The sequence below is a fragment of the Arachis hypogaea genome, chromosome 12, assembly GCF_003086295.3.
Source record: "Arachis hypogaea cultivar Tifrunner chromosome 12, arahy.Tifrunner.gnm2.J5K5, whole genome shotgun sequence".
NCBI lineage: Eukaryota > Viridiplantae > Streptophyta > Magnoliopsida > Fabales > Fabaceae > Arachis > Arachis hypogaea.
In genome coordinates this window covers 13,124,790-13,259,995 of record NC_092047.1, presented here as the reverse complement: position 1 = coordinate 13,259,995, position 135,206 = coordinate 13,124,790, and the positions used below count along the sequence as shown (strand labels likewise).

The 135,206-nt window shown below is 36.2% G+C and overlaps 7 protein-coding genes, 1 non-coding gene and 2 pseudogenes across 12 annotated transcripts; 4 read left to right on the top strand and 6 right to left on the bottom strand.

The window, feature by feature from the left end:
• The first annotated feature begins 25,425 nt into the window (after positions 1 to 25,425).
• LOC112726913 (type I inositol polyphosphate 5-phosphatase 4) lies at positions 25,426 to 31,254 on the top strand. The gene is made up of 13 exons (XM_025776475.3): positions 25,426 to 26,417; positions 26,509 to 26,596; positions 26,960 to 27,037; positions 27,259 to 27,346; positions 27,463 to 27,567; positions 27,640 to 28,255; positions 28,326 to 28,513; positions 28,594 to 28,702; positions 28,779 to 28,927; positions 29,028 to 29,339; positions 29,813 to 29,894; positions 30,002 to 30,098; positions 31,036 to 31,254. Exons 1-10 carry the CDS (start codon positions 26,388 to 26,390, stop codon positions 29,260 to 29,262), a joined length of 1,686 nt encoding a protein of 561 aa, XP_025632260.1. The 5' UTR covers positions 25,426 to 26,387; the 3' UTR covers positions 29,263 to 29,339; positions 29,813 to 29,894; positions 30,002 to 30,098; positions 31,036 to 31,254.
• A 34,827-nt stretch (positions 31,255 to 66,081) lies between these two features.
• Positions 66,082 to 67,393, bottom strand: LOC140177284 (uncharacterized). The gene is made up of 2 exons (XM_072210440.1): positions 67,246 to 67,393; positions 66,082 to 67,159 (listed from the first exon to the last, which is right to left on the bottom strand). Exons 1-2 carry the CDS (start codon positions 67,355 to 67,357, stop codon positions 66,198 to 66,200), a joined length of 1,074 nt encoding a protein of 357 aa, XP_072066541.1. The 5' UTR covers positions 67,358 to 67,393; the 3' UTR covers positions 66,082 to 66,197.
• Positions 67,394 to 71,801: 4,408 nt separating this feature from the next.
• Positions 71,802 to 73,911, bottom strand: LOC112726912 (uncharacterized). 3 transcript variants are annotated; one of them, XM_025776474.3, is made up of 3 exons: positions 73,616 to 73,911; positions 72,680 to 72,765; positions 71,802 to 72,558 (listed from the first exon to the last, which is right to left on the bottom strand). In XM_025776474.3, the coding sequence occupies exon 3, from the start codon at positions 72,459 to 72,461 to the stop codon at positions 71,880 to 71,882; it is 582 nt and encodes a 193-aa protein (XP_025632259.1). In that variant the 5' UTR covers positions 72,462 to 72,558; positions 72,680 to 72,765; positions 73,616 to 73,911; the 3' UTR covers positions 71,802 to 71,879. The 3 variants fall into 3 exon arrangements, with proteins under 3 accessions (XP_025632259.1, XP_025632258.1, XP_025632257.1); XM_025776473.3 differs by having other exon boundaries at positions 72,684 to 72,765; XM_025776472.3 differs by lacking the exon at positions 72,680 to 72,765.
• Positions 73,912 to 75,875: 1,964 nt separating this feature from the next.
• Positions 75,876 to 78,687, bottom strand: LOC112726911 (putative UDP-rhamnose:rhamnosyltransferase 1; annotated as a pseudogene).
• Positions 78,688 to 79,083: 396 nt separating this feature from the next.
• Positions 79,084 to 84,292, bottom strand: LOC112726910 (putative disease resistance RPP13-like protein 1). Of its 2 annotated transcripts, none has more exons than XM_072208862.1 (4): positions 80,393 to 84,292; positions 79,724 to 79,940; positions 79,310 to 79,362; positions 79,084 to 79,150 (listed from the first exon to the last, which is right to left on the bottom strand). In XM_072208862.1, the coding sequence occupies exon 1, from the start codon at positions 84,071 to 84,073 to the stop codon at positions 80,411 to 80,413; it is 3,663 nt and encodes a 1,220-aa protein (XP_072064963.1). In that variant the 5' UTR covers positions 84,074 to 84,292; the 3' UTR covers positions 79,084 to 79,150; positions 79,310 to 79,362; positions 79,724 to 79,940; positions 80,393 to 80,410. The 2 variants fall into 2 exon arrangements, with proteins under 2 accessions (XP_072064963.1, XP_072064964.1); XM_072208863.1 differs by having other exon boundaries at positions 80,397 to 84,261.
• Positions 84,293 to 84,311: 19 nt separating this feature from the next.
• Positions 84,312 to 88,745, bottom strand: LOC112729712 (putative disease resistance RPP13-like protein 1). The gene is made up of 2 exons (XM_025779872.1): positions 87,569 to 88,745; positions 84,312 to 84,340 (listed from the first exon to the last, which is right to left on the bottom strand). The coding sequence occupies exons 1-2, from the start codon at positions 88,743 to 88,745 to the stop codon at positions 84,312 to 84,314; spliced, it is 1,206 nt and encodes a 401-aa protein (XP_025635657.1).
• Positions 88,746 to 102,563: 13,818 nt separating this feature from the next.
• On the top strand, positions 102,564 to 106,190 carry LOC112726908 (octanoyltransferase LIP2p, chloroplastic). 2 transcript variants are annotated; one of them, XM_072208860.1, is made up of 6 exons: positions 102,564 to 102,925; positions 103,593 to 103,714; positions 104,227 to 104,319; positions 104,421 to 104,573; positions 104,653 to 105,068; positions 105,617 to 106,190. In XM_072208860.1, the coding sequence occupies exons 4-6, from the start codon at positions 104,437 to 104,439 to the stop codon at positions 105,988 to 105,990; spliced, it is 927 nt and encodes a 308-aa protein (XP_072064961.1). In that variant the 5' UTR covers positions 102,564 to 102,925; positions 103,593 to 103,714; positions 104,227 to 104,319; positions 104,421 to 104,436; the 3' UTR covers positions 105,991 to 106,190. The 2 variants fall into 2 exon arrangements, with proteins under 2 accessions (XP_072064961.1, XP_072064962.1); XM_072208861.1 differs by having other exon boundaries at positions 103,593 to 103,816.
• On the bottom strand, positions 105,225 to 107,812 carry LOC112726909 (non-specific lipid transfer protein GPI-anchored 16). Its single transcript, XM_025776470.3, has 4 exons — positions 107,412 to 107,812; positions 106,669 to 106,695; positions 106,440 to 106,508; positions 105,225 to 106,286 (listed from the first exon to the last, which is right to left on the bottom strand). Exons 1-4 carry the CDS (start codon positions 107,755 to 107,757, stop codon positions 106,168 to 106,170), a joined length of 561 nt encoding a protein of 186 aa, XP_025632255.1. The 5' UTR covers positions 107,758 to 107,812; the 3' UTR covers positions 105,225 to 106,167.
• Positions 107,813 to 108,768: 956 nt separating this feature from the next.
• On the top strand, positions 108,769 to 109,904 carry LOC112726907 (non-specific lipid transfer protein GPI-anchored 15-like; annotated as a pseudogene).
• Positions 109,905 to 110,266: 362 nt separating this feature from the next.
• On the top strand, positions 110,267 to 110,427 carry LOC112731916 (U1 spliceosomal RNA). The gene has a single exon (XR_003167665.1). It is a non-coding gene; the product is annotated as a U1 spliceosomal RNA (small nuclear RNA).
• Positions 110,428 to 135,206: the final 24,779 nt, after the last annotated feature.

The window sequence follows — 135,206 nt, the reverse complement described above, 5'->3', positions numbered from 1 at the left end:
TTTTTTGAACTTTTTTGCTACGCTTTTGAAGCGTGCCAAAAGATTTACAGGAAACGGCCACACTTTTAAAATGTCCCTATAATAAAACCTTATTGCCACGCTTTGAAAGCGTGCCTGTTTCTCTCTATGGCTACGCTTTTCAAGCGTGGTAAAAAAAGCGTGGCCAAATCTCGAATCAGTTGCCACCCTCATAAAAGCGTGGCCATTGACCACTTTTGGCGACACTTTTAAAGTGTAGCAAGAAAAAAGCGTGGCCATAGGCCTTTTTCTTGTAGTGCGTGACATAATGCAGTCTTTGTGGATGCTTCTCCGTCAACTCTGAACGAAAAATACTGACATGTCAGGTTTAGAAATGAATAGGAGTCTAATTGTCTATAAATTCAAATTGGTTAGGAGTTTATTTGTCCCTATTCTTTAAACAATATATTTTTTATTTTTTTATTCATTATATTAATATTCTTTTTTCAATAAATTATTGAATATATAGTATAATAAGTACAAACTGTTCCGAGGGTTACCTGAAACTGTAGGTCGATCTCGGACGAGATCTTCTATGCTGATCGGAGATGATGTGTCCGGCTGTGAGTGGAGGCCGGAGCTATCGTATCCGACTTGTTGAGCTTGGCTGCACTGCTGATCCTTCGTCACCGGAGGGGGGGGGTACCTGCAAGGGACTCCGATGCTTAAGTTAGCAAGGGTATTAAGCAGGTTTTTAGTAGAATCAGAGTATGAGTTATACCTGGGTGTTCCAGTGTATTTATAGTAGTGTGGAGTGACCTTTTTAGATAAGATAAATTAGTTATCTTATCTTATCTTATCTTTGGGCGAGGTCAGCTTATCTTCAAGGGAACTGCCCTTCTCTCTGTAGGCTTGGGCTGCCTTAGGATTTGGGTCGTGTTCCTTGATTTCGGGCCCTTCTTTGGGCTTTCCTATCGATTTGGCTGAGCTCTTTGAGAAGAGGTCGGATAGTCTGATCTGAAGAGGTCGGTCGCCTTGTTACTGAACATCCCAGGTCGGATAGCTCGACCCAGGGTATGAACAGTGCCCCTGCTCGAGCACGGTCTTTCTTTTTGAGGTCGAGTCCTAGTTCTTAGGACTTCGATCCTTCTCTGGTGAAGCCGAACTCGAGCATCTTGTCGACTTTATCTTTGTAGCATTCTCCTTTTTGAATATGGAATGTTTTCTTTTGCTTCTTAAAAGCGCGCGCTTTTGCATTAGCGCTCTTAGCCTTGGGAATATGCAAGGGGTTTAATATCCTCATTAATTGGTTTTTAATTACCCCGTTTCTCTTAGCCTCTTTATTTTGAATTTTACACCCCCAAAAAATGGTTTCTCTTCTCCGTAACTTCCCCTTTCTTTCTCTCTTTCTATTTTTCTGAAGTTTGCGGTTTTCGTATTTCTCCCCTGTACCGTATTCTTGGCGATCATTAGTGCTTTCCTTGCTGTGAAAGGGAGACTCTGGATTCCATCTTCCATTTTCTACTTCTGTGAGGCTTTTTGTTCGAGAGGTGGCTCTACTCCCTGTCGCTTCTGCTCTCAGCTTTTCTTCAGAGTTTTCTCCCACTTTTCCAGGTTGGTTCTTTTTAACTTTCTTTGTCGCTTGCATTGTGCCTTTTTTTACTTTAGAAAGTTTGAATCTTTTTGTATTGCCGTGCATCTGCTTGCTTATTGTCGTTTATTTTTCTTCTTCTATGATCTGCATGAACCCACTTGCTTTCTCGAAAGGTTGCTCCTTTGATGTTTTGTTGACAAATTTTTGCAAAAGATAACTTCTATTTTTTATTATTCTTGAAAAAGTTTGTGTCTTTGATGACTTCTTCTTGAGCTATTTATTTGGTTGCTTCGTTTGTTGACTAAACTGGGACTGTGGGTCTGGAGGGTAGTTTATTCTGATGGTTTTACCCGTGGCTCATGGCCTTTTATTCAGAGTGTCGTTTTAGTTGAAAGGGGTCGTTATCAAGGTGTGAGCTTGTGGGTTTTTCTGAGTCCTTGTTCTGTGCCTGCCTCCAAAGGATGTCCCCTGGATCTTTGGTGTGGGTCCTGGGGTTTTCTTTTGTTGTTTGTACTGTGCTGAATTATGTTGGCCGAGTTGTTTTGTCTTTCGTCCGAGATGTTTTTTAGTAATCCAATCTTCTTTTCTTGTTGTAGGACTAGTTGACCTCATGTCTTCTCGCAAAAATATTGTTGAGACGTCTTCCCAAGTCCCTGAGGGCATGGCAGATTGGGTGGATTCCATGGTTCTTCTGTGTGTTTCGTTGTTTGACTCTGAGTTTTGTCAGCAACTTAGGCAATTTCATATGATTTGTGGTAATGGTGGTGATGAAAAGAACTATGAGCTTGTATCTCCAAACTCTGAGGAGAGGGTCTATTTTTCTACCCAAATTGTTGGAGAGTGCCCCTTTTTCTACGCCTACGACTTCTTTTTTAGTCAAATGAATATCACTATTCCTTTTACCGCTTTTGAGACCAACCTATTATGGTCCTGTAATGTAGCTCCATCCCAAATTCACCCCAATTCCTGGGGTTTTATAAAAATCTTTCAGTTATTGTGTCATGAGTTCGGTATCCCTGCTTCACAATCCTTCTTCTTTTATCTCTTTGTTTTGACAAAGCTTGGGGTGGTTAAGAAGAAATCCGCTTGGGTTTCTTTCCGAGCTTCCCAAGAAAAAAAGATTTTCTCCATGTTTGATGAATCTTTCCGTGACTTTAAGAATTACTTTTTTAGGGTCCGAGCTGTTGAAGGAGCTCGGCCCTTTTTCCTGGACGAAAATGATGAGCCCGCCTTTCCCTTGGAATGGCAAAAGAATGTAATGGTATCTAAATATACGTGGGAGATGTTAGATGAGGCTGAACAAGCTTTTGTGACTGTGCTGGAAGAAAACTGGGGGCAGCCTCCCCATCTCGACACAAAGAAATTTTTAGCTAACCCCTCTCTCCTCCGAGTTGAGCTGGGTAGTGGTCAATTTTTGGTTTTGATTGTTTTGTCGATTTTATCTTTTGTAAGCTCTTTTCTGATTCATAACATGGTTTCCCACTGTTGTGTTTTGTTTGCAGATATGATTAAGAATAATGAATCCATGAAGGCCTTTAAGAGGGCAAGGATGGCTACTGCAGCTCAAAACGTCTCGGCCAAGGCGGCCGGAGAGGGATCATCTCAGGTTCAGTCGAAGCCAGCCGTACCGAGCTCACCGGGGTCGAGGAAGGTAATCCCTACTCGCTGGGTTCGTTTGGTTGATCCTCCACAAGCTTCTGTTGCTGCCTCTGGCGCTCCTCCAAACAAGAAACAAAAAACAACGGAGCCTTTTAACCTTGATGCCCCTGACTTTGATGCGGTTGAGTTTGTCGATCACCATATTGGTCCTTATGGTACCATCCCTACCGACGATGTCTCTCTCCTTCGCCATTTGGACTTTATTACTCGGAGCAGCATCAAGATGGCACATATGGGAGCTGCCATGTACCGGACTGCCCAAGATCTTCCCCTTCATGCTACCAAGGCCTTTTTGGAGGAAGCTAAGCGGGAGTTCGACATAATAAAGGGTGTGAAGGAGGAGCTCCAAGTGAAGGTGACCAAGCTGGAGAAGGAGTTGAAGGGCGAAAAGGCTAGTTCTGTTGCCTTGGCGGCTTCTGTGAGGTTGGCTGAAGACACGGCATTGAGGCACAAGGATAGCTATGTCATGACCTACAGGGAAGTGATGCGTCTCAGGGAGGAGTTGGAGTCAGCCCGGGTTGATTATGCCGAGCTCCAGGGTCACCTTGTAGGCAGCGTAAATGCTGCTTATGAGAACCTGAAGGAGCAGGTTCAAGTTCTTGCACCCGAAGTCGACCTTACTCTTTTCAGCCTGGACAATGTTGTAAAGGATGGCAAGATTGTCCCTGACGACCCTGAAGATGATGACGTTGAACCTCCCTTTGTGCCTGCTGCCAAAGCCTCTGTGGTACCGACTTCTTCAATTCCTTCAGCTGAAGTTGGTCATTCTGTGTCGGAACCTGATTGTCAAATCTTAAACTGGGATGATGGGACAGTGGATGCTGTGCCCCTCCAGACTCGCCCTCCTTCACCCCGTGTTGATGCTGCCGAGAAGCCTTCGGATCTTCCCTAATTATGTAGATGTTTTGTGTAGATAGCCCGGCCTGTGGGCTTTTAAACTTTCTTTTTTGTAAATGATGGTTGCTGGCCCTTGACACTTTCTTAGTTGCTTGTTTAGCAACTTACTTTTGAAAAACAAAATGGTTTTCAAGCTTTTGGGGCTGATCTTGGTAGCCTCTTGAGCTTTGTTATTATTATAACTTTATGTTTTTCATATCATGTCTGTTTGCATCTGCCTTGGTATCTTTTTAGGCTTTTCGGAGTGTTGGAGCTTTGTTGACCTCTTTAGATTGCCTTTATACTTGTGGCTTGATTCCTCTGAGGTTGTAGTTGCTTGGATCCAACTTGTATGTCGGCTTCCTTATGTTGGCTTGAAGTTGTTTCTAATAACCCTATTTGTTGGGACCTTTGTGAGGTCTGCGTTAGTAATTACCTTTATAACGTTAAGGTTTTTTTTGGGAAGCCGACTTCGTCATTTCAGTTACTTCTAGTAATCCTTTCTTTTGGACCTTGTTGGGTCTTATTTTAGGAATTACTCTTGTAACTTGTTTGGGGGAGGCCGACTTCTTTATGTCAGTCTTACCTAAGTTATTTCTAGTAACACTCTTTCTTGGACCCTCGTCAAGTCTCTTTCAGGGGTTACTTTTTATAACTTGTTGATTTTGGAACCGACTTCCTTGTGTTGTTTCCTTCTAAGTTATTTTTGTAATCCTCTTTCTTGGACCTTGTTTAGGTCTCTTTCAGGGATTACTTTTATAACTTTATGTTTTGGGCCGACTTCTTCATGTCGGGCCCTTCTAAGTTATTTTTGTAATCCTCTTTCTTGGACCTTGTTCAGGTCTCTTTCAGGGATTACTTTTATAACTTTATGTTTTGGGCCGACTTCTTCATGTCGGGCCCTTCTAAGTTATTTTTGTAATCCTCTTTCTTGGACCTTGTTCAGGTCTCTTTCAGGGATTACTTTTATAACTTCATGTTTTGGGCCGACTTCTTCATGTCGGGCCCTTCTAAGTTATTTTTGTAATCCTCTTTCTTGGACTTTGTTCAGGTCTCTTTCAGGGATTATTTTTATAACTTTATGTTTTGGGCCGACTTCTTCATGTCGGGCCCTTCTAAGTTATGGAAATCCTCTTTTATAGGGTTGGCCAGACCTCTTTCCAGGGATTTACTTATAACTTTGGTTATTGCGACTGATTCAACTTCTTTACGTCGGCCAGTCTTTAAGTTATTTTTTAGCAATCCATTTTATTAAGACCTCGTCAGGTCCTTTCTATGGATCACTTTCGATAACTTCTTGCATTATTCTGTTTTTATCTTTGCTGATTTTGTAGAGATTGGGTTTAGTCCTCGTTTAGTCAACCTTTTGATGAATTTGGTTTTCATCTCTGTTGGTCTTTATCGTGATCGTGCAGTGAATTTGATTTTCACTTTCTGCCGATCTGTAGCTTTATAATCAGGCGATGAATGTTTCAGATTAATGCGTCTTGAGAATTTGTAGAAGATCTAAATAGATTTTATTCAAAAGTAAATGCAAATATATACATGTGGGAGTTTTATCCCTCTAAGTCGGGCAATTTATAGGTCTTGGCTTGGCGCCTCATTAAAAAATATTTTCAGGAAAAAGAGTGCACCTTATCCTAAGATCCTTTATCGTCCCTAACTATAGTACCTTCTTAGGTTGCAGGCGTGCCATGACCTAGGAAGCTCTCGCTCATCGAGTTCGGACAGTCTGTAGTAGCCCTTTCCAAGTACTTCTATGACTCGGTAGGATCCTTTCCAGTTTGCTGCCAGATTTCCTTCTCTAGGTCGAGTTGTGCCAATATCATTTCGGATTAGGACGAGGTCGTTCTCAGCAAATCCTTGCGGCACTACCCTTTGATTGTATCTCGAGGCCATTCGACATTTTAATGCCTCTTCCCTGATCCGAGCTCTTTCTTGGACTTCTGGGAGTAGGTCGAGCTCTTCCCTTTGGAGTTGTTAGTTGGCCTCTTCATTATAGTGGATCACTCTAGGCGACCCTTCTTCAATCTCTACTGGGATCATTACCTCCATTCCGTACGCTAATCGGAAGGGTGATTTCTTTGTGGTGGAATGCAGCGTTGTTCGATATGCCCATAGGACTTGTGGGAGTTCCTCAGCCCAGGCTCCCTTAATATGACTTTGTTGGCAGCTTCGGCTTGTTCATTGGCTTGGGGATGTTCTACAGAAGTGAATTGGTGTTTTATGTTCAAATCATCGGCCACTTATTTTCTGAAGCCTGCATCTGGGAATTGGGTGCCATTGTCTATGGTGATGGAGTATGGAACCCCGAACCTTGTGACAATGTTCCTATATAGGAATTTTTGACTTCTTTGAGCAGTGATGTTAGCTAGAAGTTCTGTCTCGATCCACTTTGTGAAATAGTCTACCCCTACTATGAAGAATTTAACTTGTCCCGATCCCTGAGGGAAGGGTCCGAGAAGGTCGAGTCCCCATTTTGCGAATGGCCAAGGTGCAGTCACGCTGATGAGTTCCTCTGGCGGGGCGATGTGAAAGTTGGCATGTTTCTGACATGGTGGACATGTCTTTACGAACTCTGTGGCTTCTTTTTGTAGAGTTGGCCAATAGAACCCTGCCCAGAGTACTTTTTGGTAAGTGCTTGCACTCCGAGGTGATTGCCACAAATGCCACTATGTATCTCTTCTAGGACTTCTTTTGTGTTGGAAGTCAGTACACATTTTAACAATGGTATTGAGATCCCTCTTTTGTATAGGGTATTGTTTATGATAGTGTAGTATTGTGCCTCCCGTTTTAACCTTTTTGCCTCCTTTTCATCTGTAGGAAGTATTTCTGTTTTGAGGTAGTTAATTATGGGAGTCATCCATTCTTGATCCAGACCTGTTATGGCTAGGACTTTTTTCTCTTTCGAGATTGATGGGTTCTGCAACATTTCCTGGATGAGGCTTCTATTTTTGCCCCCTGATTTGGTGCTGGCTAGCTTTGAGAGTGCGTCAGCTCAGGCATTTTGTTCGCGGGGTATGTGGCGGATCTCATATTCCCCGAGTTGTCCGAGCTGTTCCTTGGTTTTATCCAAGTACTTTTTCATGGTGGGATCCTTGGCTTGGTAGCTCCATATTATTTGTGAAGTGACTACTTGTGAGTCGCTGAAGATGATAAGCTTTTGAGCTCCAACCTCCCTAGCCAGCTTCAAACCAGCTAGTAGTGCCTCATATTCCGCTTGGTCACTTGGTCACTTTCAATTATCACACCCGCGCCACTTCCAGTTTTATTTGAGGAACCGTCCACGTAGAGATTCTATTTTGTGGGGAGTTCCGGGGTGTCTGTAAATTCTGCAATGAAGTCGGCGAGGTATTGTGATTTGATGGCTGTCCGAGCTTCATATTGAAGATCAAATTCAGACAACTCGATTGCCCATTGCAAGATTCTGCCTGCTAGGTCTGTTTTCTGTAAAATCCCTTTTATGGGCTGGTTGGTCCGAACCTTAATGGTGTGAGCTTGGAAGTATGGACGAAGTCGTCGAGATGTTAGTATGAGAGCGTATGCAAATTTTTCTATTTTTTGGTAGTTTAGCTCGGATCCTTGTAATGCTTTACTGATAAAGTATACGGGTTGTTGCCCACTGTTTTCTTCCCGAACTAGTGCTAAGGCTACTGCTCGACTTCCTACTGTAAGGTACAATATGAGTGGTTCTCCTTCCCGTGGCCGAGTTAGGATAGGTGGTTGTCCCAGGAATCTTTTGAAATCTTGGAAGGCTTTCTTGCACTCCGTTGTCCATTCGAACTTCTTTCCCTTCCTTAGGGTGGCGTAGAAGGAGAGAGATCTTATTGCCGATCCGGCTAAAATCTGGACAAGGCTGCCAACCTCCCGTTGAGTTGTTGTACCTCTTTGACACAAGTTGGGCTCTTCATGTCGAGTATGGCCCGACATTTATCCGGATTTTCCTCGATTCCTCTTTGTGTGAGCATAAAACCCAAGAATTTGCCAGCTTCTACTGCGAAGGTGCATTTTGCAGGATTGAGTCGCATGCCATGCCTTCTTATAGTGTCGAATACTTGGGTCAGGTTGGACAATAGCGTCTATTCACTTTGTGTCTTTATTAACATGTCGTCCACATAGACTTCCATGATTTTTCTGATGTGATCCGTAAAGACCTTATTCATTAATCTCTGATAAGTAGCTCCCGCGTTTTTAAGACCAAAAGGCATGACGATGTAGCAATAGTTTGCTCTTGGGGTTAGGAATGAAGTTTTTTTCTTGGTCGGGTGGATACGTTGGGATTTGATTATATCCCGAATATGCGTCCATAAACGAGAGGTATTTATATCCGGAGGAGGCATCTACCAGAGCGTCGATACTTGGGAGTGGATAAGGATCTTTTGGGCAGGCTTTGTTGAGATCAGTGTAGTCGGTGCACATTCGCCACTTCCCATTGGATTTTTTCACCAAGATGACGTTAGATAGCCATAGTGGGTACTTGACTTCTCTTATGAATCCTGCCTCCAATAGGGCTTGTACCTGCTCTTCCACAGCTTGGGATCGTTCTGGTCCGAGTTTTCTTCGTCTCTGTTGTACTGGCCGAGATCCTGGGTAGACCGCCAACTTGTGGCACATTAATTTGGGGTCTATGCCTGGCATGTCTGCAGCCTTCCATGCAAAGAGGTTGACGTTATCTCGTAAGAACTGTACGAGTGATTCTTTTATGTCTCCTTTTAGGCTCGTACTAATATTGGTTGTTTTGTCCGGGATGTCTCCGATCTGGACTTTCTCTACTTCACCTTCAGGTTGTGGGCGGAGTTCTTCCCGCCTCTGAACTCCACCGAGTTCGATTGTGTGGAATTCTTCTCCTCTGCCTCTGAGGTTTAGACTTTCGTTGTAACAGCGGCGCGCCATCTTTTGGTCTGCTTTTATTGTAGCTATCCCTTCTGTAGTTGAAAATTTCATGCACAGATGTAGAGTCGAGACTATTGCGCCGAGCTGATTCAATGTTGTCTGACCTATTAAGGCATTGTAGGCTAAACTCACGTCGACCACGATGTAGTCTATCTTGAGTGTTTTTGATTGGTTTCCTTTTCCGAAGGTGGTGTGTAGTGAGACGTATCCAAGTGGTTGAACTGGGGTGTCTCCCAGTCCGAACAGGTTGTTCGGATATGCTCTGAGTTCTTTTTCTTCCAGGCCGAGCTTGTCGAAGGCAGTTTTGAATAAGATATCGGCGGAGCTCCCTTGGTCTATCAGTGTGCGGTGGAGATTTGCGTTTGCCAGTATAATAGTGATGACCATGGGATCGTCGTGTCCTGAGATGATACCGGCTGCGTCCTCTTTGGTGAAAGTAATTGCGGGGATGTCGGGTGCTTCCTCCTTCCCCTCGACATGATATACTTCTTTAAGATATCTTTTGCGAGATGATTTGGAGATTCCTCCTCCCGCAAATCCACCGTGTATCATGTGGACATGTCTTTCTGGTGTACGAGGTGATCGCTCGGTTCGTCCGACATCTTTGTCCCTTCTTCTTTTTCTTTGCTCATCGTCTCGGGTGGCCAGGTACCGATTTAATTTCCCTTCTCTTACTAGTTTTTCTATGACATTCTTTAAGTCAAAACATTCATTGGTGGAATGCCCGCGGATTCGATGGTATTCACAATATTCGGTGTGATTTCCTCCTCCTTTTTTGCCTTTGAGTGGTTGAGCTGGGGGTATTTTTTTTATTTTTTCCCATGTCGATCTTCCTTCTTTTTGGACTCTTTATCCTTATCCTGGGAGGGATAGGTGAATCCGGATTTTGAGGTCTCTCCTAGTCGAGAGTTTTCCTCCATATTGATGTACTTCTCTGCTCATTCTTGTACTTTGTTCAGAGATGCGGGGTATTTTTTCGATATAGATTGGCTAAAAGGTCTCTCTCGTAGGCTATTGATGAGGCCCATAATGGCGGCCTCCGTTGGTAGGCTATGTATGTACAGGCATGCCTTGTTGAATCTTTCCATGTAGCTGCGTAGACTTTCCCGATCTCCTTATTTGATTCCTAATAAACTTGGGGCGTGCTTGGTTTTGTCTTTTTGGATAGAGAATCTGGCTAGAAACTTTTTTGCCAAGTCGTCAAAGCTTGAGATGGACCTAGGGGGTAGGTTGTCGAACCACCTAATCGCTGTTTTGGTTAAGGTAGTCGGGAAGGCTTTGCAGCGGATTACGTCCGAGGCGTCGGTGAGGTACATTCGACTTCTGAAATTACTGAGGTGATGGCTGGGATCTGCCGTGCCGTCGTATAAAGGCATATCCGGGAGTTTAAAGTCCTTAGGGATTTTGGTCTTCATGATCTCCCTAGTGAATGGATCTTGATCTTTGCGAGAGCTGTCCTCATGGGTGGATCGAGTAGCTTTGGCTTTGAGATCGGCTTCGAGTTTTAGAAGTTTATCTTCTAATTCCCGGCGCCGCCTTATGTCCTTTTGTAGATCCTTCCCAGCTTCTCACTGATGTTGGGCTTCTTTTTCAAGTTGTTTTAAACGATCTTGAAGCGTCTCTAGAGCTCCCGGGCTTGGTGAGTTTTTGTCCCCGTTAGATTTCAGGGTATCTTTTGGTGTAGTGTCCGCGTTTTTGTGCGGCGTTCTATCTTTTAGATCTGAATCATGGTCGTTGTCATGGTCGTCCGCCATGGTGATGGGATGACTTCCAGATTCCCCGGTAATGGCACCAATGTTCCGAGGGTTACCTGAAACTGTAGGTCGATCTCGGACGAGATCTTCTGTGCTGATCGGAGATGATGTGTCCGGCTGTGAGTGGAGGCCGGAGCTATCGTATCCGACTTGTTGAGCTTGGCTGCACTGCTGATCCTTCATCACTGGAGGGTGGGGGGTACCTGCAAGGGACTCCGATGCTTAAGTTAGGAAGGGTATTAAGCAGGTTTTTAGTAGAATCAGAGTATGAGTTATACATGGGTGCTCCAGTGTATTTATAGTAGTGTGGAGTGACCTTTTTAGATAAGATAAGTTAGTTATCTTATCTTATCTTATCTTTGGGCGAGGTCAGCTTATCTTCAAGGGAACCACCCTTCTCTCTGTAGGCTTGGGCTGCCTTAGGATTTAGGTCGTGTTCCTTGATTCCGGGCCCTTCTTTGGGCTTTCCTGTCGATTTGGCCGAGCTCTTTAAGAAGAAGTCGGATAGTCTAACCTGAAGAGGTCGGTCGCCTTGTTACTGAACATCCCGGGTCAGATAGCTCGACCCAGGGTATGAACACAAACTAATTAATAAATTATTTAAATTTAAAAATATTATTTATTATGAATAATTCTCAAATATAATTTTTAAATATATATAAATAATAAATATTAAAATTTGGTTAATACATTAATAATAATCCTATGATATACTATTAGTATTATGATCTAGATAATTTTTACAATAAAATAAAAACTAATGAACACATTAATTTATAAATAGTAAAAAATTTTTGAGTAATAACAAATTTAATTTTTTGTTTCTTTAAACTAAATTAATAGATTAATAATATTATTAATCCTTTGAGTTTGTTGAGTTTATAAATGATTTTTATAATATATATATATATATATATATTATGTTTTATTTCATTTAGTATTAGTAGACTATTCATAGTGTATTTTAGTGCAAAGATATCAAATAGAATTATTAATTTAGTTAAAGAGAGAAAAAATTAAATTTGTTATTACTCAAAAAAAATATACTATATATCAAATAATATGTTTATTAGTTTTTATTTTATTGTGAAAATTATCTAAATCATAATACTACTATTATATCATAGGGTTATTATTATTAATGTATTAACAGTATTTTAATATTTATATATTTAAAAATTATATTTGAGAATTATTTATTTAGTTTCATAATAAATGATATTTTTAAATTTGAATAATTTATTAATTAGTTTGTACTTATTATACCATATATTCAATAAAATATTTAAAAAATATTAATATAATAATAAAAAATAATTTAAAAAAGATATTGTTTAAAGAATAAGGATAAATAAATTTCTAACCAATTTTAATTTAGAGACAATTAGGTCCCTGTCCATTTCTAAACTTGACATGTCAGCGTCTTTCGTTCAGAGTTGATGGAAAAACACCCACGAGAATTGCATTGTGTCATGTAAGTAGAGAATATGGATCGAAGTGGATCATTTTTATTGTAAAGGATCACATTGTCATTTTAAAAAATAGATAGAAACCAGATTGGTATTTCACTCTACATAATTGTACCACTTTTTTTATATTAATTATCAAAGTTAAATTACTTTTAAAAATAGTTATTATATGTGTTGAATACTATGTGACATTATATAAAATACAATGAATGATTGATAAATAAAGTTATCACGTTTGAAAATTATGAGAATGCCATTCCACCTAGAGAGAGAATTAAAAAAATGTCCGCATAGAGTATCATATTTATTTAGTGAATTAAATTAAATGATTCTGCTAAGATTCATTCTACCAAACTTCATTTAATTAACTTCTTTAATATGACAATATGACATATAACTAAATGATGCATTATGACTACCACATGGCATATGTAAGTTCCATCATAGTCCACAAGTCATTTTAAACAAAAAAAATAAAAAATAAAAAGAGATAAGAATGAAACACCATTCAATCCAATAATTAGAGTTGATATATCCAATTTTCTTGACAATGTAGTGTCAACTATATCAAGGTAGCAATATAGTTTATGGTTTTTATACTTTAATATAGTTTATGTTTTCTTTTTCCTTTTACAATTTAGTTTATGGTTTTAGAAAAAAATTTTAAAAATTTAACGAATTATTCTTAGTTAAGTGATAACGAAATTCATTTTACAATAATTTTAAGTTTCGATTTCGAGAAAAATAAAAATAATTAAACAAGTAGTTATAGTTTATTGAGTTAAATTAATCGAATTTTATATAAATAACGTCTAACTAGATACTAGTAATTAATGAAGAAAAGAATTTTAAAAAAGAAAAAAATCAAAAGAGAAAAACTCTTTTAATAATTTAGACCTTATTATTGTGCCAACTGATTCCTAATAGGGGTGTCCATGGATCGGATCCTATCCGCAGATCCGCGATAAATATTCGCATCCGATTCGAAAATTGCGGATACAATTCGATCCTCAAATTGATCGGATCGGATCTGATCGCGGATATCTGCTCTACATCCGCATATCCGATCCGCGGATCCGCAGATCTGCACAATAATAATTAAAAAATAAATAAATATATATATGTTTGGTATTATATTTACTTGTTTGTATGTTTTAGTTAGTAATTATTATTCATATATTGTATTATTTTATTTTTGTTATTTAGAAAGAGTTTGATTAAAAATATTTTAGGAATAAATAAGTTGAAAAGTATGAAAAAAATATTTTTATTGAATTTTTTTACATTGAAATATGATTAAAAAGATAAGATTTAATTATGCGGATATATCCGATATCCGATCCGATCCGATCCGCACATTTGCAGATCGAATCGGATCGGATCCGGCACTAAAAAGTGCGGATATCATATTCGATCCGATCCAATGAAAATTGTGCGGATCGAATCGAATTTTCGGCCATATCCGATCCGATCCGATCCGCGGACACCCCTAATTCCTAAGACAACTGAAAAGGAAGGAAACCAAAAAAAAAAAAAGAGCATTTTGTTTCAAGAACATGGGCAACCACTTAGCAATAATTAATTAACTAAGCAAGCCCAAGATTAGAAGAATATTAATGATTAATGATTGATTAGCCATGCATAGCAACCCTATAATTGTAACAAACAAGATATATTAATAATTGAAAAAAAAAAAGGTATTGCTCAATATTAATTATATTCCCATACCTTCTATTGTCCTCTATTATTTAATTTTTCTCCATAACTCCATACTACAAATTCTATGGTGGGTTCTTTTTGAGACAAACACGTGGATAATTAAGCCTTTATTCTTAACCTATATATATGAACATTTGGGGCTATCAACTAGGTTTGTATGGTTGTTAGTGGAGGGACTTATTAGCTAGGTTTTCTTGAAAGTTTCTGCTATCAACTTCTTTATTATTATTAGATTATATTATTATTAATTTAAGATAAATTCTGTCTCTGATTTAGGGTTTTATTTTTCTTTATTTTTTTATCTTTGGATTTTGTGATGGAAATTTTGAAACTAATAAAATCAGCATTAAGTTAAACAACAAAGTTCTTTTTTATTATTATAATTTTTATTATTTTATTAATATATTTTTTTATTATTTATTTTAAATTATTAAATATTTTGAAATAGAACTGAATAAATATTCTATTTTAGAATAAAAATAAAAAATAGAAATATTCTAGAAACTAGAAATAAAAAAATAATTTGAAATTCTTTTTGGTTCATAAATTCTTTTAAAAAATAAAATATTAAAAATAAAAATAAAAAACAAAGACGCCATTAATCTTTATTTCTTAAAGAAAATTTTGATAGATTTGACATTTTCTTAAAGAAAACATATGGGTCTCTTCAGATCTTTGCTTTGCATGAATTGGTGTGAGGTTTGTCATCTATATGCTGGCTTTAATATGAAGATTTGATACCTATATTTAAAAGCATTCACACTTTTATTCATTATTATTATTTTATGTCATTCTGTGTGAAGCAAAGCTATAGATCTAAGATTAAATATTTAAATTAGTTTTTAAAAAATTTTTAAATTGGTCATTTTGGTATTTAATAAATTTGTATTATTCTAAAAGTTTTTGAAATAAATTAGTTCTTCTATAAAGATAATTAATTAATTTTAAAATTTAATTATTTTATAATAAAATTTATTAAAATTTTATTTATTCAACACATATTAAAACTTTTAATATATAAAGAACTAATTTTTAATTAACTAACATTAACTAATTAACCAAGCTTTTTTTTTTCTTGAATTTGGGTTGTATAATCTCAACATGAGGACTCGATTCAGGTGACTTGACCCAACTTGACTTTTAGACCTAAGTCGAATGAAATGTTTGTGAGGTAAATGTTAGGCTTTTTTTCTATTTTGGTAATGTAGATTTTATTTTGATAAAATAGTAAAATTTGATCAACGCAAATTGCCATACATGAATGAGGATATTATTCTTTAACATTTTTTTTAGATTTGATTCTTTTTAAAAAATGAGAAGATGGAATGAAATTTGTGTTTAAAAAGGTCGTCCACTTTGTATTTCTGTAGTATTTAAAAAATTAATTATTAAATTTTTTAGTAATATTCTGGTATAAACAAAAATAATAATAATAAAATTTAAGTCTTTAGATCGTGAATATAGATAAGAAGTAAGAACAATATCTTATTAAAAAATGGATAGATAAAAGACCTATTTTTTTTTTTATGTCTAATAGGTATTCAATGGAATTATTATAGTGAAATGCTTTTATCCTTAAAATAATTTTGTCAAGGGTACAAAAGTATAAATGTTTTATAGAAAAACAAACTTTTGGAATTTTAAATGCATAAAATTACTTTTCATATAAAACATTTTTAATTATATATCTTTAACAATTGACCTTAATCAAATCTCTCCTTGAAATGTATAAAAGATTTTAAACATGAATACTTTTCATTAAATTTTGCTAGTTAAGATAATGAATATATAGCTAACAAGCGCCCTATAAAAGAGTAACTTTTGAAATTTTTAATGTATTAGTACACACTGAAAGTGAATTGAAAACATATAAATTTTTCCCTTTATCTTCTTATATATGTATATAAATTAAAATTTTCAATGTATTATTTGTTATATCTTTATTAAAAATATTAAAACTTCTACAAATAATAATCTGAAAAATATTGTAAACCACTTATTAGTTGAATCCAAATTTAAATTGTGCAATATATATAATTAATTAGCCCAAGTTACTAAAATAAATTGATTGCAAACTAATTTTACCCAAATACAATTTTTAAATATTGCATAAGGAAATGCAATTTTAATAGATCTATAAAAAGTTGAAAACCGCGAGAGAAGTATGGCGGATTAGACATTATACGCAAATTGCTAGAGAATATAACGGTTTACATTGGAACACAATAAAAAAACCGTGGCACTTTTCGAGCAGTTTCTTCACGAACGCCAATAATACATAAACTGCGAGAGGAATATAGCGGTTTATACTTGCCTATAATTGATTTATACATAACACGTTATACCCCTCTCTCGATTTATGCATTATTGGCGTTCATGAAGAACTCGCTGGAAGGGTGTCGCAGTTTCTTTTTTTAATGTGCTCTGCTATACCCTCTAGCAATTTACGTGTAATACTTAATCCATTGTACTCTTCTTACGATTTTTATAGATCTGTAAAAGTTGCATTTCTGTATGTAATATTTAAAAGTTCTATTTCGATAAAATTAATTTTGAAACAGTTTATTTTAGTAATTTGTCCAATTAATTATGTTAAATATACACTAAAACTTTATTAAATTAATTAATAGTATAAAATAATATATTTATTTATATAAAAATATATAAAATTGTAGTAATTAATTTAGTAATTAATTTTTAATATATGTGCATAATAATTTTAGTATAAAATTGTAGATTAATTAATATGATTTCTGCGTTAAAGCTTACAAAATGAGTAATTTATTGATTGCTAAATGCGAACGTCATTTAAAATGGGAATCTCAAGCTAGCTAGCTAGGGAGAGGTTGTAGACACAATCTCCCATAATGTGCCATGTTACTAAGATTAGACCATTAAGATAGCACTTAAGTGCATGCTATACTCCATTAATTAAACTCTCATTATTTTATTAATTAGTAGCTACTAGTTATTAGTTACACATAACCCAATGATATCTCTAGGGCTTAAAAAGTGGGGATGAAACTAGGGTTTAAGAGCACCCCTTTATTGGCCTAACAAGATCCTACATTTATTTATGTGAAATATAATGTTGTAAACAACTAATAAGTTTTTAATTAAAACACAACTCAGTTTATTGAACGACACGACACCTAAAGCAAAATTATTAATTAGTAATTAATATTTAATAGTAATCGTAAACATCAAAATTCCATGTGCAAGTGCGAAGTTGATGCAACAAATAAGAAAGCACTCAATACGAGAGGCCCTATATTTGGTGAAAAATTACCTTTTGTCTTAGGCATGTTTGTATTAAGGTTTTGAAAATCGAAACTTCATTTTGACCATCAAAGAAGATGCATGGGACTGGTTCTTTGGTCTTGATCTTTACACATTGACACATTTTGCCACAAAGGTAATTTTACTTATCGAGTAAAATTATATATATATATATCAAACTTTTATATTATATGAGAAAAAATTAGAAAAATTATTTAAATTAGTCCCTAAAACCTTTAAAATAAGATATTTTAGTCTCTTAGATTTTAAAATATATAAAACAATTTCTAATATTTATTTCTGTTAGACAATGTTATTTTTTTACGTTATGTGTACAATCTGAACAAATCAATCCCTAAAATGAAGTACAAAACAGTCCTCGAAAAATTTTAAAAATTTCAAACCGTTCTTAAAAAATTTTAAAAATTTTAAAATAGTCTTTTTAAATTATTTATTATAATTCTTTCTAAATTAATAAATTTTAATTTCTAAATTTTTTTGTCTATTTATCTCAAATTATCTATATATTTATATACAATTTTTTTATGTATTTTCAAATAAATTATAAATTAATTTTGAAAAGACACCATTTTTCAAAAAAAAATTAGAATAAATAAACTCATATTTATTTTTGACCATATAAAATATTATTTAATTTGATTTAATTTATAAGTAATATATTCTATAATCATTATTTAATAATGAAAAAAAATGAACTAATACTATTGTTTGAAAAGATAAGAGAACTCTTACTTAACATAAATTTTTTTAGTTTTCACAAAAATAATGAAAAATATTTGTGAAAATATTTATGAAAGTAATATTTTAAAACTTGCACACAATACGAACTAAATCATCTATGAAATCAAATTTATAAATTTTGGTCAACTAATGTCAATGTGATAATTTACAAAATTCTAATATAAAATTCCTAATACTTTACAATACCTGAAGAAAAAATATCTTGGTAAATCTAGGTATTTTGTTTATATTTCTTAAAAAATTTTGAGATTCACTAGTTATAGTGTTGCACAAAATAAATTTGCAGTTAAAGCTGCTTGTACCATTACAATTAGTCTTATGCCAAGAAAAAATAGATCTTTTTCACTTATAAATATTTTTCTAAGTTTATTTAGTGTCAATATTTTAAGATCAGAGTTTAGGTATATAAATAATAACTTTTATAATAGAATGATCTCTTAGATTTAATTTTTATTCTTTTAATTTTTACATTATCTCAATGTAAGTATTATAGGTTAATGATTAATAAATAATATTATATTTTTATAATATGTTAGTATTAATTAATAAAATTATCTTTTAGTATATATTTTATTTTTTGTATTCTTTATTTAATTATATATTGTTTAATAATATTTTATTATTCTAATTAATAAAAATATTATAAGATATTAACTTTTAGAAAAAAATAAAAACATTTGAAGGAATTATTTTAAAAATTTTAAAATTTTTTAGAAATTATTTTAAGATTATTTTTATTTTTTAAAAATTATTTTGTGTATTTTAAAATTTAAAAAATTAAAGTGTCCAATTTTTAGATTTTCAAGGATTGATTTGGGTAATTATTGAAAAAATTATTTGCACATCGACTTTAGAATATACGATGTTTGGTTACAAAAATTCTTAGATACATTATAGAGAAAAAGTAATAATTATTCTTCTATATAATTAATCACTATAAAATATTATAAAAAAATTAAAAAGTGTGAGAAGATATAATAAAAAATAAATAAATGATTGTAATTAAATGTTGAGTAAAACTTTTGTATATTTTACTAACTTATACTTTATGGATACATTTTAAAAACACCATAAAAAGATATTTCACTAAAAATTATTAAAAATTAATTTTTTTTATATTTTTTAATATATTGAATACATAAAAACATAAAAAAATTTTTATTATTATACTCTTAGTATGTGTCTTTAAAATACAAGTGAGTTAAATCTTTTAGAAAATGATAGAATCTCTCATTTAGATACTTATTTTGTATTTATTCTTGTTTTTTTTTTTTTTTTTTTGAAATTTTAAATTAAAAGCTTCAACTAAAAAAATGTTTGAAATTGAAATAAAAAAGTTGAATGTCTTACATGTTTGTCATGCTAAACACTCTATAACAATACACTCTTAATCTTAGATGATAGTATTAAATTTAGTTATGTTTTTATTTTACAAGAATTCTCATGTATTTTTAATACATGTATAAAATAAATTAGCATGAAATTTACAAAGATTTAATAATATATTATCATATTAATCACTCGCTCGTCATTTAAAAAATTATATAAATGCAAGTATTAATATACAAAGTTATTTTATAAGAATATTAAATTTAAATATTCATCTCGTTTTGATAAAGATAAAATGCAACAATCAATAAATTAAAAGTCTATCATAAAAATTTTAACAAAGCATGCCTTCTAATAGTAATAGAAAAATATTTTGGTGATTTATTTTCTTATATCATCATAAATAATGAATGCTAATGTACTTCAGATAAAATAGGAAATAACATTTCTTAAAATAATTACTATTAAAAATAATAAATAAATAACATTCGTTATGAATAATTGTGTGTGAAAAAAAAGTGAAAATCGGACTAGCTAGTTATTATTGGGTTGGTTTATTAGTTCAACGGTCTAACTATAATTAATCATAGTTACATAAATTTATAGAACCCTATAAAATTATTAATTCAATATAAATAAAATTTAAAATTTTATATTTTCACATAATAATATATATCACTATTTTTCATCATTAAAATTATATTATAAAAACAAAAAAAATCATAATTAAAATAAAACCAAAAAGTAGAAACATAACCAGATCCACTTTTTATTTCAACTTGAAATTATACTTTTGTTTGTTAGTTTTCTATGTTACTTTAGAATTTATTGTGATCTCTTATATATGCATTTTTATTGTACTTTCATTTCATCATATAGATAACTTAGAAAGTGATGAAGAAAAGGAAAGAAAGAAAGAATCTATTTGATCCTTCCGTTCTTGGCACCCCACCACATACATCAAAATCTTCTTAGCACTAGCTTCAGATTCTTAGTTAGTTATAGATGAGACCATCATTATGGTTCTTTCATGATGACTACACTTATTTGATCTGTTCTTTCAAATATGATATTGTTTCGATTCATATAACATAATCTGCAATAAATCCTATTTGCTTCGATTTCTTAAAAGGTTTCTTTGCTGATTCCAAATGAAGTTTGCGAGATTCACTGTTGAGAACTTGAGATTAAAATGCTAATAAATTGATTCAATATTTATTTTCGAAAAAAGATAATTTTAGTTTTTCATTTTTAGTTAGAGTTTAATTCTTATCTATTGATCGTGAAAAATATTTTATAAAATTATTTAATTTTTTTATGATTATATGTACATTGAATATATCGGGTAGTTTTTTTTAGCATATCGAGTATTTTGTATATAAGAGTTATTTTAAAGTATTTACTCAAAACTTTTGAGGCGGATCGGATCGGATCGGACGTAAGATCAATTCAAATTTTGAAATACCTTTTAGATGGCAATTGAGAGTTACTTTAAAGAATTCGGTCAAAATCAGCAAATTTTTTAATAGATTATGTATATCTTAAAACGAAAAATTATATGATATAAATATTTAGAGTAAAATTTCACCTTGGCCTCTAACTATTCCGTTCTTTTTTATATTCTTTCTTTTATCGATTGAAAAATGACATTGTGATCCTTAATGATTAACTATATCAGACATTGTACTACTCTATTAATGTCTCTATCTAGAGCTAACGAATTTTGTCTACGTGTCACGTTAGCTGATGATGTGTCAAGGAATCATTTCAAGGGACAAAATACCCCTTACCGTATCAGCAATACGCTGCAGTAAAATAGGACAATTAAACCATTGAAAAAAATGTAAGAGACACTTAAACTTCTAACTAATTTAAACATAGACACATAAATCCATAATGAACCATGAAATAGAACAAATATCCCTAAACTCTAACAAGACATTGTATTTGCTGCATTGGTTGGTGGTAGCCTCAGTTCCTTAATATGAGCACAGTAAAAACTATCTCATCAAGTTCAATCCATTTCAATTATTTTCTTTTTGATCTCTAATACAAATTTTATGTCTCCATCTTTGCAATATCCATCTATTAATGTTGTGAACATGATCTTATCAGATTTTAAACCTCCCTCACTCATCTCATTTACAAATTTTCCAACTTCCTTCAAATCGCAGATCTTGCAAAGACCATTGATCAACGCATTGTACGTGATCAAACCCGGCCTAATGTCTTGATTAATCATTATCTGAAAATTCTTTCAAACTAAATCAATTTTCTATATTTGTATTGTCCATCAATCAAAGTGGTGAAAGTAACATCATTCGAGACTAATTTTTTCTTGCACATATCATCAAATAAAATCTCTGCAACATAAGAAGAAGCAAGGAACTAAAGCTACTACCAACTAAGGCCAACAACCAATACAGTAAGGTACAATGACTTGTTGAAATTTAGAAATACTTGTCCTACTTCATGGTTTATTATGAATTTGTGTCTATATCTAAATTAACAAATTTAAATGTCTCATAGAAATTTTTTAGTGATTTAATTCTTTTATTTTACTGCAGCATATTGTTAACACGAGGGGACGTTTTGTCCTTTAGAATGATTCCTTAATATGTCATTAACTAACATGACAGTTAGACAAAATTCATTAGTTCTAGACGGAGATATTATCGAAAGGGATAAAATGTCTGATGGAGTTAATCGTTAGAATTGCAATGTCATTTTCAATCAATAAGAGGCGAAATGAGAGTTAACGAAATAATTAAAAATAGAGTAAAATTTTACTCAAATAGTTATAAGTGAGTTATAGATAATTAACTATATCGAAGGATCCCACAAACAATTACCAACTTTCAAGAAAAATAAAATTTGAGTCATCCTCAAGCCGAGTTAGATTCGAGTTGTGCTCTCATGACTAGGGGTGTTCAAATCCAAACCGATCCAAATTGAACCGCTTATCCAATCCAATCCAAACCGAAAATCGATTAAAACCGCACTAATTCGGATTTGATTGGATTCTATTTTTTGCAAACCGCTGGATTGGATCGGATTTTGGATCTACTTTTCATAACCGATCCAATCCAATCCAAACCGCACAATGTGCTATAATATTATTATTTTATTATTATATTTACAATTATACTTATAACATGTTCAATTTGTTATACATTTTTCTATTATTCATGTATTATTATTATTTAATAAATATTTTATCTTGAAAATGTTATTTATTTATTTATTTTAACTAACCTATAATTTTATTTCTATTGTTATGTTATCGTTAGTTTTTTAAGATATTGTTAAGACTTGTTATGCCATTGTTGATTATTTAAAATTTGATGTTGAGACTTGTTATATATATTTAATTTTTTTATTTAAAAAACCGCAAATCCAAACCGATCTAAACCGCTTGTAATTGGATTGGATTGGATCGGATTTCCAAAAAAAATTCATCCAATCCAAACCGCACCGCACATAAATTAAGCGTTCGGATCGGATGACTTTTTCCCTTAAAACCGAACCAAACCGCACCGCGAACACCCCTACTCATGACTTAGACCTAATTTGAGTGGTGTGATTCAGTCTAATTTTTGGGCTTAAATCGGACAAAATGTTGTCTAAATTAGTGTTGGATTCTATCTTACCGTCGATAATATAAGTTCTACTTTAAATAGAGTAATAAAATTTGATTCTTTAGACCGTAAAACCTCTAAAAATAAAATAAATACAAATGTTTATATAGATGAATAGAATGAACTAATTAGTCCAAGTAACTCTCTTGTTAATGTGATTTTATTAAATGATAGTAAAGTAAAACTCTTGTTACCAAATTCAGTAAAATAATAATAATAAAAGATCCTACCATTTGAGTTTTATAAAATAATTAACGTTCTATGGACATCAAAAATTGATCATAGAATAAACTATTATGTACTTATATATATTTATAAATATTAATTTATATATTTTTAATTAAATAATTAATTATCAAAATAATTAAATATGTCATAATAGATTGTTAGAATATAATTAGGATCAATTAGGATCAATTAGAATTATTTAGTATATCTGAATATTTATTATAGAATATTGCGTCTTTATTATTACGATTCTCTTAGTCCCTATAAATACCCTTCTATATTATATCATTCAAGCTCCAATTGCGTATATTTAAGTTGTTACAGTTAAAAAGCTCGTAGTTGGACCTTGGGTTGGGCCGATCGGTCCACCGTCGGTGTGCACCGGTCGTCTCGTCCCTTCTGACAGCGATACGCTCCTGGCCTTAATTGGCCGGGTCGTGCCTCTGGTGCTGTTATTTTGAAGAAATTAGAGTGCTCAAAGCAAGCCTACGCTCTGTATACATTAGCATGGGATAACATCATAGGATTCCGATCCTATTGTGTTGGCCTTCTGGATTGGAGTAATGATTAACAGAGACAGTCAGGGGCATTCATATTTCATAGTCAGAGGTGAAATTCTTGGATTTATGAAAGACGAACAACTGCGAAAGCATTTGCCAAGGATGTTTTCATTAATCAAGAACGAAAGTTGGGGGTTCGAAGACGATCAAATACCGTCCTAGTCTCAACCATAAACGATGCCGACCAGGGATCAGCGGATGTTGCTTTTAGGACTCCGCTGGCACCTTATGAGAAATCAAAGTCTTTGGGTTCCGAGGGGAGTATGGTCGCAAGGCTGAAACTTAAAGGAATTGACGGAAGGGCACCACCAGGAGTGGAGCCTGCGGCTTAATTTGACTCGGGGAAACTTACCATATTAGAAACAAGAGACTAAACTGGAGGAAGGATTTGTGTATTATTGAGTGTATTCAAGTTACGTATTCAAGTTGTCTAGAATGATATAATATAGAAAGGGTATTTATAGGGACTAAGAGAATCGTAATAATAAAGACGCAATATTCTATAATAAATATTCAGATATACTAAATAATTCTAATTGATCCTAATTGATCCTAATTATATTCTAACATCCCCTTAAACTCAAGTGACAACTTGAGTTTGAAACTTATTTAAAACAACGAAATAAAGAGAAAAAAACTGCATAAACTGATAAAACGGGTACAGACGGAACTGCCGGAAGGAAGCGCAGATGGAACTGCCGCTTGTCTGAAGGAAGCGCAGACGGAATTGCCGCTTGTCTGAAAGAAGCGCAGACGGAACTGCCGCTAGTCTGAAGGAAGCGCAAACGGAACTGCCGCTTGTCTGAAGGAAGCGCAGACGGAACTGCCGCTATCTGAAGGAAGTGCAGACTGAATTGCCGGAAAGAAACGTAGACAGAACTGCCACGAGAAAACGTAGACGGAACTGCCACGAGAGAACACAAACCGAATTGCCACAAGAGAACGCAGATGGAACTGCCACGAGAAAACGCAGACGGAACTACCAAGAGAGAACGCCGACAGAACTGCCACGAGAGAATGCAGATAGAACTGCCGGAAAGAAACACAGAACGAAACGGCCACAAGAAAACACAAGACGGAGAGAAATAGGCTAGTCAGTGAGGTAAAAAGCATCAAAGGAGTGATAAAAGGGAAAGAAGAATGGCATAGAAAAAAATACAAAAAACTACTGTGATTTCACCGGAAAATAACCCATCCTCTTCAAGGAGGATACCATGGCTTTGATACCATGTTAGAAACAAGAGACTAAACTGGACGAAGGATTTATGTATTATTGAGTGTATTCAAGTTGTCTATTCAAGTTGTCTAGAATGATATAATATAGAAGAGTATTTACAGGGACTAAGAGAATCGTAATAATAAAGATGCAATATTCTATAATAAATATTCAGATATACTAAATAATTCTAATTGATCATAATTGATCCTAATTATATTCTAACATAGATAATCAAATATAGAATAGATAAATAATTAAATTTTTACAGTAATATAAAAAAATTGAGATATTAAATACATACTTTTATACACAATGAGAATATAAAACATTTTATATAATTATCTAATCATACTAATTCTCTTAAATAACTGTTGATGCAGAGGCGTATATATGATAAATTCATTACAAGGATTCTGATAAACAAAATCTAGTGTTTAAAAATTTATATTTCTACTCTATAACATGTCTCTCCTAAAGGGCCAAAAGGTGAAGAAGGGGGATACATAGATATACAAGTACAGAAGTAGTTGTTGGGTATTCCGATCAACCCTAACTTTACTTTACTGTCCTCCTTAGTTCTTATTATTGGCTTACATTAAAAAATCTGCATACAAGAGTAACTGTGTGAAGTGCACATTTTTAGTTCATCTTAGGCAAGGAAAATATTATTCTTTTTTCTTTTTTTATTTTAAAAACACAGTCTTTTGTTTATGTTCCGGACAACAGTGTTGGGTGTGAAAGTGGGTGACCAAAAATAACACTATTCTCTCTCTCTCTCTCTCTCTCTCTCTCTCTCTCAAACACAGATAAACACTGTTCCAAGTCCCTAAGCTTTGAGGTTTTCGGCCTTGGATTTGGGGTAAAGGGCCTCGAGAGATAGCGAACCTTGCCTGCTTCCACCTTTATTCCTTCAAATTCCATTTCTCTCTTTCTCTCTCTCTCTCTGCTTCTACATTGTCTTCTTCTTCTTCTACTACTACTAGTACTACTTCTACTACTACATCAACCTCAAATTCAAACACCCTTTGTTTGAATATGAAAGAATATCATTAGAGTGTCTTTTGATTCGTACCACATTGTCTGAACCGGTTGAAAAACTTGGATTTCCTGTGTTTTTGTTTTGTTTTGTTTTGTTTCTCTGCTTTTGCTCTGTTTTCTTTCTTTTTCTTCATCAAAGCCTTGTTTGTTGTTGTTGTTGTTCTGTCTTTTTCTTCCTATAACTGAGAGCCACCAGAAGCTGAAAACAGAAACACCCCATTATTCTAAGGGCCTTGAAGTTTCAATCTTTTTTTTGTCTTTATTATAGAATACTTGTTTGTTTTCTCATTGAAGTTCGTCACTGAAAGGAAGGAAGGAAGGGAGAGAGAAAAAAAAGGGTGTCACCATCACCATTGTTATTTTCAATTTGTTTTTAGTTTGATGCAGAAAGCTACATGAATTTGTGCCAACAATGAGAGATGAGAACTCGAAGAAAAGCAAGGTTCAACAATGCCACCTCTCTCTCTCTCTCTCTCTCTCATTTGCATTTGTGTTCTTTTCTGTTATTGCTTACACTTTTTTCTTTTTTGAAGTTTTCATGGCCTAAAACACTGGTCAGGAAGTGGTTCAATATCAAGAGCAAAGATGAAGATTTTCAATCAGATGATGTCTTCTACAATGGTGATTGCTCAATTTCCTTCATTGTTTTTTGATGTAATTTGTGTACTTCCATGATTGGGAATCTAAGGACTTTCATGTCACCAGCAAGTAAAGGAAAAAATGGTGTTTTTTTTTTTTTGTAAAAAAAATGATATGTACTATTCTTATGCAAGTTGGATTTTGTCTGTGTATTACAAAATTCTTGTTTTTGTTTCAAGGGGTTTTCAATTTTGCAATCCAAGATCTGGATTCCTTTTCTGTTTTTCTATCTAAAACAAAATTGTGTTGGGTGTTTGGTTTTTGTGGGGTTATAAATCTTTGACTGTGGAAAGAGCAAAGCTTTATTATTAACCTTTTTTTTGTTTAATGGGTTTTCTTTTTCAGGTGTTGATGAAGATTGGAGGAGCAACAACACCAACTATTCACAGAAGGAGGAATGCACTATCAAGAAAAGCAAAGCAGGTTCATTTTTGCACTCATACACACTTAACTATGCTCTTTTCTTTTCTTAGGACCACATACACCATTCCCTTAATACCCCACCTACACAAAAGATAAAAGGAAATTTTCTAAACAATGGTGACAAATTTTCAGAATTTTTTGTCTTTGCCTTTTGCTTTTTCCCCCCTTTTCCTTTTTTGAATTACTAGCCTCTCATACATAATATCCGTTTTTATTCAAAGAGAGAGCGAAGAGAAGGCATTCAGATAGAATTCGGCGTAGTAGGATTGACCATGATACGGCTCAGATAATCGATGTGCATAACTATAGGTATGGTTTATTAATCATGAAGTTCTGCATTGTACTTTAATTATTATTGCTTTCATTTGTTATCTTCAGAAGAGTTGTTTGTTCTATTGATTTGTTCCTAATTGTTATGGATACAGAATCTTTGTTGCAACTTGGAATGTAGCCGGAAAATCTCCGCCAGATTATTTGAGTCTGGAAGATTGGCTTCACAGCTCTCCACCTGCTGATATCTATGTTCTTGGGTGAGTTACTTGCTATATAGTGTGTCTTACTCTTAAAGGTTATGTAAATAGTTAGCCATTTCTTTGACTCAGGTTTCAAGAAATAGTACCTCTGAATGCCGGTAATGTTTTGGGGACAGAAGACAATGGCCCTGCCAGAAAATGGCTGACTCTTATTAGGAAGACCCTAAACAGTCTTCCAGGAACAAGTGGGGAATGCAACACTACTTCACCGCTTCCTGATCCTGTGGTGGAGCTGGAAGATGATTTCGAGGGATCGACGAGGCAGAAGGCGACCTCTTTCTTCCATCGGAGGTCTTTCCAATCCTTGAGTCGTAGTATGAGAATGGATGCTGACATGTCAATGCCTCAACCGTGCCTAGATCGTCGTCTCAGTGTCTGCGATAGAATGATATTTTCTCACCAGGCAAGTGACTATGATCCCAGTTACAAATGGGGTTCCTCGGATGATGAAATCGGGCCTGCTGACTCCCCGGTTGCAGCACAGTATTCGCCGGTGTCATATAGAGGTTTCTCCATGGAGAATAGAGATAGAAGGAAAGGGCACTCCAGATACTGCTTGGTTGGTAAAAAGCAAATGGTTGGGATATTTCTGACAGTTTGGGTGAAAAGTGATATCAGAGCCGATGTTCACAACATGAAAGTTTCTTGTGTTGGCCGAGGATTGATGGGATATCTCGGAAACAAGGTAAAAATTTGCTAAATTATCTTCCAAAAGACTCAAGGAGGATGCAGCCTCATTCTTTTTGGTTTTCCAGGGCTCCATATCAGTTAGCATGTTTTTGCACCGAACAAGCTTTTGCTTCATCTGCACGCATCTTACTTCTGGACAAAAAGAGGGCGATGAGCTGCGCAGGAATTCGGATGTAATGGAGATTCTCAGAAAGACAAGGTTTCCCCGAGTCAACGGCGACGAGAGTTCTCCACAGACAATTCTAGAACATGAGTTAGTCCTTCGTCTCTTTTCCTAGAATCTTTGCCATGCATGATGCTAAGTCCTAATTTATACTTTGGTAAATGGTGTAGTCGAATAATATGGCTGGGGGATTTGAATTATCGGATAGCCCTTTCTTACCGTGCAGCAAAAGCTCTTGTCGAGATGCATAATTGGAAGATTTTGCTAGAAAATGACCAGGCATGATACTTTGTCCCCTTGTTTCTCAAATTTCTTCGAGTATCAACCTGACCATTCGGTTGTTTTTATCTTTCAGTTGCATATAGAGCAGAGCCAAGGTCGTGTCTTCGAAGGATGGAATGAAGGGAAAATATATTTCCCTCCAACATACAAGTATTCAAACAATTCAGACAGATATGCAGGCGATGAAAGACACTCGAAACAAAAGAGAAGAACTCCAGCATGGTAGTCTTCTTTCCTCCAAAGTGGAAACAACCACCTGCTATTATTATTATTTTAAACTATTTTCATTTCTCAATCTAATTGTGAATCTTTGTTCATGAAGGTGTGATCGAATCTTGTGGTATGGAAGAGGCCTCCGGCAATTATCTTATGTTCGTGGAGAGTCAAGATTCTCCGATCATAGACCGGTTTATAGCATATTCCTGGCAGAAGTTGAATCTATTAGTCGTAGCCGAATAAAAAAATGTTCCAGTTGCACCAGTTCAAGGATTGAAGTAGAGGAATTACTGCCTGATCCAGATGGTTACGGTTACCATGATTTTAGATTCTTTTCATGAATTGTCTAAGGTACTTACCTTGCCGATCAACTTGGCGAAGTTGAAGCTAAGCAACCGAAGTAGCAAGTACATACAGGGTAATTCACCACAGCATAGGAAATTATATCATTGTTTTCTTTCTACAATTCGAAAAGCCGGTCGAGGCATGATACAGTTGCCTCACTAACCTGTTAATCACAGCAACAAAAAAGGGTCAAAGAATCGCTATCTAACGAATTCTTGCTTAAGAATGATCTATGATAGAGGACGATGGCATCGTCTGATCTGTATAGCCAATTGACACTGCCATGTGGGACAAGTTTTAGCAGTTATTGCATTATTGCCCCTACATTTCTTGAAACAAGAATTTAATTGTCTTTTCTTGGGTATTAATTTAAGAACTCTAGGCTAGTTTGGACCATTCTGCATATAGGTTCATGGAATTTTTGGTTCATAGATTTGTTCAACAAAACATATGGAACTGTATCTTACTTCCTAATAAAGATTTTGGTTGAGATCTCATTCATGTCTTTATTCTTATCCTTGGCTTTTGGTCCCCCACCTCTTGTAGGTGGTCACTGATATGAGGAATGATGATAGCCCCAATGGTGATAGAGACATTCAGTTATACTCTCCCAATTTCCCCAAAGAAGGTTGTAAATTATTCTGTTACCCTTTTCTCTCCTTTTTATTTTTCCTTTTATCATTCTCTCTGAGTAATTTTCTCAAACACCTTCCATGCTTATTGTTGTTGTTGCAGCTGCACAAGTTTGGTTGTTGCTAACAACTTCTGACACTTTGGATCTTTTTGCTGCTTCACATTCTTCCTTGGCTCCATGGAAGTTCAATTAAATGAGGTAAGGGAAAATGCTTCAGGGTATGAAATCGATGAGACGAAAGTTGCATGAATATTGTATCCATAACTCGAAAATTGGTATGAACGTGACATTTGATTCCAGTGTTTTCTGTTTTTAGAATATTGTAAAGAAAAATAAGAAGAGAAACTAGTGAAAACAATTAAATTCTATTTTCTATTATCATCATTTTTTTTTCTTTGTAAAATTCTGACAGAAAATACTAAAAATAAAAACGCAAATTAAATGTCTCCTAAATTTTTTTTCCAACTTTGGTTTAGGGTTTGTTTATTGTCTTGTACCGAACTCTAGATCTAAATACATTTTTGTCTCTAATTTTGATATCTTGTTCATGGAAATTTTTGAAATTTGAATCCTTTAAATTTGGATTTTCACTTAAGAAAGAGTGAGAGATCACACTTTATCTTCTCAAGTGAAAATAAATTTAGAGGATCCAAATCCAAATTTTTGTATACAATTTTACGATTTTGTTATATAAAATGGTTGGTTTAGAGTGTAAAATATTATTATATTAATGGAATATTTCTATAGTTTCAAACATTGATAGGAATACTTATTAGTACTATTTAGCAATGTTCATGAGCTAAAGGAATTGTTATTGGTTAGTGTGACTACTTACTAGTGTGGAGAATAACACAAGGAACTGTACCATAAAGTTGAATTTTTTTTTTTCGAACAATGCTAGGGGACCAGCAACTTTTGTGATTGGTAGCTATTAAATAGTCATTAATGATGATTTAATGGTGTGAGATTGGTGTAAGATTTCATCTAATGACTCAATTTTCTCTGCTGGTTACATGTTGGCCAAAATTCAATAAAATTGCTGGCCCTAGATTTTTTTTTTTCCTTAATTAAAAAAATTATTTACATTCTTGCACCCAAAATTAATTATATTAATTCATTATTTGATCTGTTACAGGAAACATGAGAAGAATTAGAGATGTGATGGACACTCATTGCTTGTGTTAGAAAAGAAATGTGCAAGTTCTGACGGATATGAAGCTTCTTTTGTTGGCTAATTTTTTTTTAAATATTGGGCAAAAGTTAATGTAATGCAAATTATGACGTGGCTGTGTATTTTGCTGACATATGGGAGCGAAAAACAAAAAATAAAAAAGAGTAAAAATTATTGGAGACATTTGATATATGGTATTGTTGATTCATTTACATGTATTACACATTCATGGGACCAATATTTATAAAAAAAAATAAAGTCTCTTTTGTTCTTGCTGCCAAATGATTTCACTGAGTAAACCATGGAATATAATGATTATATATATTTTATTTATTATGCCATTTTTATTACATAATATTTTTAGAATTTTATTTCTGTGTATTTTTATATATTAAAAGCATATTATATATATTCAATTATACGATATTATGAAAATATTTAATTCAATTATTTATTAATTTTTTAAATTTTATAAATAAAAGTATTTAATTAACAAAACAAGTAAAACAAAAAGTAAAAGAATGGAATGCACATAACTCATTGCTTTTTAGCTTTTAGGCTTTTACTAGTAGGTCATTATTTGCCCCTTTTTCTTTTCTTTTCTTTTTTCTCCCTATTATTCTCTTTTACTTTGAATCCGATTTAGGTTCGGGTACCATTCTTTGGGATATATCAGTGCCCTTATTATTTTATTTTATTTTAAGTCAAAATTTAACTTTCTTTATTTTATTTAACCTTTATTTTATTTTATTTTTATTTTTGAATTTCTCGCTCGTTTTTGGTATTGTGATAGGTTTTTGAATATTTATTTATAAATAATATTACACATTTAAATTTTTTTATTAATTAAATTAATCTAATATAACAAAAATAATTATTATTTAATTTAATTAAAATTAATTCATAAAAAATTTTGAATGTGTAGTATTATTATTTATTTATTTATTTATCATGTTAAAAAGGGATGATAAAAGGCACCATAACCTAATAAAGAGTAGCATAATTGTTTTATAGCGATGTAATAGAAAAAAGTGACGTACCAAAGTGCAATGCTGATCGACCTATGTTTATCTTTTCAGGGCATAAATTTTCGGACATATATTAATTAATTAATAATGGTTCTCATTTAAGTTGTCAAAACCTAAAACATGGACCATTTAATGGATTATGCAATCTCATTATTAGACTTATTAATTGACCAACAACCATCTCGGCCTTCTCCTTTTTTTTTAATCATTGAATTTAGTTAAAGAATGTATTAAAAACATTAAATAAGAAAATAAAATTATTTGTAATGTATTGAATTTATAAAATATTTAACATATAAGGGCAACATTTTCATTATACCCTTATTTTATTCTATCAAAAAAATTTCACTGTAGTATTAAGACATTTTTAATCTATTTGGATTTTGCTTATAATAAGGATACTTTGTAATGTTACTTCGTACTAATAGAAAATTTTAATTTCTTTTAACTTTTTTGAAATGTATTGAATATTTCAAATTTTTAGCTTTTTCGTGAAAGACATTTCTATTAATCACCTTAATAAGCCTTTTTAATTTTTAGGATGCTAATAAGTATCTTAGATACTACTACAAGTAAAAAGTTGTAATAAAAATTGTAAATCAAATATAAATTCTTAAATATTTTTATGCATAAAATGTATTAAAATATTCAAAACCTTCTATATATTTTTACTCTATTTACTATAATGCTTTTAGGAGACACTAAAAAATTTAAAATACATTTCATTTAATATTTTTAGTGAATTATATAATTATTATTTTTATACTCTAAATATGTTTTAAGGCATTGTGAAGCAAGTGTTATTACTGAATAATGTATAAATATAAGTATGTAACAATTTTATATATTATTTTTTAAATGATTTATATATTGTCTAAAATAATATTCATAAATTTAAATAATTTATTGTTTAATTTTATCTAAAAGTGGTATAATAAATTATACTAGATGCCTATGGCTAATTTTTTTGTTATGAAAATATAGCGGTGTTTTTGTTGAAAATAAATTATTTGATGTAATTATAAGTGGGTGAATTTTACAGGTAAAGAGTCAACACGTAGGGGTGTGTGTTGTATATTGGACACGTGTCATTATTCTGACAACACGTAGGGTGCGTATTAAACACGTGTCATCATCCTTACAACACAAAAGGTGTATGTTAGACATGTATCAACATTTTGAATATCTTTTTTGCATATCCATAATACCGTAATACATTTTAAATATTAATATTCAACCAAAATATCTTTTCATATTCATATTAAAAATAATTTCTGAATATCTATTATATTTTCGATTAAAAAAAAAGTAATAAGTATTAAGGAATTCTTGATGAATGATGTGACAAACATCTATCGGAGTATCTAGCATTATATTATGGGAAATCCACTTGAGAAAAGGACCCCAAATAAAGATACTATATTAGTTAGCTGTTTTGGTTATGGCTGCTTTTTTCCAACTAACATTAGTAGCCTGAAAAAGAAAATGTATATATGTCCCTATTTGTTGAATTACTTGGAACTTGAAATCATGAAAAGTTACAATTAGTTACACTATTATTCTCTTTATCTATCAAAGAATAAACTGTCATAGTAAAGCTTAATTTAACAATTACAACATCTTCAATAACTCACAATAATTAGATGTATTCTTTGGTACTTGTGTAAAAAAAAAAAATACCAAAAAGGTTATTAATTAAATGCTATTATGAATTATAATATTTTAACAGCTACAAAAGTAAATATTTTTATACTTAAAGATACATTTTTAAAATATTATAAAAAATATTTTACAAAAAATATATATTTTTTTATTTTAAGTATATTAAACAATAAAAATTTTATTATTATACTTCCAAAATGTACTTTTAAGACACTAACCAAATAAAACTTTTAATCTTGTTAGATAATTAATTAGGCATGCAAGTCAATTAGTATTTTTTATATATTTTTTTAAAAAAATGTGAATTCGTTCAAACTATCTTGAGAAACAATCAAAACCTAAAAAAAAGAAAGATCTAAAATTTTAAAAAATATATTTAAAATTATTTTAGAAATTCTAAAATTTATTTTAAAAATTCTGAAGAAAAAACATTCAAAATCTAAATAAAAAAAATTCAATATTTAAAACAATCTAAAGTTGTTTTAACAATTCTAAAATTCTAAACATCTGGCGGTGATCGACGCATGCACGATGCCTAAGACGGAGGTTGCTGCATCCGGGAAGGGAGGATTGCGGTGGTGATCAATGGCACTATGTTTGCGAGGGAAGGGTTGCGGCGGTGATCGACAAAGCTATGTTCGCGAGGGAGTAGGAGTGGCAATGGGTAGGGTAGGGTAGGGTTTGGATCTAATCCTAATCTTACCCGCGGGTTGAGATTTTTATATAAACTCAACCCTACTCTACCCGCGGGTTGAGAATATCTCAACCCTAACCCTACCCGCTCTTAATCCGCAGGTACCCGACCCTATCCGTGGGTTACAAAAAATATACAACATTATTATATAACTCGATGATAATTTAAAATAGAATTGATTTTTATGTAAAAAAAAAAATATTAAGTTATCAATTAATGATTTTCTTTTAGTGGTTAAGGATCTTTTGCATTTAGTAAGAGGTCTTTGATTCAACATATACTTAAAAAATATTTTTATATAAGTATATAACATAAACATATATAGAGTGCAGGTTGGTCGGGTAGGGTTGAGGCTCAACCCGCACCCTACCCGACCCGCACGAAAACCCTACCCGCACCCTACCCTACCCGCTGCGGATCGGGTTGGCAACCCTACCCGATCGGGTGGGGTCGGGTTGGCTACCCGCGGGTAGGGTACATATTGCTAGCCCTACGAGGGAGAGGGCGCTGCGAGTCGTGTTATAGGGATCGTCGCGTGCAATTGGGCTGGGCGAAGATGGAACACGCTGCCAAGAGACGCCGCGGAGAGGGAGGACACAAGGGCGACTGGCAGACACAGTAAAGGTGTAGGACACATGGGCGAGTGGCACACGCATTGGACGGAGAGGCCACAAGGGCTACTCGCAGACGCAAAGGAGGAGGGAGAACGCTGTCACTATGTAACTCTCTTTTGGAGCTCTAGTTATATATCTGTATTTTGATTTTCTGTATAAGCTTCTTGTCTTATTATTTTCCGTGAGTGATACATCTTCAGTTTTGTTTTATTCATATCTTTTTCTTTCAAGACTCCTAGCTATATTATCTTTGTTAGATATGTATGTATTTTACTTTTAGAGGTCGTAGCGCCTCGCCACCTCTAATTTACGTCTTAAGCATAAAATTTTGTGTGGTAAAATATTACATCATAGAGGGAGACACATAAAGGTGAGGTAGGACACAAAGAGGATGTAAGGAGAGGAATAGGAATTGTGGATGGAGGTTGCAGCTTTGGAAAAGAGTGATTAGAGTGGGGTCAAAATAAAAATTAATGTTGGGCGGTGGCACATGTTTCTCAACCTAATCTTAATTTTTTGAATTTTAAAATCAAAATTTTTAACAAAAATTGTTTAAGTTGGCTGCACGTACAATTGGTTACTAGACCTTTTCTAAAACTTTTACAGCTTAAAGATTAATTGAGAGGATTGGAATATATAGTGATGAATTATTGAAAGTCATAAATATGAATGTTATATATACAAGGTAGATTAATAAGTTGTACAAATCAAGACATTGTTGGTGAAAAAAAAAATAGTGAATGTTGAGAATAATGTATCAAGCGACTTTATATATTAAGTCTATGCATGTCTATGTTATATCAACTGTGTTACATATTATTTATGTACAAACACTACCCAATTTATTATTGTATTCCGTATAGTTGGGAAAAAAAAATCATATGTATAATATATATGAATAGTGTCCTATAATAATATTCTTTCACCAAAATTAGGTTGTTTTGCAATATGATACTGGCATGTACAAAATATACTAACCAAAGAGGAGGAAGTTGCACTTCTCATGCTAGTAATTAATTGAATTTGATGAATCATGTTATTCATCATACTTCATATATACCCACTACTCCATAGGCAATGATATCATAACCTAATTAATTTCTTGCTGCCTCCATCATCTTTTGCCCTAGTCAAAGTCAAAGCCCTATATATATTAAGGCTTTTGGCCACACTTTAGAGTACGTAGTACCATATATACCCTCACTATTTTGCCAAATTGATCATGGTTCTCTGCCTTGTTTTCAATCTATATATACACCTTGTGTTGCCTTATTATTCATGCATGTATGTATGTATATAGTTTCCTATTCCAACTATATTTTGTCTTATTATTCACATGCATATGTTTTAATTTGTCTTCTATCTCCTTGTTGAACAAATAAAAGTATAAAACACAATATTTTTCGTTTCTAAAAGTAATTTCATGGATGCATACATGTGGGAAATTAGCTAGAGGAAACAAATTACTCAAAGTGCAAGTTCTAAAAGTATATTGTCTAAGCCCATTATTATATATCGACTAAAGGTATTTTAAGTTTTTTGAATATGTATTTTAAGTTTTTTGAAAGTACTAGTTATTAATACTTTGTGTGATTATGTTTTACTTTTAATTAAAGTAATATTTCTAATTTAAAAGCATCTATGCATAAAATACTTTCTTACGTACACATCTCAAAATGTGCAACTAGACAATAATGGTATCAAAGATTTTATGACTAAACTAGAATTCGATCTTGAAAGAACTTTAGCTTAAGACAAACTATTTTTTTTTTTAAAAAAAACATAATTTAATCCTAAAAGAGACTATCACATAAATTAAAGAGCGTATTAGTTAGATATAACTATTTATATTCTTTTACCTAACTATCAACTTAAACTTTTGAAATATATAATTTTATGACAAATCAAATGGACGGAAAAATCATTACTAGCAGAAATTAAAACACAATATATAAACATCAATATGAATGAAAATATATATCCTTCATTAATAATTGGTTTTATTTGCAAATTATTGGGTTATGATGAATAATTTATATAATTAGCTAGCTCCACTGAGACACCTGATCATTTCATCAGCATCCCATCCCTATTCCCATGCTTGTGTGTTAAAACTTAAAACACAATTTTATATTCATGAGATCATGCAAATAGAGAAAGAGCAATATTTCATATTCTTGATTTCATATATATCATATTTATATATGTAATAAGATATATAATTATTTGTTGTATTTCTACCTATCATCAACTTAAATTTTTATGATATATTATTTTTTGATATTCGAATTTTTATGACTAAATTAAAAAAATTCATTTTTTTTACTCTTGAAATAAAAATTTCAATCCATTATTTACGACATAAAAAAAATACTTATATAAAAACTCATGTAATTACTCAAAACGATGTTCTTCTGTGAAATAAAAATTAAGATATATAATCATCATGCATGTATTTTTATTATTTAGTTTAGAATAAACAATTTGATGACATTATAGCAGATAATCACATATATAGTACAATAATGGTATATTTTTTTTTAAAAGTCAGATAATTCTATTCGTGAAATGAAAAAAATATATAGGTGTTTATATATGGGACAAAAAAAAATTAACGTTCTACTATAGACGTAATATCATATAATAATTTAATAAGAGAAATAAAGTAAAGTGCTCATCAATTAGGAATTGGAAATTTGTTGAAGCTCCTTCTGCAGTTTTAAAGCCGACGACATTATTTCTTCCACACTAGTTGATACATTATCAAAGATGAACATGTTCCTAGCATTATATTCCATCCATAAGGACCAGCTCAAAATCACCATCATCATCCTTTGAGAGAAGATATTGGGTTGGGTACGCAATACTCCATTCTCAAGTTCCACTCAATATAAAAATCAGAATCTATCTTCGATGTCCCTTCTAGCGGTCGGTAAATCTATTTTTGACCAAATCTCCTTTGATTTCTCACAATGAAAGATATAATTATTGATTATTTCTAGGAATTGTAAGTATTTTCGGCAGGTGGGCTGAATCGATGAGATGCGATGATAAAACTTTTGTAACACTAAAAGCTTTTCATGGAAGCCCCTTTAGAAAAAAAATCTTAATCTTTGCTGGAATTTTCAACTTCCACAATTCTTATCACAAATTTCGTTGTCTCATCATCTCTAGACAAAATTCACTAGAAAAATATGAAAATCCATAAACTACATGGTACCAGTTCCGAGGGTTACTTGAAATTGGGTTGCTTTTGGGCTTGTAAGTGAGGCCCAAATCCTCAATGGAGTATACTCCGACTTGTCCCACGTCTTATAGCCGTCGTCTGAGTTGTTCGTGAAAAATTGGGGGTGATACCTGCAAAATACTCTGATGCCTAAGTCAGCAAGGGTCTTAGCAGGTTTAAGTGTATTGGAACTTAAATTTACCTGAGTGCATCAGTGTATTTATAGGGGACGAACCAATAACCACTGCTAAAGTAGTTCCACTTCTGATGGTGGATAACTATCCCTTTATCTTAGGGTTGTTGAGATCTCTCTTCTAAAAGTGGGTGAGAGATTTGGAGAGGCATTTACTCACTCGGATAAGTGTGAGTTGCCTGTCTTCGTCGATCCCAACATCTTTGAGAAGATCGGGCAAGTGGTAGAAGCCAACCTTTTAGATTAAGCCTTTGAACTTAGTTGGACCTGACTTAGACTTTTGGGTCAGGATATAAACAGTACCTGTTTGTGTCATTGTATACTTAAAATGTAGTATAATATTTCTTTTGATTAAGTTAGTCTAGTCTTTTGCTAGTTGAATATAATTAATTATTATGTGATCATTAATAATCATGTAAAATTCCAGTTAATAAATTAACAATTTTTCATTAGTGAGGAATTAACAAATTTTAATATTTAAAAGTAGCACACTTATTAAAAAATTCAACTAGCAAAATAAAAAATATATAATATATAAGTGAAAAATAAATTAAAAGAAAAACAGATAGATCATCATCAAGAGAGAATATATACAAAAGCATATAATAAAAAGAAAAGGCCTGAATTGGACTGTAACAGCGACATGATTAAGAAAAACAATAATGATAAACGTGTATATATATAATATTGTGTCTTTCTCTTCTCATTGGTTATTATACGTAATGCATGCGAGGGTTTTGTGGACTTCAAAATGCATCGGTTAGAGCTAATTTAATAAGCTAGTTTGGACTTTTTGTTGTGGACCACATAATAATAATAATAATCATAGCCAAATTGACAAGTGATGATATCACAATTAAAAGATTAAATAAATTAAAAAAAAGAAAAAGAAAAAGGGTTACTACTACCTGCAGAAATTTGATTTCCATTAGCATTGGACTTGATCGATAACAATACTTATGTCTTATGGTACAGTGGTGGGGCACTATTGAAATTGACTTAGCAAGCTTTGTTATGATTATGTGTGTAGCTTCTTGTATTATGATAAATTTTCATTATTTGTAATTAATTAACAACAATTTGATACTTGATAGAAAAATCTAATTAAAATGCTCAGTTTTGTCCTAGTTTATTTTTTTCATTATTAATACTATAATTAATTAATTAATTCTATCACGATACCACTCTTAATCTCTCAAAAATTTAAATTGATACGAAAAAATAACATAAATAATTATATATTTATCAAATTACGTCTTTAAAGAATAGTCAAGAGAACTATATATAATATTCTTTTCATTTAATTTTAAAATATTTATCGCTTTTTGAATGTTAACTTGTTAAAAGAAAGCGGGGACAATGAAATATTTGTACAATGGGCTATGAGTTAAAAAAATGAATAACCATCAGGGTAGCAGGATAATAAACATCTCATGTCCTCATCTCAAGAACTTAAGCTAATTTTGGAATTCACCAAAAATTAAACTCTTGATCTTTCGAATCTAGAGTTTTGATATCATGTCATAAAACCACTCATCCCAAAAGTTTAAACGGATAGGAAAAAGTAACACTAATGATTATATCTCTAATACTGAATCGGATATTCCTAAACCTTCATTGTATACATTGTACAGATATTCTATTGGTTCTCTATACTTCCTCAAAGAATTAATATATTTAGACATATTTATACATCTAATATATATAACACGTTTCATCAAGCAATTTTTTTTTATTTTGCTTAATTTTTTTTTATTTAACATAGCTGAAATTTTGACATCACGGTTGACGTGATCAATTGGTTATTGTGGTAAGTGGTAAATGATGATGATGGTGATGCTTAAATTCTCTTTACTGGTCCAAAGTAATTCAGTATCATATTATATATATATGCATAGATAGAAGGAGAGGGAAATTCTGATGAATTCTGACAATATTGACGCACGCTTACTTGAAAGTTTCAGAATGCAAAGAGAGGTTTATTAATAATTAATTATTTATTCTCTATGCTATGTATATAAGCTATGATAAAAGTTCATTGCCTTTGTTGGAAGGCATCAAAATTAAATAATAAAGCTCTTCACTCTGATGACGGATACTCACTACTCATTCATTCCCAATAATAATAACAATAATAATAATGCCTCATGCTAATGCCAACTTTATTAATAACAAACCAAAAGCGCCATTCTTTGCAGATTTTTTCACGAATTTTGAGTACCTTACAATTGAATTTTGTGTCTACTATGCCACACTAGACAGTACACAACACATACACTACTACTCAAAATGGTGCTCCACCATATATATTTGTCATGTATTATTGTTAAATTAGTCTAAAATTTTTTAAAAATTTAGCTGTGAATGATATATTTAATATAAATTAAAAATTTTTAGTACAAAATTAAAATAAAATAAAATTTAAAAATATTTTAAAAATTTTGATAAATTTTAAAGACAAAAAATATCTTTTATCTTGTATCCGATATTTTTTCTATTTATTATAAATATGTAGTTATGTAGTATAATGTTTATAGGATAAAATCAGTCTTCCTTTTAATATGTTTTCTTCACTTACCCTAGCCCCCTTCATATCAACTAATTTGACCCCTTCTTAAACAAAACTAGTTCTGTCATTGTATGACATAATGGCCAAAGACTCACGTAAAATTTCGTAAAATTGTCTTCCTACGAAGTTAATAATTAAAAATTATTAAATAATTTAATATATTTGATAGTAACAAATATTCTTAACGTAGTCATCGCCTCATTTTACTCAATCTAAAAATTAGATAGTAACAAACTTAGTTATATATATTACAAATGAAATTTGCACATATCCTAAATTTTTTTTATCCTACTTAAGTAGGCCTTTATTATTATGATTGCATTTGTTTCTAAGAATAGAATAAGACAAGATATTAAAAATAAAATATAAAGGACAGAGATATAAAATTTTATATTTTTATATTCTGTTTGGTGATAAACTAGAACTAATTATGAAAATTCAATTTATTCTCATTTTTTTCATTTAAAAAATTTGAGATGAAAAATATAATAATAAAAAATATAATTATAAAAAATTAACAAGAATAATGAAAGAAAAAATAAAAAATAAATTGTATTTCTTATTAGTGTCTCTGTATCCTTCTTATCAGGATGGATACAAAATACATTAATTCAGTATCTTTGGACGCATTGTTTCTGTTTATGTCTTCTCTGTCAAACACGATTTTATGTCTCTGTATCTCTGTTTTAGTGTCCTGTCTCTGTAAACAAATGTAGCCTAGAAGAACTACATATTTCTCATCAAAACAAAAAGTATATCATTACAAAATTCTTTATCTCTTAAATTATCCAAAATAATAAAAAATAAAAAATAGTTTAACAAAAATAGCACTTTTTTTTAGGTTATAAACCCTCCAATTTAGGTTGTGCATAGAGTGTTGTTAGACATGTGATGAGTGGTTATTAATTTCTGAGATTTCACATGTTTCACCCAAGTTAGTAAAATGTGTGTGTTCAGTAGAAATAGCATGAAAACAGAAAAAGTCCAAAATAGATATAATGGGTGTGTGTATGCATAGTATAGATCAATGTACGTAAGCAAGGCGTATATATGTACGTAGCTATATATATATATAGCTATCTAAGCTACTAGGCTTTACCCATAATGGGACAATGATGTGGCACAGGTGAAGAGAATGTTATGGTCTTGATTAATTAAGCATCATGTTTATGATTATATGTTAATGGTGATGTCACAATTAGGTCTCTGATTGGTTTTGCTTGTTAAACAAGGTGTCAGTTTGCCAGAATACTATACAACAATTTAATCACATTTAATTTTCACACTGCAACTTTTTTCCTCTTTCTTTTGGACGCAGTTTCGGTGAATAATATGTCAGTATCATTTAATTGACAATTTTTTTTGTGTTTATTATAAGTTTGGTATTGAATTTGCCGAATATGTTTTAAATATTTAAAAATTATTTATTTTTATATTTTTTATATTAAATATTAATTTTTATTTTTTTTAGTAAATTAAACAACTATATATAGACACTATAGTATGTATACTCGTTTAAAATTTTCTTTTATAAAGGTTTTTTTTCTAATTCTTAAATTTAGATATGGTTTTAATTTTTTATTCTTGTTGACATCTCTAAAGAATGTTGTAAAATTAGGGTTCAACTAATTTAAAACAGAATAAAAGCACTCCACCTTTTAATAATAATTTTTTTGTTATTTTTAAAATAAAAAAATAAACTTGTTATTTTCCACTTCAAATGTCCTAAACAATAATAAAAAAATAATGAAATCAACTACTTGATTTCATATTCTTGATTTCATATCATATTTATTTATATATGATATATAATTATTTGTTGTATTTTTACCTATCATCAACTACTTAAATTTTTATGGTATATTATTTTATGATATTCGAATTTCCAGGATCAAATTAAAAAAATTCAATTTTTTTCTCTTGAAATAAAAATTTCAATCCATTTACGACATAAAAAAAATACTTATATAAAAATTCATGTAATTACTCAAAAAGATGTTCTTCTGTGAAAGAAATCTTAAGATATATATAATCATGCATTATTATTATTATTATTATTATTATTATTATTATTATTATTATTATTATTATTGTGGGTGATGTCTCTTTAATTTGGGTTAAAATTTTGAAAATGCCTTGGTTCTTTTTTATTTTATAATATGAGAATGTTTAAAAACATATTTCAGGACTTTTTTTATATATATAAATATAAAAATTATAATATCTACTATAATAAATAATACACAATTAGGCGGAAGTTTGAAAGAAATATAATATCATGCCATATATACTAAAGATATATAGTTCATTTTTCATTGTTATATGTAAGTTTTCTAATTGATTTGAAAAACAAATTAAGTTCTAAAAAAGTAATATATGCACATCAAAATCAGTCATTAAATTCAGTTATTATGTATTTGTATATAAATATATGTGTTGTTTAACTTATTTTTAATTTATATTTTATATTTTAATATGTATTTTATATTAATAGCTGATTTTAGTATATATCTAACATAATTATTTTATTGGTCAAATAATTGAAAAAAAAAGAACAAAAAAGTATTTTAAACTTTTGTTTGGTAACTGTCACAATAGCCAAACATGAGGCCAAGATACTGTTTTGGACAACCATACTCCACTTTAAGTTATTTTATCTTATGGTAAACTCGGCTTACTCACCAGGAATGCACCTTAAGGGAGAGTTTGTTCAACCATGAAGCTGAAGTCATCGTGTTGGAAGCTAGCATCCTATATCTAATTCTAAGTCCTTAATGCATTTATTATTTCTTCCTTCCGCGCCCGCCGCCACTCGGCCCATAATGGAAGGGATTCTATGCGCATACGTGAAAGAACAAGCAATGAGTTAATAGTCAAAATCGTTCCTAAAAGATACCCCGATCTCCATTTTCATTTTCGAAAGATAAAATTAATCAAAAGCGTCTCCGAAAGTTACTCACGTTGATCGAGATCGTCCTTCCGTCATCTCAGTTACTGAGGTGTCTAACGTTTGCTGAGCTGGAACGTTAAGTGCCAGCGTGGCACACTCCAGCAAGGCTACCGTTAATGCTGATAAGATATGTTTGCTTATTTAGGTTAAATTAGTCCTAATCATACAACCATAACCCAACCCCAATCTGAAGCATAAATGTGCGTGATTCTCCTAGATGGCCCTGTATGTTTGTTGAGTCCCTGTGATGATGAGTGGAAGCCGCAGCGGTGACCTGCCATCTCAGTCTATCGGTAGTATGGTTCCAACTCTTCCATGCAACAGAGGAGGAAGATCAATGACCAGACATGCTTTTGTGGATTGAAGACGACAATTAAAAAGTCTGGTACAAGAGAGAATCCAGATAGGTTATCTCACACTTGTGCAAGATACCCGGTGAGTTAGGATAAATTAAGTTTGTTTTCAATTTTCCTATGTCTATTTTGCTGTGCAGTTGAAATTGATTTTTTTTTTGAAAATATTCAGAAGGAAAGCCACTGCAACTTCTTTAGGTGGGTTAATGATGATGGGTATGCAGCAGGGGCAGAAATTGATACAGAGGTTAGTGGTGACTATGATGAATGGAGACTGAATGTGTCATGGAGATTGGGTAGCTTGGAGGGTGAAGTTAGAGCAATGAAGATGCTAATAATGTATGTCTCAGTTGCAATGGTTGTGGCTACTGTCTTTTGCTATTGTTCACATCAATCTCCAAGTAAAGCCACAGATGGAGTGTTATGTTGTTGTGTTTTAGAGGTGTTGTTAGAGTTTTGAGACTGAATTAGTTGATAATATGTAATGATGATGTGACTTATGAATGAAAGTAGGGTTTGATTGTGTTTAATCCAACATAATCTTGTTGTTTGAGTATGATGGGTTTCACTGAAAATACATGATGATGATGTTTGAACCCTAAGTATTTATTCACCAAAAAATTGTAAACATCAGAATAGTCAAGATCATTATAATCCATAACAAACATCATAAATATTATATTGTCTTAGTAGACACACCACATGGGTAATCAAGGATCCAGAAGTTATCAGATCAATCCAAAGCAAAAGTTCCATAGCATTGTTCACTTAAACCAAAAAAACATAATAGGCCTAACTAAAATGATCCTGATCACACAACCAGTTTACACAGCCCTGTTCCCAAAAGCAAAGTTGAACTACATACAAAATATATTTCCTAGCTAAAGATATTATTGTTTCTTTCTTGGACGCTTGAAACCTGGGGTAGGCACGAATGTCATGAAGGTTTGCATCTTCTTTGCAGTTACAGAAGTTGTTTCTTTCAATGTCTCAGTAGATATGGCCACAGGTGACTTGGTAGAAGCATTCAATCTTGCCTTGCTTTTAATGACATGTAATTTGGGTGGCCTGCCTCTTTTTGCATCCTGCATAGGCCAGTTGCAGAACCATTATTTTTCAAGTAAATAAATGCAATTGGTCTAGAAGATAAAGCAATAAGTAAATAACCTGAGGGTCTTGTACAGACGGTTGGGTATTTTGCATTGGTAGGGTTCCTTCTGGTTGGCTGACTTCCACATCAGGTTGTGGCAGGACTGGTGGAGGAGGGAGAGAATGGGATTAAACTTCGTTGTTGGTGTTTGCTTCATCTGTAGGGGGAGCAGGCTCTTTAACAAGAGCAAGCTGAAGTTGCATTTGCCTAGTTTGTTCCTCAGCATCCTCTTTTTTCTTATTTGCACAACTTCTCTTGTTGTGGCCAACTTCACCACAATACGTGCATCTGATTGGGTTGTACTTCCTCTTCATCTTGGTACTTGACCCAACTGGCTGTTCTCCCTTGTCTTTTCTTCTCTTCTTGGTAGGCCTGCTAGGTTTTGGCTTAATTGGGGGTGGAACAGGAGCAGGTGATGATGTTTTCTCCCACAGATCTTGTCCTTTCACCGGGTTAATATTGAAATAGTATGTCCTTTTATACGCCTCCATTGTCAACCATTCATGGCAGTACTCTTCAGTCTTCTTACCATTTTTATCCTCAATGGCTGAAATTGCATGCATATATGGCATCCCTGTAGCCAGCATGTACAAATGTAATGAAAAAATTAAAAACAACTCTAACTAAGTGAGGCTAAGGGAAGGAATGAAAGGGTTTGGTTGATTTACCTGTGAGTTGCCAGAACCTACAACTGCAAGTATGCTTTTCCAAGTCCACAACCATGTTTGTGGGCCAGCCATGAACTTCAAACAGTTTCTCTTTATCATTCCCACACCATTGGGGAGCTCAGTGACTAGATAACTTTGTCATGGCTTCTAGTTTGCTTTGCTGAACCAGGGGTGAAATTCCTTGATAAGTGCTCAACTTGACCATTGCAATCAAATAATGATCTGTGGCCAGCCTCCTCAGCTCAGATTCAAGGAGAACTCCTGGAGATTTCCACCAACATTCCCTGGCCTCAGCATATCCCAAGTCCTTATAGTAACCCTTCACGAAGAACACATCAAGTGTATCACCTTCAACTCCCATTAACACCTCTGTGTGATCCGGCTCATAGTACAGATTTTCACCATCATCTTTTTTAAACTTCCCACTATGGTGAAATACAAACGTCATAGGAGGACCCTCCATCTACAAAAGCAAAAATCAAATAATTTTAGTCAACAACAAAATATGAAACAACTTTAGCCTAACAACTGCATGTAAACACAGAGCAAACAACATAATCATAATCATCGCAAACCCTCAATTAAGACCAAACACCAGAATAACCCACGGCATAATAACCAGGAAACCCCTAACAGCAACCGCTTACAGAACATGTTCTTCCTAATCCGAACCCTATTCTCACTAAATGATTCTTAGAACTACGTCAACATAAACCAATGCACACCAACATTGCAAAATCAACAAAAACAGTCAAAAAAATTAAATCTTACCCTATGGCAATTACTCTTCCTTCCTCCAACTTTTCAATGTAGTAGCGCCAACTCCTCCACAAGTGTCGAGACGTACAAAAATCATCAACTACACAACGAGGTTCTGATCAAAGGCAAGTGTCTCAGGGCAGAGAGTCCCAGGGTAGAGAGAAGACGAGGGGTTTTGGAGCGAAAGTCGAAGAGGGTTGTTATGAGAGGAGGTGATGGGAAGAACGTTTGAATATCCCACTCTGGACTATAAATGTCGTCGTTCCATTGATTTGCGGATGGAGGACTGAAACTACGTCGTTTTGGAGTGTGCCACGTTGGCACTTAACGTTCCAGCTCAGCAAACGTTAGACACCTCAGCAACTAAGATGACGGAAGGACGAACTCGATCAACGTGAGTAACTTTCGGGGACGCTTTTGATTAATTTTATCTTTCGAGGACAAAAATGGAGATTGGGGTATCTTTTAGGGACGATTTTGACTATTAACTCGGTAAACAATATATATAGTTAATTAAGTTAGGGAAAGAAAAATATATAGAATTAATGTTTAGAGAAGTATTCTGCCTTACCAATATCTTGAAAAGCTGAGGGTTGATAGCCAGCAAAGTTAGCTTAGTAACCACCATTTGAAATTTTTGGTGACACATGATGATGATTCCATTATGAGTAGTGATTTGGATTGTAGCCAAAGGGAAGAGTATAGTAATTGTTGCTTTGAATTTGGGGTAGTGTAGATAGAACACGATATTGGTAACTAACAAGAAAATAGAGATAGAATTAAAAAAATAATAAATATGTATTAAAGTTGTTATTTTACATGATATAAGAATCACGTTATTTATATGGATATTACCAACTAATTTTATAAATATTCATCTACTAACTACTAACCTTTACTAATTCACAACTACTTTATTATTACTCTAATATGCCCCCCACAAGTTAGAAGATGAAAAATGTCTAAAACTTCTAGTTTTGAAAAAAGAGATGAGAGGATAATAGGTTAGTAAAGATGTCAGCTAATTGTCCTAAAGAGACAGAAAGAAATTTCATCATTTCAGCTTGAACCTTTTGACAGACCACGTGATAATCAACTTCAACATGCTTAATTTGCTCATGAAAAATAGGATTTGTCGCAATGTGTAGAGTGCTCTGATTATCGCGGTAAAGAACAGGAGTGCGATCAGTTGGAATTTAAAGAAAATGCAGCAAATTTATCAACCATTGGAGTTTACAGGTGGTGTTTGCAAGATCCCTATATTTTGCTTTTGTTGAAGACAATAGATTGTTTCTTTATTTTTTTAAAAGATCAAAGACTTCCCCAAAAAGAAGCAATAATCAGTTAAAGAACGACGAGTATGGACAACCCGCTCAGTCAGAATCACTGAATCCACATATATGAACAGAGGAGCCACGAAAAAAAAGGCTTCCGCCTGGATTAGACTTCAAGTATCTCAAAACCCGGTTTACTGCACGAAAATAGGATTCAGTAGGAAAAGCCATGAATTGGCTAAGCTATAGCGTAGCATATGTAATGTCAGACCGGGTAATAGTAAGGTAGAGAAGGTGGTCAATAGGACGACAATAAATTAAGGGATCAGAAAGCAAAGGGCTACTATCCTGATACAATTTTGTAGAATTGTTTATGAAAATAGATGTTGATTTAGCATCCAACAAACCAGAATCTTTTAATAAATCAACACAGTATTTTTTTGAGATAAATAAATTTCTTGAGTAGAATGAGCAATTTCAATATCCAAAAAATATTTAAGAATACCCAAATATTTAATTTTGAAATGCTGATTTAAAATAGATTTAATGGCATTTCTTTCAGAAATAGAGTTGCCAGTGAGAAGAATATCATTAACATACACCGATAAGATAGAAATTTCAGCACCAATAAATTTAACAAAAAAGACTGTAATCAGAGAGAATGCTGGTATCCACAAGAAAGTAAAAGTTTGGATCATTTTTCATAACACATACAATTTGATTGTCACAAAATATACAGTAATTTCAACTGTTTACAAAATTTTTTTGGATTACTAGATCCAGGAAGCAAGGTCATGTATACATCTTCAGATAAATTTTTGTATAAAAAAGTATTGTTAACATTTAACTGATGAATAGGCCACCTCTTCATTGAAGCTGGCTTCACTATTGGAAAAAAATCTTCAAAAAATCTATCTTTTCTATTTGAATAAATTATTTTACTACGAAACGAGTCTTATAACATTTCACATAACTATCAGGGTAACGCTTGATCTGATATACCTATCTATAGTCAATGGGTTTTACACTAAAAAAATAATCTATAATAGACCAAGTTTGATTCAAATTCAGCACAATAAGTTCAAATTTTATAGCATAACGCCAATAAGAGTATTTATTAGTGTCTTGAAAAAATTTTGGCTCAATTTTAGAATGCTTGGATAAAAAAAATAACATAGAAAGAATAGGATTACTATCCCAATGAGGGTTTCTAGAATAGTATCCAACCGAAGGAGTATTGTAATCATTCTTTTCAATTTTATTCGATGTTAATGGAATAAAGAAAAGCTCTGCATACAAGCCAATGGCTTGTATGCTTTACAAGTTCATTAAGCAATAAAACAAAAAAATGCGCTGCTACACATACGTTGTATACACGCGCTATATAAGATCCCGTGTATATCTAACTACCAAATTTAAAAGATTTGTTTCCTTCTTCGTTTTCATTATTTGGAGATTTGCTTGTTCTTCTTCTCGCGCGTCTTCCCTCCTTCTTCTCCATCGTTCTTTTTCTCTCCTTTTCTCACTGGTATGTTCTTCGTTTACGTTACTTTCCTCTCTCTGTGCAACTCGAGCTTTGTTTTCTATTTTGATTTGTTATTTTCTGAAATCAAAGTTTGAACTCGTTTTGAAGATAATGGATCATTCAACCTCAGATTGTCAGCTGAATCCAGGCGAAGTGGATTATGAATTTGAATCTAACGAAGTTCCTGAGGTTTGATTTACATAGGATTAGTATGAATTTTCTTGCAGTAATTTGTATAGCATTGTGTAGTTGAAAAATTGTTGAACATCGACTGTGAAACTAACACGTTAACATGAATCTGTCGATTCAATGTATTAGTTTTGATTAATTATCTAGAATTTATAGCAGACGCTCGGGTGTAGATCAGGTCTTTTTTGGGTGTATTTTTGCTAGAAGTGTGGGTGTATTTACACTTTACTGGTTTTTTGTTATTTTAATTGAGTTGTTGTTGTTCAGGTGTATTATATCAGACATGATTGGGTGTGTTTTTAGTTTTTGACATGGTGTATTCTGCAACATGTGTATTTACAGTTTATGACTTTATTGTCATTTTAGTTGAGATGTTGCGGTTCGGGTATATCATATTAGACATGATTGGGTGTATTTGAATCATATCTATGGGTGTATTTGAATTATATCTATGGGTGTATTTACAGTTTTTGACATGGTGTAATGTGCAGCCTCTCTCGGTTGTTGATGACGAGCTTGTTCCGAAGGTTGGAATGACCTTTACCACCCTTGAAGATGCTGGAAAATTTTACAAGAACTACGCCAAGGCTGCAGGTTTCTCTACAAGAGTTCGGTGCACAAATAGGAAGGGAAACGAGATTAAGAATCAACTGATTACATGTAGTAGAGAGGGAAAATGGAAATCTAAAATATCTCCGACCGAGAAGACCAATCCAACAGCCGGTCTAAACTGTCCTGCAAGAATTTATATACACACATTGAAGGATGTCGGTGCTTGGATCATTTCAAAGGTTGTGCTGGATCATTCACACCCCTGCTGTCCAAGTAAAGCAGAGATGCTCAAACAGCACAGGGAACTAAGCATGTCCATTCGTCGTACAATAGAGAATAACGAGGAGGCCGGTATCAGACCAAGCAGAACCTACCAATCATTTGTTGCGGCTGCCGGGGGTCACCGCGAGTTAAATTTTATCGAAAAGGACGTGAGGAATTACATTACCAGGGAAGTGCGGAACATTTCCGAACAAGAAGATGCAAAGGAATTCGGGAAATATTTGTTAAGAATGAAAGAGAAGAATCAGAATTTCTTTTTTGAGCTCGAACTCGAGGAGGATCAATCTATTAAGCTGGCTTTTTGGGCCGATGCAAGAAGCAGAGCTGCCTTTGAGTATTTTGGAGACGTCATTTCATTCGACACCACCTACAATACAAACAGGTAACAAACTGCCCCTGTTTATGATGCTAAATTAATGTATTTTTACGAATTCGCAGCAGAGGTGTATATTGGCTGTTTCTTTGGGTGTATACGAAGAATCTGTTGGGGTGTATTTAATGATTTTGCATTCTGCACTATGGTAATTTGTTTCAGGTATAATTTGGTCTGTGGTTCTTTTGTCGGGGTGAATCACCACGGTCAATCAACACTTCTCGGATGCTCTTTGATGAAGAACGAAGAAATTGAATCATTCAAATGGTTATTTCAATGCTGGCTTCGTTGCATGGGAGGAAACGCTCCGAAAGGGTTTCTCACCGATCAGTGCGCATCAATGAAAAGGGCTTTAGAGGCCTGTATGCCAACAACAATTCACCGTTGGTGTTTTTGGCACATCATGAAGAAGATTCCAAGCAAATTAAATGGGTACAAGGGACATGCCGATATTGAACAAGAAATGAGCCAAGTTGTTTGGAACTCTCATAGCAAAGACTCATTCGATAGGAATTGGAATGATTTTCTGCTGAATTTTGGTCTTGCGGACAACAAGTGGCTTTCAGGTAATGTCTTTTTAAAATCTGCAGCAGAGGTGTAAATTGCATGTTCTCTCGGGTGTATTTATAGTCTGTGTTTGGGTGTATTCTGCAGATCTGTACGAAGACCGTCACATATGGGTTCCTATCTATCTGGATCACCACTTCTGGGCAGGGATAAGAAGCACACAAAGGAGCGAGAGCATGCATTCATTTTTTAACAAGTATATCACCCGGAACAGCTCGCTTATTCAGTTCGTCAAACAATACGATAATTGCCTCGAAAGCAGGGAGCAAGCAGAGAGAGAATCAGATGCTGCAGATTTTCATACGGTCATACTGTGTGTAACCAAATCCTCCATTGAAGCTCAGTTTCAAGATGCGTACACTCATCAAAATTTTAGGGAAGTCCAAGCGCAATTTAGAGGAAAGGCGAATTGCATCACCAGATTAACGAATTCCGCTCTAGGCTATTCAGTATACAAAGTCGGAGAACAAGTTTCCAGATCAATATTCAACAAGTTTGTGGTTACTTACGACTCAGTTGCAGCCGAGGTAAAATGCCAATGCTTATTATTCGAGTCGAGAGGGATACTGTGTCGTCACGCACTAAGCGTGTTAAGCTTCGAACAAGTAAGCCAAGTGTCACCTAGATATATACTGGAACGATGGAGCAAGAAGGTAAAGAGGCGACACACACACATTAAGAGCAGCCACGAAGAGCCACTGATGGAGCTAAGAAGCAAGAGGTTTGACCAATTGGTTTTTCGTTCGCAAAATATTTGCGAATTTGCATCCGAATCAGAGGAGCTGACTGCAATTCTGCACCGTGCGTACGATAACGTCATGGCTGAGATGGAATCTTTAAAAGCCAAAAGGAAGGGGACATTTTCTTTATCCCATGAAGACGCCAACTTGGAATCCGTTAACGAGCTTCAAAGCCCGCCAAGGATTCGAACAAGAGGACGTCCAAAAAATAGGCTAGGTTCAAAGTTGGACAAACAGATCGCAAATGTCACAAAGAAGAAGAAGACGAAAGTTTTAAGCGAGGTAAAAGTAATGTTCTTTAAATTTGTGGCGATTGAGTTTATTTTTCTCGTTAATAGTTTAGCTAATATGTGAGTGTTATATTCAGATAAACCTGTTTGATGCTGCATCAGTGGTGCATTCAAATTCCAGCCAATATCAAGGACATGTTATGAATTATCAGTTCAGGGTACCAGCAGCAGGGGATAACTCTTTGGGTGTATAGTTTTTCAGAATATGGGTGTAGAAGCACTGTGCTTTTGGGTGTATTTTTGTTAATTCACAATTTACATATAGATACATATATATAATATTTGTGTTTTAGGGTTTACAGGTTAGGGGTAAGGGTTTAGGTTTTAAGTGTTTAGGGTTCAGGGTTTTAGTCTCAAAGCATCAGGGGGGATAGATTTCAGGTTGTATGTTCAACTTTATTTGGGTGTAAAAATTCGCAGGTTATGGGTGTATATTTGATTTGATATTTTTCTTCATATTTTAGTACCTGTAATTCATACATTTTGAAGACAGCACAGACAGTTTAACAGCACAGATAGTTTTGGTGTATATTTTATGCAATCTTGGGTGTATTATTACACTTGCGTTGGGTGTAAAAGTTTATAATTTGCGTTTATATATGCCTTGATTTTTTCCTTCATATTTTACCACCTGTAATACAGCTTTTGAATACAGCACAGACAGTTTAATAGCACAGATAGTTTAATTATGGAAAAAAATATACATGGAATAGAAGTTGTTGATAAATGGCAAATATTTACAGCATTTGTTCAATTTACAAACTACCCAGCAGTTGGATTACGCAGTTTCTATATCAGCAGAATTTATCTGACAAAACAGACTCAATAATACAGAGGATGGCTTCGACAGCCTTATAGCATTACTCTCTCTAATTGCCTGATCTCTCTCTTTATTCATCTCACTGAATAGTATCCGTGAAGCATACTCCACTCTATAGTGGTCCACCTCCTCCTACAATTAAAAAGTATATTTTGTTTAAACAGCAATATTAATTCAGTAAAGTAATACAGGGTTATATAGTTCTAAAGACAGTTACCTGTTTCCAATTATCCCATTCATACTTCCCCTTTTTAATGTTTTCTGGCTCAATTAACTCAAGCCACTTCATAACGTAGATACCGCAGTCATAGCTGAAAACGAAGAAAATAAATTACAAATCTCATTTAGAAAAGTTTAATGTTCAGAGTCACAAATTTATACCTTGATTTTTGGCCTGATATTTTAACATATGATGCTTTAATTTCCTTCTCCTTCTCGTCTTTCTGCAGAGGTTCCCCGCCAGCATATGCTCTCAATCTTGAAAATACATATCCCTTAAACACCAAAACAAATCAGTAATACACCCGAATGAATGCACAAGATACAACCAACTGAATGGACAATATACACCCAACACAACTAACAAAATACACCCAACTTGATAAACAACATACACCCAACTTGATAAACAACATACACACAAAATACACCCAACCCGACAAAGAAATTACACCCAAAAGAGAACATAATTACACCCAAAGCAAAACATACATACACCTTATATTGAACTGAAATAGACCTATCTATTAAAGTAAAGAACACAGAGGCAACTTACAGTGAATTTATTAAGCTGCTTTCTCTCATCGCTTGGAGCTTTCTTGTGTAGCGGGTCAAGTATACGACATCTCCACTTTGTTGTATCAATCACCCATAACCACCAATGGCCCAAGTAGCAAACAGGTGCAAAAATCTGAAGGATTGCCACATTTCAACAGTGTGTTATTTTATTTAGCATATAAGTAAAGAACGGTACTAACAAATTTAGCAAATGAAAACTTACATATGGATGAGAAGTTATTTTTTTTGCATCTATGAAGGGAATAAAACTCGGGTAGTCTTCCACCCTGAATTCTTTATTGGTTTTCGGTGATATGAATTCCCCCTTTGGGTGCTTCGAAAGGGCCATGCTCTGCAACAATTGCGAGACAAAAAATGAAATACTGAAAATACATCCAAGTAAATACTTTAAATACACCCAAATGACTACACAACTTACCACAATATCGGGGGGCAGACAGTATACTTGTTCTTGAAACCTTTTATCATTTTTCCAGTTGAGGATGTGGCACATGGCAGATACAATCTAGAAATATATGCCAAAATCAATTTACGTTAATAAACATTGCAGTAAACTTTGGTGTAAAACATTAATGTTATTCTAATATTACCTCAGATTCTATATAACTTTCTGCCTGGAGCGATGCAAGGTGCATTCTAAATAAAATGTAATTATCTTGCGCCATCAGAGTGCAGATGTGGTCATACTCGTCAGTACTGCCATCTGCGTAAGTCTTCAGTCGTGTCCCCCAGATGTAGCACTTTTCTTTCATATCATCCGTAATCTGATTTATTCCCTCAGGAGTTTCAAACTTCCCAGAACTTTCTCCCCCAGTCTCCCTTTGAATTTGTGGACTTTTACTTTTTTCTTTCGCCGCACTGCTTGCTATTTTTTGTACCAAATCGTCTAATTGTTCTAGCAAATTTGCAGTTTCTGGAGATTTTGCCCTTTCTGTCTCCTGCGTTAACGCTCCCTCCTGGCTTGAATAAGTCAAGCCAAGGCTGAATGATGGCACTGGATCTGTTTTAGGAACATAGGATGCTGTCCGTTCCATCATCATCAGGGCAGCAACGTCTTCTGCGGCTGGATGACTGCGTCATCATGTATAACGTATTATAAGAGTAAGAATATACGGATCATAAGCAAAGATTGATTTTAGTCTGATGAACTTACATTTTAGATGGAGTTGGGGGAAGCGTGGGTGTGGTTTCTTGAAGTTGTTGGGGGAGGGGGGTTCAGGAGTGCTGCACAGTTACACAAAATTAATCATGGCGTAAAAAAAAAACTAATCAGGAACAATATACACCCAAACTGTTAGCAAATATACACCCAAACTCTAAACAAATATACACCCAATACTATTTCTTACGTTTCTGTAGTTCCTTCAATTTGTAGCGGAGGGGTTGGTTCAAAATCTGTCTCAGGTGTTTCTTGAAGTTCCGGCACAGTGGTTGTTTGGGACGCCGGCACAAAAACTTGAATCGGGACTCTAAACAAGAAGAAAAATGAAAGGTTAACAACGCCTTTGAAAATAATAAGGTTATAAGGTTGAAATATTCTTGGAAAACTCACATTGCAAGCGCATCCGACGGTGTCTGTTCCCTCACAACCATCATATTCGAATCAGCCGGACTCAACCTAAAATACACCCAAAGAAAGTCAAAAAATACACCCGAACAATTCAAAAAGAAGACAGGCTTTGTTTTTTGAGAACTTACATACTTGCAGTTTTTACTTTTTTTTCCTGCCTTTTTTTTCTTGAATAAAATAATAAAGGGCTTTTTTTCTAAAAAATATATATATAGAATTAGAAGTAGAAGTTAATAGAAGAACAAAAGTATCGGTTATCTGAAAGAGAAATTACATGCTCTGTGACGGCTGGTTTACACTACTCTGTTCTGTGCGTCCTTGAGAGGAAGGATCATCACTTCCCAAGTTCACAGCCGGTATTCTAAACAGATTTCATGTTATTCAGACAAAATAAGATACATGTATAAAATACACCCAAATGAATGCACAAGATACTACCAATCGAATGGACAATATACACCCAACACAACAAACGAAATATCCCAACTTAATAAACAACATACACCCAACTTGATCAACAAAATTCACCTAAATGGTTCCACAAAATACACCCAAATCACGATAACAAGACTTTATTAAATAAAGCTTCTTACGTTTCAGAGGAGACCTAGCGACCTTCTGTCGATCGCAGGTCAGCTTGGTTCTCCCTGCGAAACAAGAAATAATTATTAGCAAAGAAAACACACCAAAATTTGAAATAGACACCCCCAACAAGACATACCCCTCTGCAGCAGATTTTTCAACGTTTCCCCTTAGCAATTCATCTAGTTCTTCACTTGATATTTCATATCTCTCACTACATTCATAAAAGAAGATGTTAACAAAAAGAATTACGATGATAGATGGTAATATAGCTAACGAGGTACTGTACCCATCAAAGTATTGATCTTCTTCAGGGATGAATGCTCAACAACAACTTTTTTCTTTTTTGATTGTGTTCTGGGTGGGAAAAAAAGTATGAATCAGAAATAAAAAAGTAATTTTATCACAGAATATTTATCCAAAGAAGTGCTTACTTTTTTGGTGTTGTTTTTGTCTTTTTCTTTTTCTTTTCTTTCTCCGCCGGTGATGATTTTTCGCTTCTATAAGTTAATAAGAGACACTTCAGTTAATACATGAAATCTTTATAATGAAGCCAAAAGAAAGGAGTAATAATTTCAGAATATTACTCATCACTTGATTCAGATTCAGATTCTGAATCAGAATCTGACTCCTCTTGACTCTTCTTTCTTTTTCTGGAGTCCATTCTGTAAGGCAAATAATCATTATTTAGAACATACTAAAGATATAAAATACACCCAAATGAATGCACAAGACACACCCAACTGAATGGACAATATACACCCAACGCAGCAAGCGAAATACACCCAGCTTAATAAACTACATACACCCAACTTGATCAACAAAATACACCCAAATGGTTCCACAAAATACACTCAACTCGAAAAAGAAATTACACCCAAGTATGGTACTTACTTTTTTCCCTTTTTGCTGTGGTGTTTTCTTGCTGAATCCTCTGAGTCTTCTTGAGTCTCAGACTCAGAGGTAGAACTGTCACTGTCAGTAGTTGTTTCTTCCTCCGAAGACAATGTTGAACTTGCCTTCCTTTTTTTGTTTTCTTGATTTCTTTTTTTTTTCTGTTTTCTTTATTTTTTTTCATTTTCTCTCTTGTTTGCGCCATGTTTACAATCCCCTGAAACATCAGATAATTTATTTAGCAGCATTCAGATAAATAAATATACACACAACATATTATGTTCAACTTACCAAAATTTCCTCTATTTCTGCATTCATTCTTTCGACCAACTGCTCCTTACTCCAGTTGGCAATCCATGGTTTTGGTGGTCTTTTAGCCCTCTTCTTGCCTTTGTTTTCTGAAAGATGAAAGTATATTATCATCAGGGCAAAGAGACAGCCATCAATTGCCTTCTTCTTTTTCTCCTTGTAGTCTGTGATGCCCTTGACGATGAAGGTCAAAACATGGCCCCCCCAGTTTCGCTCCGAGATGCCGTCCATCTCAAAAATTGGGGCCAGGTGCACAGGCGAGATTTTGTTTATTGTCGTTGGCAAAAGGAACGCCATCTGTATATAGAGGATGAAAATCCTCTTGAACATTAGGCGTTCCTCTTCGTTACCAACGCCGATATCCATCATCTCATCGGTAAGACTTTTGAGGGTCTTACCCTGGAATCTTCTAAAAATTATTTTGTCATCCTCAGAAAGTTTCTTATACTCGACTTTCTGAGGAAACAGATTTCCTACAAAAAGGAAAACAACAAAGTATCAAAGTCGGTTCAAATACACCCAAGCATCAACCTTAAATACACCCAAGCATCAACTTAATATACACCTATAATTTTGAGCTAGTTACCTGTTGCATTGATGCCAAGCGCATGACCTATCTTTCTTGGGGTTATTTTGAAAGAACCATATCCTGTTTCCAGTCTGTTCTCCCCAAGTTTGAAGTTGTTTGCCAGCTCCCTTAACAGTTGGTGATGCACCCTTAGTGGTGGGATGTGCATCAACCCACCGAATCCTAGATCCCTCACAATCGCCTTCTTCTCCTCAGTCATGTTTCTGAATTTATCACTTAGGAGATGTGTGGCACACTTAAGGTCTTTTGTTTGGGTTTCTTGCTGCCATTTTCTCTGAAATGAAAAATACACCCAAAGACATCAGTAAGATACACCTATATATATGAGTCAGATACACCCAAAGATATTAGTAAGATACACCCATATATATGATTCAGATACACCCATTGATAACAGTAAGATACACCCATAGATATGATTCAGATACACCCATTGATAACAGTGAGATACACCCATAGATATGATTCAGATACATCCATATATATCAGTCAGGTATCACTCAAACATACTTCAATATCAAGCAACATTACAAGGTCAAGCAATATACACCCCCAATCTACGGAATATACCCCCAAAATCAGTTACCAGAAGATCTAGAACAACAAGAATAACAGGAGAACCTAGAACAACAACGTAGAAGAACAGTGTAATAAAGAAGCAAGAATAACAGTAAACCCTAGAACAACAACGTAGAAGAAAAGTAAAACCTAGTTCGTAATCTGGAAAATATACAGGAATCGTCATGTAACGTACCTTGAGTATTGTTGCTTTGTTTTCGCTGGAGATTCTTGATGGAGAGTTTGATGGTGTGTTGATGGAGGTTTCGAAGGTTAGCGACGAGTTGTATATTTTGATTTTCGATTTTCGCTCGAAAACGGAAGGGTTGCATTTTCTTCGAATTGCTTTGAGAAGTGGAAGAGTCTGCCATTACTTGAAGAGAACGTAACCGTTTTGAGTGGGAGCGCGTGAATGTTACGCTCCATTCAATCCCTCTTCATGCGCGTGAATTCTTTTTGGGCTGGGCCAAACTTGTAAAGCTTGTAACTCGTTTTTGCTTGTATGTGTAGCAGGCCTGAATGGAATAGTCCATTGGAGGTTATTGTTTGTTGAACCTTTTAAATCATCAACCTTTGCAATATATTTTGGAAATTGTTTTAGGGGATAAAAGACAAATTTGTCATGAACTCATGATCAATATACAATCTTTAAAATTTTAAATTAAACATAAAAAACTTTAAAATATCAAGAAAGTCTATGATGGAGAATTCTTTTTGTCCAATGGAGTTTTTTTTTTAACCAATCTTACTTTATGTGCAATAAAATTCAATTACTACTTAGTTATTTATATAAAATATATTAAAAATGTGTAAATCATCACATGTAAAAATATATAAATATATATTGATTGATTTAATGGTTAATTCTTTTGTGTCCATATAATATCTTTTATTATTAATCAAATATCGTATTGGTTAGATGTGAAATTAAAATGTTTTAAATTATCAAGTATAAAAAGTATTAATTTTATGTATGATTAATTGTATGATAAAATCAACTTCATGTCTGGATTCTTTAACTTAAAAACAATTTTAAGATAATGTGTCCAGTTTAGTTTGTGTTACGGCCTGGCCCAAACAGCATACGGGCCGATCCGATCCGACCCGTGGACCACTCGACCCGAATGGTCGGGCTAGAGTTGCTCAACCTCTCATTCGGACATGCGTCCCTGACAGCTCCGTTACAGCTGTGTGAAGGAAGTTTCGAAGAAGGTGGGTCTGCCCTTGTGGGATCCACCTCTGACATGGTATATATGGGGAGGGTCCTACCCCTCCCCCAAGGTGCGTCACACATCATTCTCCCATTTTTCGCCTGCACACTTGATTTACTAGAGCGTCGGAGTGTCTTTGCAGGTGACACCCCCTTCTCCACACGAAGAGCTCGGGAAGTCGATTACACCTCCTCCGATCCAGCAACCCAAGACCAGGTGACTCCCCCCCCCCCTTTTTACCAACCAAAGTATCAACCCGAACCGTCCGATACCCGACCTACCGAACATTGGCGCCGTCTGTGGAGACCGCCTGAATGGATGTTGTACTAGACCCAGGAGGAACAGGCCGCGAGACCGAGCGCAGAGGAGAAGCCTCCGTGGCTTCCTCCCGGGAGCGCACGAGGTCCCCTCCACGACGAACCTCACGATCTCAAGAAAGGTACCCCTTCGGGGGAACTGGCAACAACAGCGCCAGAATAATGCAGGAACTGCGTCACAGGATGCAGGACCTAGAGCGCCGGTTGGCAAATTGAGAACATCGCCAACGAACTCCCGAATCAAGCTACTCCCGTTCCCCTCCGAGAAGCCACTCCCGGCGAACGGCTAGCCCACGATCTGAGCCCGAGAGCGCCAGGGAGGAAGGACGCCCAAGAAGACGCCGCGACCCCATCATCTACACCCGGCACGAGAGGAGGCGCACCACAGATCGAGATCGGAAAGAAAGTTGACGGGAAGACGGCGAGGAAAGAACGAGGAGAATGCGGGGACCAGTGATAATGGGTGCAACCCCATTTCATCGTTCAATCCTCGAAGTCCGGCTGCTAAAGCACTTTGACAAGCCAACGGAGATGAGGTACGACGGAACCCAAGACCCGCAGGAGCACCTTACGGCCTTCGAGGCCAGGATGAACCTGGAGTGAGTGGGAGACGAAGTAAGGTGCCGCGCTTTTCCGGTCACTCTCACGGGACCTGCAATTCGGTGGTTTAACAGCCTCCCGCAGGGCTCGATGGCCAGGTTTTCAGATATCAGCCACGCCTTCCTAGCACAATTTACTACCAGAATCGCAAAGGCAAAGCACCCGATCAATCTGCTCGGGGTGACGCAGAGGTCCGGTGAACTGACCAAGAAATATCTAGACTGGTTCAACGACGAGTGCTTGGAGATTGACGGGCTGACAGATTCGGTCGCTAGCCTATGCCTGATGAACGGACTCCTAAACGAGGACTTCAGAAAGCACCTCACCACGAAGCCGGTGTGGACAATGCAGGAGATCCAAAGTGTAGCCAGGGAATACATTAACGATGAAGAGGTCAGCCAGGTCATGGCTGCCAACAAACGGCAGCCCTCCTACAATCAAACCCGGCAGCACGGAAGCGGAGAAAGACAGAAGGAACACGCCAGAGACAGCGGTCCGAGCAAGACACCCAGGCCGTTCCCTCGAGTCGGAAAATTCACCAATTACACCCCCTCACCGTCCCCATCATAGAAGTTTATCAACAGATAGCCGAGAAGGGGATTTTGTCAAAACCCGACCTCTGAAGGACCGGACCGGGGGAAACAAAAGCCTCTATTGTGATTATCACAAAGGCTATGGACACAAAACACAGGATTGCTTCGACCTGAAGGACGCGCTGGAACAAGCGATCCGGGACAAAAAAACTGGCCGAATTCTCCCATTTGATCAGGGAGCCAAGGAGGCGAGATCGCGACTGCGAAGGAGAGGACAAGAGCCGCGCGGTGAAGCGACGCCACGAGCCGGAGGACAACGAGCACGGTCTTACCATAGTGAACATGGTAACGGCACGAGACGCGCCTCCAAGGTCGAGGTCGGCACACAAGAAAGACGCCAAGGTCCTGGCGGTCTCCTCATCCTCTGTGCGAAGCTCCAAGAGGCTCCCACCTATCTCATTCGGTCCAAAGGACCAATGGTTCGAGGAGGCCGCGGAAAATCCTCCCATGGTCATTACGGCCAGGGTGGGAACCGGCCTCATCAAGCGAATCCTCATAGGCACCGGGGCTGACTCGAATATCATGTTTCGCAACGTGTTCGATGCCTTGGGCCTACGAGATGCCGATCTAAAGACGCACCAGCACGGTGTGGTAGGTTTGGGCGACCACTTCATCAAGCCAGACGGAATAATTCCCCTACCAATATCGGTAGGATCAGGACAGGGACAAAGGTCGGTAATGGCCGAGTTCATGGTTCTACGAGACTCCACGGCCTACAATGTCATCCTAGGGAGGAAGACTATCAACGACCTCGGAGCAGTGATCAGTACAAAAATGTTGATAATGAAGTTCATCGCTGATGACGGATCCGTGTGATCCATAAAAGGAGACTTGGAAACGGCAGTCGCTTGCGACAATGCCAGCCTCTCCTTAAGAAAGAAATCTAAAGAGGCATCGGGGGTGTTCCTTGCGAACTTGGACGCTAGAGTCAGCGACAAGCAGAGACCCGAGCCAGAAGGGAACTTAGAGAGGTTCAGAGTTGGGGAAACGGAGGAGAAGTTCACCTTCGTGAACAGAAACCTCCCACACGAATTGAAGGAACCTCTAATGGAAATGATAAGGGCCAACGGTGACCTATTTACATGCACGCCAGCCGACATGCCGGGGATAGACCCCCAACTCATGTCACATCACTTGGCCGTGAAGGCGGAAGCCAGACCGGTAGCTCAAAGGAGAAGAAAAATGTCGCAAGAGCGAGCAGAGGAGGTGGCCAGGCAGATGGCTAGCCTCCTCGAAGCAGGATTTATTCGAGAACTCGACTACTCGACGTGGCTGTCGAATGTAGTTCTAGTGAAAAATCACAATGGGAAATGGAGGATGTGTGTGGATTACTCTGATCTCAACAAAGCATGCCCCAAGGACTGTTACCCCCTGCCCAACATTGATGCGCTCGTCGACACAGCGGCGGGATATCGGTACCTGAGCTTTATGGACGCCTATTCTGGCTATAATCAGATACCGATGCACCGGCCTGACGAAGAGAAAATAGTGTTCATAACACCAGGGGAATTTATTGTTACAAGGTAATGCCGTTCGGCTTGAAGAACACTGGGGCAACATACCAAAAGCTAATGAACAAGATATTCAGTGACCTCATAGGAAAAATGGTGGAGGTGTATGTAGATGATATCCTTGCAAAGACCACCCGGCCTGAGGACCTCATAAGCGACCTTGGAAACGTGTTCGCCTCCCTCCGACAACACGGCATGAGGCTCAACCCACTCAAATGCGCCTTTGCCATGGAAGCAGAAAAATTCCTAGGGTTCATGATAACCCAAAGGGGGTCGAGGCCAACCCAAAAAAGTGCCAAACAATACTCCAAATGAAGAGTCCGGGCTGTGTCAAGGATGTTCAGAGGTTGTCGGGTAGACTCACCGCCTTATCCCGTTTCCTTGGGGCGTCGGCCGCTAGGGCGCTGCCATTTTTCAATCTTATGAAAAAAGGGATAGTGTTTGAATGGATCCCGGCATGTGAGGAAGCATTTAAACATTTCAAAGAGATCCTCGCCACACCACCCGTGCTCGGAAAGCCCAAAGTCGGAGAACCACTCTACCTGTACCTGGCCATAACGGATGAAGCGCTGGCGGCAGTTTTGGTGCGGGAAGAAGGGAAGGTTCAACAACCAATTTACTTCATGAGTAGAGCACTGCAAGGAGCAGAACTAAGATACAGCAAACTAGAGAAGCTGGCTCTAGCACTGCTAACCTCCTCCCGAAGACTACGGCAATACTTCCAGGGTCACCAAGTGGTCGTGAGAACGGACCAGAGAATCCGACAAGTGCTCCAAAAACCCGACTTAGCGGGAAGAATGATGACTTGGGCCATCAAGCTATCTCAGTATGATTTGCGATACGAGCCCTGACATGCGATCAAGGCACAAGCAATGGCAGACTTCTTGGTAGAAGTAGCGGGGGACCTAACCGAGGAAGCGAGCATACGGTGGAGACTCCATGTGGACGGGGCCTCCAACCAAACGTCCGGGGGTGCCGGGATCATCTTGGAAAGTCCTGCCGGGGTCATATACGAACAATCAATAAAGTTCGAGTTTCTCGTATCGAACAACCAAGCGGAATATGAGGCCCTTCTAGGCGGCTTGATCTTAGCTCGGGAAGTCTGGGCTACGAGGCTGGAAGTATGCAGCGACTCACAGGTCGTGACCTCGCAAGTCAATGAAAGCTACCAAGCCAGAGACTTGCTATTGCAAAAGTACTTGGAGAAGGTCAAAGAGTTGAGCAAACAGTTTGAGGAGGTCGCGGTCTAACACGTTCCAAGGGAAAGGAACACATGGGCAGACCTCCTATCCAAGCTAGTGAGCACGAAACCGGGAGCCGGTAACTGGTCCCTCATTCAAGGCATGACAAAAGAACCAGCAGTTGCCCTCCACCTGACAAAGATAAGCCCCTCCTGGATGGACCCACACTGATTACTTAGAAAACGGCAAACTCCCTGAAAATAAGAAGGAAGCTAAAACGTTGAGAAGGGAGGCAGCCAAATATGCGATCATACAAGGCCAACTGTTCAAAAAGGGACTCAGCCAGCCCTTGCTGAAATGCCTGCATCCCGACCAAACGGACTACGTACTCAGGGAAGTCCACGAGGGGTGTTGTGGTCACCACATCGGGGGCAAAGCCCTAGCAAGAAAGCTCATCCGAGCTGGATATTACTGGCCATCAATGATGGAAGACTCCAATGAATTCGTGAAGAAGTGTATCAAGTGCCAAGAGAATGCCAACTTCCACAAAGCACCGGCTACCGAACTGAGCTTACTGACGTCCTCCCGACCTTTCGCACAATGGGGGGTCGACCTCTTGGGACCTTTTCCGGTTGGTCCGAGGCAAGTCAAATATCTCATAGTTGCCATCGACTACTACATCAAATGGATAGAGGCTGAACCGCTGGCCAGTATATCCTCATCCAATTGTTGAAAGTTCATGTGGAGACAGGTGATAACCCGATTCGGCATCCCGGAAGTCATTATCTCGGATAACGGGACGCAGTTCACCGATAAAAAGTTCGTGGAGTTCCTCATCGGTCTGGGCATAAAACAGAAATTTTCTTCGGTGGAGCATCCCCAGAAGAACGGGCAAGTCGAGGCTGCAAATAAGGTCGTCTTGCTGGGCCTCAAGAAGTGGCTGGATAATAAAAAAGGTGCATGGGCCGACGAACTCGCGTCAGTCCTCTGGTCTTACCGTACAACCGCGCAGTCCTCCACGGGAGAAACCCCTTTCCGCCTGACGTACGGGGTGGACGCAATGATACCCGTAGAGATCGGCGAGCCAAGCCCACGACTACTTCTAAACGGAATGGAAGAAGCTGTAGAGAGGGACCTAGTAGACGAGGCAAGGGAGATGACCCATTTGTCAGAAGTAGCACTTAAGCAAAGAATAGCCCTGCGCTACAACACCAAAGTGCTCAGGAGAGAGTTTGAACAAAATGACCTCGTCCTATAGCGCAACGACATCAGTCTCCCGACCCAGGGGGAAGGCAAGCTCGCGTCAAACTGGGAAGGCCCCTACAGGGTCAAAGAGGTAATTGGCAAAGGCGACTACAAGTTGGAGAAGCTCGATGGCAAGGAAATTCCGAGAACCTGGAATGCAGGTAACCTAAGAAGGTTCTATTCTTAGCTCAAACACGCCGACTAGGCCATCTGACGAGCTCAGTGATTTACTTTCTTGAATACTTGTCATAGCAATAGACTTGTTTAGCTGTCGACTAATGTTTACTTGTCAAAATTAATATTTATTCGTCAAAATTACTTTCCCATTTACTTTTTCCCATTTATGCGTCCCACGACAACATGTTCCTTATAATGCATGGTAAACGGGACAATGACACGGTGCCCCGGGACTGACCACCCCGGGAGCCAACTAAGTTAAAGCCATAACAAACGGCTACGGCAATAGCAAAGCCACGACCTGGCTTCGCCGAGTTACCAACATAACGGTAACGAACACGAGCGACAAGCCTACGCCGGCAAAACGGTAACAAAACAAAACAAAAATACTACCAGATAAGCGAAGAAAAATGATAATCACAAGTCGACCAAGTGACTATTAAAGTATAACAAAACTAAGTTCCACAAAGTTCTACAACATAATCACAGATCCATACAAAAAGTACAAAGAAATCACATTTTGGGCATGTCAACAATCTTGCCATCCTTGATTGTCTTAAAGACCCCAATCGCCGATGTGTCGAAATTAGGAGCCACGATCTTCACCTGGGCCTTGAGAGCCTCCTCAGTCATCAGGATCGCGCTCTTTCCCTGTTTCACGATCTCTTTATGTTTCTTCCTAAGCTCTTCGACCTCAGCTTGAGCAGCCTTAGCCGACGAGACGGCCACATCACGTTCCTTCTCCAAAGCGACCACCCAACCTTGCGCGGCATTGAGTTGGCTCTCCAAAGTCATCTCCCGCTCGGTTAGACGGGACACGGTGGCATCGGAGGTCTTCAATTTCTCCTCGGCAGACGCGGCTTTCTCCTCGGCAGCCTTAAGCTTCTCCCCCGTCTTGGACAGCTGCTCCCGAAGCATTTCAACTTGAGTTTTGAACTCATTATTGGCCTTGGCAGCAGAATCGAGCTTCCTACGCAGCGACTGCATCCTCGACAGCTCAAACTCGGCCTTCCGAGCTATTGCGGCACCGCGGAGAAGGGTACGGTACATCCACCTCGCCTGCCCCGCAAGCTTGGTGCCAAGGAAGTGATCCTCCGTGCCAGGGAGCAACTGGGAGTCTATGAAGGCCCCAGTGTCGAAATTCCTCTCCATCACGGTGAGAACTCCTTCAGGGCTGGAGGATGCCCTCTGCCTTTTGGGGGTGGGGATAAGCTTCAAGTCATCATCCTCTTGTTGAGTGGAGGACGAATGCCCGCTGCCGGCCGTCTCCTCACGAATAGGAGAAACGCGCGTCCCACCAGAGTTTTTGTCTGACATCTCGGTGTCACGAGGTGAAGGCACAGCCTGATCCTTCTTGTCCTCATGAGGGTTCTCTGGCTTCCCGTTAGCCTTCTCGTCAGCCTTCTCCTCATCGCTGTCCGCCAAGAAAGTCTTGAACAAACCCTCAAGCCCTGTCACTGAAGCAGACATCTCCACTGCAACAAATAAGTAAACAAGTTAGTCATGAAATCGGCATAACCAATCGAAGCAACAATAATACAGGAAACGCAAAACTACTCACAAATATAATTTCTGGCGACCTCCCGGACACCCATCAAAAGGTGGGGATTCACATGATTCCTCCCAAAAACGGCCAACAACACGTCGGCAACGTTTCTGTCCACAGCGGACATCCCCTTGTAAGTCACCTTGATAAAGGTGTTGGACCCCGCCCCGAAATTCCAGTACGTCGGGATGAGGCGTTCCCCCTCCAACGACAACCAGAAGGGGTGGCGACCTTTGACCAGACGCACCTTAAAATACTTGTCTTTAAACCCATGATAAGAGTCCTCGAACAAGCCAAAGATCATCCGACCCTGGGCAGATCGGAAGGACATGAACCCTTTCGTCGCTTTCCCCTCCTTGGAAGGATTCGTGAGGTTGAAGAAAAAAAGAAAAACGTCAACGGACACCGGCAACTCTAGATATTCACACACCATCTCGAAACAGCGGATGGAAGCCCAACTGTTCAGATGCAGATGCAGCTGCGATGGCGCCACGGAGATCCGGTTAAGGAGCGCCATTTGAAAAGCAGAAAACGGAATACGAACCCAGAAAAAGCCCAGAAATTACATTTAGCCTATTCAATAACTAAGATCAAGCATGGCTAAAGCAGAATCCAAGTAAAAACCTAAAAAGCTAACACCTTGGAATGGTAACCCCCTAACACACCTACTTGACACTATGTTCATCTAGCATGCAAATCAAACAAGCAACATGCATATAGGAGAAATGATAATGAAGATAAAACACACATAGAGCAGAGAAAGGAGAAGAATGCTTACCTGATTGACTGTGATAATTGAGAGGAAAGCAGGAAGGGATGGATGCTCAAAAACGCGAAGATCACAGTAGGGAATTCAGGAAGGAAGAAGGAGAATGCAAAGAGAATAGAAATGAAGATGAACAAAGAAATGGAATGAAAATGGAGTGTGAAACTGACTAGAGGGTTAAAAAACTGACATGAAGCGCGAAAGGCAGGGGTAAAAGAGTCTTTACCCACAGGGTTTGAAACAACCCATTATGAACATTAAATGCCCGGCGCGAAGAACGAGGCGACGAACGGTTATCCCCATCAACGAAAAGACACGCGCGCAAGAGGCACGTCCTCTCCACGAGCGGCCGACCTGGCGACGACACAAGGAAAAACATAACACGCCACCAACAGCGTTCACGTCTATCGCTGGCGCGTTGGGGGCACTGTTACGGCCTGACCCAAACAGCATACGGGCCGACCTGACCCGTGGACCACCCGACCCGAACGGTCGGGCTAGAGTTGCTCAACCTCTCACCCGGACACGCGTCCCTGACAGCTCCGCTACAACTGTGTGAAGGAAGCTTCGAGGAAGGTGGGTCTGCCCTTGTGGGACCCACCTCTGACATGGTATATATGGGGAGGGTCCTACCCCTCCCCAAAGGTGCGTCACACATCATTCTCCCATTTTTTGCCTGCACACTTGACTGACTAGAGCGTCGGAGTATCTTTGCAGGTGACACCCCCTTCTCCACATGAAGAGTTCGGGAAGTCGGTTACACCTCCTCCGATCCAGCAACCTAAGACCAGGCGACTCCCCCCCCCCCCCTTCTTTACCAACTAAAGTATCAACCCGACCTACCGAACAGTTTGTTATCCAGTATGAAAATTTCGTTCACAGTATTATTATTTGTTTAGCTGCTCTTTTAAACAAATTGTTAGTTCTTGTTAGATTAATGGGTTTTTTTCCGAATAAAATTAAGATATTACTTGCAAAAGCAATAACTAATCTCTTTTCATTTATGATATAAGCATATTTGAACTATTCTAAAATATCGTAAAAGATTATTTTATTACATCTAATTTATTTTTAATTGAACTTTTAAACTTAGACATCTAATTTTACCATTTAATCCGATTCTCAAAACCTTAGGTAGTGTTTGGTAGAGAGACAGAAACTGAAAGACTGAAATTGATAAATAGAGACTTAGAGACAGAGACTGAAATAAATTTCAGTATTCTGTTTGGTACAAAATGAGAGACAAAAATTGAAACAAGAATGAAGTTCTAATTTAATTTGTACAAAGGGTAAAATTAAAATTAATTAATTGAAATGAGAGTATTTTAGGTATAAAATGTTATTAAAGTTTCAGTCTCTGTTTCTAAAAATTTCAGTCTCCTGTGTCTCCAGTTTTTAGAGATACTGAAATTTTGAAATTTTGGAGACAAAGATAAAAATTTTAATATCAATCTCTAAGCCAACAAATATGATACTAAATCTCAATCTCCCAATCTCTGTTCCAGTACCTCAAAACAAACGCTACCTAAAAATAAGAATGGTGACCATTGTTCAATGTGGCATTTAACCCTCATCATCAGTTGATTAAGGGTTCCAATAAGCTTACCACTATATCACAACTAAATGGATTTAGTCCTTGTATAATTTTATGTGATTTCAATCCAAAAATAAAAAGTTTAACCATTTACTGAATATATGATAATTCAAAAGTAAATAGCTTCTATTTATTATAATCAAATTATTTAAAATAACATCTTTTAACAAAATTTGATTCTAAAATAAATAAAACCATTAACAATGCAGCTAACATTTTACGTTACGCCGTCATTAACAAAAATGAAACATTGGAATTTTGTACCATTTGAGTGAAAGAAACAAAGAGAAGACTCACCATTAGAAAGTTCACGAGCTAAGACACTAGAAGAGATGAAGAATGCAAAAAGAAGACTTTGAAGATAAAATTTTGATGTAATTATTTCAAACAGATTAAAAAAATAAGACCTTTTTATTTTTAAATTTAGTAATTTAGGTATTGACAAAAGTATTTGAAAAATCAAAAGGATAAAAACCAAATATAAACATTATACTGAGGGAATGAATACTCAGTGTGAGAAGAATTACATTACAAGCTACCACTTTGTTCTCATTTCGAAAGCCCATTGTACACCCTCTTCCATAACTCAAAACTCAAAAAGTATCCCTAGGCTATATATCTTGGATCACTCTTTCTCGACCCACATGAGCCATTGATCTTATTTCTAACCAAGGAAGCTCAATCATCAAGAAAACCAAGCTTATCACAGATATCCTAGCATAACATAGTTCACATTTGTTAATCACTTTCCATATCCAAACATAGTTCCAATCACAATTGTTAACCCCATCAAGATTTCCACATGAACCAGCAAAATCAACACAAAGGACCATCTCTTCCTCAACCCAAGTTTGAAGAGGTGCAAGATGAAAATTTCAGATGGAAATTTTCTCTTACAGGGGTGTAATATGACAAGTTGTACCATTTCAACTTCAAATCAATTCAGTCATTCAAAATTCAATACCAATTAGGTTCCTTAATTACTGCCATGTAGATATAGTTCTTATCTTCTGTGCATAGCTTTAGTAATAAATTTCTGTCGTAGCTTATTTTTTCATTCATACACTCTACAATAGGGAATGTTTAAGAGGTGAGGATTTCTAAGTTAGTTTGGGTAGCCATTTAGTTTATTCTATTAGTGCACGGTCTTTCAGATGAGTCTACATTCATAGAAATCTTCATCCTCAAATTTTCCCTATCGTTGGGATAAGAACCTAGCTCAAGAACTGAACAAAATTAGGAAAGAACCTTCTCTATATGAATGATTCATAAAACCAGTAACAATCTAAGCGGTTCCACAACAAATGGCAAGTGGACATCAAACTACCTTAACAAATATATCTTGATGCGCCAATCCTTTATTTCGAAGTCGCATTCAGGAGGGGCAAAATATACATTGGAACATTATTTCTAAAGAGAAAGGCCCTAAGTGAACATGTCCTACTAGAATTTGGCATGTCTATGCTTTAGAGGAAAAGACCACTACCCTGATGGTATGGTAATGCTGGGAAGAGAATGATCCAAATTACTTTATTTAACTTAACATTTATAATTTCATGCATATAACATCCATAATTACAGACTTATTACCTCTAATATTACTCAATTATTTCAATGGTAATTAAGAAATGCAAGATAAAGTAAGCAGTAGTTAAGAAATGCAAAATAAGGTAACTTTCGGTTGTTTTGAACTGATTTTCTATTGTCTCCCAAATACTTTTGGTACATCAGATGGCTAATTCATTAGGCTTACAAAACCAGGCAACCATATTTTTGGATGCAAAGTTGCACACACCTAACACGGCCACACAGTCAGAAACACATGGCAACAAGTACACAATAGAAACTGGACCAACAATACATATATAATACCGTTATTCCAATGTTAGAACAGAAAAGAAAATGACATGGTTGATTGATTGATTCCCTTGATCATCGTGCACAGCTGAGCTGCCATAATTGTTAACTAACCACTAACTAATTCTGTTTTGGCTACTAACTTATGGATCCTTTTCAGTTCAGTTTTGATTAAATAACAGCTTGCTCCCTACCAGGAGTTATGCTGTGCTTGCTTTGCTACTCAAATCCAAGCTTATCACCTCAAATGCCAGGTCAAAATTTTTCATTTCATGAACTATCATCACAATCATAAAACATGTAAAAAAAAATATAAATATTAAAAAAAAAAAAAACACATAGCAGCCCTGCATAGTGCCAGAATCACTTCTCAAATTATCAGTCAATAATTTTATTAAGCACAACAATAATTCATCAACAAAATTCACTATCCTACCTTGCAGCTCTACCATCCCTCATGTTGCTCCAGGGGAACTTAGCAGCACCATCACGATCCTCATCACGGTGCCTACGGCTTGAACCACGAACCCTACGGGCCATCCCGCGGTCCCAAAAGAGCGTGTGACCACGATACCCACGAGGTGCCGCCTCAGACGATCCGGCCCGGTCACCTTCAAGCCAATGCCTCTTCCTCTCTTCCTCTTCTTCGTCCTCAACGACACTTGACACGTTCTTCTTGTTCATCCGCTTCCTGGCATCTTCAACCATTTTGAGCGGGAAAAGATTCATGTCAATTGAAAGAGGGGTCTTGAGAGTGACGTAAGCCTTCTTGTAATCGGGTTTTGCGAAGAGGAGGCCACCACGCTTCTTCTTCTTCCCTTCCATGTTTAGGGTTTGAACCCTCTCGACTTCGAAGCCGTAGAGGGACTCGAGGACGCGCTTGATCTCGATCTTGGTGGCGGATGGGATTGTCTTGAGTGCAATTTCTTGGATGTTGGTGAAGCTCGTTGGCAGTAGCAGCTTTATTGGAAGGTTCGCAAACTGCACCACCCTTCTAGCCAACCTGCTTCCCATGGTGAAAGGGTTTTTCTTCTTCTTCTCGATTTGATTCTCTGTATCTGTTGTCTGAGACAGTGTTCCCCTTTTTCTGTTGCTTAAACCCTAGCAAGCTCTGTTTTATATATAATTTCAAATATTTAAATTCAATAATTTCTAAACTAATAAAATTCAAAATTTCACAATTTCAAATAATAAATTATCCATAATTTAATATTAAAAGTCCACAATCAAACCAGCCTTTTCGTCTTGTGATGCAGCTGCAAGGAACTCAATCCTTTGGAAGATTGTGTGAAATTAGTAATCTTCTTTCTTTACAAAACTGGACAAAAGGGGTTATCTCAGATCTCATATTTGGGGTTCAAAGACATTTTTTTAATAAGAAAGAACAAAACACAAAAACATCTTTAACAACCCCACGACAATAATATTATTAGAGCTTATGATATTTCATGGTGTGCTTCTCATCACTTATAGAATATGCCACTACTCACTCTTTTTGTGTCCTTAGTGACAGAAAAATGCATCCACATGTTCACACTTCACACCTCACACACAAACATGTATTACATATAAGTAGTATTAAGTAGTCTAGGAACAAATCTACTTCATAATTCATCTTCAATTTTTCTCTCTTGTTATAAGAAAGGTCCTTAATAACTGAATCAAAACCAGAACCACACAGCAATTTGGGTGTTTTGACCACAAAGTCAAGACAACACAACACACAGTTTCTTCTACCTGTATGCATTCATTGGAGCAAAAAAACAAACAGAACGAAAGCAACACAAAAGGTTTGTTTCAGATAAATCAAAGCCACCTTTCTTTTTCTTATCTTTTCTCAGAAAGATCTGAAGCAGAACAGAAATCACCTGATGAGTTTGTTCCCAATTTCCAAAATTTAATGGGAAGAAAGAAAAATAAAAATTTGATGTGCCTGAATAATTACAAAATTACCTGACCAAAGACGAAATTCCAATCAAAACAGAGGGGAAAAAAGAAAAAAAATAATAAAAATTATGATAAATCAACAATCCCCAGTCAAATTCTAACAAGAACTGTGATATGATAATGATGAAAATAATGGCAACCATTTAATTGAATTTGAAGCTACCTGATCAGTCAAAAACAAATAATCAAACTTGAAATTAAAAATAAATAATAAAAAAAACCTTCGTGAGCTCGGAGGAATGGGAAGTGACGGCGGTGGAGGAAGGAAAATGAGCTCGGAGCCTCGGACAAAGAGCGAGAGAGAGCTCGGACAGAGAGAGAGACTGACAGAGAGACGTCGAAGGAACGCGACACGAGCAACCCTTCGTGACGGCGAGGCCACGAGCTAGACGCAGACCTTCGTGCGACGGCAAGAAGAGAGCCGAGAGAGAGAGGTGGGGGTGGGGTGTGAGACTGAGTGACTCTGTTTCGGGGGTGGCTGCGAGAGAGAGGGGTAGGGTTTTCCTTATTTTTTTCTATAAAAACATTAAAATGGCGCCGTTTTGTTTAATGGCCGAACCGGAAATCTTAAAAAAAAATGGTCGGTTCAGCCGGTTAACCACATTTCGACCGGTTTTCAGACCAATTTTTTGCGCTGCACATTACCCGAAACCGGCCAGGTTTCCGATTAACCCGGTCGAACCGATAAGTTCGGTTCAATTTTCAGAAATATTGCTAAAAACCAGACTGGTCATTAAACCGGCGGCGCTGATTCTCATTCCTTGCGGCGGTGGAGGAGACTTTTGTGACCTAGGGTCGTGTTTTAGGGGTGGGGGACTGCAGGGAAGAGGAATAGGAGGCGTCCAGGGCTTGAGATGAGGATTGAGGGCTAAGGAGAACCTGGCACGTTCTGTTTTTCAACAGCGCGCAAAACGATGTTGTTTCATGAGTATTGGTTAGGTTCCGATTTGGTCTGAATCAACCGGTTCAACAGTTTTATCCGATTTTGAGGACAACGATTTTCGACGTTGAGCCAAACCGCATTGGTGTCCGGATCATGGTTGGATCGGTCGGACTGACCGATCCGATTTTTAGAATATTACTAAAAACACAATGACGCAAAATTGTGAAAAGGATCCAATGGAAGGCATATGTTTGAGGAAGCTTGCTACACTTGAAGACCTTGATTATGAAAAGGCATGGCGATTAACAGGCATCCAACATTGGCTGCTGGAACTATTCACCTGCTTCTAGTAAGTTGCAAGAAGGCCCTGTGTGAGCCAGCTGTTCTCCATTTAAATTATGCATGATCGGCGAGTATTATCTCCCACTACTTTGAAAAATTTGTAACAACAAAACGCATTCTTTATTGAAACACTGTGAGATGGTTCTGCTTCTCGACTTCTGCTGTTTTTAGTTATTATATATTAATATATTAATCTTTAAAATTTGAATTTATTTATAGACATGGGAACTTAAAGCCCAAAAAAAAAAACTAGACAAAAATTATCCTAGAGAAAACAATTTTAATAAAATCTGCACAAAAACCTTAAAAATCTGCTATGTTAATGAAGACATTTATTTTACTAATATATAGGTTTAATACTTGTTGATTGACTATTTTATATTTTTATTTAAATGGAATTGGGTTAACTGGTTCAACTAGTGACCTAATAGTTGAACCAATAGTTCAATAGTCTGACCAAGTCAATCATCAGATTATGCTCTTTCTTATGGTGTTGAAAATTAGACCAAACCAATCCAACAGTGAACCGGATGCTTATGCGGTTTAGTTCAATATCAAAAACCGCCATACTAAAATCAGAGGCAAACTTCTGAACCGGCCTCGGACTGAACCGGAAACCGGCCGATTTTTATGAAACGCATCAGTTTTGCGTTTTATTGAAAAAAGAAGAGCCAGGTTCTCCTCGGTCATCACCTGAATCCCTCGGCCCCCCTCTCGAGCCCCATTCCTGATTCCTCAGTGTCCTACATATTCTCTTTATTTCTCCCCAAAATACAACCCTACTCTCATTCACCATCTGCCTATCTTTGAGTTGCAGATGCGGTCCAGCAAGTCATCAGCAGTGTAAAGAGCATCTCGGAGACAGTTGAGCCACTCCTTCACATCATAGTTATCCAGTTGCTTGAGCTCTGCATCATCAGCAAGAGCTCCAGCATCCATGAGAGCATTCCTCAGCCTCTCAACCAAGATTAGATTAGATTAGATTTTCTACTAGATAGATAGATTTTCTACAAATATTTATTTTATGAACTATCAAACAATGTTTTGTGATGCATTAATTACCACTTCAATATCAAGAAAACTGCTATTCAATATCAAGTTTGTAACCATCCAAACTTCCTATCTGTTGCAAGTTGGATTACATGACAGCTGAAGTAATTCTAGATATGCTTTGCTCAAATGTAATTTTTAGCCATTTTTTATCACTAATAATATTGCGGAATTTATTTCTCAAACCATAGAACAAAATCAACAGCTGAAGGTAATTCATTACACAGTTGATCTACTACTTAAGTCACACATTTAAATACATCCATGCCACATTAAGGGCTTGTTTGTTAACTTTGTTATGCGACTCCATCATCTCAATATCCCTGCATCTATCTTAAAACATTTATCAAACACTACTCAAGAGTTTATTCATTACTCTCACTCAATATAAGAAACATTTGGGCTAATAAAAAGATCCATTCTCAGATTCATCATGTCCTAAGAAACTTGACAAATGCTTCCATGTAATCATGGTGAAGCTTCAAATCTCCTACAACTTTAGCAACTTCTCTTGTCTTGATTCTGAGCTTCTCTCTTTCCTCCAATACCATAGCTTCTCTAAGGCATTTCATTATTTCTTTTCACTTCAATGGCAAGACCCTTATCAACCAAAGCCTTTGCATTAAGAGGTTGATCGACAACGAATGGCAACACTACAAGAGTGTGGCCAAACATCGAAGTCTCAATTATAGATCCCCAGCCAGAATGAAACAAAGAAGCCCCAATAGATTTATGTGACAAAATTTCCTTTTGTGGTGCCCATCCAAAACAAACTTTTCCTCTCTTTGATGTTCTTTCACAAAATCCAAGAGGTAGAGAATCATGATCATGAATTGCCCAGCTTGGTTTTCTCAATGTCCATAAAAATGGAAGTTCAGAAAGCTCTAATCCATAAGCTATCTCAACGACTTGCTCTTTGCTCAACTTACACTCACTACCAAACCCAACAAAGACTACCAATTTTGTTGCTTATGCGTCAAGCCACTCGAATGTCTTGCTCCAAGACTCATCAACAAGTCTTCTCTTATAGCAAATCTATAGGAAGCAAACCTATAGATTCAAATACTCACTTTCCATCTCATAGCAGCTGCGAAATGATAGAGCATTCGCACCATCAATTACACTGGCAAGCCTATCAACGTCTCTTAACTCGGTCACGTTTTCTATGTAAGCATCTTGATAGAACGCAATGGCCTCATTTCGCTGAAAAGCCACCAAAGACGGAAAATTCACCCATTCTCCTAGTGATGTTAGGACTTCTGGCGATGTTAGAGCTCTCAATGGACCGGGTGGTCCAAAGAACACAATAGTGGAAGCAGAGTAAACAGAGTAGTACATGAGTTTCACATGAAGCTCTTGTGCAATCTCTACAAGACTACAATCCAGTATGGATGAAAGTAAAAAATGATCCAATCTGGTTGCACTTAGACACAAATTCCTTAACTGGATTTTGCATGTGATCCCATGCCAACTTCAGGTACTGAATTTTATCAAATGGAATGTCCACAGTAGCTTCACCACCAGAGAGATGTGATGACTCTATTCAGTGGCGGAACCAGAAATTTCATAAGAGGGGGACCAATTAAATATAAAATATAACAAAAAATTAACAAAATATGATTTGTAGCATATATATCAAAAAAGTAATTATATTATATAAAAGTCAATGTTCGACTACATACTTTAAGATTTTGATATTTTTTAATCTTGCTCAACAAGTTGTGTTACAGGTTGTTCAATAATATTTTGAACATTACTCAAAGAATCTGAAGCTGAATTTTGTTCATCATATATTCTCTCTTTTCTCTTGAAAAATGAGTGAATTATTTTCATCTTTGACATTTTTAACTTAACTTGAACTATCTAACAAAAAAAAAAAAACAAAAATAATTGCATATATATTATTTTCTTTAAAAAAAATATTAAATCTATTGAGCAATAACAAATAATTTTAGAAACACAAATATATAATAATCAAAAATAAAGTTATTGATTTACCTGATTATTTTTTTGTTCCAAGTCTCACCCAAAAATAATTCTATTGAGTTTTGCCCTCACTTCAATCTTTGAACACTGTCCATTATAAAAAAAATAAATTAATTATTTTAAATAAATAATATAAATAATACTTGACATTGTTATTAACTTTAAAAAATTGAAATATACCTCTTTGAGTCTTTGTTGTGCATTCAATGGTTAATATTTTGCTGTTCACTTCTCTTCAATGGTTTTTCTTTATATGTCTTGTTTTGGTATGGAAAGAAAATTAGAATGAGAAGAGTAGAAGACCAAAAGTTTGGAAACCACTAAAAGAGAGAGAAAAGTGGCGCTGATGCCTCTCATGGTTTGAAACAAATATTTGAAAAATGTACTAGTGTTACTTTAATTAATAGTATGTGCTTGGGCTAGTATAATAGAACCATTTTTATTAATTATTTGAATGGGCTATTTGTTAACAAGAGCAACAATAATTCAAATATCTAATACATAGTGCAGTTTTTAATTATTTTAATTTATAAAATTTTGTAACTTATATTTTTTTTTAATATTTTATATAAAAATAAATTTAATATTATTAATTATTACTATTTACTATTTTTTTTTTTTTAAATTTTGGGGGGACCATGGCCACCTTAGGCCCCCCTAAGATCCGCCACTGACTCTATTGATGATGGAAATGGAATTTCAACCAAATGTAGCAAATGAGATAAATCTGAAGGTGGTTTTGGAAGCCTTTGAATCTTCTTTGGCGTTGAAATGAAGGAGACATGAATTCCTGATTTGGCTATGGCTATATAGAGTTGGAAAAATGGAATCAAGTGGCCAAATGCAGACCATGGAAGCATCACCACATGATGAGCTGCATTCTCAGACATTTTTTTCCCTCTGTTTTTTTCTTGTATTTATCCTATGAGTTTTGATGGATATATATGTATATAGAAACAAAGAGATATATGCTAGCTTTTCTTTCTGTGTATGAATATTCAAGCTTTATTATTAGGAATTGACCAATCAATTTCAAGGTACTATGTTGTCTCTTTTAGCTAGTAGGAGGTAAGTAAAATATTTGTACCTAATTAACTGTCAATAAAAACCACTTATTCTTCTTCTTTTAGAGAAATGTTTTGTTACACTTTCTTCTTTTATTTTATTATTTTTGTATATTGTGCACAAATACTCATTTCATCATTATTGAGTTTTAATGTGATCTTTATTTAATGTTTATTTTTTTAGTTTTTATCCTTGATTTTGGATGTGATTTGGAGTTTTTTATTTGTGTGTCTTTAAGTCTGAGAGATGCAACAAAACTGCAAGTTGAGGAAGGTTTCAACTGCTGCATGAGTCACGACCAAGGTAATAATACAGTTTTCTACATTTTTAAATTAGAGAAATAATACTTATCTGTTTAGAGTGACACTAATATCTCAATTATCAACCTTGGAAATGTGCAAGGCATATCCAAGTCATCCAATAAATATTTCTGAAACAATAGGGAAAAAAATGCAGTTACATCAATGCAATGACACACATTTAATCTACTCCAAAAATAATGTTTATCATCATACAACATAATAACTAATAATGTTGAACTCAGAGGTACAAATCCATCAAGCAGTTGAAGGCAAAAATCCCAACTTACTCTTCTATGTCACCAAAATTCAGATAGCATGTTGTATGGACACAGTTACATCTCTGTTTACAAACAATACAAGGAAGAAATAGTTATTATTACAGAACACTTTCTCTTAGTATTAGAAATACTTTATTCTAGGCATCTACAATTAATTTTATCTAATGAATCAATCTACGGTTAAAAAAGATTACACAGCAATAACTTGATCCTTTTATTTTGAAAGCTTACACACCTCATGCTCATTCCTTTTACTATCCTACAAGAATCTTGCAACACAAAAGCTGACTCTCATAAAGAATTATCAAAGACAAAAACACCATTTTATAATGGTTTTCTTTCCACAAATCAAGCTATCATTTTATTTTGTTTCTATGTCAAAAAGAAAACAAATAAAATTATAGAGAGTAATGAAAAATATACCAACAACAAAAACTTTTCATTGATAGGTGTCACTCCAACTTTCTCCATCTTTTCCTTTGTTTTCTTTCCTGCTCATTCTAGTTTAGATACTAGCATGAAGACAAAATCAGAAAACACAGCTTCTGGTCACAACACATTAATCCAGCTTGCCACCTTAAATGAACTTAGAATATATAACCAATGTATAGGATTACATCTTGATTTATGCACAAACTACCTGCAAAAGATGGTAAAAACTGTAATTTTGATTCATTCATTTGTTTAATACATAAAAAACAATTCTTAAATGTTGGATTAGGAAAAAAAAAAAGAGATATTCCTTGTCTTCCAATTTTTATTTTGTTGTACTTCTTATCTTCCTTTTTAAATGCAATTTTATAAAAAAATATGAATGTTAATACTTAATAAGTATCACATATAGTAATTAATTAATTACTTTTGTCAGAGCAACAACGGATATCTCTCCAAGTACACCTACGAACTGAAAGATCCCCTGATAAATGAAAGAAAAAATTCAAACTTTCTTGTTGGTATTTCAGTTCAACTACTTAATGTTGCCTAAATAAAGTGAGGACTCCTTTGTTTTTTTTTTTTTTTTGTATCTTTAAGGAAAAGGAAATTTATGCATGTATAAAATACCATAAGAAACATGAAGATTAGAGAAATTACCTACTTAGAAATCTCTATTCAGAAAATTTGTTCATCATCAACTTTAATGGTAAGGATGTGGGAAATTTTGGGCCAAAGTTGTTGATGCTTGTTCTTGAAGTGTTCTCCCAACAAAGGACAGTGTTTAATTTTAAATAGTGAGAGAGAAGGAGGCAGCTTTTCTCCTGTCATATTCTCCAGCTTTGGACACCATCCAATTTTTAATTTCTGGAGGGAGTTGAGGCAGAGAAGCTGGTTGCACTCCAATGTCTCGAGATCTGGAAACCAATACAGACGCAAAGTGATAAGGTAGGGAAGGTGAGGCAGAGAAGCTACCTCTGGGAATGACCTCACACCAACATAACCCTGAATGGTAAGATGAGTGAGGGTGTTGAAGTTGCCCATCGACGATAGACCCCTCAGTTGTTTGTTGACAATAAGTTGCTTCAAGTTAGGCGGCAAACCACCATCTGGCAGCCTACAAATTTCCCGGCTGTCGACAGAATCTAAATTTGGGAGAAGAGAATTCATGTCACTCGGCAATGCCTCCAACTTGTCACACAAGTTAACTTCGAAATGAGTCAAGTTGGGTTCAGCCAGTCCTTCTCCTGTAAATGACATAAATTTGGGGCATTGATGGATGGAGAGACGTTGAAGAGCAGTGTGTGGTGGCTGTGATATTGAAACTGATTCCAGATTCTCACACCCTGATATCTTGAGAGTCTTCAGATTTGGAAAGGCATCCAATGACAATGAGGACAGTGAATCGCAGCTGGAGTGTATTTGTAGCTCTACCAAATCATACTTCTGCTGCTGTTGCTGTGGGAATTCCAGTTTTTCGCAATGCCAGATTGTCAGCTTTTGCAAAGATTTATGTAAACAGTTGCCAGGAAAGGATACAGCAAACGAACAATGTGAAATTCGTATTTCTTGTATGCAAGTTAGGTGGTTGATGCTAACTGCCTTAAATGCAGACTCCACCACAGTTTCACATCCCTTAATTGATAAAGTATCTCCCTTAAGTGACACCAATCGAGACCATCCTTCATGATCTTCCGATATATCTAGTTTGTGAACTTTGGAAGCATCCAAAAAGGAAGAAACTATTCTCAAGAATAAGTGATTAAGCATATCTCCCTTTAGCATTGGACAGTTTGTTATTTGAAGGTTCTTGAGTTGAGGAAAAGTTTCTGAGTCAGATAAGTGCCACACCTCCCAACATGGCATACTCCAAAATTCCAATGTCTTGAGTGCAGGAAACGGTGCAATAGGAGAAGAATGATGATCTCCTTCATTCTTGTAAAACTCCATTCCAACACTCTTGAGCCTACCAAAACCTTCAATGCGCAAAGCCTTAAGAGATGGAAGCTGTCCAAGTGAAGGCAACATGCAACAATTGTTACAAGACTCCAAACATACACCAGTCATATTTTGGTATGAATAATGTCCAACCCAATTTGGAAATATTGTACCTCTGTATCCCTTGATTTTCAATATTTTCAACCCATTGTGTGGTTGCAGGGTGCCAAGTATATCTCTTTCAGTTTGTGTATTTGAAACCATATCATCGCTTGAAGACCATTTCAACACTAAGCGGTCAATGTGCTTCTTATCCAATATCCTTGCACTCCTTGCTTGTGTGACATCCACAACATTCTCCAAATTCTTAATCCCAAATGATCCATGAATATTTAAAAGGCCTCCCAACTCTTGGATTCCATTGTCTTCATGCTTGCCCATAATAAAGTGGTGTAAAATGTGCAACTGTTTCAATTTGCTCATTCCTCCTGGCATTTCTTTTAAACAAGTTCTCCAAATACATAGATGTCGCAAATTAACAAGCCTATGCATGCCATTGGGTAACATAGTCAAACTAGAACACTCATCCAGCTTCAATGTTTGTAGATTGTACAGGTCACACAATGATTCTGGTAGTGACTTAATGCTTGTCTTGGAGAGATTCAAGTAACGCAAGTAAGTCAATTCGCCTATTGTATCAGGCAATACATCAAGTCCTTTGAATAAAGAAAATGACAAAACTCTCAAATATTTGAGTTTTGACATTAAGATAAATGTTACACCATCATTGTTGTCTAAATGAGAAAAGAAATTAATTCGCATGAATGTCCTCAAATATTCAATGGCACCAAAATTTTCTGAGATCAGATGACTCAAGCTTTCAAAGGACAAATGACGAGTCAAAGTAGTCATAGCTTCTACATTACCAAGCTCTAATCTACAATAGAAGTCTCCAGCAAGAAAAATTGCTAAGTCATGCAATAGGTCATGCATCTTATAAAAATGATCATGCTGTTTAAAAAAATGTCTGGAAGCTAGTTCATCAAAGCACTCCCGACCAACTTCTTCTAGAGTTTCTCCTTTCTTCAATGGCCTTAAAAGATCTTCTGCTATCCACAACAAGATTAGTTCATCTTTGACAAATTCGTGATCTTTGGGATACAACGAACAATAAACAAAACAACGCTTTAAATAGGCAGGGAGCTGGAAGTAGCTTATTAACAATGCTGGAACAATTTTACTATTTTTCATAGAAAATTCCCAGATGTCACTTGTTAAAACAACATTCCATTCTTTAACATCCTCCTTTCCTCGCAACAAGCGCCCGAGGGTTTCTGCAGCTAATGGCAACCCCTTACACTTCTTGACAATTTTTCTACCAATTTCTTCTAGTGCTGAATTATCGTTTGACTTTAGAAAACATGAATTATCTGCAAACACTAGCCAACAATAATCTTCCGACAGCTCATTAAGAAAGTAAGAGGGATAGGTTTGAACTATTGAGGCAACCTCTTTGATGCGAGTTGTTAGAAGCATTGTACTTCCCTTAGCCCCACCATGGAAAGGAGTTTTAAATTTCTTCCAGCTATCAGCATCATCGTTCCAGACGTCGTCTAGAACAATAAGAAACTTCTTCTCCCACAAGATTCTCTTCAATTCAAGTTGAAGCGAATTTAAACTCTGAAGAGTACAAGGACTTCTAGTAACTTCCTCTATGATTGTCTTTATAATATCAGCAACATCAAATGTTTCAGAGATGCAAATCCATGCTTTCAGATCAAATCCCTCTATGACACTGTACACCCATTTAGCTAAGGTTGTTTTACCAACCCCACCCATGCCAACAATAGGGATCACAGATAACTGAGATTCACTGTTATCACTTATTATTTTGAGTAAGGCTTGTTGATCATCCTCCCTGCCATATATATTCCCCTCCACCAGAGATGTGGATGCTCTCCATGCCAAGTTATTGTCCTTGGGAATCACTTTCAGACCAAGGAAATCCTTTTGTTTTTCAAGAAATTCTATCCTTCTAACCACCCCTTCCATCTTATCTACCATGTCCCTATCTGGGTTGAGGAAGCTAATGGGCCAGAAAGAACGTACCTCCTTTCGAGTGGCGGCTTTCATGAGGACAACGTTCAGCAAGTCATCAGCCATGTAAACAGCATCCTTCAGACAGTTGAGCCAATCCTTCACAGATGGGTTGTCCAGTTGCTTGTACTCAGCATCACCAACCAGAGCTTCAGCAGCATGCAGAGAAATCTTCAGCCTCTCAACCAAGTCAGAGCCGAGCTTCTTGCCCAAGATCAGGTTGACCGAATCTTTTGTAAGGAACCTGTCAAAAACAACGTTAATGAAGCCAGAAAGAAAAGCTCCACCAATAAGTGCACCAGCCATGATATGATCTCAACAACAACAGCCCAAAATGAATGGATTTTCAGAAAAGATAAGAGAACAAAGATTGCAGGGTAGTGAACAATTAACACGGGAATTTCCGAAAATTCACAGAACTTTAATTCTTTTTTAATTGGCTTTGCTCTAAGTCTTCTTTTTTAATTCTTTCTTTGCAAGTTTTATGTTTCCGTGTTTTTGTGGATAACTGGATACCAATAATATACTATAGGAACGTTATTACCTATCCCATTGTAAGGATGTGAAGGTTTTCTGTTCCAATCAATTTAGCAGTATATATTTAATATAGGAAATTAGATTAAGATTCGCATGATGTGCAAAGAGTTAAATTGATTATACTATAGGAAAAGTTTCAGCTATGTCATGCACTTTTTTGAAAGTCTGAAATTCCAATCGTGGCTACCATTGAGATATAATATTTAAAAAAACGTAAAATTTAGATTTATTGATAAAATATATTATAGACATCAAGATTTAGAGTACTTGGTACAACCGCTTTCTTTCTTTATCAAGTTTTCTTTAGGTTGAAATTCTCAATTTGTCCTCCACTCCTCCTGCAAGTTTAAAAAGACCCTCAACCATATGATTTCAGCTGAAGTGCACCCGTGCGTTGTTAGGAGTTTTTTGTTTATTCTATTTTTGTTTTTTTAATGTGTCTCATATTAATGTTTAATTATGTTGTTCATATACCAAACAAAAATTAGATATTGCGTAAAAAAATTATGTATTTAGTATTTGATAAAAAAAATATTTGTTATATAATTATAAACAGATTTTAATTATTATGGTCATTGAATATCTATAGGAAAAAATGTGTGACTCAATATGAAAAAATATATATAAATACATATTATTGATTTAATGATTGATTTTTTTTTTGTGTATGTTATATTATTAGGCTCACTTATTTAAAAGATAATGAGAAATAATGTTAGGATAGTTAATTTTATTTATATTTCTGTTATTTTAAAAAAATAAAAATATGTTATATTTCATAAAAAATAAATAATTAATTTGTTAGAAATTTTTAATATTAAAAAAAGAGAGAGTAAAATAAGTTAGTAGAATTTATAAGTACTTTATTTAAAATAAGTATACAACAAAATAACAACAACAAAGCCTTGTCTCACTAAGTGGGGTCGGCTACATGAATCAAACGACGTCATTGTGCTCTGTCATGTATCATGTCTACAGAGAGACCGTTTACATGTAGATCTCGTTTGACCACCTCATGGATGGTCTTCTTAGGTCTTCCTCTGCCTTTCGCCCTTTGTCCATCTTCCATCTCATCCACCCTCCTGACTGGATGTTCTATCGATCTTCTTCTCACATGTCCAAACCACCTGAGACGCGATTCAACCATCTTTTCTACAATGGGTGCTACTCCAACTATCTCCCTTATATCTTCATTCCTTATTTTATCCAATCCTGTATGACCACTCATCCATCTCAACATCTTCATCTCTGCCACACTCAGCTTATGTTCGTGCTCCCCCTTAGCCGCCCAGCATTCCGTACCATACAGCATAGCCGGTTTTATAGCGGTGCGATAGAATTTACCTTTAAGTTTTAAAGGCACTTTTTTGTCGCATATAAAACCAGATGCACTCCGCCATTTTGACTAACCTGCTTGGATCCTATGATTTACATCCTGTTCAATCTCTCCATTATCCTGTATGATACACCCAAGATACTTAAAACTTTTAACTTTTCGTAGGATATTTTCTCTAATCTTCACCTCTATATTGGGGTTTTCCCTTCTCAGACTGAACTTACATTCCATATATTCCGTCTTGCTACGGCTTATGCGCAGACCATACACTTCTAGAGATTCTCTCCATAACTCCAACTTCTTATTTAGGTCTTCCCTTGACTCTCCCATAAAGACGATATCATCGGCAAAAAGCATGCACCATGGCACAGGCTCTTGGATGTGCTCTGTGAGTACTTCCAAGACTAATGTGAAAAGGTATGAACTTAAGGATGATCCCTGGTGTAATCCTATACCAATAGGGAATTCCTCTGTCACACCACCTTGAGTCTTCACACTAGTTGTGGCCCCATCATACATGTCTTTAATTACCCGAATATATGCAATCCTTACTCTCCTCTTTTCTAAAACCTTCCATAAGACCTCCCTTGGTACCCTATCATACGCTTTTTCCAAATCAATAAACACCATATGTAGATCCCTTTTATTACTACGATACCTCTCCATCATCCTTCTTAATAGGTATATCGCTTCAATGGTAGATCTGCCTGGCATAAATCCAAATTGGTTCTCTGTTACTTGTGTCTCTTTTCTCAACCTCCGTTCTATCACCCTTTCCCATAACTTCATAGTATGACTCATAAGCTTAATCCCTCTATAGTTTTCGCAACTTTGTATATCCCCCTTATTCTTGTAGATAGGTATCAAGGTGCTCTTTCTCCACTCATCAGGCATCTTCTTTGACCTTAAAATCTCATTAAAAAGCTTGGTTAACCAGTTGATGCCTTTTTCTCCAAGACCCTTCCAAACCTCAATCGGGATATTATCAAGTCCTACTGCATTGCCATTTTTCATCTGCTTTAGAGCCTCTTTTACTTCGAAGTCTCGAATCCTTCAATAGTAGTCAAAGTTTTGGTCTTCTTCCATTGTGCATAATCGACTCAGTCTCGGAAGAGTCTTCTGTCCCTCATTAAATAACTCGTAGAAGTAGTTCTTCCATCTTTTATTAATCTTCTCCTCTTGAGCCAACACCTCTCCATCTTTATCCTTTATGCACTTAACCTGATCCAAATCTCTCGTTCTTCTTTCCCAGCTCTTTGCGATTCTATATATACCTTTTTCTCCTTCTTTCGTGTCCAAAGACTGGTAGAGACCTTCATATGCTCTTGTTCTTGCTTCACTTACAACCACTTTTGTCTCTTTCTTAGCCGCCTTATATTTTTCCCAGTTATCTGCATTGCGGCATAAAGACCACTCTTTAAAGCATTCCCTTTTTATCTTTATCTTTTCTTGTATACTCACATTCTACCACCAGGACTCCTTGTCTCTTGGTCCTATTCCTTTAGATTCACCAAAACTTTCTTTTGCTGTTCTTCTAATAACTTCTGCCATCTCCCTCCACATCTCTTCCACGCTTCCATTCCCATCCCACTTTGCCTCTTCTCCAACCCGTCTTAGGAAGTTTCTTTGTTCCTCACCTTTCATCCGCCACCACCTCGTCCTTGGGTTCTTCGTATGATGTCTTTTCCTCAACTTTTGCTCAACGCGAAAATCCATGACGAGCACCCTATGTTGTGTTGTCAAACTCTCTCCCAGGATAATTTTACAGTTAATGCAAAATTTTCGGTCGATTCTCCTCAACAAGAAGAAGTCGATTTGAGAGCTTGTCATGCCACTCTTATAGGTTATAAGATGTTCATCTCTCTTTTTAAAACATGTATTTGCGATGAGAGGATCAAAAGTTGAGGAAAAGTCCAAAATAGTTTTACCCTCGGCATTGATCACCCTCGGCATAGAAAATTCCCAGATGTCACTTGTTAAAACAACATTCCATTCTTTAACGTCCTCCTTTCCTCGCAACAAGTGCCCGAGGGTTTCTGCAGCTAATGGCAACCCCTTACACTTGTTGACAATTTTTCTACCAATTTCTTCTAGTGTTGAATTCTCGTTTGACTTTAGAAAACATGAATTATCTGCAAACACTAGCCAACAATAATCTTCCGACAGCTCATTAAGAAAGTAAGAGGGATAAGTTTGAACTACTGAGGCAACCTCTTTGATGCGAGTTGTTAGAAGCATTGTACTTCCCTTAGCCCCACCATGGAAAGGAGTTTTAAATTTCTTCCAGCTATCAGCATCATCGCTCCAGACGTCGTCTAGAACAATAAGAAACTTCTTCTCCCACAAGATTCTCTTCAATTCAATTTGAAGTGAATTTAAACTCTGAAGAGTACAAGGACTTCTAGTAACTTCCTCTATGATTGTCTTTGTAATATCAGCAACATCAAATGTTTCAGAGATGCAAATCCATGCTTTCAGATCAAATCCCTCTATGACACTGTACACCCATTTAGCTAAGGTTGTTTTACCAACCCCACCCATGCCAACAATAGGGATCACATATAACTGAGATTCACTGTTGTCACTTATTATTTTGAGTAAGGCTTGTTGATCATCCTCCCTGTCATATATATTCCCCTCCACCAGAGATGTGGATGCTCTCCATGCCAAGTTATTGTCCTTGGGAATCACTTTCAGACCAAGGAAATCCTTTTGTTTTTCAAGAAATTCTATCCTTCTAACCACCCCTTCCATCTTATCTACCATGTCCCTATCTGGGTTGAGGAAGCTAATGGGCCAGAAAGAACGTACCTCCTTTCGAGTGGCAGCTTTCATGAGGACAACGTTCAGCAAGTCATCAGCCATGTAAACAGCATCCCTCAGACAGTTGAGCCAATCCTTCACAGATGGGTTGTCCAGTTGCTTGTACTCAGCATCACCAACCAGAGCTTCAGCAGCATGCAGAGAAATCTTCAGCCTCTCAACCAAGTCAGAGCCGAGCTTCTTGCCCAAGATCAGGTTGACCGAATCTTTTGTAAGGAACCTGTCAAAAACAACGTTAATGAAGCCAGAAAGAAAAGCTCCACCAATAAGTGCACCAGCCATGATATGATCTCAACAACAACAGCCCAAAATGAATGGATTTTCAGAAAAGATAAGAGAACAAAGATTGCAGGGTAGTGAACAATTAACACGGGAATTTCCAAAAATTCACAGCACTTTAATTCTTTTTTAATTGGCTTTGCTCTAAGTCTTCTTTTTTAATTCTTTCTTTGCAAGTTTTATGTTTCCGTGTTTTTGTGGATAACTGGATACTAATAATATACTATAGGAACGTTATTAGTTATTACCTATCCCATTGTAAGGATGTGAAGGTTTTCTGTTCCAATCAATTTAGCAGTATATATTTAATATAGGAAATTAGATTAAGATTCGCATGATGTGCAAAGAGTTAAATTGATTATACTATAGGAAAAGTTTCAGCTATGTCATGCACTTTTTTGAAAGTCTGAAATTCCAATCGTGGCTACCATTGAGATACAATATTTAAAAAAACGTAAAGTTTAGATTTATTGATAAAATATATTATAGACATCAAGATTTAGAGTACTTGGTACAACCGTTTCTTTCTTTATCAAGTTTTCTTTAGGTTGAAATTCTCAATTTGTCCTCCACTCCTCCTGCAAGTTTAAAAAGACCCTCAACCATATGGTTTCAGCTGAAATGCATCCGTGCCTTGTTAGGAGTTTTTTGTTTATTCTATTTTTGTTTTTTTTTAACGTGTCTTATATTAATGTTTAATCATGTTGTTCATATACCAAAAATTAGATATTGCGTAAAAAAATTATGTATTTATTATTTGATAAAAAAATATTTGTTATATAATTATAAACAGATTTTAATTATTATGGTCATTGAATATCTATATGAAAAAATGTGTGACTCAATATGAAAAAATATATATAAATACATATTATTGATTTAATGATTGAATTTTTTTGTGTATGTTATATTATTAGGCTCACTTATTTAAAAGATAATGAGAAATAATGTTAGGATAGTTAATTTTATTTATATTTTTGTTATTTTAAAAAAATAAAATATGTTATATTTCATAAAAAATAAATAATTAATTCGTTAAAAATTTTGAATATTAAAAAAAGAGAGAGTAAAATAAGTTAGTAGAATTTATAAGTATTTTATTTAAAATAAGTATAATATGGATAAATACGATCAATGAATCCTTAAAATCAAACCTTTTTTTAACTTTTTATGTTTATGAGTGCCATTTTGTCTATTTGGTTTTTGTTAAAATTAGTATCAAATTAATATTTGGTTAAATACAACTATATTTAAAAGTGGTTCGATATGATGATGATTAATAATGATATGATGAGGATGAATGATGATGTGGATTGAAAAGTGGTTTGATATGGAATATGTGATGTCAAGGTTGTTGAAATGGTAATTGATGATTTAAAATGATTGATAAATGGCTACATTGATGTGGGTAGTTGGATATGGGAGATTGATATTGAAAGAGAATGATGATTGGTGAATGTATTGGTAGAAAAATTGTTGGTGATGTTATATGTTAAATTGTTGGTGATGTTATATGTTTGATATTTGAGATTGAGAATGATGAATTGTGATAGGAAAAACTAGTGTGAATAATGAATGGTGACCCAAAAGGGGTAGATTGTGTTGGAATTGGAAGTGTGGTATTGTTTTGGTTGGATGTAGTTGGTGAAAGTTGGTAAATTGGGATTTTGTAAGTTTTGAAAAAAAAAAGTTTTTTGGTGAACTTTGTTTGATCGTAACTTTTGTCTCGATTTTCAAAATTTGTCGAAAGTGGTTTAGAGTTAAAGTTTATTGAAAATTTTTCGAATCGATATAAAATTTGTAAAATTTGGAATTTTGTAGAAGAAGTTATGATCACTCAAAGATTGGTGTTAAAATCTGAAATTCTGCAAAGTTGTAGAATTTTGAGATTTCTGGTATGTGCGAACGCACAGACCTATGCGTACGCACACGCAGGGGAAGGCTCTCTTTTTGCAGCGCTCGCACAGCTTGTGCGCACGCACACGTTGGGGAAGTCAGTCTGTTGGGGGCGCTAGCACAGGTTGTGCGAGTGAACAGACATTGTGAATTTTGGTACCTGTGCGTACGCACACCCCCTGTGCGCACGCACACGTTTTGAAACTTCTTTGGGGCGTGCACACGCACACCCCTGTGCATATGCACATGCCTTGTTCCTCAAACTTAAACTTTGTTTTCAACTGTTTCACTTTCCCAATAAGGTTGTAAGCTTCTATAACACAATTTTAAGACTCTTGGGCCTAGTTTTTGATATTTAAACATTGGATAGAACCTAAGGGAATTGATTTGGTATTATTTTAAAAAGTTAGAAAACGGAGGCTTAGGTTTCTGGTGTATTAAGGATGGGTTTGATGGAGTGCGAAGGAAGAATGGTATATGAATTGAGGAATTGACGAACTAGTGAGTTCGGAATGGAAAGTTATGAATTGATGATGGTTGTGACGAGTATGAGTGGAAGTGTGCTATGAGCAGTGGCCTCTGAGATTGAATTTGAGTTTATGATATGTTTTGTTATCCGTCGTAGGGGCTGTGGCAGTTTCCCGTCTACGTTCGGATGTGAGAGTTGAAGCTGGGTTTCTCACTCATATTTCTCGCAACCAAAGGAAAGTGGTAGGGCACGCTCCCTCGGAATGTGTTCCTCTGAAAGGAGAAGGTGGTAGGGCACTCATCCCTCGGAATCATTCCTCCTGAAAATGCGACTTCTCTCTGATTGCAAGGTAGTAGGGCACTAACCCACGGAATCATGCGGCAACCAGAGGAAGGTGGTAGGGCACGCTCCTTCGGAATGTTTTCCTCTGAAAGGAGAAGGTGGTAGGGCACTCATCCCTCGAAATTATTCCTCCTTATGCGCAATAGAGAGACTAATCCGGGAGTTGTCGACCGGATTTTCTGTCGGGTTTGGAATTTTAACCGACATGTGATATCACAGCCAATATGACAGACATTCATCATATGCATCTTCTATATGCTTGCTTGCTTTTTTTACTTGAGTTTGCCTAATTGTATAATATGCCTAATTGCTTCCTGAATTACTTGTTATATATTTGAATATTACCTGTGGTTTCCTTGCTTGTATTATCTGTGTTTGTCTGGATTTTTGAGGAGGTCAGGTAGGCAGTGGCGATGGGATCGCATGGAAGGTAGGTTGGCAAAGGCTGTGGGACAGCGGTGACTAGTTTAGTTAGTAATCCTCTAAGTTAGATTACCCTGTTCTTATATTACGGTTGTCAGTTATGTTTTAATGTGTTAGTATGCTTTAAGATAAATATGTGACGGATATGAAGCCTAAGATTGCCTTTGGCGTCCCGGGGTCTTATATCTTAGATCACTGGGCACTGTTACCATACTGAGAACCTTCGGTTCTCATACCATATTTCTGTTGTGCTTTTCAGATACAGGCCGCAACCCACCTCGGTGAGTTGCTTGGATGGTGACAGAAGCAGAGGATCCAGATACCTTTTTGGAGTCTTTTGTTTATCTTGTTTATACATCTCTCACTTTTGTATTTTATTTTTCCTATAGGCTTGTATATTGAGAGAACAAAACTTGTATAAGCTGATTTTACTGTTTGGTTCCAAGTATGGTCTGGATATGGCTAGCTGGCTTAAACTCCGCGAGTCGTGGCTAGATTCTTATGATATTATACTATGATATTTTGTTATATTGTAATTATTTCTTGTGCTTTAGGTTAGTAGCTTCGTTAGTACATTTTGTGCTTTTCAAATTCTGTTTTTGAGCTATCTCCTTCATCAGACTTCTAGATTATACTAATTCCTTCTATATATTTTATGTATGAGCTTAGAATTGTCGTAACCCTTGATTAACCTTTGCTTTACGACGCGAGGTAAAGCTTAGGCTAATTAAGGTGTTGCATTTAGTGGTATCAGAGCAGTTCGTCCTTGTGAGCCTGAGGGATGGACCGATTGTGCTTCATTGCATACTCTGTGTGTCTTTTCTTTGATGCTATTAGGTTATCTGATTGATATATGCATAGCATGCTTGTTTGTGAGTGCCTGTTTGGGATAATTGAAGTACTAGGCTTTTGATATCGAGACTGATCACATTGATATTGATTGTTTGGTGTAGACAGGAACCTTACATGGCCACTCGCGGACGAGGTCGAGCACGTTCACGAGAGAGTAGGAATGAGCAACCGGCTGACAACCATGCTGAATTCATGGCGGCCATGGAAAACCTTGCGAACACTATGGAAGCTAATGCTGCTGCGACTCTGCAAGCTGTGCAGAGGTTAGGTCAACCGGCGGGAAATGGAAACGGAAACGGGGAAGGAGATGCAAATGACAATGCTGAAGGGAACGGCGATAATATGGGAGGTGCTCCGATGACCTTGGCGACTTTTCTCAAGGTTCATCCTCCGAGTTTTCGAGGTTCAACTAATCCCACAGAAGCGGATAACTGGTTCCAAGCTATGGAGTGCGCACTGCAAGCACAGCATGTCCCGAACAACCAATACGTGGAGTTTGCTGCTTATCAGCTTCGGGAAGAGGCCCAGCATTGGTGGCAGGCAGAATGTTGCTTGCTACAGCTCCAGCACGCAGATGTTCCTTGGGATGTATTCCAGACGACCTTCTAGAAGAAATACTTTCCTGAGTCTGCAAGGGAAGCGAAAGAGATAGAACTTATGCAGCTAAAGCAAGGCTCCTTATCTGTGGCGGACTACACCAGCCGATTTGAAGAACTCTGTAGGTTCTCTAGGGTGTGTCAAGGTGCCCCGGAGACCTATGAAAGTTGGAAGTACATCAAGTATCAAAGGGGCTTGAAGGATAACATCATGACTACTGTGGCTCCTTTGGAGATTCGAATTTTCTCTGATCTGGTGAACAAGGCAAAAGTTGTTGAGGAATATGCACAGACGGTAGCCTCGTCAAGGGACACTCGTGGAGGAAACTCTAGTAGGGAACGTGATGATTATCTTGGACCAAGGGGACAACACTTCAAGAGAAATGGTGAGGGGAAGCATTCAAGAGCTTACTCCCCTGATATGAAATGTCAGGAGTGTGGGAATTACCATCCGAATAAGCCATGCCAGTTGGGTATGAAACTATTTTACAAGTGTGGCGCACCAGGACATTTAGTTAGAGATTGTCCACACCGAGAAACACGTGGGGCGGATAGATCACAACAACAAGGTTGAGGAAATTATGAAGCCGATGACCAAATCTCAACTTATCTTCATAGTATAGACTATTGTCGTTCGTGTTGAAAAAGTTTTAAAGCTTAGATTGATTTTTAAACTTGGTTTGGAACTCTGGTTTGAATGATTTGGTTTTGAAACTAGGACTGAAACTTTTTGATCAAATGAGACGATTTAAAAAGGAAAGTGAGTCCTAAGATTTTGTTAACTTGTGGTCTTGGGTTGTAAATTTAACTTATAAAAAGGGATTCAAATTGAAAGGTTTTTGACTCTTTTGATAAGGTTTTAACAATGGACTCATTTAGATTGAACTTGTTTTAAAGGTTTTGAAAAATATTACAAAATCGGTATTTGATTTAAGGGAATTTTCAAATTTTTAATGACGATAAACCCTAAACCCTAAACCCTAAACCTTAAACCCTATACAAGACTATTTTCCCAAACACTTTCCATTACATTCCTATTAACCCACAAAAAATCCAAAAATTCTATGAATTCATATTAGTAGACACCGGATCTATTGAATTGACACATTATAGAGACTCTGATACCAAACAACCTGTTTATTCAAAAATAAAAATCATGAAAATATTATCTCTACAAGAATGGGAATTACCCCCACATCAGGGGTTAAGTACTGAAATCGTCCCTAAGGTCTGGGCTGAAAATCAAAATCGTCCCCGGCCTTTTTTCATTATTAAAATCATCCTCAACGTTCAAAAACGCTTTAAAATCATCCTTTTTACCAATTTTATTTTTTTATTACCAAACTACTCCTCATTAAAAAAATTATAAAATAAAATAAATATAATTATAAAATAAAATAAATATAAAATAAATAAAAAAAGAAAGGAAAGATCAGAGAAGGGGGTGGGGATAGAAAGAAAGGGGGGGCGAGGAAAGGGGGCGGGGGTGAAGGGGGGAGGAAAGGGGACCGCCGCACCACCGCACCGCCACCCGCCGCCTTGTCGCCCTGTTGCACCGCACCACCACCACCTTCTTCATCTTCTTCTTCTTCTTCTCTCCTCGCCACCGCCACCGGTCTTCATTACCGCCGCCGCTCTTCGTTGCCGTGCGCCGCCGCTCTTTGCTGTCGCCGCTGATCTTCACTGCTCTGCTCCTCGGGGAAAGGGGGAAGGGAACGCGAAGGGAGAAGAGGGGGGAGGGGGTTTTGGGAAGAAGAGGGGGAAGGGGAAGGGTCCTCGCCGCAGATCTTCGCTGCCACCGCCACCGCTGCACCGCTGCACCGCCGCCCTGCTGCCTGTGATCCGCCACTTCTTCTGTTTCTTCTTCTTCTTCTTCTTCTTCTTCTTCTTCTTCTTCTTCTTCTTCTTCTTCTTCTTCTTCTTCTGTGAACTGGATTTTTGTTGTAGAATTTCTGAATCTTTTGTGAATTGTTGCTGAGTTTTGATTATTGTTGCTGAGTTTTGATTATTGTTGTTGCTGAGGGAGGGGGTTACGGGAGTGGGGTGAGGGATGTTACAAGAAGGGGGAGGGGTGGGGGGGAGTGGGCTGAGGGGGGGAGGCGGCAGGGAGTGAGGGAGGGGGGAGGGCTGAGGGGTGGGGGTGAGGGAGTGGGCTGAGGGGGGGAGGCGGCAGGGAGTGAGGGAGGGGGGAGGGGGAGGGAGTGAGGGAGGGCGGAGGGGTGGGGGTGCGTGAGTGGGCTGAGGGGGAGGCGGGAGGGAGTGAGGGAGGGCGAAGGGGGGAGTGAGGGAGGGGGGAGGGCGAAGGGGGGAAGGGTGGGGGTGAGGGAGTGGGCTGAGGGGGGAGGCGGGAGGGAGTGAGGGAGGGAGGAGGGCGAAGGGGGGAGGGTTGAGGGAGTGGGCTGAGGGGGGAGGCGGGAGGGAGTGAGGGAGGGAGGAGGGCGAAGGGGGAGGGTTGAGGGGTGGGGGTGAGGGAGTGGGCTGAGGGGGGAAGCGGGAGGCGGGAGGGAGTGGGGGAGGGCGGAGGGGGAGGGTTAAGGGGTGGGGGTGTGGGAGTGGGCTGAGGGGGGAGGCGGGAGGGAGGGGGAGGATTTAAGGGAATTTTCAAATTTTTAATGACGATAAACCCTAAACCCTAAACCTTAAACCCTATACAAGACTATTTTCCCAAACACTTTCCATTACATTCCTATTAACCCACAAAAAAACCCAAAAATTCTATGAATTCATATTAGTAGACACCGGATCTATTGAATTGACACATTATAGAGACTCCAATACCAAACAACCTGTTTATTCAAAAATAAAAATCATGAAAATATTATCTCTACAAGAATGGGAATTACCCCCATATCAGTCTAAAAGCTTCTCTTTGAAATTTGAACCTCAAAACTATACCTATTATGATTACCAAGAAGCATAGGGTTTAGGGTTTAGGGTTTAGGGTTTAGTTCTGAAGATTCAGTTATTAATTCTCTTATTTTTCTACTAAACCCTATACCCTAAACCCTAAACCCTAAACCATATATATATATATATATATATATATATATATATATATATATATATATATATATATATTACATCGCGTGATTCGATTTTCGAGGGCGAAAATCTTTTTAAGGAGTGGAGGATGTAAGAACCGGAGTTTTCACGAATAAAATAATTTAAATACCCAAATTAAGTTCCAGAAAGTTAGAATGAGAATTTGGAATTTAAATATGATTTTTGGACTCAGTAGGTCTTTCCGAGTCAGAAAATGTGTTCTCTGCGAAGAACAGTGAAAAACCACAAATCGGCTGTTAAACCGGTTGAACCGGTTCAAGTCTGCTCGGCGCTGCGCGAGAAAAAGTGAAAACAGTCGAAAACCCTAGAAACATATTAGAAATGGAAAACCGGGCGTTAGTGTTAAAGGTTTGGCCCAAAGTTGGGCCGAACGGGCTAAAAATGCTAACGGGTTGGACCGGGCCCAAGTTGGGCCCAAGTCCAACATATATAAAGGTTCATTAATGAACCCATTCAACACAACACACCCATAAACACACACACACCAGCTGTAAGAAGGAGAGGGGAGAAGAGAGAAGAAACAATATTCACTCCTCACTTCAACTCGCGATATCTCGAGCTACGGTGCTCCGATTCGCGTGCTGTCAGCGACTACGCGAAGCTCTCGCCGAACTTGTCGTTTTTATCTAAGCCTTGTGGTGAGTCTCTTGAGTTTTCCTGCCCAGTTTTCGTGCCCTTGTGAGTTTCGAGTTTTGGAGTTTGGTTTTGAGTGAAATCTTGTGTCTTGGGTGTTTTAGGTACACTCTAACACTTGATTGTTTGTGGTTTTAGCTTCCAAAACTGTTGGATAAGGTAAGAGCTCTTGAAACTCTTGTGAAATTATGTTTATCTTGAGCCCTAGGTTGATTTGTGATGGTTTATGCATATATAGCTTGTTGTTGTGAGTTTGGGAACTTTTGGAAGCTTGTTGGAGTCCTTTTGGAGGCTTGCTTGTGGTTAGAAACTCAACTTGTGCTCTTTTGGGGTTTTGATTCGTATTGGAAATGGCCAAGGTATGGTTTCGGTTTCCTCTATGTAGTATATAATATTCATGGACACTTAGGTTAGTGCCCCATAGGATAGGTTGGAATTTATGTGGTTGTCGATGATGTATGATGAATTAATATTGTTATGTTGGTAAATAATGGTTGTTGGGCATTGAGGGTTGATGCATGATGATTAATAATGATATGATGAGGATGAATGATTGTGTGGATTGAAAAGTGATTTGATATAAAATATGTGGTGTTGAGATTGTTGAAATGGTAATTGATGATTTGGAATGATTGATAAATGGCTACATTGATGTGGGTAGTTGGATATGGGAGATAGATATTGAAATTGATGATAGAATGATGATTGGTGAATGTATTGATAGAAAATTGTTGGTGATGTTATATGTTTGATATTTGAGATTGAGAATGATGAATTGTGATGGGGAAAACTAGTGTGAATAATGAATGGTGACCCAAAAGGGGTAGATTGTGTTGGAATTGGAAGTGTGGTATTGTTTTGGTTGGATGTAGTTGGTGAAAGTTGGTAAATTGAGATTTTGTAAATTTTGGAAAAAATGGTTTTTTGGTGAACTTTGTTTGATCATAACTTTTGCCTCAGTTTTCAAAATTTGTCAAAAATGGTTTAGAGTTAAAGTTTATTGAAAATTTTTCGAATCGATATAAAGTTTGTAAATTTTGGAATTTTGTTGAAGAAGTTATGATCACTCAAAGATTGGTGGTAAAATTTGAAATTATGCAAAGTTGTAGAATTTTGAGATTTCTGGTATATGCGCACGCACAACCCTGCGAGAATTGTAACCTGTGCACACGCATAGACCTGTGCGTACGCACACGCAGGGGAATGCTCTCTGTTTGCAGCGCTCGCACAGCTTGTACGCGCACATACCAATGAGGGTTTGCGACCTGTGCATACGCACGGACTTGTGCGCACGCACACATTGGAAAAATCAGTCTGTTGGGGGCGCTAGCACAGGTTGTGCGAGTGAACAGACATTGTGAATTTTGGTACCTGTGCGCACGCACACCCCTGTGCATACGCACATGCCCTGTTCCTCAAACTTAAACTTTGTTTTCAACTGTTTCACTTTCCCAACAAAGGTTGTAAGCTTCTATAACACCATTTTAAGACTTTTGGGCCTAGTTTTTGATATTTAAACATGGGATAGAACCTAGGGAATTGATTTGGTATTATTTTGAAAAGTTAGAGAACGGAGGCTTAGGTTTCTGGTGTATTGAGGATGGGTTTGATGGAGTGCGAAGGAAGAATGGTATATGAATTGAGGAATTGACGAACTAGTGAGTTCGGAATGGAAAGTTATGAATTGATGATGGTTGTGACGAGTATGAGTGGAAGTGTGCTATGAGCAGTAGCCTCTGAGATTGAATTTGAGTTTATGATATGTTTTGTTATCCGTCGTAGGGGCTGTGGCAGTTTCCCGCCTATGTTTGGATGTGAGAGTTGAAGCTGGGATTCTCACTCATATTTCTCGCAACCAGAGAAAGGTGGTAGGGCACGCTCCCTCGGAATGTTTCCCTCTGAAAGGAGAAGGTGGTAGGGCACTCATCCCTCGGAATCATTCCTCCTGAAAATGTGACTTCTCTCTGATTGCAAAGTGGTAGGGCACTAACCCACGGAATCATGCGGCAACCAGAGAAAGGTGGTAGGGCACGCTTCCTCGGAATGTTTCCCTCTGAAAAGAGAAGGTGGTAGGGCACTCATCCCTCGAAATTATTCCTCCTTATGTGCAATAGAGAGACTAATCTGGGAGTTGTCGACCGGATTTTCTGTCGGGTTTGGCATTTTAACCGACATATGATATCACAACCAATAGGACAGACATTCATCATATGCATCTTCTATATGCTTGCTTGCTTTATTTACTTGAGTTTACCTAATTGTATAATATGCCTAATTGCTTCCTGAATTGCTTGTTATATATTTGAATATTACCTGTGGTTTCCTTACTTGTATTATCTGTGTTTGTCTGGATTTTTGAGGAGGTTAGGTAGGCGGTGACATTGGGATCGCACGGAGGGTAGGTTGGCGAAGGCTGTGGGACAGCGGTGACTAGTTTAGTTAGTAATCCTCTAAGTTAGATTACCCTGTTCTTATATTACGGTTGTCAGTTATGTTTTATTGTGTTAGTATGCTTTAAGATAAATCTGTGATGGATATGAAGCCTAGGATTGCCTTTGGCTTTCCGGGGTCTTATATCCTACATCATTGGGCGTTGTGACCATACTGAGAACCTCCGGTTCTCATACCATATTTCTGTTGTGTTTTTCAAATGCAGGTCGTAACCCACCTCGGTGAGTTGCTTGGATGGTGACAGAAGCGGAGGATCCAAATACCTTTTTGGAGTCTTTTGTTTATCTTGTTTATACATCTCTCACTTTTATATTTATTTTCCTAGAGGCTTGTATATTGAGAGAACAAAACTTGTATAAGCTGATTTTACTGTTTGGTTCCAAGTATGGTCTAAATATGGCTAGCTGGCTTAAACTCCGCGAGCCGTGGCTAGATTCTTATGATATTTTGTTATGTTGTAATTATTTCTTGTGCTTTAGGTTAGTAGCTTCATTAGTACGTTTTGCGCTTTTCAAATTCTGTTTTTGAGTTATCGCCTTCATCAGGCTTCTAGATTATACTAATTCCTTCTATATATTATATGTATGAGTTTAGAACTGTCGTTACCTTTGATTAACCTTTGCTTTACGACGCAAGGTAAAGCTTAGGCTAATTAGGGTGTTACACTTCGTACGGTTGTGAAGCGGAACAACATATTCTAATTCTTTTTCGAGGAGAAACAAGATGCAATAAGAGTGGAAAGAGGAGGACCTTGGCTCTGTAAAGATTATGTGCTCCACCTTCAAAGATGGAATGAAGATGAGAAGGTATGAAAAGAAGGACTCCATTTTTTTCCAGCATGGTCTCAATTCTGGGGTCTTCTAGAGGAATTTGAAACGCTGGATGTATGGAGAAAATTGGAAGAGAAGATTGAAAAGGTTATTGATGTGGGGTTCTTTAATGTCAGGGGAAAAGAATCCATAATTGTGAAAGCAAGAATCCGAGTTGATGGAGAACGAAAGGTTACAGATAGCTTGAGGCTAGCTGGATCGAAACAGAGAATGATAGAGATTGGAAGCAGATATGAGCAGCTGGGCAAATTCTGCACCTATTGTGCGCAACTGAAACATGATTCCAAGCATTGTAACAAGCTGATCATAGACTCAACGACAAATTAGACCAAACAGGACCGATAAGAAAGTGGGTTAAAGCTGATCAAGTAGGAAAAATAGTGGACACAGAGGGCAGCAATGACACTACATAGAATAAAAACTCTAACTCAAAAACTATGCAACCAAGGAAGAAACCATCTCCTACATGATTAATAGAAAGCTTTGCTAAGCTAAGCATGAATGGAACCAAAAATTAGGTAAAAGAGACAGCATAATCTCTGAAAAAGAGGGATGAAAAAGGGTGCTGAATCATACTCCAGAGGCGGCATAACAGGGTATGGAAAATGATGGAGTCCTGATCCTATTGGATGATGTTAACCCAATGAAGACACCTATGGAGTTAGAGCAGAAAAAGAGCGATGCGATTAAAGAAGAAGAGAAAAGGAAATTGAAGATTAAACAAATTGCTAGACAAAGAGATGAAAACTACCAGCATGCATGTGGAGTGAAAAGGGGACCAGCAGGTAGAAAAAATAAACCTAATCAGAAAAAAGCCTGTATAGAGGAAAGACGAGCAGAAAAAGAGAAGGTGGAGGGTGGCAGCCGTACAATGGCATCCCAGCGCCATGAGGATCCTTACATAGAATTGTCGGAGTTTGGGGAGACCCCTAACAATCCATAACCTCAAAGGGATTACTCAATCCCACTCTTCCGAGTTGGTTTTTATATGCGAAACAAAAAACCAAACTCGTCTGGTGGAAGCGAAGCTGAAGTCGTGTGGATTTAGCAGATGGCACATAATCAATCCAAATGGTATTGCCGGAGGATTAGCTATGGCGTGGAAAGAAGAATGTGATGTTAAAGTAACCAGCAGTTCTAGTTTTCATACACAAGGTGTAGTGAGGGATGTAGCGCTTTCTTCTCACACGCAACGCAACGTAAACCGCTACATCACTACCGTGGTTTACGTCCAAATCATAATCTACCATATCCCTATCGCGATTTCTATAGAAATAGGAAAGATGCATTTGCGTCTTCAATGTATAGATGTTGTATTCTTGTAATATTAAAAGGCAAACAAATTATTTTGGTAACTTGCCCTAGTTATTATATATTGATATATTGATTTTTAAAACTTGATTGTTTTTTATAGACATAAGGACTTAAAGTCCAAAATAAAGAAAACTAGACGAAAACTATCCTAGAGAAAGCAGTTTTAATGAAGTTTGCATGAAAAATTAAAGAAACACATGAGGGAATAGAGAAAAAAAATGATATTCAAATTTAAAATTTGATTGTTATTGTTCTAAGTAGATTTAGAATAGATAAATTGATGTTTATTGGAATTTATATTTATATAAAATGACACTTGAAAAGAAATTTTAAAGTAATTGGAATTTGATGCCAATTGAAATTTGTATATAAATTGTTGTCATTTTAAACTTTTAATGTAGATTTAGAATAGGAATTAGATGCTAGTTGGGATTACTTAATTGTTGTTAATATTTGATTGTTGTTGTTTTAATATAGATTTAATACTTGATTGTTACTCTTATTTGTTACTAATGCATGATTGTATTAATATAGGTTTAATGCTAATTGGTATTTTTCTGCAAGTTATTTTTAGAAATTGAGATTTGATTGATGTTAAAGTGTTAATGAAGGCATTTATTTCCTACTAATATAAGTTTAATACTTGTTGATTGACTATTTTATACTTTTATTTAAATAGGACTGGATTAATTGGTTCAATCGGTGATCCAACAATTGAACCAGTAGTCCAGTAATATGACGGAATCGATCGTCGATTTGATTCTAACAATTATGCTCTCTCTTATGATTTTGAAAATTAGACCGGACCGATTCAGCAGTGAACCGAATGCTTATGCGGTTTGGTTCAACATCAAAAACCGCCATACTAAAAATCAAACGCAAACTGCTGAACCGGCCTCGGACGAACGGGGACCGGGCCGATTTTTATGAAACGGCATCATTTTTGCGTTTTATTGAAAAAAGAAGAGCCAGGTTCTCCTCGGTCCTCACCTGAAGCCCTCGTCCCCCTCTCGAGTCCCATTCCAGATTCCTCAGTCTCGTACATACTCTCTTTATTTCTCCCCAAAATACAACCCTAGCCTCCATCGCGCCGCCGTTGATTTCACCGTCGCCGCTTGATTCGTCGTGGTCGTTCGCCAATCCTCCTGTTTCGTCGTGCTCGAAGGCCCTTCCATTCCCCCAACGTCAGCGTCTCCAGGTCCTGCTCCGCCGTCGTCTGTCTATCGTGTTCGTCGCCAGCTCGCTAGTGTTCGTCACCAGCTTCCCGTCGTCCATCGCTCTCCCTCAAATCTCTGGTCACTTCCCTCGCCGAAGGTAATGCCTCGGATGCTCAGTCAGTGCTCGGTGCTTTCTCTTAGTTGACTGGCTTTGCTCACTGCTTGATGATAAATTTTTACTCTGTTACTGGCTTGTTCTTGTTTGTCCTGGGTTGATTAACTGTTACTGGCTTACTGATTGATGATAAATTGATCCCGATAAATTGTTACTGGTTTGTTCTTGCTTTTTTTCTGTTGTTAAATTTTGTTAAAGTTTCTTGATGATAAATTTTGTGCTCATTCCCTAAAGGAATACTTGTAATTTAAGTTGGTGCTTAATACTCTTATCGTATCACAAAGCTCACTACTAGTGCATGCTGTTCGTGTTATTTTTTTTAGTTCAGAAATTATCAAATTATATTGATTATTGAATGGCTCTGCTCACTGCTGCTATGCTATGTTGTACTCTGGTTTGTGTCTTCTTTGCTGCTGTGCTGTGTTTTTTTGCGCTCTGCTGTTCACTGCTGTGCTTTTTTGTGTTCAATTAAGTCAATTAAAACTATGCTTTGGGCTTAATTGTGCTTCGATTGTTAAGTTAGTTAATTCAGCATATGAATTTTGCCAGCTATGCATTTCTTAGATTAAGACTTGCACTAGTTTCTTTGCTAGTAACAACTTATGTGACTGATTTTGCACCGTTATGAACTTATCCATTCCCCTTGTAGGCATGCACTTGGTGGCTTTGATGGAAGCACAATGGTGTCGACCATTGAAGTGTTTGATCCTCGTCGCAAAGCATGGATAACCAGGGAACCCATGAATCATCCTTGTCGCGAAGCACAATATGGTGTCTACTAACCCTTTTTTTTTTTTTTAAATTATATAGGCATCTTTAACCAATTCTCCCAAGTCTATAAGTGAGCTACCACCAGTTCCCCCTTCTTCTAGGGTAACCACTTTGTCTACAGGTTTATTGATGACTGCAGTTATGTTTTAGGGTATTAAATTTTTAATTTATTTATTATTTTATTATAAAACGGTTTTTCCAGTTGAACCATGGTTGAACCTGTTGAATCAGTGAACCAGTAAACTAGTAATTAGAACGGTTCGATGACCGGTTCGGTTTTCAGAACCTTGCTCTCTTGTATTATTTTTTTTCAAAAGTTTAAATACTATTAGAAAATTGTGGGTCTGTGTGGTTTAGATACATGTGCATTGATCTGTTTGACTTAAATATGTAAATCTTGAAGCTGTCAATTTATGTTGATTACATAAGATAGAATTAGAATACTATTGAATCTTTTTTTAATTATTTTTTTTATTTTTAGAGAATAAATGCTAATCTGTGTCAATTTTTAGGTCATATACGAAACTGAATTTGCAGAAGACCAGGCAGTTGTTTATGCTTCTAAATGGGATTTTAGTGTTACTCCTGACCATGATTATATAAAGGTAATGAATTCAAATTGGACTTGATACATTGATCGCCTCCTATTGTCCTTTGTTGCCACCGTCTTTGATATCGCCGGTATTTTCATCTCACAAACACGCAGTATCCCGTAATCAGACATGAATTTGTTGAATACAGTCCCTTCATCAGCGCCTCCATGTCCTTCTCTACCTTTGCACACCCACTCCAACCTGTCCAAGTCATTCCAATTCTCATATCTGAAACCATCCAAATTCACATCTTACGGAGCAAGGCTGTAAGTCGCACTACTATTCTGTTTATACACATTTAACACTTGAAAAATTCTCACCAACAGTGTTAAGGAAATTGCGCAGCTGCGAGCTCTTTGATTTGCACCAAGAGCAAGTCCCTTACGAAGTGGCATGGTCTTGGCAGAAAGACATTGTGAAGGAAAAGAAGGCTCAGCTTGAGAATGAAGGAGATTGCAGTGACACCCTTATTGTTCTGCAGCACCCTTCTGTGTATACATTGGGTACTGCCAGTACCAAGGACAACCTAAATTTCAACATCAACAATGCACCCTTTAATGTTTATCGTACTGAGCGAGGTGGTGAAGTTACATACCATGGTCCTGGCCAGCTAGTTCTGTACCCTATTATCAATCTAAGAAGACACAAGATGGATCTACATTGGTACCTCAGGACACTGGAAGAGCTTGTCATTCGTGTTCTTTCTTCGACATTTTCCATTCAAGCTTCTCGAGTGGAAGGTTTAACTGGTGTCTGGGTTGGTAAGTCTAAGTTCCTTTTTTTTGCTACTATGCAACCTTAGACTTGTATACTTTTGATAATAATACCACTCAAATTTAGGTTCATAAGAATATAATATTATAATTTCATATATCATGAAAGATTAGCTTGATATTCAAGATCATTGGCTTTATCGATTCAATTCAAAATAGGTTGGATAAATTAGTCCTGGTCATGTTTAACATTTTAGATATTGCAGCCAAGTTTACAATCTTTCTGGCTAACTGGTAAACTCTTACAAGTATACCAGTTTACATTTCCAATTAAGTTTATGACTTCACGACTAAACTCTCATGAGTTTTAGTCTAGCTTTACAATTATACAACGTTAGATGAACTCTCGGGTTGGCTTAATTTGGTTTCAGCTTATAGAATGGCTTCTACAAGGACATATATAAATTATATGCTACTGCCTGATACCTAAGCTCTCACGACATAAATTAGTTGATGGATTGATTAGCCCAAAACCATTGTTTTCTTTTTTGAAGTTCTCCTAACTCCTCGTTGAAATTTGTTGAAATTTGCTCCAGGAAATGAGAAAGTTGCAGCTGTAGGTATAAGAGTGTCTCATTGGATAACATACCATGGCTTAGCACTTAATGTCACAACAGATTTGACTCCCTTCAAATGGATCATCCCATGTGGCATACGCAACCGCGAGGTTGGAAGCATTAAAGGGTTGTTACTGAGAGAAGCTCAATCATCAAATATGGCTGCTAACGGAACAAATGATCTGCATTCTATTATGCATGATGATGGCGGTCTAATTGGTATTACTCGCAACTCCTTGATTGAAGAGTTTTCAAGAGTGTTTCAGCTTGAGTACCATCACAGAACTATTTCTGTACCTATGTTGTATGAAAGGAATCAAAGTGATCTTGTTACTGAAACACAGCAAAGTTGAATTTGTTTGATATCATACGAGTCCTTGGAAATATTTATCTTAAGGGTAAGCTAAAACATTGCAACTACTTTTTATTTCTTTCAAGTTTCAAATGCCAAAGATGACCAACAAGATAAAACAATACAATAATAACAGGAATCCATTTGTTTATTATTATTATTATTATTATTATTATTATTAATGGTAGCTGTATTCATGGAGTTTTCTTGAGTTCTTATTCTTCTTCAATGGTTTTGATTTTGCTTCTAGTGGTGCCAATGTTGGTTGTGAAGTCTCAAAATTGGGTGCCTCAGAAGCTGCACTCAAGTATAAGATAAATTAATGTCACATTATTTTGCCAAAATTTTCATGGAAAGTAAGTACATTAACAAAGAGCAATAAATCATTGTCTTTTACACAACTTAGTCATATTAAATTTTAATTAGCAAATTGAGGGATTTCATAAATACCTTGTGGGCTTAGTGGGGATTCAGCTATTGGAGGAAGTGATTGGTCATTTGATCCAAGCATTGCTGGACCTGCGAATAAATATTTTCTATATATAAAACAGTTTATCCAAATTGAAATTTAACTCAATATGGGATTTAGACAGAGATGGAATTTTATCATAAGGAAGAATGTGAAAACGGAAAACATGCTAAATTACAAAATAGTATAGCAATTGAACAAAGTAACTACCTGGAGCTGGTATAGGAGAGCCAGAAGCTGCAATAATGTACAATAACAATACTTCATTAGCTATTTAAATATTTCATTAAGAAAATAACAATGGGAAAAGGTACGTTTTGACACATTATTATGTAATAGGAATATTAGTAATTTAGATTATTACGAAAAAATATTATTATTTTTTAAATTATGTTTGAGCTTTGAGAAATTGTCAATCATGTGGTAATTTAGATAGGCATCTCTTATAAGATAATATAGAGTAATGTAACTCAATTACACAAGGTAATGTTGAGTTTAGATAGTTTCATCCAATTATCCAAATTCCAAACTTAACCAGCACTTATCAAACCCCTTTTGGGATATATTTGTGAATTTTGATTTTTGAAGAAAATAACAGGAAACAAATTAGAATAAGTATAGAAAACTAATTTTTAATTAGGCAACTTTAGTTAATTTTTTTATTATAAATTGTTTTTGTAACCATCGTTTTTAGGAGGTTTAAGGTTTTAGGGTTTAAGATTAGGATTTATGGTATAATATTTAAGATTTAAAATTTAGAGTTTAGAATTTAAAATTAAAAAAAAATTGAGGATTTAGAATTTAGAATTAAAAAATTTAGCCGGCTGCAAAATAACTGTCTCCCTATTGAAATTATGGGATTAGTATGAAAATTGGATTAAATTAATTTTATACTTTGAAGCCCTTCTTTGCCTCTCCCTCCAAAATCAAAACTTTAAGGAATAAGGACACACCTTTGCACTGTAAAGGAAGTTCATTGATGTTGCATGCTTGTGGAAGAAAAAGGGCAAGAACACTGTTAATAGGTAATGGGATTGGAGCATTGGCTGATATCACAAGGCAAGCACAATCTATACTATTACTCATCAAAGACCTTAGTGAATCACAACATGAAGATGATGGTGCTAATCCATTACTTGAACTTCCTGTGATGAAGTTTGCACATGGTGTGAAATTGGTTATCATTGATGTTGTGCATGGTGTAGTAATTTGACCCTTAACCAAGTTTAGTGAACCCATAATTATAATTAGTACGGTTGATATCATAGTGATTTGGAAAGCATATGTGAGTTGTCCCATATTAGTCTTTGGTGGGTTAAAGAATGATTTGATTGTAGGTAAGTGTCTTTGGATGTTGATTGGTTTGATCATAAGATAAGGACATGATTTATACATTGCAATGACTCAACGAAAAAGAATTGGTAGATTTGAATTTGATGATTTAGGAGTTCAACTACTTTAACCAACATGTATATTGGAATATATTTTGTTAATTCCAATTGCTGTATTTGGTATGGTTGGTTAGAATGCATATTTTCGTTTTTCAAAACCAAATGTATGAAAAAAAAATCAATACACTTCTCATTTGGCATCTTTTTGTTTTAGCATATTTTAATACTAAACTATTCTCTTATGTTTCAAATAAGCATCTAACTTTGTCTAGGTGCACAAATTTTAAAAATAGAACAACTTAATGTTAGATAAATTCACATAAAGGTACAAAATTATCCATTTTAATGTTTTATACAAAATATTTTTTATAATATCTTTTTATACTTATTTTTATGAAGTTTGATGTTCCCTAAACACGCGTATTTAATGAGATAAATACTCTTAATTGTTATTCCATCTTGAACCAGATTAATTAATTCTTAATTATACAATCATTTCTACTAAAAATTAGATCCAAATAAAGTTTTAAACATTAATATATGTGAGGCTAGAAAGTGTAGTAAAATAAACAATTTGAAGACAATTTCAAAAAAATACGATATGGTTAATGCAAAACTCTTATTTTATTTTATATTTTTTTCAAAGTTAGAAGTAAGACTCGAATTTTAAATCTCTAAGTGAGGATATAGAAACTATGCCATTTGAGCTATATCTCGTTACTACAGCATTCTTATTACATTAAATTGAAATAAAACAGTCCGTTAGCTATAGTTATACGACAACATTAACCTTTGTATGTATGATAATGTCATCAAATTAGAAAGGGTTGGCAACCTACATTTACTTGTTCATTTTCTTGAAACATCTTTTCTCTTTCTATATAACTCTTTGTTCAAGTCTCACTCAAAACATCATCAACTAGTTAGTTTCTCAATCCACACACATACACAAGAACAAGGCATTGAGAAATCTTAGTATTCTAACATTGGAAGTAATGGCAAGATCTTCTTTGAGCTTAGTTATTATGGTTCTTGTTGTGGGGGCCACAATGTGGAACCAAGAAGCTAAAGCTCAATCATCATCATCATCAAGTTGCACAAGCACATTAACTAGCTTGAGTCCTTGCTTGAACTACATAATGGGAAGCTCATCAACACCATCATCTTCATGTTGCTCTCAACTCTCAAGTGTGGTTAAATCTTCCCCATAGTGCTTATGCTCTGTCCTTAATGGTGGAGGTTCCAATTTGGGAATCCCCATTAACCAAACTCTTGCTTTGTCTCTTCCTAGTGCTTGCAAAGTTCAAACTCCACCAGTAAGCCAATGCAAAGGTAAGAAAATAAAAATTATGTTAATGCGAAAATGTATTGTCTTAAGTATTCAAGTTCTATACATCGCTGATACGTTGATTCAGCGATGTATCAAAAAGTGACAGTGACAGATAAAAGACAACAGAGAGAATATAAGGCTAATAACTTATTTGGTCATGGCATGAATTTTGTAGGTGTTAATGGAGGAGCATCTTCGGGTTCTCCGGTGGGATCTCCATTTGGTTCCCCAGCTGAATCTCCAGCTGATTCACCTGAAGGCTCAATTGCACCTTCATATTCAGGTTCAGATTCTCCCTCAGGTATAATATTGTAGTAAAGGAACTTTAAAAATGTTACCCTCCTTTTCATGATATAGTAAACTCAGAATTAATAGTTTAATTAAGATTGTTAGTAGAAAAGATGTTTCAATGCATGATAACACTTTTTAGTTTGGTGTATTCTATTGTTGTAGTTGCAGGATCTAAGAGAGTTCCAGGAACAAATGGTGGGTCATCTGATGGAAGCAACATTAAATTCCCCTCCCACTTTTTACTCTCTCTTGTAATTGTTTCTTGTTTCTCTTCCATCACCAACCTCTGATTTTTGAGTCTTGTCTGCAGAGACTTGAGAGACTTGAGTGCTGAGGTTTTTTAATTATGTTTTGCCTTTTGTTGTGTCACTTCATATCTGTGTAGTTTGTATAAATAATGAGTTTAATTTTATATATGTTTTCTTTATTATTCAGGATTGATTATGCCATAGAAACCTACTGATTAATCTAAATTTTCTGAGCTATGAAACAAAACTATATATGATTCATTAGTTCAACAACTAATTGAAACTGAGTTCAATTTTCTTTAATTTACAAAGCATAGAGCATACGTATTTTCTTAATGATACAGTAATCATGATTCATATAATGTATTAATCTACTAATGTAACTTACATTGCTTATTGTGGGGAATTGGGTATCTCGAACTGGGAGGAGGAATAAACATGAGTTGTTAAGTTCTTGCTGAATAATCCTAAAGTCCCACATCATGGGGATCAGAATGTGCGGGTGATGCATTGGCATATAAAAGAGAAGGGAGTACAACAATTGCAATATACTTACCTGGACGGGGTCAATGGGCGATCAAGAAGGCCCATGGCCTAGGCTGGTGACTTCCATTGCACTTCGGAAGGGTGCCCGCCTAAGGTCTACCCAAGTGGTGGAGCCTACGTCATAATTTGTGGCAGTGGGGGCCTGCGTTCGCGCGGCCCCTTCCAATCCAGTTCAAAAGTATTCGGGCCTTATCTCTTTGGGCCTGCTCGTTATTTTATGCGGTTCTACTAAATCCAAAAGAATACACTGGTAAACGAAGATAGAGAAATGTCTATTAAAATAAAAGGTTACATGGGGATTAATTTTAGGAAATTATTTAATTTAATTAATTAATTAAAATTTAAATGTGAAAACAACCCAATCCCGCACAGTGTCAAAAACACAACTAAATGGGACTGTTTTTAAACAAAAAAAATTATTATTTTCAAAAAGAAAATAGAAGAGTATTGTTTATCAGGATATAATTTTTTTTTAAAATTGAATAAACACGAGAATTTTTTTAAATTGAATAAATATAATTAATTATACGAAAGTAATAATAGGAATATATTTATTTTTATTAAATTAAATTATTATAAAAGTCGTATTTTAGTAAATAATGTTCTTTCAATTTTTTTGAAAATAATGAATTTTTTTATTGATGAAAAATGCCCAAGTAAAAGAGCCCCCCACCCATGAAGGGCATACCCGTAAATATTACCAAAGACGAAAGGGAACAAATCAAGTTGGTGGGCTTAAATCACATTTTTATTTGAAAAAGAAAGTTACAACAATGTTAAATAGATTGATAAAAGCACATTGGACTGAACACACCAACAGAGGTAGAGATTTCTAATAACACAGAAAACTCTTCCAATAGTAGTAATCTACAGAGAAAACTACACCACTTTTATAATTTCAACTAAATTTAAAAAAAAAAGCTCACAAAAAATAGAATCCTAAACTCTTCAAGAAAGCCCCTCTGCTTATATAAATGCAAAAGTAATATTTTCATAAACAAATTATGCTCTTTATTTCTTTTTTTCCTTCTTTTACATTTGTGATGTATTTATATTAGTTTTTAATGATAAAGATTTTATAAAGTTAGTTATTTTGCACTAGAAAAATCACTCTATATATTTATTTTACATATTTTTAATATGTATTTTTTATTCTAGCATATATTATAAAAGGGTAAATAATTGTTATATACACATAATAATATGATTAAATATTTAAGATTAACAAATTTATTTCTATAAAAATTAGTTTAACTGATTAATTATTAATACATTTTATAAAAAACGTAAGGAGCGTCACCATGGTGAACAAACGAGAATCATGAAGTCTATTTGGTTTTTTGGTGTTTCTACAAAAAAAAATTTGGTGTTTCATCTGAAACATGCTTTTTCATTAGGCCACTTGACTCCAGGATTTAGCTTTTTAGTCAAAATAATGTAATTGTGTGTGAGAGAGAGATAATTATGTATTCTGAAAATGATTAGAGAGTTTAATATCAATACTTGAACCTTGTAAAGTTGACGAATTGATAGAAACAACACACTTCCAACTGTTTATACCTTGAAATTGAAACCTGCCTCTACACTTCAAAATTTAACTTCATAGGACCATGTTTCTTGTAATTTATGCTCCTCCCAGCCAGGGGATTTAAATCCCTTTAACAAGAGACTATAAACTAATTATTCAATGGATTCCATAGAACATTGGATATCAATTTCAATTTACTTACCTGAATGGAGTCAATGCGCAATCAAGATTCAAGAAGACCCATAGATTAGGCTGGTAACTTCCATTGCAGTTGGGAAGGGTGCTAGCATAAGATCTACCCTCAACAATTTTTAAATTTAGCATATGTTGAGTCTTTTACATATCTTTTGGTATGTTTTTTTTAACTTTAAGCATGGGATTTAGTCAATAAATAAATAAATATATATATATATATATATATATATATATAAGTTTAGCTATAATATAATACATGAATTAAATCTATGTCAATGTTGGTGTTGTAATGTCTTGGAAAGCTTACAATTTTGTATAGCTAATTTATACAATTAATTTCTGAGATCCAACATCATTTTTGTAATCTCTTTAACATCATTTTTGTAATCTCTTTTACTTAAAAAGGATCTCCTTTACTTGAAATGGAAAAAATAGTTTTGGTTCCGATTCATTTTCTTCCTTACTTTTTTTTTTAATTACAAAAAAGAAGACTTTTTCAATTTCAACAACAACAGGTAAAGTATGATATTTTTAGCACAAGTAAAGTCTGCAAAATGATAGTAATTTGTTTTGATGTACTTTTACTTTTATTATTATTAATAAATAAAAAAGTTGTGTTCACCAAAATAGAATTTAGAAGATATATTAAAAGTGCTCATTAGGGTTCCTAGTGCTCTTCTAGGGTTTTAGTGCCCTCTATTAAAATTCTAATTAACAAACAGAATGGATGATCTTAGGTCTGATCCTGAGCGTCCTAGACATGAGAAGGAGAGCGAAGAAGAAGAGATTGTCATCCTTGATGAAGAAGACATCTCGGAAGGAGTACAAGCATGTACGAAGAGTCTTTCAAGAAGAATTTTTGCGAAAAGACATTTTTCTGTTGGAATAATGGAAGGTGCCATGCATGCTATTTGGGGTAGACCTGAAAGATTCAGAGTGGTGAACAAAGGTAAGAATCTATTTCAATTTTTGTTTGAGAAAGAAACAGATATGCTGAGAATTGAAAGAGGCTCCCCATGGCTCTTTAAGAATTATATCCTACACGTTAAGCATTGGGAGGAGGACGAGGCCTCACGAGAAATAATGATCTCTGCAATCCTTATTTGAGTTCAATTCTGGGGTTTGCCAAAACAATTCAAAACCCTGGAGGTTGGACGTAAATTAGGGAGTAAATTAGGTTCATCTCCGACCTTGATTTTTTCGAGGTCAAAGATAAAAAATCTCGGATTATCAAAGCGAAGGTGGAACTGGAGGGTGATAAAAGCTAAGAGACAACATAAAATTGATGGGGCCGAATCAACAACCTCTAGAGATGAGTTTGAGGTATGAATGTATTGGTGTGTTTTGCAATTACTATGCCTCCCTTGGACATGAGACAAGAAATTGTCAATCATTATTGGAAGGAGAGTTGAAAGGAGAAAATATGATGATTCAAGAAAAACTAGAGCTGATGGTCATTCTCTTGCACAACCAAGGAAGAAATCAGCCCCAATGTGACTTCTAGAGAGCTTTTCAAGTTTGAGTATGAAAGACAAGAAGCAGCAACCAACTTCCAAGCAATTAATGGCAAATAGTTCTAACGTGCAGAAAGATAAAGATGCAGAAGTGGAGATTGCTAACACTAATTCAGGTGCTGATTCGCTAAATGTTCTTAGAGAGCTATCTATTCAAATGAATACTGAGGAATATGTGGCTATTTCTGAAAACAGAACAGAATGCAAAAATAAGAAAGTAAAACTGAAGCAGATAGCAAGAATAAGAGACAATATTATCAAGACTTATGTTGGCAATAAAAGAAACAATAGTGGAAAGGAGAATGAAGGAAGTTGGAAAAAAACGTGTTTAGAGGAAGAGCGGTTAATTGAAAATGAGGTGGAGGGTACCAGCCGTCAAATGGCACCCAAAGACCCATGAAGCTACTAAGCTGGAACTGTCGGGGTTTGGGGAGACCCCTGACAGTCCAGAATCTTAAAGGGATATGTCAATCCCACTCTTCCGCGAGATTGTGTTCATCTGTGAAACTAAAAACCAATCCCGCATAGTAGAAAGAAAATTGAGAAGCTGCAGATTTGTGAATGGAAGATTAATAATCCAATTGGGACAGCGAAAGGAACAATTCTAGCTTGGAAAGAAGACCTAGATCTCGAAGTAATTGTTGTTGGAAATTACTATACAGCTACAAAGGTAAATGACACATCTAATAACTCTTCATGGGAATTGGTGGGTGTTCACTTAAGCTGTTTGGATCATGAAAGGCTAACTCAATTCGAAGAGATCTTAACAGTTATTCAACAACTAACAGTTATCCGAAAATATCATTATTTTCGGAGACTTTAATGCCATTGTGAATCAACAAGAGAAGATGGGAGGAGACCTTAAATCCTAGGCTATTATGTTTGAGTTTTCTAATTTCATTGATGGAAATGGATTAATGGACTTGGGCATGGTAGGGAGACCATTCACATTATCAAATAAAAGAAGGGGTTCGGAGGATATTGCCGAGAGATTGGATAGAATGCTCGCTCCAGGGGGCTGGTTGAAAATCTACCCTGCTGCTTCAGTGATTAAATTGATGGAAAATGGGTCTGATCACGTGCCACTCTTCTTGGATACTAATCCTCAAATGGAGAAGTCCAAGAAAAGATTCAAATTCCAAGATCATTGGTGTGGAATGGAGGAAATAAGGAATGTCATCGATGCTGCTTGGAGCTCCAGGTTTGAGGGTTCAGCAATATTTATTCTTGCACAAAAAATGAAGATGTGTCGTCATCAATTAGTGTTTTGGCAACAGTCATCCAAATCCAATTCTAAAAAGGAGATTGAGAACCTTCTTTATAGGATTGAGGCCCTCAGAGAAGCAGGAATCAATGGCGGAAACTAACTGAATGAGCTGGAAAAGGAACTTGAAATGGCGTATTCCAAAAAAGAGAGCTATTGAAAAGGCAAACCAATGATAAAATGGTTGAATGAGGGTGACAAAAATACTAAATTCTTCCATTAATCCTACCAATATCAGATTCGGAGAAATAAAATCTGGAGATCAGAAAAGAATGATAGAAGCTATGCCACCACTCATGGAGAGATTGCTACGGTTGCCGAGGAATATTTTAAGGAAATATTTACTTCAAATAACAATGCTGATCCAGCCCCTCTATTTGAAGTTTTGGTGCTAAAGTCACCCCTGCCATAAATCGCAAATTGTTGCGTCCAGTCTCAATGGAGGAAATTAAGAGAGTAGTTTTTAGTGTCCATCCCCATAGTGCCCCAGGTGATGACGGATTTACTTCTAAATTCTTTCAATTCTATTGGGATATTGTAGCAGAAGGTGTTTTTAAAGCAATTCGGAGTTTCTTTGTTAGTGGTAGAATATTAAAAAGTTTCAACCACACCCACATTTGCTTAATTCCTAAGATCCCAGATGCAAAGGTAATGGCCTAGGTTAGACCTATAAGTCTTTCTTCAGTTGTCTACAAATTTATTTCTAAAGTATTGGTTCATCGGCTCCAGAGTTTCATGAATTGTTTGATTAGTTCAACTCAGAGCGCCTTTGTGAAAGGCCGGTTAATCTCTGACAATATTCTTATATTCCCATGAATGCATGCACTACTTGAATACTAACAAGAGGGGTTTGGTGAATGAGATAGCGTTGAAACTTGATATGAACAAAGTATATGATAGAATTGAGTGGCAATTCCTATGGTTTATGCTAGAGAAGCTTGGTTTTGATTCAAGATGGATTGGCTGGATACAAGAGGTGGTGACAACCGTTTCTTACTCTGTCGTTGTTGAAGGACAACCTTATGACTTTTTCAAGCCAAATAGAGGTATCCGTCAAGGGGACCCTCTATCTCTCTATCTTCTTCTATTTTGTGCAGAAGGTTTTTCCTATCTTCTGAACAAGGCTGAGCAAAATGGTATCCTCTCAGGTATTCAAATTAGTCGAAGATGTCCAAAATTGAAGATTTTCCTCTGGAGAAGCATTCACGAGAAGCTCCCTGTCCGTAATCTGCTCAACCAGCGCCTCCCTTCCATTTTCCCATTATGTCGCCGCTGCCAACAAGATGCAGAATCCATTAATCATTCTCTATTCTTATGTGAGAAAGCAAAAGAGGTATGGAATAAAAGCCCCATCACCATAGATTTTGTCAACAACAACTCATCTTTTTTTTTGTCAGTCTGGTAAGAGAGATCTGAGCACTTCAGAGCTCGACATGGTGGGTCATTGCAGTTGATGTTGTTAGCAACGTTGTGCTAGGAAATTTGGAAATCCAGGAACATCATGATCTTTGAACAAGAATTGATCCCTCCAAAAGTAACGGTGGATTCATGCTTGAAGCTTGTGAATGAGTGGTCTTCCAATCCCTAGTACTGCATTCACTTTCCTTTTTTTAATCTAGTTTCTCTCTTATTCATGTTTTGATTGATGTTGTATTCACGTTTTAGTGAATTTTGAAAATTTTCTCTTTCTTTTGTTCTATGTCCTAACATGAATCCCATTGTATTTTGCTTCAGTTAATAAATAAAATACATCTATTTTTGAAAAAAAATAGAATTTAGAGTAAAATCCTACCTTATCCTCTAATCATTACTCTAGATAACACTCCTTATTGATTAGAAAATAATAATGTAGCACCTAATCACTAATTCAGTTAAATATATTTTTTTGGTTCTTCTGTTAAATTTTTATTTAGTCTAACGTGATAAGACAGAATAAATTTAACATTCTGTTTGTTTACCCAATTCTAAAAAGAGTCCAAAAATTAATATAGTGGCTGAACTAAATTTTGGAACACATATGATAAATTTTGAATTTGAGAAATCTCTAATAAATTTAGTCGATTTTTCTATGTTATCAAATCACATTAATCCGCACTCTTTGTTTTGTTCATTTTAAGTAGGGTAAAAAACGTAAATAAGCCAAGGGAGCTGAGAAATTACGCAAATTCACCAAATTGAAAATTGCTTCACGAATGAGTCAAAGCATATTATTACTATATAATTTGAACCAGGTTGGTTCAAACTACAAAAACACATAATTCGAACTAAGGTAGCTCGAATATTGATGGAACAAGTGATGCATGTAATTCGAACCTAGTTGGTTCGAACTAGGATTGAGAGTAATTCGAACTAGGTGAGTTCGAATTACACGTTTGGACGCTTCAGCAAGTAATTCGAATCTAGTTGGTTCGAATTAGTCAAAGTTTGCCTCGAATAGTAATTCGAATTATGCTGTTAAAAAATTAATAATTTATTAAAAAAATTATTAAAAAAAATTAATAATTTAAAAATTAAAAAAATATATATATTATTTCATACGTTAAAAAAAGCTAACAAAATATTTAATTACGAGACTTTTTTAAAATATTAATGAGCTATCAATTCGAATTCCATACAATACTTTTCTGTCCATTTTTAATAGCTCATGAATATTTTTTAATAATTTTTTTTAATAAATTTTTTTAAATTATACTACAAATAATATTTTATCCTATGCAAAATAATTTAAAAAAATGGCTTAAAAAATGTTAGAAGTACTATAAAAATTTGTAATGTTCTAATAACTTAGGTAAATACATGAATGTACTCAAATTTTAAATAAAATATTCTACATAGTCAATAATAATTTAGAAATGAAAGAAAATATTTTATTTCATACAAAATAATTAAAAAATATATTTTATTCTATACAAAATAATTTTAAAAAATGGCTTAAAAGATGTTATGAGTACTATAAAAGTTTGTAATATTATAGTGATTTTGGTAAATACATGATAAAAATATTTTTTCTTTAATTTCTAAATTATTAGTGACTATGTAGAGTATTTCTTTAATGTCCTAAGTCATTAGGACATTACATATTTTTATAGTACTTCTAAAATTTTTTAAGCATTTTTTAAATTATTTTGCATAGAATAAAATATTTTTTTGTAGTATAATTTAAATAAATTTATTAAAAAATATTCATTAGCTATCAAGAATGGGCAGAAGAGTATTGTATAGAATTCGAATTGCTCACCATATAATTTGAATCAGAGTGATTCGAACTTCCACATGCATAATTCGAATCATGTAATATCTCACCATATAATTTAAATAATTTTCAATCAAGGATGCGAAGGAACAGAATTTGGAGATTAGTGGGGAGGACCGGAGGATATTGCAAAGGTAGCTGAGGACTACTTTTGCGATATTTTTACTTCTTCTTGTGCGGCTGATCCGAATCCATACTTAGAGGATTTGGAGCCTAAGGTTACAGCTTCCATGAATCGTAGGCTCCAAAGGCCACGAGGTCAAAAGAGCTACATTTAATGTTCATGCTCAGAGTGCTCCTAGTGATGACGGATTTACAGCTAAGTTTTTTCACTTTTTCTGGGATATAGTTGGAGGTGACGTTTTTAAGACAGTGAGAAGTTTCTTTCACAGTGGCAGAATTTTAAAAAGCTTCAATCATACTCAAATTTGTTTGATTCCAAAGGTGCCAGATGCCAGTGACATGACTCAGGTACGACCGATCAGTTTGTCTTCAGTTATGTATAAAATTATTTCTAAAGTTATGGTGCACCGATTACAAGGTATTATGAATAAAATTATAAGTCCAAATCAGAGTGCGTTTAAAGGAAGACTCATTTCAGATAATATTCTAATTGCTCACGAATGTATGCACTATTTGAAAAATAAGAGAAGTGGGGTAGAGCATGAGATGGCTATTAAACTAGACATGAGCAAGGCTTATGATAGGGTTGAATGGCATTTTTTATGGTATATTATAGATAAGCTGGGGTTTGATGCTAAATGGATTAACTGGACTAAGGAATTGGTAACGACTGTTTCTTACTCTGTTGTTGTGGAAGGTCAACCTTTTGGCTATTTTAGGCCAAATAGGGGCATCTGACAGGGTGATCCCCTGTCTCCATATCTCTTTCTTTTTTGTGCAGAAGGACTTTCCTTCTTGCTACACAAGGCAGAGCAAAACAGATTAATTCAAGGAGTTCAAGTTAATCGGAGATGCTAAACAGTTAATCACCTTTTGTTTGCTGATGATTCAATTTTTTTTTGCAAGAGCGCACCTAATACAAGCCAAAGTATTTTAGAATTGCTAGAGACCTATGAGGGTTTCAGTGGGCAAAAAGTCAATTTGAATAAATCGGCTATCTTTTTCAGTCACAACACATCTCAGAACACATGACTAGCAGTTGCTCAGACACTAAATATTGAACATATCGGAGCACAAGATAAATACTTGGGACTGCCCTCTATAGTTCAAAAATCAAAGAAAGCAACCTTTGAAGATATCAAGGATAAAGTTCAGAAGAGGATTATGGGTTGGAAAAGAAGTCTATTGTCATCAGGTGGCAGGCACACGCTATTGAGAGCGGTGGGGGAGGCGATTCCTATTTATACACTCTCTTGTTTCAAGCTCCCGGACACGCTGTTGACTGAGATTCATAGCATGCTCTCGCAATTTTGGTGGGGTCAAAAAGGCGCAGAACGAAGAATGGTTTGGATTAAATGGGACACAATGACGAGACCGAAGAAAGATGGAGGGCTGGGGATCAAGGATCTAAGGGCGCAAAATTTGGCTTTATTGGGCAAGCAATGTTGGCGTCTAATGAAATACCCTAATTCTACTATATCAAGAATACTCAAAGCTAAATATTTCAGATATACAGATTTCCTACATGCAGAGATAGGAAGCGTACCGTCGTGGGATTGGAGAAGTGTTCTTGAAGGATGCAAGGTGATCGAGAAAGGCTTGTTATGAAAAATAGGCTCTGGCACTAATGTTCGCATCTTCCATGACCCCTGGCTCCCACCACCAGTGCCCCTTAATGTCCCTCAAAATGCACTCATAATCCCGCAAAATCTGCAAGTGTATTACGTTAGTGCGTTACTAAATCCTGATAGAAGTTGGAATAGAAATCTGATTGAGTCGATTTTTTCAGTTGATATATGCAATAAAATTTTTTCAATCAAACCAACAGAGGAGGAGGATGAAGTTAATTAGTGCTGGACAAAATCTGGTATATATGAAGTTGGGTCAGGATACAAAATTGCTTATGGATTCTTTCATTCTCCTACTTCATTGAGGCCCTAGAACATACACAACAGAGTCTGGAATAGCATTTGGGAGTTGAAATTACCACATAAAATTAAGATTTTTCTATGGAAAAGTCTTCATGAAAAGATTCCGGTGTTGCAACAAGTTCACAGCTGGTTCGCATCCACTCTTGCCACTTGTCCAAGATGCATGTTGAAGGCTGAATCAATTTATCATGCTTTGTTCCAATGCCCCCTGTCTTCAATAATATGGAGCCTAAGCTTAATAATCCCTGACCTATGGATGAGAGAAGAAGAAACCTTTTTCAATTGGTGGCAACGAGTCTTATCCTAGGCAGCGGCTCAATTCGACGGTAGACAAAAGATCCTCCTCATAGCGGCGTTATGTTGAAGCACTTGGAAAGCGAGGAATCGGTGTGTTTTTGAGAAGGTAATAAGCCCGGTACCAGAGATAGTGAAAGAAGCCAGCAATTTAGTGCGTGAACTCGTGAACCATACCTGATAGGTGCTATTAATTTTCTTTACTGTTACTTTACTCTTCTTTTAAGCTCTTAGTCTTTCCGTCACAGTTGGTGATAAATGGGAATACCCAATTCTTTTGTACTTCCTTATGGAAACACTTTTATTTTATATTAATAAAATAATATTTATCTTTGAAAAAAATAATTTAAATAATTCTATTAAAAAATTATCATGAATATTTTTTAATAAATTTATTTAAATTATACCACAAAAAAATATTTTATTCTATCCAAAATAATTTAAAAAATGGCTTAAAAAATATTAGAAGTACTATAAAATTTGTAATGTCCTAATGACTTAGGACATTAAAGAAATACTCCACATAGTCACTAATAATTTAGAAATTAAAGAAAAAATATTTTCATCATGTATTTACCTAAATCAATAGAATATTACAAACTTTTATAGTACTCATAACATCTTTTAAGCTATTTTTTAAAATTATTTTGTATAGAATAAAATATATTTTTTAATTATTTTGTATGGAATAAAATATATATTTTTTTAATTTTTAAATTATTAATTTTTTTAATAAATTATTAATTTTTTAACAGCATAGTTCGAATTACTATTCGAGGCAAACTTTGACTAATTCGAACCAACTAGGTTCGAATTACTTGCTGAAGCGTCCAACCGTGTAATTCGAACTCACCTAATTCGAATTACTCTCAATCCTAGTTCGAACCAACTAGGTTCGAATTACATGCATCACTTGTTCCATCAATATTTGAGTTACCTTGGTTCGAATTATGTGCTTTTGTAATTCGAATCAACCTGATTCGAATTATATAACAATGCGCTTTGGCTCATTCGTAAAACAATTTTCAGTTTGCCAGATTTACATAATTTCTCAGTTCCCTTCGCTTATTTACATTTTTTACCCTTTTAATTAGTTTACTCTTGAAACGGTAAAATCAAAATTAGGACTTCATTATTACAAAACATCAAAAGATTTATTACTTTAATTAAAATTTATCTTTTGAATAAAACAATTCACTTATCAAATTAAAAATAAATTATTCTATAGCTTCAATACATTTCAAGTAGTAAAATCTAACATTAAAAAAAATAAATACAGAAGAAATTAAGTTGCGGACTAATGCAACATACTTACTTGAACGGGGTCAGTGGGTAATTAAAAAATTTGATGGTTTAGATTGAAGACCTCCATTGCACTCTCAAAAGATGTGCTATTCCTTGTTACAATTAGTATTTTCCTGCATCATACCACCTTGACCATCATATATTATACTTAATCTATTTTACCCTTCTAAGCAGTTCTTGACGACATAATTTAAACATGATCAATCCTTTATTTTTGGTAAAAGCAGCTTAGTTATTGTATATGGTATTTTCTCAAGTCTCTATTCCAACCAGGTCATCTCTACTATGAGAGTTACACCATAATTTTATTTAAGTAATTAAATTATTTTAAAATGTTTAAAAATCCATTGTTAAAATTTTTTTATATATATTAGGCAATACTTTATATAATCAATCATATTAATGTAAAGTACATGTTAAATTATAAAGTATATATTAAAAATAAATTAAATTATATATATATATATAAATATATAATAATTAATTTAGTTATTGATTTTTATGGTATAATATACATTGATATATGACAAATTTTAAAATAATATAATAATAAAATTTATTTTTAAAATAATTTTCACTTATAAAATAATTTTAATTTTTAAGTAAGTTTTATTTTCAATAATCTATCTTTTTTAAAGTATATACTTATCAATGGATTATAAATTTAGTTAGGAGAGTCAAAGGTGAAATGAATGACCAAATTCTTATAATTAATTGAAATTTTGGAGTAGCCCGAATTTTAGACTGCTTTTGATTCTGAAAGTAGAATAAAATAGAAGATTGAGAATAAAACATAAATTATATAGAAACATAAAATAAAATTAGTATTTTTATATTTTTGTTTAATGATAAATTAAATATAAAAATAAATAATAAAAGTTTAATTTATTTTTATCTTTTGATATAAAAAATTATAATGTTAAAAATATAATTATAAAAAATTAATAAAAATAATAAAATAAAAAATTTATGGTTTTTTGTTAGTGTCTTTAAATTTTTTTTATATATTTATTCAGTATCTCTCAACATAATAAAATATAATTTTGTATATCCGTGTCATTTTTTTTTAATGGTTACGGATGGCTAAAAACTCGGAAAAAGAACAAAAACAATGCATATAATATATTACAATTTATATATAAATGTTATATGGAACAAGACTAGAAAAGTGAATATACAGTAGATGTGTTTTTTTTTCTCTCTTTAAAACGTTTGAACATTGATCATTAATATGTTTAAATAGTGCTAAGAATAAATAATTATCTAATGTATAGAAATTGTGAAACTCATGTACCTGTCTGTGTATTGGTTGGTAAAGTTTCTTCATAAATTTTTGCTGCTCCTTAGGATTATTGACTATAACCTGTAAAACCTGTAAACTTTTTCTTCATAAATTTTAATTATTAATATTTTTTAATAATTAAATACATATTTTTTATTAATTAAAAAATAATTTAAATATAAAATTAATTAATAACAACCATATTTTTTTTACAAATATTAAGAATATTTAATATATAAATAATATTTTTCATGCCTTAAAATATTGCATCATGAAAACGTTTCTATTTCAGCTCTTGCTTGCTTTCACAATTTAGTTGTTGACAATAGTAGCAAATTTAATTATTACAAAACTTAGTGTTTCTTATTCTTTTTCTAAATCATGTTTACTTCAAATTGTTATGCTCGAACCAATGATAGTTTTAAGTTTTAACAAAGTCGTTTTTTAGTTTTTGGACAAATCTTAGATTAGGGGTGGCAAACGGGTTTGAATTCGTCGGGTCAATCTGCGTAATCTGTCAAAAAAGGCGAGTCGAGTTAGAAAATTAAGATTGTCAAAGAGCAAAAGTCCGCTAAATTCGCGCCGCTTAAACCGCGGACTTTGGCGGGGCATAGTGGGTTTTTCTGCCGGGCTTAGTTTTTTTTGGCGGGGTATTTTTGTAATTTTTTTGTCAAAATCCAACTTCTCCCAACCCAACTTACAAGAGTATGAAGATAAAAATTGAGTGTTTTGAATTATTTTTATGTTGCTTTGGAGACAATATTTATAATTATGTTTTTTTGGATTATGTTTATTTTACTTTGGAGACAATATTTATAATTATGTTTTGGATGAAAACTTGGTTTATAATTATGTTTATTAGATATTTATAATTACAAAGACTTTAATGTTTGTGAAAATATAAAAAATATAACTTTTTAGAAATTATAAATTTATTAATATGGTTGTGAAAGTATATATATTATTTAGTAGTTAATAATAATAAAAAAGGAATAAATTACTATTTGTACCCATGAAAGTTTAACACGCTGACAAATGTATCCATACAAAAACGAAATTAACTTTGTACCCAAAAAAACAGATTTTTATAAACAAATCTATCCAAATCCTAAAAAATTATTTAAAATTTTCAAACTGCCCTCTATTCCTCCACATCATCCCCCACAATAGGCTCAACCCTGAACCTGTTGGCTTGCTACCACCATAGCCATCAACATCATCACCACTTCCGATGCCATTATACTCAACCCCATCTTCATTATCGTTGTCTTCAATCTCATGCACCTCAACAAATCATCATCGTCCCCCTCGTCTTCATCTATCTCCTCCCCAAACTCATTCTCCTCTTCATCAATTATGGAAAAAAAAATTCAAACTTTGAAAAAAATCAGGCATCCCACAAATCAGTAACACAAAAAATCAAAGTGAAGGAGAAAAGGACCCGCGATTAAGGAACGCAGATATGAACGTGTTGGTAATATTTATTTCTCAAATAAACGTTCTAATTTTTAACAGCATCTCTCTCTTTCTCTGAATACAATTATTCAATTAAGCTAAGCAAACGAAGCACCTATCTTTGTACAGAAGAGAGAGAGAACAAAAACAACATAGAGATAGAATACATGTCTGCTTTTGATACCTTCAGCGTCGACTCCGATCACCACCAAAATCACGTCGACGAAGACAACTTCTCCGGATACGACAGCTACTCCAGCTTCTCCGGCGGCAATGTCCCCGTCGTTGACCACACTTCTCCGTCTGCTTCACCAGACATCTTCGGGTTCAGTGATCTGGATCCAAGCTACTCCCAGTCTCCCTTCGAACTGGTGCATATAGCAAAAAATGGTAACGACAACGTCTACTACGACGACAGCATTTTCGTCTCGGACGAACCAGTGCTTCCAGCGCCTAAGATGGGATCGGAGGAAGGTTACACCCTTCGTGAGTGGCGCCAGTGAAAAGTGAGAAATGATGAAAAATTTTAGAAATTTGGAAGATTCAAAAAACCTTAATAAGGATGGGGTTGTTGATGTTGACGATGAGAGGAGAAAGAGGCTGTTGAGGAAGAGGCAGAAACGTCGCTAAGGGAGAACGGTGGGTCGATGATGTTGATGGCTATGGTGGTAGCAAGGAATGAGAGCGGTGGTAGGGACGCAAGGTTTGGAATTAGGGAAGAGAAGATGGGGAATAAAATTATAAATTAAAATTAGATTATATTTAAAGGGCAAATGGGAAATTTTGAATAATTTTTTAAGATTTGGATATATTTGTCAGTAAAAATCTATCTTTTATGGGTACAAAGTCACTTTCATTTTTCTGTAGATACATTTGTCAGCTTTTTAAATTTTTATGGGTACAAATGGTAATTTATTCTAAAAAAAGAGTTTTGGCGTGCTTAACCCGCCATCCCCCAACCTACAATTAGACAGGACGAGATGGAATTTTAGAATTACCTCACTGCACATCTGCGCGAAATGGGACAGAACGGGTCAGACTTTTTCACTTACTACCCCTATCTTAAATACATCTTCCTTATCTCTCGAAATGATAATATGTCAATGAATAATTAAAATAAAATCTTTTATGATTAATCGGAGTTGATTATTTTGGTCATAATTCTCTCTTAAATGAAAACAAAATTAGATTTTTCTTTTTGCAAATTACAATTTACACATATCTGCATGTATATCTCTAAGACTACAATAATTATAGAATTTGTTTCATTCATTTAAATATATATGCTTTTTGGAAACATTATTGGAGATCCAAAGTCACACTTCCTAAGGAGTTTATGACTATTTTTTCTTCTTACTTTGTTACTTAGATTATTTTTTATTAGTTATAATATAAATTTAATTATAATTAATTTTATAATAAAAATATATAAGATATAACTATCTAATAAATAATTTTTTTAAATGTTATAAAACTAAACCTAAAACTTACTTTTAAAAAAAAATATATTATAAAACTTAATTTTTAAAGGAGAAAGGAAAAAAGAAGAAAAAGAAAAAAATTATTTTTTTATATGACTATTTTTATATACTCAAGAGAGTATATAAAAAATTTAAAAATTTTGTCAATTAAAATTATATCTCAGTTAAAAATTTGAAATATTATTTAAATTAATTTAATATAAATCCTAATAAAAAATTATTAGTAGATGAAAGTCAGTGAATGGAAGAAGTAATAGTGGGTAGTTAGAAAAAAGGGTAACATGTTAACTGTTAGAAGAAGTAAACGTGTTAATAGTGTTAACAATAAAAAACTTAAATTTAAATTGGTTTCTAAAAAAATAATGTGCTGATTTTGAATAGACAGTTTCAAATTACGCGATACGTCTATTAATCAGTTAGTTAAAACACATATGTTATTTTGAAACCGTCCATCTTCTTTATTATTTAAAACCGTCCATCTTCTCTTTGAAACATTCCATTTCTAAGAGTTTTGTCTAATTTAAATATTAATATTTTTTATTATTTTTGTTCCGGCCCAGCCCGTTTGGTGTCCGGGTCCAACCACGGATCACTGACCCATCGGCTCAGCCTGCTCTGCATGCGAGGTGACCCGCATAACACCTTCCATTCCCCAGGAAACCTGGACAACTAGCGAAAGCTTCCAGAAGGATAGGCTTGACCACAAAGGACCCACCCGGGTACATGGTATAAAAAGGGAAGGACCTACCCCTCCCCCTAGGTACGTCATCCTTTCTAACCCTAATTAACCGCCTCCTAGTACGGACACTGACTTTGGCATCGAAGTGTCCTTGCAGGTGGCCCCACCCGCCATCCAACTAACGTTGCAGCCAAGCTCCGCCCTCCAGCTCGTGCTCAGGTCCCGACTCCCCTTCGCACCTGCTCAGACACCACTTCAACCCAATCCGTGAAGAACCCGAGCTAACGAACATTGGCGCCGTCTGTGGGAACCTAGCACGAGGATGGACGACTTTCTCCTTGGAGAAGAAAGAGAAGAGGAGGGGGGACCCCGTCTAAGGAGCAGGATAGGCTCTATAGCCTCCTATCGCGAACCATCAGGACCGCACTCCCACCGGAGCGACCCCCCCACCCCCGAATCTCCCAAGCGACGCCCGTTTGGCGGAACGGGTGACAACAGTGCAAGGATCATGCAAGAACTTTGCCATCGAGTACAAAACCTAGAAAGAGAGCTAGCGGCGAGAGACCGATATCGTCCTAAGCATAGTAAGGACCTTCCCCCCAGCTTATCCCGCACCCATTCCCCCTCTAGGAGATCGGCAGGCGGGAGAAAAGCCCAGGAGGAACAACGAGAGAGAGAGCGAGCCGACACCCGGTCTCGTTCTACCCACGACAGGTCGGAAGGTCGCGGAGAGACCAGATGAGATACAGCAAGGAGAAGACGCGACCCCGTCATCATGGGTGCCACCTCTTTTCATCCCTTGATCCTCAAGGTCCAGCTGCCAAAGAACTTCGACAAGCACACAGACATGGGGTACGATGGGACGAAGGACCCCCAGGAACATCTGACGGCCTTCGAGGCCAGGATGAACCTGGAAGGGGTTGGCGATGCGGTCAGGTGCCGAGCTTTTCCAATAACTCTGGCAGTCCCCACGATACGCTGGTTTAACGCGCTCCCGCAAGAGTCTTTCACGGCTTTCACGGACATTTCTCGCTGCTTTCTAGAGTAGTTCACCACACGTATAGTAAAAGCTAAGCACCCGATCAACCTGTTGGGGGTCACGCAACGGTCCGGCGAGTCAACTGTCGACCAGAAAATTCCTTGATCGGTTCAATGATGAATGTCTAGAAATCGACGTCCTGACGGATTTGGTAGCAAGCTTATGCTTGACAAACGACCTGCTGAATGAAGACTTCAGGAAACACCTCACCACCAAGCCCGTTTGAACCATGTAGGAGATCCAAAATGTGGCCAGAGAATACATTAATGATGAGGAGGTTAGTCAGGTGGTGGCAGCCAACAAGCGGTAGCCAACCAACCTGCCGACTCGTCAACTCGGGTACTCCGAAAGACCGAAAGAGGCACCCAAGGAGGCGACGTTGGGGAAACCCTTCAAGACCATTCCCCGAGTGGGCAAGTTCACAAACTACACTCCTCTCACAGCACCTATAGTAGAGGTCTATCAACAGATTGCAGATAAATGCATCCTGTCGAAGCTTCGACAACTGAAGGACAGGACAGGAGAAAACAAGAGCCTCTACTGTGATTACCATAAAGGATTTGGCAACAAAACTCAAGACTATTTCGACCTGAAGGATGCTTTGGAACAAGCAATTCGGGAGGGCAAGCTAACTGAGTTCTCACCATTTATACAAGAACCAAAGAGAAGAGAGCGAGAGCAGGCCGAAGAAGATTGTAGCCTAGCAGTGAAGCTGAGGCAGGGGCCTCCCAAAGACACCGATAACACCCCGACGGTTGTCATTAATGTCGGGGTCAGGCAAAATGCACCACCTAAATCGAAGTCGGCAGCAAAAAAAAATGCCAAAATCCTGGCTGTGTCATCGGGAAATCCCAAGGCTCAATCCAAGGAAGCCCCCAAGATATCCTTTGGCCCAGAGGATCAATAGTGCCACGATCTCCTTGAAAACCCACCCATGGTGATCACGACAATGATCAGGACGGGACTAGTCAAGCGGATTCTCGTTGATACCAGAGCTAACTCCAACATCATGTTCAGAAACATGTTTGATGCTTTGGGTCTCATAGAGGTCGACCTGAAAACCCACCAACATGGGATTGTTGGTCTTGGCAACAACTATATAAAACCTGATGGGATTATCACACTCCCGATCTATGTGGGGGCCGGAGAGAGAAAGAGATTGGTGATAGCCGAGTTTGTTGTCTTAAGGGATTCCACAGCCTACAATGTTATTGTAGGAAGAAAGACCATTAACGAATTCTCGGCTGTCATATACACAAAGTTCCTGATGATGGAGTTTGTGTCTGACGATGGAACCATTGGTTCCATCAGAGGGGATCTAGAAATGGCAGTCGCTTGCGACAATACCAGTCTCTCGTTAAGGAAAAAATCAAAAGAGGCTTCTGGAGTGTTCTTGGCTGACTTAGATGCCAGAGTGGACGACAAGCGAACCTCAAGGGGACCTGGAGAAGTTCTGGGTGGGAGACACGGAGGATAAGTTCACCTTCATGAACCGAAACCTTCCCCACGAATTAAAGGAATCCCTCATGAAGGCCATCAGAGCAAATGGCGACTTATTTGATTAGACTCCGGCCGACATGCCAGGTGTGGACCCCGTGTTCTTGTCGCAACATCTAGCCGTGAAGCCAGATGCCAAGCCCGTGGCACAACAACAAAGGAAGATGTCACAGGAAAGAGTTAACGAGGTGGCTATGCAAAAGGCCGGCCTATTAGAAGCAGGATTCATAAGGGAACTAGAGTACTCGATGTGGCTGTCTAATGTGGTTCTCGTTAGGAAGGCCAACGGAAAATGGAGAATGTGCGTCGACTACTCGGATCTTAACAAAGCGTGTCCGAAAGACTTATTTCCCCTCCCGAATATCGATGCCCTGGTAGATACAGTCGTGGGGTACCAGTTTCTGAGTTTCATGGATGCATACTCTGGATGCAACCAGATACCGATGCACCGTCCCAACGAAGAAAAAACGGCGTCCATAATGCCAAATGAAACCTACTGTTACATGGTCATGCCATTCGAATTGAAGATGCGGGAGTTACTTATCAAAGGCTAATAAGCAAGGTTTTTAAGGATCTAATCGGCAAGTCGGTTGAGGTATACGTCGACGATGTCCTGGTCAAGACATCCGACCCAAACAGCCTAGTAACGGACCTCGAGACCGTCTTCAGCTCGCTTCGAAAAAACAATATGAGACTCAACCACCTCAAATGCGCATTCGGCATAGAATCCGAGAAGTTCCTAGGCTTTATGATAACACAAAGGGGGGTGGAGGCCAACCCAGACAAATGCGAAGCCGTCCTTCGGATGACAAGTCCAGGTTGTGTCAAAGATGTACAAAGATTAACTAGAAGGCTCATAGCCTTGTCTCGTTTCCTAGGGGCCTCAGTTGCAAAGGCACTCCATTTTTTCAATTTGATGAAAAAGGGAATAACTTTTGAGTGAACCCCGGCTTATGAGGAAGCATTCAACCATTTTAAGAGAATCCTATCTGCACCCTCTATCCTCGGGAAGCCGAAACAGGTGGAGACCTTGTTCCTGTATTTGGCCATAATGGAGCAAGCCATGGCAGCTGTTCTCATCCAAGAAGAAGACAAGACTCAGTAACTAGTGTACTTCATCAGTAAGGTGCTCCAACGGGCGAAGCTGAGATACACCAAGCTGGAGAAACTGGCCTATGCTTTATTAATCTCATCTCGAAGGCTAACGATGTACTATAAGAACTGCGATTAATTAACCGCTTAATTAATTAAATTAATTTCCCAAAATAGGATCCAAAAATTTAGAATATTAATTAGAAAATTTGAATATGATATTTGAACTCAATAGATTTTGTCTGAGTTGGAAAATATAATTTTCTGCGAAAAATTGCGTAAAAATGCGTACCAGTAAATTAGCCAGGAGTACCGACTTAAATCTATTTGGTACTTTGTAAGAGCAGTAAAAACTGTAGAAAAACTTAGGAAAATAATTAAAGTTGAAACCCGGACGCTAATTTTAAAGGTTTGGCCCGAAGTTGGGTCAAAGGGGCCAAAAACGCTAACAAGTTAAACCGGGGCCAAGTTGGGCCTAAGCCCAACATATATATACCCTTAAGTGAGGCCATTTCAGCCTTATAACCCTTCATAACTTAACATTATAGCTGCATGAAGTGAGAGAAGAAAGGGAGAGTGTCATTATTCATCCTCCACTTCTGGTAGCCATAACTCGAGCTACGGTACTTCGATTCACGTGCCGTCAGTGGCTACGCCAAGCTTTTTCCAAGTCCGTTAGTTTCATCTAACTTGTGTTGGTAAGATTTCAAAATTTCTTCTCCTTTCTTAAGCCCTAAGAAATTCGAAAATTTAGGTGTTGGGTTTGAGTGAATTTTTGTGTTTTGATTGATTAAGTGGTATCTAAGATTGGACTATTGGTGGTTTGTTCCCCAAACACCATCGGCAAAGGTAAGAAAACTCTTTACCTTGTGAATTTGATAAACCCTAGGTGTTGATTTATGATCAATTATGTATGTCTAGCATGAATTGTGAATTATTGGAGTTTTGGATTAATTGTTGGTGATTGGAGGCTTGATTTGGACACAAATTTGGTGTATAGCACATATTGGGAATCAGCCAAGGTATGGTTTCGATTTTCTCTATGTAATATGTAATATTTCTTGACACCTAGGCTAGTGGACTATAGGATAGGTTTGAATTATTGATAGCGGATTATGATTATTGATGTTTGTGATGATTTGATGAGTTTTGATAATTATGATGAATTATGCAGTTGTTCTTGGTAAATGATGTTGAATATTGAGATTGAGGTTGAAGGATGTTAATTGTGATGATTGGTAATGATAGAATGATATTTAATGAGTGTGTTAGTTGATAAATGGTTTTATGAAAAATTTGATGATTGGGGTTGAGGATTATGAGGATAGTGTATTGTAAGTGAAAATTTGGTAAGAATGGTAAATTGAGATAGAAATGGTAAGTTCTGATGTGAATTAATGGGTGTTGTGGTTTGGAGTTGATTTGGTTCAAAGTTTTGAAAATTAGAGAATCTTGTTGGATTTTGTAAAACTGATTTTTACTAAATTTTGGCGGATCATAACTTGAGCCTCAGTTTTCAAAATTGGTTGAAATTTGTCTTAAATTAAAGTTCATTTAATGATCTTTAACTTGATATAAATTTTGATGAAAATGAATCTTTGTAAAGGAAGTTATGAATGTTTAAAATTTGGTATCTAAAATTGATGGCATGTGTAAGTGAGCACCCCCATACGTGGGCGTGCATCTCTGTCAGGCCCTCATGCGTACGCAGCCCTATGCATGTGTACGCGAGATGGGCCAACAGCAGAAAATGCGTACGCGGCCTCCTGCGCCATATGCAGGTGATGGTTTGTGTCCAGCACCCCGCGACGTGACTCGTGTATGCATACACATGGTGGTCCAAAAACTGAAGTGTGCGTATGCACACTTGGGCGTGTGTATGCACAGGCCCTGTTTTGCTGAAAAATTATTTTTCTCTCGTTCTCAAGGTTCTCTAGCTTTCCAAACATTCTTTAAGTACTGTTTAGGAATACTATCTAATACTTAGGCTCTAATAATTCTAAGGAAAAGTTAGTGACTTATTTTAGTAAAATTTTACATGAATTTAGAAGACGGAGACTTAGGTTTCTGGAGTACTGAGGGTGGATTAGTTGAGTGAGATGGCAGAGTACTGTAATGACGATTGAAATGATGAATTTGTGAATTTCGGGTTGATGATGTTGAGACGAGTCTAGGACTCGGAGTGGACTGAGTACTGAAAATGATTTCTGAAAACCACTGATATACTATTTTATATTGAGACTGTTGATACGTTATGTGCCTGGCAAGGACGGTTGGTTAATCCCGCTTGTCGAGGTCGTGGCGGCAGCGTAAGGACGGTTGGTTTATCCCGCTTACATTGAGATGTAAGGTCTTTGGTAGAGTATCCCGCTCGCATCCTTTCGAATCACAGGAGTGTGCCCGGCACTATATCCGTAGGGGGGGTTCTCGTAGCTATATTCATGATCGAAAGGCAACATTCCCATGGGAATGTGTCTCACAGCCAAATAGGACAGGCATTCATCATGTGCATATTTTATATGTTTGCTTTCTTTGTCGACTTGTATTATTTGCCTAATTGTATAACATGCTTAGTTGTTTCTTGAATTACTTGATATACATGATTATACTTATGTTTTACTTACATTGCTATTACTTGTGTTTTCTGCTGGGATTGAGGAGGTTCAGAAGGCGGTGGAGATGGGATTGCATGGAGGTTAGGCTGGCGAAGGCTGTGGGACAGCAGTGTAAATGTTAGATTAAAAAATCCCTAAGTTAGATTCCTTTATTTTCATTATGGTTTTTAAAGTGATGGTTTTAAATTTAGTTATGCTTTAAGTTGAATCTCATGATTGATATGAAGCTCTAGAATTGCCTCTGGTGTCCCGAAGTCTTATATCTTACATTACTGGGCACTGTTACCATACTGAGAACCTCCGGTTCTCATTCCATACTTTGTTGTTGTTTTTCATATGCAGGTCGTAACCCACCTCGATGAGTTGCGTGGTGGTGACAGAGTGGAAGATCTTCTATCACCTTTTGTCTTTTGATTTCTTTTGTTTAGTACTCTCACTTTTGTATTATATTTGCCTCAGAGGCTTACTTTGAGAGAGGTATATTGTATATGCTGGTTTTACTTTCAAAACTCTATATGTCTGTATATAACTAGTCGGCCTAAACTCCGTAGGTTAAGGCTAGTTCCTTATAACTATTATATTCATATATCTATTTATGCTTTCTTATCTTGTATATATACCTTGTGTCATAAGTTTGTGGCTTCGTGTGAATGTTTGCGCTTTTGTAATTGTTTTGAGCTTAATTCTTCATCAGGCTTCTAGAATTATTATTTATTTCTCTCTCTCTCTCTCTATATATATATATATATATATATATATATATTATGTTGTATAAGCCTTAGAATTGTCGTAACCTTTGATTAACCTTTACTTTACGGCATAAGGTATGACTTAGGGTAATTAGGGTATTACACGTACTTCCAGGGGCATCCAGTCACACTGAAAACCGACCAAGCCATTCGCTAAGTCCTTCAGAAACATGACCTAGTGGGCCGGATGATGACATGGGCGATAGAATTATCTCAGTACGACCTGCATTATGAGCCCAGACACACGATCAAAACCCAAGTAATGGCAGACTTTCTGGTGGAAGTGACGGGGAATTCCCCTGAGAACTCGAAGATACTGTAGAAGCTCCATGTTAACGGAGCCTCCAACCAGGCATTCGGGGGAGTAGGAATAATTCTAAAAGCTCAAAAGGAATGATTTATGAGCAATCAATAAAATTCGAATTCCCAGTCTCTAACAACCAGGCAGAGTACGGAGCCTTGATAGGGGGATTGAAACTAGCTAAAGAGGTCGGCGCATTAAGGAATGAAGTCAAAAGTGATTCTCAAATCGTGACTTCTCATGTCAACGGAGCTTACCAAGCCAGGAACTCCTTACTGCAAAAGTTCCTGGAGAAAGTGAAAAGTTTATGTAAGGGTTTTGAAGAAGTAACAGTGCAACATGTACCCAGGGAGAGAAAGGCCAGAGCCGACCTCCTGTCAAAGTTAGCAAGCATGAAACTCAGCACAGGGAACCGATCCCTGATTCAAGGATTAGTAAAGGAGACATCAGTAACCCTGTGTGTGACCCAAGTCATGAACTCGCCCTCATGGATGGAGCCAATTCATCGCTTTTTAGAAGGCGAGGAACTCCCTGAAGATGAGAAGGAAGCTAAAGTGATAAGGAGGGAAGCAATCAAGTATGTAACTCCCTGTACAAACGAGGGCTCAACCAACCTCTGTTGAAATGCCTACGCCCCGACCAAACGGAGTACGTCCTGAGCAAAGTCCATGAGAGGTGTTGCGGCCACTACATCAAAGGCAAGGCATTGGCAAGGAAACTCGTCAGGGCAGGGTATTATTGGCCCTCAATGATGTCGGATGCACAAGAATTCGTAAAGAAATGCAGGAAATGCCAAAAAAAATGCCCACTTCCACAAGGCCCCAGCAGGAGAGTTAATCTCAATGCTGGCCTCCCGACCTTTCTCACAATGCGGGGTCGATGTTTTTGGCCCGTTCCCGGTAGGTCCCGGGCAAGTTAAATACATAATAGTCGCTATCAATTATTACACCAAATGGGTAGAAGCAGAGCTATTGGCCAGTATATCATCTGCGAACTGCCGAAAGTTCATGTGGAGGTAGGTAATATCCAGGTTTGGAATTCTGGAGGTTGTGATCTCGGATAACAGGACGCAGTTTGCAGATAAGAAATTTCGTGAATTCCTGTCCGGTCTGGGAATCAAGCAGAAATTCTCTTCGGTAGAACATCCGCAGAGCAATGGTCAGGTAGAGGCAGCCAACAAGATCATCTTCAAAGGATTGAAAAAGCGACTCAACCAGAAAAAGGGCTCCTGGGCAGACGAGCTGGCTTTGGTCTTATGGTCTTATAGGACTACGCTGCAATCGTCCACCGGGAAAATGCCTTTCCGACTTACTTATGAGGTCGATGCAGTCATTCCAGTAGAGAT

Coding starts and splice junctions, on each gene's coding strand:
- LOC112726912 (XM_025776474.3), bottom strand. CDS start 72,461: ATGGGAAGCAGGTTGGCTAGAAGGGTGGTGCAGTTTGCGAACCTTCCA.
- LOC112726910 (XM_072208862.1), bottom strand. CDS start 84,073: ATGGCTGGTGCACTTATTGGTGGAGCTTTTCTTTCTGGCTTCATTAAC.
- LOC140177284 (XM_072210440.1), bottom strand. CDS start 67,357: ATGTCCGCTGTGGACAGAAACGTTGCCGACGTGTTGTTGGCCGTTTTT. Junction 67,160..67,245: donor GGTCGCCAGAAATTATATTT/GTGAGTAGTTTT, acceptor TATTTGTTGCAG/TGGAGATGTCTGCTTCAGTG.
- LOC112726909 (XM_025776470.3), bottom strand. CDS start 107,757: ATGGGACAACTCACATATGCTTTCCAAATCACTATGATATCAACCGTA. Junction 106,696..107,411: donor ACTTCCTTTACAGTGCAAAG/GTGTGTCCTTAT, acceptor ACATTATTGCAG/CTTCTGGCTCTCCTATACCA. Junction 106,287..106,439: donor ATCCCCACTAAGCCCACAAG/GTATTTATGAAA, acceptor ACTTGAGTGCAG/CTTCTGAGGCACCCAATTTT.
- LOC112726913 (XM_025776475.3), top strand. CDS start 26,388: ATGAGAGATGAGAACTCGAAGAAAAGCAAG. Junction 27,347..27,462: donor ATCGATGTGCATAACTATAG/GTATGGTTTATT, acceptor TTATGGATACAG/AATCTTTGTTGCAACTTGGA. Junction 28,703..28,778: donor TTTTGCTAGAAAATGACCAG/GCATGATACTTT, acceptor TTTATCTTTCAG/TTGCATATAGAGCAGAGCCA.
- LOC112726908 (XM_072208860.1), top strand. CDS start 104,437: ATGAATTTGTTGAATACAGTCCCTTCATCAGCGCCTCCATGTCCTTCT. Junction 104,574..104,652: donor ACATCTTACGGAGCAAGGCT/GTAAGTCGCACT, acceptor GAAATTGCGCAG/CTGCGAGCTCTTTGATTTGC. Junction 105,069..105,616: donor TTTAACTGGTGTCTGGGTTG/GTAAGTCTAAGT, acceptor AATTTGCTCCAG/GAAATGAGAAAGTTGCAGCT.
- LOC112729712 (XM_025779872.1), bottom strand. CDS start 88,745: ATGGCTGGTGCACTTATTGGTGGAGCTTTTCTTTCTGGCTTCATTAAC. Junction 84,341..87,568: donor GAGGGTGATCAATGCCGAGG/GTAAAACTATTT, acceptor TGATTGGAACAG/AAAACCTTCACATCCTTACA.